This window comes from Sapajus apella, unplaced genomic scaffold, assembly GCF_009761245.1.
Source record: "Sapajus apella isolate SASKATOON/1434 unplaced genomic scaffold, GSC_monkey_1.0 scaffold25, whole genome shotgun sequence".
NCBI classification, from domain to species: Eukaryota; Metazoa; Chordata; class Mammalia; order Primates; family Cebidae; genus Sapajus; species Sapajus apella.
This window is the reverse complement of record NW_022436965.1, coordinates 23,243,633-23,382,852: the sequence shown is the minus strand read 5'-3', so window position 1 is coordinate 23,382,852 and position 139,220 is coordinate 23,243,633. Positions and strand designations below refer to the sequence as shown.

General features: G+C 42.2%; 3 protein-coding genes, 4 long non-coding RNA genes and 1 other non-coding gene across 9 annotated transcripts in view; 4 read left to right on the top strand and 4 right to left on the bottom strand.

Annotated features, from left to right (window-relative positions):
- The first annotated feature begins 30,193 nt into the window (after window positions 1–30,193).
- TRNAK-CUU lies at window positions 30,194–30,267 on the top strand. Its single transcript has one exon. It is a non-coding gene; the product is annotated as a tRNA-Lys (tRNA).
- A 15,837-nt stretch (window positions 30,268–46,104) lies between these two features.
- Window positions 46,105–47,030, top strand: LOC116560230. Its single transcript, XR_004272863.1, has 2 exons — window positions 46,105–46,255; window positions 46,569–47,030. It is a non-coding gene; the product is annotated as an uncharacterized LOC116560230 (long non-coding RNA).
- A 6,903-nt stretch (window positions 47,031–53,933) lies between these two features.
- Window positions 53,934–75,488, top strand: MGST3 (microsomal glutathione S-transferase 3). Its single transcript, XM_032291538.1, has 6 exons — window positions 53,934–54,037; window positions 68,344–68,465; window positions 69,582–69,655; window positions 71,159–71,216; window positions 73,661–73,733; window positions 75,027–75,488. Exons 2-6 carry the CDS (start codon window positions 68,349–68,351, stop codon window positions 75,161–75,163), a joined length of 459 nt encoding a protein of 152 aa, XP_032147429.1. The 5' UTR covers window positions 53,934–54,037; window positions 68,344–68,348; the 3' UTR covers window positions 75,164–75,488.
- LOC116560229 lies at window positions 55,836–56,253 on the bottom strand. The gene is made up of 2 exons (XR_004272862.1): window positions 56,022–56,253; window positions 55,836–55,989 (listed from the first exon to the last, which is right to left on the bottom strand). It is a non-coding gene; the product is annotated as an uncharacterized LOC116560229 (long non-coding RNA).
- Window positions 72,591–75,027, bottom strand: LOC116560228. The gene is made up of 2 exons (XR_004272861.1): window positions 74,371–75,027; window positions 72,591–74,063 (listed from the first exon to the last, which is right to left on the bottom strand). It is a non-coding gene; the product is annotated as an uncharacterized LOC116560228 (long non-coding RNA).
- Window positions 75,489–80,493: 5,005 nt separating the features above from the next.
- On the bottom strand, window positions 80,494–106,471 carry ALDH9A1 (aldehyde dehydrogenase 9 family member A1). The gene is made up of 11 exons (XM_032291537.1): window positions 106,157–106,471; window positions 103,482–103,627; window positions 97,120–97,249; window positions 96,253–96,387; window positions 94,349–94,545; window positions 93,307–93,447; window positions 88,117–88,305; window positions 87,790–87,877; window positions 86,189–86,330; window positions 83,542–83,654; window positions 80,494–81,401 (listed from the first exon to the last, which is right to left on the bottom strand). The coding sequence occupies exons 1-11, from the start codon at window positions 106,335–106,337 to the stop codon at window positions 81,307–81,309; spliced, it is 1,557 nt and encodes a 518-aa protein (XP_032147428.1). The 5' UTR covers window positions 106,338–106,471; the 3' UTR covers window positions 80,494–81,306.
- LOC116560226 lies at window positions 89,950–109,681 on the top strand. The gene is made up of 3 exons (XR_004272860.1): window positions 89,950–90,811; window positions 91,072–91,073; window positions 109,648–109,681. It is a non-coding gene; the product is annotated as an uncharacterized LOC116560226 (long non-coding RNA).
- Window positions 109,682–135,695: 26,014 nt separating this feature from the next.
- Window positions 135,696–139,220, bottom strand: part of TMCO1 (transmembrane and coiled-coil domains 1) — a 25,471-nt gene continuing 21,946 nt past the window's right edge. For both annotated transcript variants that reach the window (XM_032291535.1, XM_032291534.1), the window contains one exon: window positions 135,696–138,198. In XM_032291535.1, the coding sequence (XP_032147426.1) occupies window positions 138,100–138,198 (99 nt within the window). In that variant the 3' untranslated portion in view covers window positions 135,696–138,099. The remainder of the gene's footprint in view (window positions 138,199–139,220) is intronic.

Genomic DNA, 139,220 nt, shown 5'->3' with positions numbered 1-139,220 from the left:
ACATAAGTCTGGCCATATAGAAGTGGCCACCACTTACTGGGTCCATCCCAAGTGCCCAGCATTATGCCCAGCTTTATATGCATTTCCCCCTGGGCTAATGCGGGCAACAACAAGGTCAGGTGGTCATTGTTACCATCATTCTCCTGAGGCATGGAGAGATGAAGTCACCAGCTCATAATCACAGTCAGTAAGAGCAGAGCAACTGCTGGACCCATGCCAAAGTCCATGCCCTGTGCACTATGAGCTACTGTTTGTCACAAAGTACTAAACAGAACAGCCACGTGTACAGAAGCATGTCCTGCACTCAGGCCTGGGAAAGGGAGAGAAGAGAGGGTAGGCTCAACCCAGGCCCCAAGACCCACTCCAGGTTTTCCTTTTTGCTCTATTCAGATCAAATTATGCTCATGTTCAAGACTCAAGTCAAACCCCCACCCATAAAGCTAGCTGTCTCTAAACCCCCAACCAGACCTGTTTTTATGTGTGCACTTCCACTGTGAATTGCATGTGACTCTAATCACCACTTGCTCCCCAGTTTGTTTGGTGCAATGCTTAAGAGATTGGTCTGGACTCAGGAGCTGGATCTCCATCCCCAATTCTGCACTTAGCACTGTGTGAACTTGGGCTTCCTACTTACAATGACCCTGAGAGCAGAGACCACTTGTCTTCAGTATTCTCTATTGACACAGCATAAAGGGTGATAACTTACACAAAATAAGTGTTTATTACGGCATTCTATTTAAATCCCTACCCACCAATCATTCCTACTTAGTTATCCTGATCTAAGAGTGACCATGGGCAAGTTATTTAACTTTTGTGTGCCTCAGTTTCTTCATCTGTAAATGGCAATCACTACAGTACTTATATAGGGATATTGTGAGACTACAATGAAGATCAGTTATAATAAGAATTTATTTTAACAAACTTTTTATTATGGAATAATTTTAGACTAAGTTACAGAGGTAGCACAGAGTTCCCATATACCTCTCATCTAGTTCCCCCTAATGTTATCTCACATTACAGTGGTACATTTATCAAAGCTGAAAAACTTATGTTGGAATACTGCTATTAACTAAACTCCAGACTTTATTGGTATTTCACTAGTTTTTTTTTTCTTCCAATGCCCTTTTCTCTGTTCCAAGACCCAACCCAGGATGCCACAATTGCATTTAGGATATTTTTTAAAATAATAACATGTCTAATATTTATTGGGCACTTCTGTATGCTTGGCATTGTTCTAAGTGCATACACACACACACACACACACACACACATACACACACACATTTCAACGAATTGAATCATCGTAACAATCCTATGAGGTAGGCATTATTCCCATCAGATCGTGAAACTGAGGTTTAAGAGGGTAAGTAACTTGCTAAACATTTCACATCTAGTACAGCCAGAAGTGAAACCAGCTCTGTCTGACTATAGACTGTGTCCTCCAAATCACCAATCAATATTGTCTCTAAGAATTTAAACTACCAAGAAAGTCTTGGCAAAAGAAATGTAAATTGCAGCTTTTCGTGATAGCTTCTCCCCTAAGATTTTGCCTGGATCTTCCAACAATGATTCATTCCACAAAAATGGACTGAGCGCCTACTCTGAGGATGCCTGAGAAGATCACAGTGAACGGGGCAGTCATGAAGCTCAGGAGCTTCCAGTTCAGTTTGGTGGAAAAACAAGAAAACAGGCCATTTCAGGACAGAGTGGTAAGTACAGGGCAGGCATAGTATTCTAAGGGGACACAAAGGAAGGGCATCTCAACCAGGAGGCAGTAGGGTGTCCTGGAGGGCTTCTCAGAGGAAGAGACATCTAAGCTGAGGCTTGAAAGTTGAGATTCACCAGGCAAAGTGGTAAAGTGAATGTGAGTGACAAAAAGACATCCTAAGCAACAAGAACTGCATATACAAAGGCCTGGACATGGGGAAGAGCCTGGTATGCCATTATAACTAGAATATAGAGAGAGTATAAGGGAAGGAAGGGAAGAGAAACAACATTAGAGAAGCAAGACCAGATCCTAAAGGGCCTTTTATATCCCTTGTGTTGGTCAGGATTATGATAGGCTATGCTACAATAACAAATTAACCCCAAAGTTTCATTGGCTTACCACAACAAAGACTAATTTGTCATTCATACAGAGTCCCATGTGGGTAGGGAGCCCTCCTCCACCCTGTAGCTCCAGCATCTAGAACATGGCCTCAGAGGTCCACTCCAGAAGAGAAAAGAGAGGCAATAGCAAACAACTTATAATTGCTGGGCCTGGAAATGACACATGTCACTTCCACTCACATTTCACATGGTCCCAACCTTACTGCAGGGAAACACAGTCTGTATACCAAGAATGCTATGGAAAACTAGGAATTGTCTCTGCCCCACCAGAAGAAGATATTGGAACTTGCTCCTGAAGTACACTCAAGAGTTGTAAGCATGAGAGCCACCAAGTCTAGTTAATTTGTGTTTGAGAAAACTAACTCTGGCTGTAAGGGGAAGAAGAGACCAGAGGGAGGCATGAAAGGAAACCAGACTAGTAGTATTACAATATTCTAGTGGGGACCTGGGGGAGAGGGTGTTAGATCGACCAAGGGCAGTGGCGGTGGGAACAAACAGAACTGGATGGATTTGCAAGGTTATGTCAGAGGTAGAGTTGGCAGAATTTCATGAGTAACTGGATATGGGAGGTCGGAGAAGAATTAATGGAGGCAGGATTCAGGAAAAGAAGGAGTTAAGGAGTGTGCCCAGATTTCTGATTTGGACAGTCAGGTGGCTGACAGCATCAGTCACCAAGGCAGAGAGAACCACCACATGGCATACTGGATGCAAAAACATGCCAGGCAATAAAATATGGGGAAGGGATAGAGGGAAGATGGAGGGTTAAATCCTCATTCTCTCAGTGGAAAGTCAATAGTTGGTGCCTAACACCGCCAAAAAATCAAATAGGAGCAATAAAAGCATACTTTTTAGACATATCGAAAGAATCAGCAAAAAGAGTTCCAGATGCTTGCCTCTGGAGAGAAGAAAATGCTGGGACAAAGAATGGAAGACTGCTGTTTCATAAAAAATGTTGTACAACTGCTACTCTTTAAATAAACTATGTATATGTATATTTGATAAAAAAAAAATTATTTTTTTTAAAGGAAAGACCAGCTGGTCTGGGATATTGCTCCTTTCCTCCCAGAGATGTCTTTTGTCTTTAACCACCTTAAATGGCAGGGTGTCCATTGTGATTACAAAGGGTAGGGCACTAGTCAATGGGACACTCATACCACCTGCCGCATTTCCTCATTTGCAATATGCCCCTACACTCAATTCTCAGAAAAAACAGGGAGGGTTTTTTTTGTTTTGTTTTGTTTTTTTGTTTGTTTGCTTTTTGAGATGAAGTCTTGCACTGTCGCCCAGGCTGTATACTGCAGTGGCGCAATTTCGGTTCACTGCAATCTCTGCCTCCTGAGTTCAAGCAATTCTCCTGTCTCAGCCTCCCGAGTAGCTGGGACTACAGGCTTGCGCCACCATGCTCAGCTAATTTTTTTTGTATTTTTAGCAGAGACGATCTCCTGACCTCATGATCCGCCAGCCTTGGCCTCCCAAAGTGCTGGGATTATAGGCATGAGCCACCGCGCCCGGCCAGGGAGGGTTTTTTGGGGGAGACTATGCTTGACCTACATCTTGAAAAATCATAGAATTTCACACAGGAAGGAGCATTTCAAATGGATGGTAAGGATGAGAGCATGTGGGTATGGCAAGCAGATGTGTTAGGGAAAGAGCTGTAGTTGCGTTTGGAGCCTGGAAGACAAATGAAGGTGACTAGAAGATGGAGACAGAAGAGGAATCAGGGAGCTGATGAAACCGGTACATGTTTCTCCAAAGAAGGTTCATGGACCCACATCAAGATCCTGAGGGTCTCTCAGTACTTCAGATGCTCAGGGTGGGCAGTTTTCTGCATGTTAATAAGTTCACGAGGTGAATTTCACACACACCAAAATTTGAGAAACACAAGTCAAGCAAAAGGATAAAGTCCTGAAATAAGGTCATGACAGTGTGAATGGGAGGAGGAAATTGTCACCAGACCCAGGGTCTCTTGAGTCCAGAGCTACCCTTGGCCAACAGGTCAGATAAAGTGGCTCTTCTGCCTGCAAAGAAATACAGATGGTGGGGAACCAGAAATACCCTACAGCTCTTGCCCACCTTTGACTTTCACTCCTGCCTTAGTGCAAGTCCTCTCACTACATATGATACAGGGAAGAAGTATTGATTTCGAGTCTCAGCTTTTCCACTCTGCATCTAATCTGAAAAAAAAACATCACTTCATTGCTTGGGTCTCAGTTTCCCCAACTGTAAAATGAGGTGGTTGGACTAGATTACCTCAAAGGCCACCTCTAAATCTAAGCTTCTGAAAACAACTCTGGAGAATATCCAGAACGTACAAGGAGCTCCTGAAAATCAAAAAGAAAAATACAGAACTCCAATAGAAAAAATTGACTAAGCACATGAACAGGCAATGGATAGGAGAAGAAAAAAAACTAGCAAGCATATAAAGAGGCACTGACACTCATCAGTAATCAGAGAATGCAAATGAAAACAATAGATGTCACTGTGTCCCTATTAGATTTGCAAAGCTTTGAAATCTGGATGTCACATTTTGGCAGGGATATTAGGCTGTAGGAACCCTCATGCCTTGCTGAAGGGACTCTAAATGGGTGCAGCCAGCCCAGAGAGTCATCTGGCACTATTAAGTTAAATTCAATGTATGTGTAGACTGAATTTAGACATACACTGAATTTAACTTAATAGTGCAAGTCTACTTGTTCCTGGGTGTTTCTGCAGAGAAATGATCACACAAGCCCACAAGGGAACACATATGAAGACACCCATTGCAGCATTACTTGTAACGGCAAGGGGTTGGAAGAGTGACTAGGGAAAATTTGTGGACTACTATAGGACCGTTAGAAATAAATACCTAGGTATACATATACTGTAGCAACAAGATGAATACAGCTGAGTAGGTATAAAAAAGAATAAATATAATGAGAACACTATTAACACTTAGCATCCTGAAATGACTCCCTATTTCCTTCACAATAAAAGCCAAAGTCTTCACAATGTCCCACCAGGCCCTAAATGACGTGCCTTCACCCTCTCTCCACCACCCCTTTACCTCACTCATGTCATCTTCTATCACTACGCTGTTGCTCACTCTGCCCAGCCTCACTGGCCACCCCACTGCCATGAAACGATATGGGGCATTGATGCTGCCACAGAGCATTTGCACTGGCTCTTCCCTCTGCCTAGGCTTGTAACCCTTCAAAGTCCCCTACACATACATTCACACTCCTTCCCCCTTACCCTGCTCAATTTTTAACAGAGACAATAATCAACTGTAATAACTAAATTGTATCCTAGTCTAAAAGGCAATAAGTGCCATCTTTTCACCCCCACCTTCGCCTCTAAAATATAAGCTCCCTGAGAATGGGAATTTTTGCTTGTTTTGTTCACTGATGTCTCCCAAAGAGGAGAGCAAAGCCTGTCACAAAAGAGGCACTATTTTAAATACACTTTTAAACACATTATATGAATGTGCATGCAGAAAATGATGAGCAGGAATTGGAGGTAAAGAGGATTAAAATGAGAGAGGAGCCTAGCCTAGAACAAGGATGATAACACACCATCAAGGGAGGTTTCTGAGTAATTCAACCTTCTGTACCTGAGGTTACCAAAGTGGGAGGGGGAAAGCAGCGTCTGGTCACCACCCCTGAGCCCATCTGCTAAAGTTTCTCTTTTTGCCAGCTCTTTGCAAAGCCCATCTACACAGCAGCTGTTTCTGAGATTGCAAGGTCGTGACTGGGCTGAGAATTCCTCACGAGTAACCCTTCCATGTGCAACCCCACCCACCTTCCTACATTTCCTCAACACAAGCCCACCTGAGGAAGAAAGACCTGGGCTCCATACAGAACACTACCTAAAAATTTTAGAGTGATTTCCAACCCACAAATCACTCTGCAACTTTGAAAGATATTGCTGTCCCCATGGTATGGGTTAAAAAAAAACTAAGGCTTAGAAAAATTCGTGGTTGTCCTGTTTCACTGGCTAGTCCCTGGCAGAACTGAGATGTTCAGCAACCCAGGTCTTTCTGACACCATGTTTCACGTTTTCTCTACAACTTACTCTCCCACTACATACAGATAAAAAGATTTCCATGTTAGGGAAATTAGCATAAGAAGTTTTTCCAAATCTGATTGTGCATGACCCTGTTCTCAGCTCTTTCCTGTTTCTAAGTAACTGCTCTTCATCTCTAGGCTAGGATGCAAATTCAAAACCGGTGGATTTGAGACAGTCTGTCTAAAAGCTAATGTTAGAAAATAAGGCCAAACAAATCATCTATTACTATTAAGACTTTAAAAGGATTATCCGCTCTTTGCAAGGAGCCAGATGGTGGAGACCGCACACTGGCAATCAGCTCTGGTAATAATAGTTCTGATACTACTGAGGAGTACAGAGGAACCACTGAGAATGTGGGGAAGTCTCAATGCAAGACTCCGTGTTTGACAAGAATCAGATGATGAAAGGCTGAGGGCTGGTTGATGTTTTAAGCAGGCTGACTATTTAGGCCAAGAGATTAACATTTAAGAACAACAGCCAGGTGCAGTGGCTCACGCCTGTAATCCCAGCACTTTGGGAGGCCGATGCGGGCAGATCGCCTGAGGTCAGGAGTTCGAGACCAGCCTGACCAACATGGGGAAATCCTGTCTCTACTAAAAATACAAAATTAGCTGGGCGGTGCCTGTAATCCCAGCTACTCGGGAGGCTGAGGCAGGAGAATCGCTTGAACCTGGGAGGTGGAGGTTGCAGTGAGCTGAGATCGCACCACTGCACTCTAACCTGGGCAACAAGAGCAAAACTCTGCCTAAAACGCACACAAAAAGAAACAACAGACTCAGGTATATAACTTAGCATTTACTTGCATGTCACTCCTCAGACTCATTTAAGTGACTCTGGGCTCATTCTCATTCAGCAAAATGGATCAGAGCTGGTCCATACCCATGGTTTCTAGCTCTTCTTCACCCCTATTTAACTTGGCACAGTGCAGTACATATGGCAGGGGCTCCATAAAGCTCCCTGAATTACAGGCTCACTGAAACTCATACTGCAATAACTTACACTGAAGCGCTGAAACCTTGCAAGTCTCCTACTAAGAAAGCCTCTCAGGGATTACCAGTTTCCAATGAAAATCCTCCTTAGGCTGATCTAGTCTTAACCCCTCACCCCACCCAACAACAAGTAAAAAGAAATACAATATAATGACAAGTATTATTGACATGCTTAGACATTTCCTCACGAGTGACATGAGCCTTGAACACATTATAATCTCTGTTATTCTCCTTTTCCCTCAAATTAAAATGGGAATTAAACTTACCTTGTGGTTCTAAAAGTTAGAGACTCTTTATATAAAGGACTTTAATATAATTCCTGGCACAAATTAGGTCTCCAAAAAAAATGGTGGCTTTCGGGAGAGAATGAGCCACCTTAGCACCCCACACACAAGAATGCTCTCTTTCAGACAGACTCATAGCACTCGTGTTTCGTTCTTGCTGGACACCACCAGCTACATAACCATAAGCAAATCATTTCATCTTCCTAGGCTTCAATTTCTTTATTAGTAAAAATAAAGGTTGTGGGCCAGCGCTCTGATATTCCTCCTACCTCCAATTTTTTATGCTCATTATTATGGGGTTTAGTTTAAAAGTGGTCCTCAAGTGGAGCATCTTGGTTTTTCTAAGCCTTAACTGGGCTTTTGCACAATTTTTTTGAGATCAAAAGAACTTTTAAAAATTGTTTGAAAAAATGAGATGGTACCCTAAGACTTTGCACCCCAAGCAGAGAGTCACAAAAGCAAATAATAATATCATAAATGCATTCTACACACATAAGTATATATATAGACTTCTTTAGACCACAGAAGAGAAGAGAACTCTCTCAGCCTGGAGAAGCTGAGGAGTGTTTCAACGAGGACACATCTGAGCTGAGATTTCAAGGATAGATGTCAGGAAAAAAAACACTTCAACTGAGGAAAGTATGTGCAAAGTCCCCAAGGCAGGTGACAGCATGACATATTCAGGGATTTGAAAGATGAGAGCATTGAAACTGCAATATAGGCAATAAGAGGAGTGGTGCAAAATAAAATGGGAGAGACAAGAAAAGGCCAGATCAGCAGGGCCATGGAAAGGATTTTGGTCTTTATCCTAAAAGCTACTCAAAGTCATTGAAGAGTTTTAAGCCAAAAGAAGATATGGCCAAGTTTGAATTTAAATAAAAAGACTCCAACTAGAAGAAAAAAGAAAGGATGGAGGAAGAGTTGGGGGAATGTTACAATAGCCAGGTGAAAGAGGATCACGGTGTGGTGGTAACAGTAGGGATAGGGAGAAGTGGCTGATCACAGAGGCCCCAAGGAGGTAAAGAGAAGAGAATCTATAGATGGATTGGATAGGAGAGTAAGGGAGGAGGAGGTACTAAGAATGGATTCTAAGTGTTTGCCATGAATACTGGCTGGATGGCCTGGTCCTTGAGGGCACACTTACAGTGACCACAGTTAAGTCTTACTATACTGAGATTTATGGGGAAATCATAGCAGAGATGTCGAGCAGGCAGCAGGCTCTATGGGTCTGGGACTCTGAGGCATCTGTGCTGAGAATGTGGAAATAAGAATTATCAGAGAGTACTTAACTGAAGCCATGGTTATGTATAAGGTCACCTGTAGAAGAGCATAGAATAGAAAAAGAAAGGAGCATATGAAAGCCTTGAGAATGCCAGCAGTAAAGAAGGATGAGTCACAAGTGGCTGAGAATAAGAGGCTGGAAGAGAAAAAGGAAATCTCTTCTCAGATATTGACAAATTGTCTTTCAGCAGCTCTTCTTTAAGTAAGAAAAACTGAAAAAAGAGACAAACTTCCATAGCCAAAGGGAAAGATAGAAATGAAAAGGCTTCTCTGCTAAAAATACAAAAAGATTAGCTGGGCATGGTGGCACGTGCCTGTAATCCCAGCTACTCAGGAGGTTGAGGCAGGAGAATTGCCTGAACCCAGGAGGCGGAGGTTGCAGTGAGCCGAGTTCGCGCCATTGCACTCCAGCCTGGGTAACAAGAGTGGAACTCCGTCTCAAAAAAAAAAAAAAAAAAAAAAAAGAGAAATGAAAAGGCTTAGATATTCCATGTATGCAATGATCAACACTTGTATTACCAAGAATTGCCTCTATTAATATTCTTACTTGCTACAGATTACACTATTCATTTACAAAGCTCCTATCATGTTTCCCTTTAGGTGAACTACACCTACCTACCCAGTGACTCTGAGCTTGACCATATGATCATGAATGTGAGCAAATGTGGCACACACCGTGGCCAAGCAGAGACTTTAAATACATTTATATGGATTGGCTCCAGCCCTCTTGAGTTTCTGCTGGCCACCATAAGAACAGCACGTTCCTTCAACCAGGGTCCTGCAGTAAAAAGATACAAAGGGCAAAATCCAACACAGCAAAGTCCAGCAAAGCCCTCATGTGACATAAGCAACACATAAACTAATGTGATTTTTTTAAATTTTATAGAGTGAAGGTCTCACTCTGTTGCCCAGGTTGGAATGCAGTAACCCAGACCTGGTTCACCACAGCCTTAAACTCCTAGGCCCAAGTGATCCTCTTGCCTCAGCCTTCCAAGTAACTAGGACTATAGGTGTATGCCACCATGCCCAGCTATTTTTTATTTTTTATATAGATAGAGGTCTCACTGAGTTGCTTAGGCTGGTCTCAAAATCCTAGCTTCAAGCAACTGTCCCACCTTGGCCTCCCAAAGTGCTGGGATTATAGGCATAAGCCACCACACCTGACCTGAATGTGATTTTTAGTGGCTAAGCTTTAGGGGCTATTTGTTACTGCAACAAATGCTAACTAATATACTTGTCCACAGTAAGATATCTTTGACACTAAATCTACTTAAACTCCACTCCAAAGGAGAAATTGTACTATTTGTCTAGATTGTATTATATACCTGGTACTAATGAGTGATTTATAGATATTATCTCATCTTAATCCTCATGACAATTATTTTCACCATTTTACATGAGCAAATAGGCTCAGTTAAGTTAAATACACTTCTCAGGATCACAAAGTTAGCAAATAAATAATGGAAATGGAACAAAAATTCATCTAACTGATTCCAAAGCCCATGCATTCTCTATATTGCCATATTAATGAATCTCCTAGTAATCAAAACTAAGTCTCCCACATGGGAAACAAGTCATGTTAATACACTGTGCTGTATTATTAATAGTTGCGCTGCTGTTTAGCAAGCCAAGAGCAACCAGCAGGAGAATATTTACAGCCTCAGATCCGAAGCTCATATGGCCACAAGCTTCACCTTCCTCTCAAAAACTATCATAGCTGAGAAAATGGAAGTCTTATAGCTTGAAATCTGGTGAAATGTGGTGCTCAAGTCAGGTCACACTAAAACATTGGAAACAAATAGCCAGGTGACTTTTTGTAATAGCTCCCTATGATCACCCTTATGAATTCAGCTTGGGTTTCCCACCTGATCCTCAGTAATAGAAGTCATAACTAGCTTTCTGAATCTTGAGGCAAAGTTAAACCTTTAACATGTTAAGTAATAAGGAGAAGCAAGATATAGTAATCACTTTTCAGTGTCCATTTGTCCATTGAGGAGTTACATGTCCTGCTTGGAATTTACTGCTGCCTTGCAGATCCCCTTATGAGACCTTGTGGGGTCAGTGACTGTGGGGAGAAATACTGACAAAGCATAAGCTTTGAAGTCAAACAAATCTGCGTTTAAATCCTGCTCTGCCTCTTACCCACTTTGTGATCCCAGGAACTTGACTTTATTTCTCTGAACATCAGTTCTCTTGGTATAAAATGCGGGTGATAGTAGCTAATTCAATTAGCTGTTTGCAGATAAACTGAACTGGAACACTCACTTCTTCTTCACTGTGGATCATCAGCTTCTGTCTTGGGCTGCAAAAAGACTCTGCGGCCAGGACTAGTGTCCTGAAAGCAGCATCTCTTCTCAATGCCTCCCCTCCCTTTTAATGGCATGCAAAATGCTGTATAATCATCATCACAGGCACCAAGAAGGTCAGTGAACACTCAGTCTATACCAACATTTTTCTAACTCTAATGCTCACAACCTCGACGCAAAAATAAATTGTATTACATTCATTTTAGAGGTCAGCAAACTGAGAGGTTAAGTGGCTTGCCACAGCTCAGAGCTGGTCCTCCTGACCCCCAGGCCCATGCCTTTCTCACTTGGCACACCACCTCCTGCTCTTAGCTGCTCAGCTGGTTATCTCTCTCCATTGCTTTCAGTGAGACCTCTGAGAAAAAAACAAATGTTCCTGGCAGGACCACACAAACTCACAAGAAGGTACTGATTGTAAGACTTGTACACCAAAAATTAAGTCATTGCTCAGAAAAATTAAAGTAAGCCTGTACTAAGGGAGAAACACTTCATTCATGGACTGGAAAGCTCAATCTCATTAAAGTAGCAATAATTCCCCCAAATTGATCTATAGGTTCAACAACACACACACACACACACACACAAAATCCCAACAAGGTTTTTTTTTGTTTTGTTTTGTTTTGTTGCAGAAATTAAAAAGCTGATTCTAATATTTAAATGGAAATACAAAGGACTCAGAGTAGCCAAAACAATTTGGAAATAAAAACAAACTTGGAAGACTTATACTTAATTGAAAAACGTATCATAAAGCTACAGTAATCAAGACAGTGTAGTAGTGACTATAAAGATAAACATATAAATCATTGGAATAAAATTGAGAGTCCAAAAATAACTCCTTATATTTATGGTGAATTGATTTTCAACAAAGGCACCAAGACAATTCAAAGGGAAAAGGGTAATCTTTGCAAAAATAGTACTGGAACAAATGGATATCTACATGCAAAAAGACTAATGTACATCCCTGCTCACACCATACAGAAAAATTAACTCAAAATTAATCACATACTTAAATGTAAGAGCTAAAACTATAAAAGTTTTAGAAGAAAATCTAAAATCTAGGAGAAAGTATTCTTGATCTTGGGTAGGCAAATATTTCTTAGATAGGACACTAAAAGTATGACTCAAAAAGGAAAAAAAATCACATGTGGACTTCATCAAACTTACTAACACTTCGAACTTCAAAAGACATCATTAAGAAAGTGAAAGAACAAGCCACTGAGAAAATATTTGCAAATCATATCTCTAATAACGTACTTATCCAGAATATGTAAAGAATGCTTATAACTAAATAATAAGACAAGCAAACCAATTTGAAAATGAGTAAAAGATATGAAGAGACATTAAGACAAAGAAGATAGATGAATGACAAATAATCCCATGAAATGATGCCGATGTTATTTATTATTAAGGAAATGTAAATTAAAACCACAAGATACTACTGTATACCCATTAGAATCAGAAAGATAGACAATCACAAGAGTTGGTGAAGATGCAGAGAAGTTAAAAACTTTATGCATTATGGTGAGAATACAAAATGGTATAACCACTTTGGGAAACAATTTGGCAGTTTCTGAAATATAAATTTACCATACAACCCCGTGGGTTCACCTCTAGCTATTTATCCAAGAGAAATGACAGCATATGTCCACATAAAAACTTGTACACAATGTTCACAGCAGCATTGTTTACAATAGCCAAAAAATAGAAATAATCCAAATGCCCACTAACTGATGAATAAATAAATAAAATGTGGCATATCCACACAATGAACAATTCAGGAAAAAAAATACTGATACATGCTACAACATGAATGGACCTTAGGAATATTAAAGAAGTTAGACACAACATGCTACATATTGTATGATTCCATTTATACAAAATATCCTATAAACAAAAAACTATAGAAACAGAATGCAGATTCCTGGTTGCCTGGATCTGGGGCTGGAAGCAGGAACTAACATGAAATTGGTACAAGGAATTTCTGAGGGATGATGCAAATATTCTAAAACTGGATTGTGGTAATAGTTGCACAGCTCTGTAAATTTACAAAACTTCATTGAATTGTTCACTTAAAACAGATGAAATTTATGGCATGCAAATTATACCTCAATAAACCTGTTTTTTAAAAGCTCTTAATTTGTTCCTTTGCAAAATATCAGAAACAAGGCAAAGGAGGCAGCCTGATAAGTCTCCTCTCCAGCCTTTCTCCTTTGTGTCCTCTGGGAAGGACACCTGAGTTTCTATCTCTCCACACTAAGAACTGTCTCCCTGAGCAGCCTACAGCAGCTATACTGGACCTCTTTGCCTAGAGACTTAGTGGCCCCAGTTCAGGCTTCTGGCAGCAAAGCTCACCTTGCAGAAATACTATAAGAGTTATAAATACTTTAGGTCCTTAGAGAGCTCTGTCAGTTCTCTGCTATGGCACTAGTGACCTAGGGCAAGGGAAACTTCTATTCCAAGGTATACTGAGTGTCAGTGAGCAAGGCTGCAAGGCATTCTAGCATCATAACCTGTCTCTTTAATGGCAAGGTTTGGACCCTTAAAACATCCATTCGTTATTAAAAGCTAATTCCTACAAGCTAATTGCAGCCAACACCCCAGAAAAATGCACTGGATGCAGGTAATTCAAACCAAAGTCCATTCATCAGGTGAAGCGGCTGGGGAAACCTGACTTCAGAACAGGGAGAGGTTCTTAACCTCACTTGCATAATTAAACTACCTGGTAAGCTTTTTTAAAATACTATATCAGGTGTAGTATTTTTTAGTAAGTCCTAATCACCCACAGAGATTTGGATTTAACTGGCCCATGTGGCTTAATGTCTGTGTTGTTTTTAAGCTCCTCAGGCAATTATCCTACGCATCCAGGGCTGCAAATCCTGGACAGGTTTCTTCTACCTATTTTCTACCAGTCTCATTCAAAGCCTAAAATGCACTACTCCTTGAAAAAAAACTTTCCTCCCCATTAAAGGACTTTCCTCCCCATTTAAGTAAGAGCAACAGGATAAAGATGGCTGAATGTCAGATAACAGGATGTTGTCATTTGCAGTGTAGATGCTGCCAATTTATCTCAATTTATCCCAAATGAGTTTATGTTAAATGTATTGATTTATATGTCCTTAATTATGACACCTAAGGAAGGGCTAATACTAATAACATAACTGATAGCGGAGAGGCTGAAAGAAAAAAAAAGTCTTTTTTTCAGTAATCAAGGACTTTTCTCTACAATAGGGAGCAAGAATAAATTAATTAGCATCCAGTACAGTAGTAACACACATTAAATATTAAAAGAAATGAGCAAGCATGAATCTCAGACATCAGCAATGATGAGAATTTGGGACAGAGTTCCCTGCTGGCTTGAGTGAACAGGAAAAGCTTTGTGGAGGAGGCACAGTTCTAGCTGGGCCTTGTAGGACCAATAGATGTGAATTGGGAAAGTGAAGGACCAAAAAATAAAAATCACCCAATAACAGTAATTGCAATAGCCATTTACTGTACTCCAGGTACTCTCATTTCAAGCATCCTTTCCTTTAAGCCTCACAACCACATTATGATCCTCATTTTACAGATGAGAAAATGGGAGATTAGAGAGCTTTAAAAAATTGCCCAAGTTCACAGTCAGCAAGCAGGATTCAAACCCATGTAACCTGACTTCAGAATCCAGGTAGGCAGGCCAAGGCAGAAAGACAGAAAGGAATCCCCCACTTGTGTGATGTTGTGCTAAGAAGGTTGGGTTCTTGTCACCAAAAGCCCAGAAGAGAAGAGAAAACTGCCTAACTAGGACAAGGTCGGAACATTCACACAGCTCTACCCAGATATTAAGCCAACTGCAACAAGGAGAGCTGAATCAAAAGTGAACCAAAAAGGGATTTCCTTTTTTAGAAACACAAGATGATAAAAGCATCAAATAGGTGAGCATGACTAGGGACGCACAGGTCCAGAGGTTCCCAAGGGGTGAAGTTTCACCAGAGGCTGTGAAAATGCTGAGAGCTGAGACTGGAAAAGAGTCACTAGGCATGAGTCTATGTTCTACCCATCAAGGACTCTCCAGGATGCTGTGAAGGGCGCGAGAGCTAGAAAAGGCAGAGGCTGTGTGGAGGACATTCACAGGAAGTCCACAGAGGCAGCACAGGATGTTAAGGCAAATAGCTGAGCCTGCCTGCCTGCCTTACATGAATTACGTGTTTCAAAATGCCTAGTTGTAAAATAGTCAAAAGGTACTAGGCACCCAGTGTACCTGGCAGCATGACCATGGAAGTGTCTGTGAAAGGCACACAAAATACGTAAATTCTGACTGCAAGGAATGCATACTTTTGTCAGACAGGAAACACACACAGAAATAGAGCATGAAGAGTTGCGATTTCCTCAAGTCATTGGAACCAAGTGACAGAGGCTGCGATGATTTCGGCTTTTCCCAATACTGCAATCCGAGAATAAGCAAAACACCAAGAAAGAAATAAAGGCAAAAAGAAGGACGGGAGAAAGAGAGGAAAGGAAGAAGGGAAAGAGGGATAGAATGGAAGGCAGGAGAGAAGAAAGGGAGGGAGGGAGGGAGAACCAAATTGATATAAGAAATTCATTCAGAGTGATGTTAAAGTGTGAACCACGTACCATCTGCATCAGAGTCACCCTAGGTGCTTCATAACAAGGCAGACCCCCTGAAGCGGGGCTTGGGAATCTGAACCGTTACCAGTCCCCTCAGAGATGCTCAGGCACTCTGAAGTCAGAGAACCACGAGTCTGGACACTGCCTATGGCCAGTCTATGTGCTCAGACCCCTGCACCTGCTGCTACATCTCCAGCTACCAATCTTTACCTGACAATCTCATGTTCAGAAGAGTTGTCCTGAGGTGAGACAAAGTCCTGAGTCATCAGATAAAGAAGAAATTATGTTCATAATTTGTCATGGGCTTTGCAGTGAGGCAGACTCCAATGGAAAGCCCAGTTCTGCTTCTTCCTAGCAGAGACTTTTGGTAAATCACTTAAACCCACTGAACGTCAGGGTTCCCATCTGTAAAATCCTCACAGGATTGTTGGGAGGGTGATCAAGTAGGAACCATAGCTTTCTCTCAGCTGCCTTTTATTTGCTGACTTTTGAGATGAGACATATGAGTCAGCCACAGTCTCATGTGCCTGTAGCCCTAGCTACTTGGGAGGCCAAGCTAGGAGAACAGCTTGAGTCAAGGAGTTCAAAGCTGCAGTGTGCTATAACTGTAACTATGAATAGCCACTGCACTCCAACTTAGGCAACAGAGTGAAACCTCATCCCTAAAAGAAAAAAAAAAAAAGACTGGACATCTTAGAAACATTCTTCAAATCCTAACCCTAGTTAGACATTAGATATTGAATGCCTCTTCTAGCCTCAACTAATGGAGAAAAAAATGCCCTTAAGTGTTTCATCTATTTCATTTTATCCATTCCTCAAAACACTCTGCTGACATCAACAGCCTCCAGGCCTTTGCACATGCATGTCTTTCTTTATGAAATACCCACACACACACGTCTCTACACCCTGCTTATTCTATAAATCCATATTCATCCTTCAACTTCTTGCTCAAGTATCACTGTTATTTTAAAACTTCCCAGACACGACAGCCTGCCCCAACTCACCCATTCCCACTGCAGTGACAGCTCCCAGAACCTGAACAAACTCCACAAGTCTGATCTTGCTTCATTACGATGACTGATCTTCTGGTTTCTCCCCAACAACCACTGGTTCTCCAAAAGGCAATCCTTTGTAACTCTAGCACTTACTATCATGCCTAGTGTCTAGCAAGTACACACAATTTGTTGAGTTAATATATTCCACATGTAAAATATAAAATTATGACACTGATTTTTAAAATGGTATATAACTTATACTGTTGTTTTCAAAAGCCAGTTTAAGCCAGAGGGAAAAACAAATAATCACACTAGTTTGGTCTTCTTTTTTAATCTGAATGAGAATTACTTGGCTCTATCCCCTACCTAATTCATTAGATTTGGCTCTGAACTGTAGAATCCACCTCATAAGCAGAACATTTGCCACCATCAAGAATATTAAGACTCTCTCTGACTTTAGAGACAATTCAAGTCAGTGCAATGAACACTAAGCTAAGTACTGAAATTCTACAAAAAGAATCCTTCCAAAAACACAGCCTCCCTGATGGAGCTAGAACTCTCTTCCAAAGATGCTACCTTCTTGTCTGGCTGACAAGCTCTTCCCCAGACCATCACTTGGAGTGTCTGTTTTTATCTTCATTCTAAACACAAAGAGTAAGAGCCCCATGTATACCCCCGGGTGCTACCCAAGCTTACCTTGCTGCCCCAAGCCCAAAGTGCCGCCTTTATTGATCACTGCCTATCTCCTTCTCCAGCCATGCCTGAGTTTACCTTTACATTCAAGTCATTAATGGTCGTTTCTCAAAATTCTACTCAATTAATAGCCACTATTTACTGGTAGCTCTATGTGTCAGATGTCCTATCAGGGGTTTTATAGACACTCTGGCATCTTAAATCCCAAACAGCCTATGACCAAGTGTTATAAGTATCCTCATACAAGTAACTGAATAAGTGATGGAACCAGGTGTGACTCCAAAGCTCATATTAATTGTGTAGGTATACGTCTTCCATTAGCTCATTAAATATTCACTTAATACTATATGGATGTGGTGTTATTATCTCATTTTACAGATGAGGAAACCAAAGCATAGCAAGGTCATAAGACTTCTCTGACTAGTTCCAAATTATTTAAGCCCCTCCAGTTATTTATATCTCTTTAGGTCTGTGCTGGTGACTATCTTGCCAACATAGACAAAATTGCAGCCAACCAGAAAGAGGCCAGATTGAGAGGTGAAGACAGATGGGCCCTCAAGACACAATCAAGCCGTACTAATATATCTATGGTCTTCTCAGTCACATGCAGAATTAAATTGCCATTTTTACTTTAGTTTGACTTGGCTATAGTCTGAGTATTTATGTTCAAATCTTAATCTTCCAGGTGATGGTATTAGGAGGTAGGACCTTTGGAAAGGTGATTAGGTCATGGGATAGAGCCCTCATTAATAGGATTCATGCCCTTATAAAAGAGGCCTGATCTGCCACGTGAAGACACAACAAATAGGCGTCATCTATGAACCATAAAACAAGCCCTTACTGGACGGACACCAATCTGCCATCACCTTGATCTTGGACTTCCCAGCTTCTAGAACAGGAAGAAATAAATTCATGTTGTTTATAAGCCACCTGGCCTATGGTATTTTGTTATAGCAGCTTAGACTAAAATAACTTTACTTTTTAACTGTTGCTTACACCCAAAGAGTCCTATATAAGACAAAAATTAATACCTGCAAGGTGAAACCATAATGTGGACGACTTTTTAAAAACTCACATACCAAGATTTGTTCATCCAAATGACAGCAGTTCCTTTTGAAGTAGTTATCTTAAGAAAGATGAAGTTGCACATCAGCAGGCAACCAGAGGAAAAGCTATGAAAAAGACGCCCCCAAATAATGGTATTGATCAAGCACTGGCCAGTATTTTGGAATGAATAATGTACGTGATTTTGCAAGCCTAGTTACTTCATGTTGTCATAGGAAGTACCTCAAGGGACAGAAGAAAAGGTACTTGCTTCCACTCCTATTCAAACTACAGGCTCTTGCTCTGTCAGTCTATTCTGAACATTGGTATAAAATTAATGAATAATCAGCTTCCTACCCCTGAACTAACAGTCTGAAGTTTGCCGATAAAGTACCAAATCTCAACAAAATCAAACCTAAAGTCCCCAGATGTTTAGATAAGTCAAATACCAGGGTCTGCCTTTGGCCTCAGATTCTCCTGTTCCCAGCCTTGACTCAGCTGAGACTCAGTGGCTTTTCTCCTGGGACAAGATCAATGGTTCAGCCAAGGCAGCACATTTCTGTACCCAGTTTATGACCCATGGCCACCACTGGTGTCTAGACTATTACACCAGTAGAATCAAGTCACAAGATCATGCTTACCACAAACTTTGAAATAGGAGAAAACTGAGGGGAGGGGAAAAAAAAAACCTCTTTTAGAGCTGTGCTGTTTCTCTTCCTGTGAATAAAAGAATATTCATTATCATTACTCCATTACAGAAGGATCAGATTATCATCAAGAAGAATTTCTTAAGTACAAGAAGAAAAGAAGAACCTGTGAAGTGAGGAGTCTCACAATGCACACCTGAGACTTTACCTCAGGCCTGACTGCAGCCTCCAACAACAGAGCTGAGGCAACTTGTCCTTTGCTTATTCCTCAGAGTTTTCTCTGGCATTGTTGAGTTTGGATTCAATACATTGTTGACCTCTCTTTCCCTACCTACTGCACATGAGAAAGTGAAAACCTGGATTAATATATTACATGTTAATGAGCCCACGTAACACACATAAAGGTGGACCAGTTGCAGAGAAGCATTGAATCTAAAGAAAGAACAAGTTAGTCTTCAAAGAGATCTGAAAAGCCACTGAAATTGTTACTGCAATTTCTTTAAAAGGCACCAAGGGAGCATTCCTTTCATAATAAAAATAAAACTTCTCAAGACCCTCTTTCCCCGTCCTCTTCCTACTCTCTCATGAGAACAGACGTGCCACGAATTTCATGTCTCACACTCCCCCAAACTCCCAAAAACTAGCTCTCAAATCTCAGCCTGCATTTGCTGTCATCCCCTTCCTGTTTCCCTTTCTGGAACATTCTTCTCTCCCTCCAGTACCTCTCTGCCCTAACCAATGTAGCTCAATCATTCAATTCTCCCTTCTCATTATCAGATACCACATAACAAAAGCAGCTGCCCATCCAAGAAACCTACTTTCTTTCAGAAGGAAGGAGGAATGGAAAGATTCTGAATGTGCATATGTTAATTTTTTTTGTCTTTGTCACATTTGCTCACCAAGATAAAGACTTAAATATATGGAAAGAGGCTGAGATCTGAAGTCAGATGACCTGAATTGTCTCAGTCACTGCATGTGACTTTGGGGCAATTAAGCTTTCGGGCCTCTGTTCATTTATGTATAAGATGAGGTCACAGCAATGCCATCTTCACAAGGGTATGGTGATGATTAAATAAGAAAACATGTTTTGTCATAGGAATAACAAACCATAAAGTGCTTTATGTACATGATTTCTAATCCCACTGACTTTAATTCTTTACTTTGGTTAGAATATTATACATACATGATTCAACATCATTATAGAAAGTTTAATCAGCTACTTGGAGATATAGTTTATTAAGTTTGTCACTCTTCACAATCTTGATTAACGTCTTAAAGGTTAGTTACCTTTGCTTGTGCAGTGAGTCACCTGATTCTAGCAATCCATTTTGGCATAATCCATAAGTTGGAATCCAGAATCTTTAGGCCATCAGTTATAATTAAATTCCTAATTCTCAACTCCAGACTTTATGTAAAATGTCTAAACTCCAGGCTCCATATAATATTTATAAAATTTCTGACTATAGCACAAAAGGTGTTTCTGACTTGAGTCCCCCTTTTAAAAAGAGTCCCATCTAATTTCTTATTCTATAAATCAAGGCCCCTGCCACCTCCAGGTTTCTAATGAACAGCAGGCAAAGGCATCAGACACAGGTTAAAAGAGGACAGGAAATAAAGGGGTCTAAATTAGAAGGGAAAAGCATGTAGAACTCAAAACCAAAGAAACAAAGAATTAAGGAAAAGTGCTAGAGTGATTACACAAAAATACCAAAACCATTCCTTCTAAAATAGAATATGAAAAAATTGTGAACACATGTGAATTTACTGATTTGCAGTGAAAATGATTCCAAATCAAGTCCTTTAGATTCCATGTAGGAAGGTGTAATTGTGAATAAGTCAGAGATTGGGTAAATGGGGATATAAAGAGAGTAACGATGAAAGCACAAAGTAATATTCAATTTAACAGAGGGTAACACCCATAGCTAGGACCTTCTTAATCTTTGAGCTGCTCATTTGGGATATGGGTACCTATGGCCCAGGCATGGAAAAAAAAAAATTAGCCCCTGCAGCACCTGCTCAAGAAATGCAGCAGGTGGTGGGTTCTTTTCCTCTCCTCCCCCAGAATTGGCTGTGCTTCACCTTTTGATGAAGATGTGGCATTTACCCTGGTTCACAACTGCCTATTGGCTAACCACTCACTGAGTAGAGGGAAAAAGATGGATAAGAAAGGCTGTATATATATGCTATCTTCATTAAAGAAGACCAAGAGAAATTAAATTTGTTGTTTATTATCTGCCTGGTATAGGATCTTGCAAAGAGAGCAATTCAGTAGTCCTTTTTTTTTTTTTTTTTTTTTTGCCCAAAGGGTCAATTTAGCCCTGCCTAAGCAAGGAAGAGGCTAAGAATTCCAACTGTTCACGTGCTCAAATTTTAAACTTTAAACTTGACATTGAAACCCAAATAAACGTAATGCCATAAGACATTTTCCATTGATGCTCCCCTTGAGTTCCACTGCGTTTTGTTTAACAAGCAGCTTATCCACATGTGGCTAGAGAATAACTCAAAGGCCAGAGAAGGCCAAAGAGACCCATGCAGGATAGAAGGCTCAGCCATGGAAACTCCACACTCTAGATTGAATTTCACAAGCAGGACAGACAGGCACCACCAAACTGGGTCCAGTGTCCTGACTACAGCTTCTAACTCCCTAATCTGGTTCTATCTATGAGTCAAGGGAAAAATCTAGAAATAGTATACAGTCACCAAACATAAAGATATTTCCAAGAGATCCAGGATTCCATTCCAAAGAAAAGCACCTTTTCCTTTTACCTTGCTATCTACCTACCTTCAAAGGCACATTCTTAACATTGCCTCTGCAGAGGGTGACTACATTAAACATTTCAAAATAGCCAGACTAGATGTTGAGATGCTCCAGGGAACTGCAGTTTTTCCCCAAATAAGAAAATGTAGCTCTTTAGAGCATATCTAAGGAACCAAATACCTGCTTAAACCCTTCTGCAACAGACATTGACACTACTAAAAATTAACTTTTCTCAAACTGTAGCTACAAGTCTTTACCATCTAGCTGAGATGTCAGGGCACTAGAAAGTCTCTGTCTAAAGATATAATTAAGAAAGAAATACCCAGAGTTTGCACAGTTTCTGACAGTGACACCAACTATCCATTGAATTGCTCTCATTGCCAAAACTATCCTTTCATTCAGTAAATAAATATTCAAGAAAACACCCACATATAGAACACCCATGTGGCAAGCAAAGTGAGGAATTAAAAAAGTAGCTTAAAAATAGACCTTCTCTTCAAAAACTAAGACATATATAACCCTCCCCACCACCACCACCCCCCAAAAAATAAGGTAGAAAGCATTAATTCCCCTAAGAGGGGTATAAAGTGCCACACGCATGTGAGTTCAGAGATGCTGAAATTATTTCTGATGGAAGGAGTCTGGAAAAACTTCACAGAGGAAAACAGTATTTGAGATGACCTTTGAAGGGTAGACAGGATTTGAACCTGAAAGATGAAAGGAAAGTGCATCCAGGTGGAAAGATTGTTCTAAGCAATCAATCTAAGGAAGCAAATGCAGGAAACAAAACATTTGTTTCAGTCTGGCTGGAGAATAGGCTGCAAGGCACAAAATTTGGGGAGGTGGGTGGAAAAATAAGCGAGAGCCATTTTATAGATGGCTTTCAATAAGAATTTGGAATTTATGCCATAAACAAGAGCCACTGAAGGTTTCTGAGCTGGGGAGTGGCGTGGTGAGGGCAAGGCTTGAGAAGGATTAACCAGGCAAGGCAGATTAGAGGAGACTGTGAGAAGAGTCAAGAAGACCAGTCAGGATCGAAATACCATGGCGTGGGTAAAAAGCAAAGAACTGTGGTGTCAGAGAGGGCATGGAGAGGAGGAGGTAGATGAGAGAAACGTTGGGGTCAACATGATTTGTTCATTGGTGGTCATGTGGAAGAGGACATCGAAGATCGTCCTGATGGATGTATTCTGGATGTCTGAGAAGATAATCATATTATCAACAGAAAAGGAACTCAGAAAGTGAAGATGCCTGTAGCAATCCCAAATGCTGATGTTTGGTCACCCACTGGAAACGTGGGCCTGGTGCCAGGAAGTCACAGAAATGTCTTTGGAAGACCAAAGCTATTGTTTGGTCTCAGTTACCTTATCTCTGGGATATTTGCCATTGTTGACTCTCTCCTCCTTGAAATTTTCCTCTTGGGTTTCTAAACAGTATCCATTCCTCATTTCCCTCTTCCCTCTGTGGCAACTCTTTCCATCTCCATGAGTTCCTCTTCTCCTACTTGTCCCACAAATGGCTGTATTCTCCAGAGCTGCAGTCTCAGTCATGTACTGTTCTCGTTGTACATCCTGTCCCTGAAGTCTCATCTATACCTGTTGCTGCAGTTATCACTTTCATGTGGATGGCTCCTGGAGAAAGCAGTGGTTAAGAATGCATATGCTAGCATCAGCCTCTGTTCACATTCCAGCTTTACCTCTGGCTGGCCATGTGGCTTTGGACAAGTCATGTACCTTGGTCTTCCTCATCTGTAAAATGTGGCTATGGAGTTGTTAAGAGGATTTAACATGATGATTAATACAAATTCTGGTACATAGTAAGTCCTCAGTAAATGGTAATCATTATTGAACAAAATCTATTACTGGAAATCTAGATCTCTCTCTTGATAGCCAATTTTATATATCAGGTGTCACCTGGGCAGGGTCCCTCAAAGTCCCAAAGTAAACTCATTGTCTTTCTTACCTCCCACAACCTACCCCTCTGTATTCTCAACATTCATTTATCATCCAAATTAGAAGCCTGGGAATCATCCCACATTTGTCCTACTCCTTTACCCCCACATCCATCTGTCATCAAATCCTATAAGATACAATGCCAAACTACTAAACATGGCAAAAAAGGCCCATCATTATCTCACTCCTGCTTTTTGTCCAAACTCATTTCCCATCATTCTCCCATTCCCCAGTGCACTCACACCCTCTGGTTCAGCTTCATATCAATGTACTTGCCATTCCTCACAAATATTGAGCAACCTAATACAAATGTCTTTGCACATTTCTTTCGAATAGCCTTCTTCTAACTTCCCATACCGAATTTGAATAATTCTAATCTGCCTTAAAGACACCTTGTGTCACCTCCCTGTGAAGGCTTTCCTGGCTACCAGTGAGCAGGTAGGTGGCTTTCTCTCTCTCTTTTTTTTTTTTTTTTTTTTTTGAGACGGAGTTTCACTCATGTTACCCAGGCTGGAGTGCAATGGCGCGATCTCGGCTTACTGCAACCTCCACCTCCTGGGTTCAGGCAATTCTCCTGCCTCAGCCTCCTGAGTAGCTGGGACTACAGGCACGCGCCACCACGCCCAGCTAATTTTTTTGTAGTTTTTAGTAGAGACGGGGTTTCACCATGTTGACCAGGATGGTCTCGATCTCTTGACCTCGTGATCCACCCGCCTCGGCCTCCCAAAGGCTTTCTCTCTATTTCTATAACAAAGTGTATTTCCCTATTGTGGCACTTACCACATTAGAATTATTGATTTGCTTGTCTCTCTTCTCCAGTAAGTTGTAAGGACTTACAAGTGAGACTTGTGCTTCATTCATTGTTCAAGTCTCCTTCCTCTGCCTTCCCTCTTGCATAATACATAGCACATGACAGGTAGTTAATTTTTTTTTTTTTCCTGAGACAGGGTCTTGCTCAGTCATCCAGGCTGGAGTGCAGTGGTATGATCACAGCTCACTGCAGCCTTGACCCCTTGGGCTCAACTGATCCTCCTACCTTGGCTTCCCAAAGTACTAGGATTACAGGCTTGAGCCACCTTGCATGGCTGGTTTTGTTTTGTTTGTTTGTTTTTTCTGTTTTTTGAGGTAAGATCTCACCCTGTCACCCAGGATGGAGTGCAGTGGTGCAGTCTCGGCTCACTGAAGCCTTGACTTTCCAGGCTCAAGCAATCCTCCCACCTCCGCCTCCATAGTAGCTAGTACTAAAGGCACACACCACCATGCCCAGCTAATTTTATATTTTCTAAAGTCAAGGTCTCACTGTGTTGCCCAGGCTGGTCTTGAATTCCTAGACTCAAACAATCGTTCTGCCTCAGCCTCTCAAAGTGCTGGGGTTACAGATGTGAGCCTGGACTTTTTTTTTTTTTTTTTGTATTTTTAGCAGAGACAAGGTTTTGCCACATTGGCCAGGCTGGTCTCGAACTCCTGACCTCAGGTGATTCACCTGCCTCAGCCTCTCAAAGTGTTGGTATTACAAGCGTGAGCTACCGTGCCCAGCCCAATTTTTTTAATATATAAATAAACGACTGAATACAGACAAACAAAGATAATCCTAGTGGTTTCCTGCTCTCTTTTTTGTTAGCATGGTTAGTCACAGAATTCGTGTAGCTTGACTTCAAAAGTTTTTCTGGTTTAGTCCATCCTCTGGATAATAACTAATAGTTTCTATCCTATTTTCTAAGCTATACGTCTTTTAAAACTAATGGGATATTTGATCACAATCTCCTGTTGGGGTGTTAAATAAAAGAAACCAAAGCTTTTTTAAATTTTGTCTTTGGTGTCTTTCCTACATTCTCCAAATGTTCTCTGTTTAATCACTTGATCCACACCATATAAGTCAAACGAACTCACCTGACGAAATGCAAAGAAAAGCCTGAAAGAACTTTAAGTTTGCAAATATAATTAGACTCTCTTTAATTCAAATAGTTGGATAATGTGATTTCCTAAGATTGTCATTCAGAATACCAACTCTCATTGTATTGGGGGAGAGAAGATGCATGGAAACTCCAGGTGACAAAATATTTAAAAACACAAAACATTTTTTTCAAATGTATCCTTCTAATTTAAAGATGACACATCTCACTAAGGGGAGGATGAGAGCAACAAAACCGCTCCCAGTTATTACAGTGAACCTACCAGAAGACCAGTCGTTGATCCCTATCAGCTGTCTCTGTCTAAGAAGCTGTTCCAGTTCTCATCCAGCCTTCTGGGTCCATCTCTCCACCCACTCATTCCTCACTTCTTGACCCTTGGGGATCTCCTACTGGAAAGCGTTCTTTACTACCATCAATCTCCTAGGCCCCTACCAGGGACCTAGCCCCAGTGGGGCTTAATAGGCACCTTGGCACGGTAGTCTGGTGCCCTAGACTTTTTTTCTCTTAATTGAGGCAAAGTCTCACTATGTTGCCCAGGCTGGTCTCAAACTCCTGGCCTCAAGCATTCTTCCTGCCTCAGCCTCTTAAGTAGCTGGGATTACAGTCCACACACCACCACGCAAAGCCAGTTACCCTAGGCTTTTTGACGAGAAGAAAAAGTTCTCCTCCAGGTTAAGAAAATGAACCACAGATAATTACAACTGCAGCATCAAAAAGGAAACTGGCTGACAGATCAACAGCTCAGAGATCAGTGACTTAGACAATGCTGCCACCCACTGAGCAAAAATAGAAGTACTGCTGGTCTTTTCACCAAATTTAGAGCAACTTAATGGAACATTTCATATGGATTTGGATTAGGTAGTCACTGAATTGTTATTATCATTATTGCTGATGCCTCAACAATAAGTTTTTTTATATTCATAACACAATCACAACTAAATCCTATGAGCAGGATGTGTGGCAGAAACTGAAACGGTAAAGGGGGAAGGTAGAGTAGTGAATGTAAAGAAGTACTCTAGTAGTTTTCCTTAATTCTGGGAATGTAGAGTAGGAAATCAGTTCAAATCCTGAAAGAGGGAAATACAGGGAGGAAAGGCTGAGAAAAGTGCCCTGATTAGAAAAACAAACGGAGTAAGAGGAAGATAACAGCACCAGGAGACTGACCACCTCACACACTGACTCAACGAGGTACATTCACATAAGGAGTCTAATTTAATCCCCACTAAAGCCCTGCAAGACTAGCATTTTTGTCTCCATTATTGGGTCCCTATTATTAGAGTGTAGCCAAAAAGGCTACAGATTTGCATAAGCTCACAGCTCAGACCCAGCGGGACTGGTTTGAACTCAGGTTTACCTGCCCCGTCACCAAAGTCCATTCTCATCCTAACAGACCAAAACCACCTATTCTCAGTTTTCAAATTTTTTTAAGGCAGATATTGAGTACACAAGATTGTTCCGATTACAACAGTCTCCTGCTAGGGTGTTAAATAAAGGAAATCAAACCTTTAGGGGATGCTTGCATTGGGAGATTTGGTGCCACGGATTCTTTATTCAATAGGGGCTCTTTTTTTCCTTTCTCCTTCCTGCCCCACTTTCCTCTCTTCTCTAAAATCCTCTGCCTAAATAGAGATACAGTAAAGTAACAGTTCAACAGACACTATCTACATGCGGCCATTGGTACTAGAAATTAGGCTAGTCCAAATTGATATGCACTGCACATGTAAAATTCACACTAGATTTCTGAGACTTCACATAAAAATAATAATTTTAAAATCTCATTAATGATTTTTATATTGATTACACAGTGACATGGTACTATTTTGGCTATATCCAGTTAAAGTATGTTGTTAAAATTTCAGGATATGCTTTTATTTTTTAATGGGACTACTAGAAAATTTTAAATTACATATCTGGATGGCACTGTATATCAACTGGATAGCACTGGTTTAAAGACATGCAAACATGCTTGTGTAAAGAAAGGCATTTCATACATTAATTAGTACAAGATCACAGGCATGAAACCAAAATCTATTCCCTGCTCAGTTGATAGGCAGAAAACTGCCACATGAAGTTCAATTAAGACAACTATAATTATTAACTGGGAGCGTCACATCATGAGCAAACTAATGAAGCCTGATTTTCTCTGGTTGTATGTCTTATGAGTGACTGATTTGTTCCCTAATTATCCCAAAGTTTTTTATCCTGCAGATCACATGAATAATAGTGTGATTTATATACTAGAAGAATGTCTCCCATCAGGCTCAACAATAACTTCACATTTCTTGTATTAGAGAAAGTGGAGCTATTACTATTCCCGTCAGAAACGTGTTTCTAAGAGACTATGGAATCTTCTTACCCCTACCTAGTTCAATGTCTTTAAAGCAGATGGAAATGTCATTGTGAGCTAAAGGCTGGTCACATCCTAGAATTAAACCAATTCACCTTGAAGGCTTATTTTCAGGCTAAACAGGGCTTCTTACAGGTTTTTCTTATCAAAAACAACCCTGGAAATACAGACTTAGAGAAATCTACAGGCCAATGGACTCCCAAAGACAAGACACAGTCAAAGTTCCTAACCAGGAATTAAAAGGTCAGGCTTACTCCCTACGTTGACAAACAATTAGTCCAAACCACATGGAGTTGCTTCTTCAACAGAGCCCTCAGCACAATGGTACTTGAGACTAGACCTCATACACAAGGTTCTTGGGCAGGCAGAGGGCATTCTGGGATGGCAGAAGACATTCTGCCTGTCCAAGAATTTCAAAGAGCTTCCATTTGCCCCTTGGAATCAGGCTCTATGTCCATCATGATGCCGAGCTTCCAGACAGGAGGAGGATGCACTAATTAATTTCTCAAGTTCACCTTCAAAACCAAACTCTGATCCCACACTTTCAGAATAAGGGAACATACCCAACAAGTTAAATAACCCTGGTCTGAGGTTTCCTAGGAACCCATTTGAACAGTGCACAATGCAAACACAACAGATATCTTCTGCCAGCTCTTTTCAATTTTCTCTGCTATGTGTGATATTTTCCATGGATGAGACCAGAGATGTTTGGTTGTAAATGATTGTCAGATGTTTAAACAATTTTGTTGCTGAAACATGATAATTTCCAGAAGCCCCTTTTCTGTACATGGTTTCTTTTGCTAAGACCCACCACAAAGAAAATGAGTTGTACAAGAAGAATGGCAGAAGATCTGGAAATTAACCAGGAATATGGACCATAACATGCCTCAAACAAAACAAAAAAAATCATTAATAGGAAACAGGCCAGTTTCTAAGGGTCATGGAAAGAATACACATTGAGTTTCCAGCATCTGGCTATGTTTCAAAGTCAGTAACCTCCAACTTGTCAGGGAGGATTGTGGTTAATGCTGTGAAAGACATGTGCTGAAAGATTTCTAGTTGCCCTTAAATTCCTGAATTTCTAGTCAGGATATCATACCACACATGTGCAAAACAGAAAAATCTGGTAAAGTCTAAGTGGGTCCTGCTGTAAGTATATAAAATCTTAACTTATAAAATCAATACATTAGGTAATCACTTATAACAAAAAAGGATTAACTTGAAAATATTTTTAAATAAAATTTTCCCTCTTCATATAGTAGGTTGAATCATATGAAACTGCAAGTATTTGACTCTTTTTGACCCAAAAACCCCCAAATTCTGGCGATTCAAGCTATACATTTCATTAACAACATTGGTACTAAAAATCTAAAGAATATTAGGAATCCCTACAAATTTCAAGGTTGCAGAAATAAAATTTTTTTTAAATTCTCAAATTACAAAGTCAATAGGAAAATATTTTGTTCAATGCTTTCCATTTTCATCTATATATTGAAAATATTTTGTTCAATGCTTTCCATTTTTATCTATATAGTGATGTATCTATAGCCTCGTTTAATCTGAATACCACAAGATATAATCAGTGATGACTAAGAAGAATTCTTTTTTTTTTTCCTTTTTTTTTTTTTTTTTTTTTTTGACAGGGCCTCACTCTGTAGTCCAGGCTAGAGTGCAGTGGTGAGCACAATCTCGGCTCATTGCAACCTCCACCTCCCAGGGTCAAGTGATTCATGTCTCAGCCTCCCTGGTAGCTGGGATAACAGGCGTGTGCCACCAAGCCCGGCTAATTTTTGTATTTTTTGGTAGAGATGGGGTTTCATCTGGACTAAGAATTTCAGTAATAAATTTGGCAATGCCTAAAATAATAGTAATACACTCCACATTTATATATTTTTTATATTCTACAGTAGCTTTAAATGAAATGACTCTATTAAGCCATTTCCTCAAATCATTTGTGTGAAAATGAGAGCGATAGAAGAGGGAGAGAGAGAGAAGGAAAGAAGGAAAGATGGACTAATTTTAACTATCAGAATTTATACATCCTAATGAGGATTGCTTTTCAAAGGACACCCCTTGGAAGCTACATACCTAATTCCAGGTGACACCACCACACTGATCAGAATGTTCATGGAATTCCTCTTTGGAATCACTTTCCAAGTTACATGAGAAAACCAGTACATTCCTTAATAGTCAATTTTTTCTTTTTCTTTCTAAATTCCAAAATGGGGTGCCCAGCTAGCTCAGCTGGTAGAGCATGAGACTCTTAAATCTCATGGTTGTGGGTTCAAGCCCCACATTGGGCACTGTTTCCCAGCACTCTGGGATGCCAAGATGGGCAGATCACTCGAGCTCAGGAATTCGAGACCAGCCTGGCCAACATGGCAGAACCCTATCTTTACAAAAAAATAAATAAATAAATAATAAAAAAATTATTCAGGTGTGGTGGTGCATGTCTGTAGTTCCAGCTACTTGGGAGGCTGAGGTGGGAAGACCACTTGAGCCCAGGAGGCGGAGGCTGCAATGAGCCCAGAGTGCCACCGCACTCCAGCCTGGGTGACAGAGTGAGACCCTGTCTCAAAAAAAAATAAGGAAAAAAAATGGCACCAACCAACCTCTTGATCTACTTAGCTCCAAATGCTTTTTGACTATTTGCTAAAATGTATACATACATGCATACATTAAAACAAAAACGACTCAGGAAAGGGAAATATTTTTACACTGAGGATATTCAAGAATGCTGGGTACATTATCCCACTTTCCCTTTTTGTCTGCTTATTACCCACCTCCTCCATCAGTGCCCTCCACCTTCTGACAGAAAACCAGTCTTTTCTCTTTAAACCAAGGGGGTTCGATATGATATGGGAGGAATGTCCCTTACAGTGGCCAGCCCCAATCCCACGAGGAGTAACTTCAGCATATTCCTTTACTCTTTCTGCATCTTTTAACATATCTGAAACTAGAAAGTAGGTAAACTGTACCTACTTTTCAGAATGTGGCAGGGATTCGAGGTGTAATCTCTACGTAGGAGGAAACACCGTAGGCTCCCAAGTAACAAAATGTAAATGTCTAGCAAGTATGTTAAAAAAAAAAAAAAAAAAAAAAAAAAAAAAAAACAGTAGGAAAGATGTTTTTCTCATACAAAAGGCCAAAAGTAGGTAAGTGACAGAAAGGCTGACTGCCGACCTTTTCAGAGTTTACTTATTTTAAACAATTACACTGAAATTACACTGACTCATAAAATAAAAGTATTTCTTGTGCCCCTGTCAAAAGCAAGTGGGTTTTTACTTCAAGGGTGAATAATAATAATGCTTTGGGGTGAAGCCAACGGGGCTGTCCCACCTCTCTTTGTCGATCTGGAAGGCCTCCTGAAGGAACTGGGGTTTGTGTCCCCGGCACTCCCGGGACCTGCTTGGGGCTCAGCGCGCTGCCTGGGGGCCTCTACACTCGCTATGGCAACAGGCCGCCCCGGGTCGCAGCCAAAGTCCCTGCTGTGCAGACCTGGGCGACGGCACTTAGCAAGCGCGGGGAGTCGGCCCAATGAGCTCCGCCCTCTTCAGCGGGCTTTCCGTGATCCACCAATCAGGTGCTGCTACATAAGCCCAAGCTGAGTGGTCAGCTTCCCTGGGAGGGCGGGGTTTAGGGAAACAGAAACTGGACGGAAAAGGGGGCTGTTTTTCCCCTTGCCTGTGACATGGATGTTAGTGACTAAAGATCAAAATCCCAGTTAAGGGAGGAGCCGAGACTTAAGCCGAGTGTTCCTATGGGGCCAAGAGAGCGGTTTCAGAGGAATCCCAGTAAGTGAGAGTGCTGGGATGTGGGAGGGGCCCACGGAGTCTCCCTTGCGTGTCTGAGATCACACCCTGCTGGGTACCCTGCCGGCGTGTGCTGGAGGAGGTGACTGGATCAAGACTCCAGAGTTTGCTCCTGGGATGGAAAAACAAAACAGCCCAATAATAATACTGATAATGACAACCCTGGGAGGGGACAGTTGCAACAGGTCTTGTGAGAAAATCAGTTATTGTGTAGGTTCAGGGAAGGTGTGGGCATGTTGGTGAAGTAAGATTCTGAGTGGAAAACGAAAATGCTGCTTCTGGGGAAGAGAATACCGTCAGAAGGAAGGAAAGAAAGGAGGGAGTGCGAGGGGTTTGGAGATCAAGGGAGAGGAGGAGAGGAGAGAAAAGAAGGCAGAGGAGGAGAGGGGAAGAGGGAAGGGAATACGTTGAGGTGATTGGTGTTCTGCCAACCCCATTCTGCACACTAGTGAGACCTAGCAGGGACTAGAGTTTCAGGAAGAAAATACGAGAATAATGAAGGATAACAGAGAGGAAAGAAAAAGGAAATAATTGAAAAATTTGAAAGAAGAAAGGCAACAGCTGAACCAGTGGAGGGGAGTGGTTGGAAATAGAAGGAAATTAAAATTATCTAAGCATCTGTTTCATGGATAGAAGGACCATATTTTCTGGACCATTATCAGGATACAAGATGAAAAAAAAGCTATTGAACTTGTGGGGAAGGTGGCTGGTTTAAATTAGTCCTGCCTCTGAAAATCTAAGCTGTGTGTTTGTGGGTCTTATGGTTGAGTTAACTCATAGGCCCAGAAGAGGAAGGATGAAAGGATGCCTGAATGACCCGCAAAGAATTTGCATCCAATCAACACTCAGAGCGTGTATGCCACTTTCTTCAGAAACCTTCAGGAGTCATAGACTATGATCAGTTCTTTGTCAGAATTATTTTAGATTTACTTAAGTTGTTTTCTCAGCAAATGCACATAAAGCATGGAATTGTTCTTAGCTGTGCAGACCTTGTCTATTTTCCGAAAGGAATAACAATGCTAATATTTAAAGCCCTACATACATGACATCTTTGTACTTCTCAAATCACTGTGTTACCCCCTTCCCTTCTCCTTTGACAGTGCCTGGCTGAATCTCTCCTATTCTCACAGTGGCTTTGCCTCCATTCCACTGAGGTCACTTCACATTGCTCACATTATTATACTGTTTTTTACTTCACTTCCAAGCTTGTTTCTGACTATACAAAGGGTACTGTAATTCTGAGTTCCCTATATATAGAGTTGCTTTTCCAGGAACTTTATTAATAAAAGGAAAGGTCTTCCTTTTCCATTATGAAGCTATACCGGTGTTACATTGTGCTTTGATGATCTGGGCTCTGACTTATAAAACCAGTGTCACTATAATTTTCACGTCTTTGAGCCACTCTGCCTAGTGAGTTCTCCATAGGTCCCGTGGAGTTTTTCTTGTGTCGTTTTTTAATCTTAGCTGGAATCTATCTTCATTAGGAGTCCAGTGTCTTGTTCTCCATAGAGCTCTGAAATGGTATAGCAGAGAGAAGGGTACTAGAAACAGCAGACTGATTCTCTTTAATTTTCTAGCAACTCAAATAGTTTTTTGGCTTCTACTGTTTTCTGGCTCTTCCTTTCCTCTTTTCATATAGCTGGTCTACCTTACTGATGTTTCAGGTCACTCTGTCTGCTGGAATTTAGATGAATTATATTTTAGGCTTTCAAGCCATTTAAGGGGGCAAGAAAGATTATGAACCTCAGATCCACTGGCCTTAAGAGCTCAGTATCACTCACCACAGGTTGTGGGCAGGTTGGTGTGTGTTGTTCTCTGATGTTATCTTGTATCCACCTGAATGACTCTCTGTGCACTAAGCCTTGGGAAGGAAAGACATTTGAGGGTTCACCTTCCCTAACTCCTACTCTTCCATCATTTTTTTAATATCACAATATCTTGGACATTCCCATTCATTGCCAAACCAGTATAGACTGAGTGTTTGGAAAAGAGGCAGTGGGAGGAGAACAAAGATGAGTGGAAAAAGCTGATGTGAAAGCCTTTTCTCAAAAGCTCCTAGTCAGGAGAAATGGCACTGTGGGGCAGACAACTCTAGAAATAGTAGGATACACAGAGGAAGGGCCAGAGTTCACAGACATATGTGAACTTGACATTGTAAATAGAACATGCGTATGAGGAAGACAGAAGACTCTAGTGGTTGCTGGCACAAACTCCTGGGTTCTGATTTCGGCTGTGGTGATTACTGTGTGGGTGACCCTAGACAAGTTACTCAACCTCAGCTTCCTTGTCTGTAAAAAAGAGATAATAATGGCACCAACTTCATAGGGCTGTTGTGAGAATTGAATAGGTTGATGATATGAAGTGCTTAGAAGACCTGGCATTTGGAAGTGCTAAACAGGTATTAACTATTATTATTCTAGAGCCATAATCCCAAACCCACAGCAGCTTGCCACCACAGGAGTTTCTCTGACACAATCATTCTTTGAGCAAGGACAGTGGGGCATTCTTTCTCATAGTTACTTTTTCCTTTCTTGCAATAGGCTCTACTTAGTGTCCAGGACATTAATTAAGCAAACAAGCTTTTGCTTCAATTCAGTAAAAGCATCAGAATCCATTTTCATTTCTACTTTAACACAAGGGTCAATATGAATTGTCATCCATTGATAATGGAAATTCTCAACAATAGTTTCTCTATGATTGTGTTAGCAGCACAGTGGAGAAATACATGAAAACTTTCTCTGCTTTCCACCTCTTTCTCTCATAGCTCTCAGTATTCCACAATCAATTCCTTCCACATTACCAAGGAGAGTCCAAAGAAATCAATGTCTTGAGATCTACCACTGAAATTAAGCGTTGCTAGGGGAACAACTCAAGTGATTTTGACTTCCCAAGATATAGGAGGAATTAGAAATATAAAAGGGAATAAGGGAAGGTGGAGCATTTGAGGAGAAGTGATGAGGTGGCCACAAGGTGGCACAGGATGACAACCACAGAGCACTACCTTCCAGTGACTCCATTTTTCTTCAGGGCGCTGTCTCTGCTGCCCTACACTCTTACAACTTAGTGCCCTCAAAAGCTGTCTTTGCAAATACCCTCACCCCTTTCTTCTCCCACGTGGTGGTCCTCTTTCCCTAGTGCCTCTTTTCTTTCAACAGGTCTCAATTCTCATTGTTTCAGCATGGATTTCCCTTTTCTCCCAAGTGACCCTGCTGACTGGTCCTGTACTCAGCAGTTCCTCCTTCAGAAAAGTGAGCTCCTCCACTGCATCTCCAAGTCACACATTCAGTGGAATCTAAGTGAAATGCAGGAGAGTCCACTGCTTTGGCCATTTCACCAGTCAAGTTGGGGTCCAACAGGGCTGAGTAATAGAAGGCTACTGATTGACTTTATGTAACCAAGAGTTTCCTGAGTAGTGTCAGTTTGAGTTTTTTAGATGATATGATTTCTATAGAGGAAATAGATTATGGCATTAAAACAGAAAGCAGTGCCTGACTGGATGTTAGTTATGGAGTTATTACCCAAAGACAAGTGGCCTAAAAGTCATAGACCAACCTAGATTTTAATCCCACTGCTAGCACATAGCTTGTATCCTTAGGCCGGTTACTGAATTCTATGACTGACATCCTTTTGTCCATAAAATGAGGGTAATACCCATCTTGTAGGATTTGTAACACATAAAATATCTACTTCAATAAATGTTAGTTTACCCTTTTTCCCTCATATGCAAAATGAAGGGGACTGGACCAGGTGTTGTGGCCCACACCTATAATTCCAGCACCTTGGGAGGCCAAGGCTGGAGGATAGATTGAGCCCAGGAGTTGGGGATCAGCCTGAGCAACAAAGTGAGACCCAATGTCCAAAAATAAAAATAAATAATAAATAAATAAATAAAAATCAGCATAAGAACATAAGAAAAAGGCCCCTACGACTAGGGAAGAAAGCTTCAAAGATATGGTCATTTAGACCATTTTTAAAGGATAAGAAAGAGGAATTGTTGGAGAAGATTGGCGTGGGAGAAGAGAATTGAAGCAGAGGGAACAGCATGCACAAAGGTACAAAAATGTGAAACAGAATAACCTGCTGGAAGAACTACATCCTACTACTAGAATATAGTGTCCATGTGGGCCTGTGGCACAAGGAAAGACAGGAACCCAAACCTGGTTGAAAAATACAATCTGGGAGGCAGCTGCCGGGTGCAGAGGAACCTCTGGTAATTCTCTAGTATCAACAGCATACCCAGGTAGAGTGGTTTCAGCAGTCAGAGCGTGCCCTCAGGCAAAGAATGACAGCGGCTGACAGCTGGAAACTGTAATCCATGGAAATGGTTGTAGCTGAGATGTGGGTGGGTGCCCCCAGCCTCTCCTAGATCAACCATGCACTTATGTGAGCCATTTGGTTTTCTCTAGTAGGTCTTGATTTAAGGTCCTGAACTCTGCCCACCACCACCAGTTGCCATGACCTCTTGGCAAGACTCCAAACCCCCCCTACCTTCACTCTTTAGATAAGTTATTTAAAGATGCTGTGCTTCCTTCAGAATTTCATTGATTTCCATGTTCCATTCTGCCTCTTCAGCCTCTGCCAGCCACTCTCCTGGATTCTCTGGCAGTCTGTGCCTTCCTGGTTCTTGTTGGTTACTGGTTGCTTACTGGTTGCAGCCCTATACCTGTTCTTGAGTCCCAAGTATTGACCTGTCCTAGATTTAGTTTACCAATATGGTCTAAATTCTAGTACAGTGATAACTTGAAGAAGCTCAGGCCTAACTTACTAACCCTAATATCTTACCCTTTTGGAACTGAGCTTTCGCCAAAGAATGCCGCCAGCATTCACTCCATCAGGATCAGTCAGTTCTGCTCTCACCCAACTATACATAGTCCAAAAGAACCACTGGGAAGTTAAGGCAAGTTAAGCCAATTCTCAATCAGAAGGAAAGGTGATAAAGTATTTGAAGAGATTAAGTTAAAGCCTTGTATTGCTGAGTTTGAAGTAGAGAAGTATCAATATTAACTTGTAAGGTATTTTATCTTCAAAAATTCCCTTGCTCTGTCCACTGAAAAGACCAAGAAATAATGATCAACCTAGTATGAATGAATATATCTAATGCCAATATCATGATTTTAAAATCTATATTCCATTAAAAGAAATCATGGCTGATTCCATGTCTAAGGCAGGAAAGGTACAAGACGAGTCTTATACTAGACATCTCATAATAGAAACGAAGGAAACGACACATGATCATTAGGGCCACGTTAAAGGAATTCAGGAGTCACTTATTAGCAAAGACAGAATAACTGGAACACAAGCATCAAGAAGAATAAAAACTGAAATCATTTGAAATGCACCAAATATGTTTAAATCCATGGGTTTAAACGGATTTAAACATATTTGGTGCATTTCAAATGATTTCAGTTATATATAAAATGTTACTTTTTAAAAAACTCTATTTGGTCACCTGTGGAGTATGATAAGGAAGCAACTTAACTATTTTGAGAACTTTTAAATAAAGGGAAAAACCAGACACTTGTTCTGCCTTTCATATATGAACTGAATCATTCAGTAGCCAAATAGTCAGGGGAGGGGTCTTTTAATAGACATATTAAAGCTAATAAATGAAGAAACAGTGATTAAATTAGAATATCATTTGAAACTCCTAATATGTTAATAGAACTAGGCAATCAGCATCAATGGCTGCTAACGTACACTCTCACACACGTCACACACACATACGTGACATTGTGTGTCATCTGATAAAAGGACACAACACAATATCATCTCCATAGTAGTCTTGCCAAAAAAAAGAATCAAACCTATCTAATCAAAACTCTAAATCCAACTACCAATTTACAGAAAATACAAATGACAGGGAATATGCTAAACTACACTATGCAATGTAATTAACAAAATCCATGCTATGGGAATCTATTAACAGAGCAATTTAGTTTATTCAACAAATAAAGTGCAAGGTGAAAAAAGAATATGGGGAATTGTAGTTAAAAGAGATTTAAAAGACATCTTTTTTTTAACTGATAAAACTTAACTATAGTGTTTAGGGATGCACACTGGAGTGATAAAGCATTTTTAAAAAGCAAAGAAGCCATTATCATAAAAGTCAGGATAAAACACAGATTTCCTAGACCATTAAAAGAATTACTAAAGGACTGGAAGAGTCTGGGTTTTTATTTTGTAATATTTCTAAAACTGAGTCCCTTGAATGCAAACCCCTTCTCCCCAAAACAGGAGGGATCTTGGCTCACTGCAACCTCCACCTCCCAGGTTCAAGTGATTCTCCTGCCTCAGCCTCCTGAGTAGCTGGGATTACAGGCACCTGCTACCACACCCAGCTAATGTTTTATATTTTTAGTAGAAACAGGGTTTCACCATGTTGGCCAGGCTGGTCTCAAACTCCTGACCTTCAGGTGATCCATCCATCTCGGCTTCCCAAAGTGCTGGGATTATAGGCGTGAGCCACTGCACGCGGCCCATTTTTTCCAAACTAAAAAATAATTTAAACAGGCATGGTGGCTTATGCCTGTAATTCCAGCACTTTAGGAGGCCAAAGTGGGAGGATTACTTGAGACCAGGAGTTTGAGACCAGCCTAAGCAACACAGCAAGACCCCCTTCTGTACAAAAAAAATTAAAAATGAGCCAGGCATGGTGGTACGCACCTGCAGTCTCAGCAACTCAGGAGGCTGAAATGGGAGGATCCCTTCAGCCCAGAAGTTCAAGGATACAGTGGGCTATGATCATGCCACTGCACTCCATCCTGGGTGACAGAGCATGATCCTGTTTCTAAAAAAATAGAAAATCTAAGAACAAATTTAATAACCTGACAACACCAAGTGTTGGTAAGGTTACTGAGCAATGGGAAGTCTCCTCCACTGCTTGCTGTGTGGGTGATAGGTACCAACGTATAGGAACAATTTGGTACCACCTAGGAAGTTGACATATGTATGACTTAGCACTTACAGGCCTAGGAATATATCTTTGAAAAATGGTACACATTGTGTTCATTGTGCTCACTCAAAGGAAAAAAAAATGGTACACACCAGCACCAAAATACCTCTATAAGTATGTATATTCATAAAAGCATTTTCCATAATAGTACCAAACTGGAAACAACCCAAAAATGTCTACCCATATTGGAATTGATTTTTTTCAAGCGTGATTTAGTCCTATAATGGACTTTAGAGTAATGAAAATGAATAAACTCAGCTATGTGCCACAATTTGGATGACTCCCATAAATATAACATTGAGCAAAGGAAGAAACAACAAAATTCATAAAGTGTGACTTTATTCAAATGGTGTTCATAAATAGGAAAATAAACTATCTTATTTGGAAATGCATCTACAGATGATGAAATTTTTTTAAACACAAAGAAATTGTTACAAAAGTCAGGATGAATGACTTCTAATAGGTAGGGATACGGCAGTAATTAAGTATGTGAAAGAAAAATAATATTGGGACCCCAAAATCACTAAACTAAAGGGAAAAGTCAAGCTGGGAACTGCTTAGGGCAAACCTGCTTCCCATTCTATTCAAAGTCATCCCTCTCTGCTCACCGAGACAAATGCATATCTGATTACTTCCTTTGGAAAGGCTAACCAGAAACTCAAAAAAATGCAACCGTTAGTCTCTTACCTACTTATGACCCTGGAAGCCCCCTCCCTGCTCCAAGTTGTCCCACCATTCTGGACTGAACCAATATACATCTTAAAAATACTGATTGATGTCTCATTCTCCCTAAAATATATAAAACCAACCTATACCCTGACCACCTTAGGCACATGTTGTCAGACCTCCTGAGGCTGTGTCAGGGGTGTGCATCATTAATTTTGGCAAATTAACTTCCTATATTGACTGAGACCTATCTCAGGTATTTGGGGCTCACAAGTAGGAGCCCCCACTTTTGGCATTTGGGTGGTAGCAGTGTTCTATTTCTTGACCTAGGCAGTACTGAAATGAGTGTGTGTGTGTGTGTGTGTGTGTGTGTATTTTAGCACTTTATGTACATTATATAGCACAATAAAATAAGAACAAAAGAAATATGGCTAGATGCTGTGATTCACACTTGCAATCCCAGCACCTTTGGGAGGCTGAGGCTGTTGCAAAACAGCTCAGTGTCAAGGAGGCAGAAGTGAGATAAGACTCCATTGATACACAAAGGTGAAGCCCAATCAAACAGTGGCAAATCACAACAGCTTGCTCAGATATTCGTTCCTTCCTCAGCCTCAGCCTCCCAAAGTGTTGGGATTACAAATGTGAATCACCTGAACACTTGAGGTCAGGTGTTCGAGATCAGCCTGGCCAACGTGGTGAAACCCCATCTACTAAAAATACAAAAATTAGCCGGACGTGGTAGCAGGTGCCTGTAGTCCCAGCTACTTGGGAGGCTAAAGCGAAAGAATCACTTGAACCCAGAAGTCAGAAGATGCAGTGAGCAGAGATTATGCCACCACACTCCAGCCTAAGGGACAGAGTAATACTCTGCCTCATTTAAAAAAAAAAAAAAAAAAAAAAAAAGGAAAAGAAAAAAACATATCTCTCTTAAATTAGAATATAAATAAAGCACAGCCGTATTTGACTTAGAAAAATAATGACAGGCAGTCATTATTCTCTTTTAATTTACAACTTTTAACCCAAAGTGCTTAAACAGGAAGCTTCTAGAGAGCTTTTTATCTGAAAAGCTGCGTGAAGTGTTTGGCTCGGCCATGCTATTCCCTTGCCCTCCGTGTCTTTTGCTCAGGGACCAGGGAATTTGACAGGAGAATGTCAGTGGATGGGCAAAGTCAGAGCTGAGGCAAGCTGATCTTTGCTGAGGAGACACTGGACAGACAGTGTGCTCATAACACTACCTGAGCAAACAGCTCAGCTGTTGCAAAACAGCTCAGCATCAAGGAGGCAGAAGTGAGCTAAGACTCCACTCACTTAACAGCTTGGCAAATCACAACAGCTTGCTCAGATCTTTGTTCCTTCCTTTATTAAACAAATATTTACTGGGCATTTACCAGATGTTAAATTTGCCATAGACCCTGGGAATATAAAGGTGAAGTTTTTTTTGTTTATTTTTTGTTTGTTTGTTTTTCCTGGAGGAATATTACTTTATAATGGAGGAATGACAAAATAAGTGAATACGTTATAACAAAAGATTAGATAGCAAGTGGTCCGAAGAGAAATAAAGGAAGGGAAGGAGATGGTGACCAGTTGCTTGTCTATTTTAGATGGACTGATCGGGAAAGGCCTCTCTGAGATGGTGGCATTTTGGCAGATACTTGCATAAAGAGAGGTAACAGAGAAGATGCAAGACAGAAAAAGCAAGCATGAAGTCCCTGAGATCAGAACAAGCTCGGTGTGTCCAAGGATCAGCCTGAGATCCACTGTGGCTCAAGCAAAATAACAAAGGGAAGATGAAGTCAGAGAGGCCAGCAGGGATCAAACCCAGTAGGATCTTGTGAGCTATGGATTTTATTCTCTGTGTGCCACTGGAGTGTCAGCCAGTCTCTAACTTTCTTAATAATGTTGAGAACTGTCATCAGCTATCTGGGCCTTCAAGGTGTTTGATGCAGACTCATTCTCTCCTGAAGTACTTTGGGAAGTTCTTTGGAGGCACCCCCTATGTGTCATACCTTCCCCAAGCTGGAGATATCTCACCTCTATCTCCCTTGGTGTAGGTTATCCTGACTGCTCCCCTCCTCCAGAGCTTCTTGTATCCCTCCAGACTCTTTCACCTGAGCTCACCTCTCCATGCAGTGCTCCCTCAGTCTCTGTTTCTCTCTCTCTCTCACTCTCTCTCTCTCTCTCTCTCTCGCTCTCTCGCTCTCATTCACCATTCTTATCTGGGCCACGGTAATTGCTCAGCATCCTCCATCAGACACTCTGGGGATGGAGATGGCTCCCCATTCAGCACCTTCGTCTCTCTCCTCCACTAGCACAGAGAGCCAGCCCCAGCCTCTAGACATGGCTCCTGTGCATCTACCAACTGCAAAAGACATTTAGCCATTCCACAGGAGGGCCAAAAGAGGCCCCTTTCCCTAGGCCAATGGTTCTCAACCTCAATGATACTGACATTTAGGGTTTGTATTTTGTTATTGCAGGGGACTATCATATGCATTTGAGGATGTTTAGCAGTCTTGTGGTCTGAATGTTGGTGGCCTCCCAAACTTCACATGTTGGAACCCCCAATGCATAAGAATAAGAGGTGGGGTCTTTGGGAAGTGATTAGGTCATGAGGGCTCTAAACTTATGAATGGGATTTATGCCCTTATAAAACAGGCTTGAGGGAGCGTGCTTGTCCCTTCCACCATATGATGATGCAACAGCAAGGTGCCAACTATGAAGCATAGAGTAGTCCTTACCAAAGGTTTGGCTGGTGTCTACCAAACTTGCCAGCGCCTTCATCTTGGACTTTCCAGCCTCGAGAACTGTGAACAGTAAAGTTATCCATTTCAAGATGCTTTGTTGCAGCAGCCCAGACTAAGACGAGCAGGATTTCTGGCCACTAGCCAATAGATGCCAGCAGCAGCCCCCAAGCTGGAACAACACAAAATGTCTCCAGACATTGCCAAATGTCCCCTGTGAGGCAAAGTCACCTTAGTGGACGAGCAACTTCAGCCCTGGGCTGAAAGTGAGGGAAATCCTGCTTCCCTGGGGGAAGGGGTATGGCACTCAAAGCTTAAGGTAACAGCCTCTTCCTCATCAATCTCTAATTCCACTTTGGGCTTTCCAACCTCTTTCATACCCTCACAAGGTGAAGGCTTAAGGCTTGCAATACCTGTTTTCAGAAACCCTTTTTCCAGGTACAACAGACCCCTCCCATCTCCTTGGGAAACATAAGAGTATTTGGAACCTAGAGTTCTGGCACTTCAGTCAAAAGTGAGACATAAATCTTCCCATTCTCACATCCTATTATGCTATCATTTTTGTGAAAGAAAAACAGGTGCAGACATATACATCACACATGTATTTGCTAGTACAGTCTCTGCCTAGAGCATCTTTGGGAAGACTCAAGAAACTTGAAAGATAATATTTTTTTTCTTCTGAGGAAGGGAACTAGGTAGCTGGACAAGCAAAGATAGAGACTTTTCACTTTTATAACTTTTGATTTCTAAACCATTTCATCTATAAAAGATAAAAGATTTAAAAGATAAAAAGAGCCAAGAATTCTAAAGAAAGAAAGAGAAAGGAAGGAAGGAAGAAGGAAGGAAGGAAGGAAGGAAGGAAGAAAGGAAGGAAGGAACCCCCAGTTTTAGGACCTTATAAGGAGAGGCAGGATTGCATAAGAAAAAAGTACATATGGAGAGACTGTATTTATTATTAGAAGGCAAGAAGGTCCAGCTGCTCTGTGGCCCAAATGTGTCGTGGGGTAAAAACTGAAGCAAATAAAAACAATTCATGTAATTTTTATACAGATATTGCAGGTCCGTGAGACTCTGCCTCTGAAGAATGGATTCAAAATTGATTATTCCTACCTGATGGCTACAAAATCAATGTATTCTCTTCCTTCCTTCCTTTTTTCCTTCCCTCCCTCCCTCCTTCCTTCCTCCTTTTCCTCCCTCTCTGCCTCTCTCTTCCCCTCCCTTTCATTCTTTCTTTCTTTTCTTTCTTCTTCTTGGTTTCTTTCTTTCTTTCTTTTTCTTTCCTTCTCTCTCTCTCTCTTTCTTCAAGTATTCGAGTGCTCACTATGTGCCAAGCACTGTCCCAGGACCTAAAGACACAGCAGTGACTGAAGCAAAACCCCTGGCCTTCATATATTCTAATGCAGGGAGAGGACAGAAAATATAGAATAATTAAGTAAATTACACCGTGTGTTAGAGGGTGAGAAATGCTAAAGAGAAAAAGAAAATAAGAAGAATAAAAAATCAGAAGGTGACTGTTGAACAAACTCTTGCATGGTGCTTAGGGAGGAGACTTTCAGACTTCCTGCACACAGGGCCTCACACTCAGACACTCAGAAAAGACACACACTTGGTTTGATTCTCTGCTGCCACCATCGTGAAATTCCTAAAGATTTTTTTAACAAGAAGCCTCGTATTTTGACTACACACTGGGTCCCACGTATTCTGTAGTGGTCCTGATTTCAGATAACTGGGGGATGAGCCTTTCAGGCAAAAGGAACAGCAATGAGCATACCTGGAGTTTTCAAGAAGCAAGGAGGTCAGGGTGACTGTTGGTGGGGTTGAGGCAGTAAGCGGGGTGATGTGCACACAGCATGAAGCCATCCTCAAGCTGGGCTTCCCTGAGTGAGATGGAAAACAAGCTGTAAAAACAGGAGTGACCTACACATGTTTTAAAAGGACCACTGAATTTTTCCTGAGAATAGGCTTTAGGTGGGGAAGAATGAAATCAATTAAGAGGCTGATGAAATAATCCAAATGAGACCTGGCTTGGCCCCAGGTGTTATTTGAGTGAAGGCAATGAAAGGTGGTCAAATTCTGCATGCATTCTGAAGGCATAATTGACAGGATTTGCCAGACTTTTCTATAGGCTAAAAGAGGAAAAGAAGAGTCAAGGATAGCTCTGTTGTTGACCTGAGCAACTGATAGGATGGAGTTGCTATTTTGAAATGCAGAAGGCTGTGAGAGAAGGAAGTTTTTCAAGGAAGATGAGAAATGTCTGAATATTTTAAGATAAACTATTTCACTTCTAAGAGATGTCCAATGAGTTATTGAGTATCTGTGTCATGAGTTTGTGGGGGGACTTTGTATTGACAATATATATTTAGGGGTCATTAGCCCACAAAGATGATATTAAAATGATATGGGAGTAAATGAATCATCATGCAAGTATGTCGACAGAAAAGAAGTTCAAGGTCTGAGTTTTGAGATATTCCATAGTAGTGGACGAAAGGGAAGACTCCAAAGGTATGCTTTGCATAGAAAAGTTACCACACTGGCCAGGCACGGTCGCTCATGCCTGTAATCCCAGCACTTTGGGATCCCAGCCCAAGGCTGGAGGATCACCTCAGGTCAGGATTTGGAGACCAGCCTGACCAACCTGGAGAAACCCTGTCTCTACTAAAAAAAAAAAAAAAAAAAAAAAAAGTACAAAATTAGCCAGGAGTGGTGGTGCTTGCCTGTAAACCCAGCTACTCAGGAGGCTGAGGCAGGAGAAACTTAAATCCGGAAGGCAGAGGTGGTGGTGAGCTGAGATCGCGCCATTGTACTCCAGCCTGGGCAACAAGAGCAAAACTACGTCAGGAAGGAAGAAAGGGAGGAAGGAAGGGAGGGACGGGGAGAGAGAGAGAGAAAAAGAAAGAAGGAAAGGAAGGAAGGAAGGAGGAAAGAAAGGTTACTATCTTAATGTAGACTAATTGAGAAGAACTTTTTTTTTTTTTTGAGACGGAGTTTCACTCATGTTACCCAGGCTAGAGTGCAATGGCGCGATCTCGGCTCACCGCAACCTCCGCCTCCTGGGTTCAGGCAATTCTCCTGCCTCAGCCTCCTGAGTACCCGGGACTACAGGCACGGGCCACCATGCCTAGCTAATTTTTTGTATTTTTAGTAGAGACGGGGTTTCACCATGTTGACCAGGATGGTCTCGATATCTTGACCTCGTGATCCACTCACCTCGACCTCCCAAAGTGCTGGGATTACAGGCGTGAGCCACTGCGCCCGGCCTGAGAAGAATTTTTTTTGATATATTGAAAAATAAGAAGAGCAATGAAGCCCAAGCCATGAAAATTGTGATCATGATGATGATTATTATTAATTTTTTGAACAGAGAGAAAGGCTGGACTTACAGGGTGACCAACAGTGCTAGTTTATCCAAGACAGGGGATTCCCAGGACACAGGACTGTCAGTGATAAATCAGGTAAGTCATAGGCAAACTGGAATGAATTGGTCAATCCAACTTAGTGTCAGTCCTTCACTCAAATCTAGTCCTCTCAGTTAATTAACTAGTATTTTCTCATCTGTAAAAGTAGGAATGATACAGGGTTGTTTATTAAAAGAAAATAAAATAAGAAAATTGCCCATCAGAATGCCTGACACTAAATGTCCTCAATAAATTATGGCTATTATTATTAGAAGAAAACCACTCTGTGTACCTCAGTACGTACCCCTATGGACACCATTGGATTATGGCAAGCAAAATATTGGCAGGGCACAGTGGCTCACACCTGTAATCCCAGCATAGACTGGGAGGCCAAGGTGGGCGGATCACTGGAGGTCAGGAATTCAAGACCAGCCTGGCCAACATGGTGAAACTCTGTCTCTACTGCAAATACAAAAATTAGCCAGGCATGGTAGCATGCACCTGTAGTTCCAGCTACTCAGGAGCCTGAGGCAGGAGAATTGCTTGAACCCAGGAGTCAGAGGTTGCAGTAAGCCGAGATTACACCACTGCACTCCAGCTTGGGCGACAGAGTGAGACTCTGTTTCAAAAAAAAAAAAAATTAGCGTTCACAATTATGATCCTGAATTATTAAAGAACATTAAACTATGATTGCTATATTTTTGTATAGCACCATTGTCCATTAAGAGGTGTGGGGATCGGGCCGGGCGCGGTGGCTCAAGCCTGTAATCCCAGCACTTTGGGAGGCCGAGGCGGGTGGATCACGAGGTCAAGAGATCGAGACCATCCTGGTCAACATGGTGAAACCCCGTCTCTACTAAAAATACAAAAAATTAGCTGGGCATGGTGGCACGTGCCTGTAATCCCAGCTACTCAGGAGGCTGAGGCAGGAGAATTGCCTGAACACAGGAGACGGAGGTTGCGGTGAGCCGAGATCGTGCCATTGCACTCCAGCCTGGGTAACAAGAGCGAGACCCCGACTCAAAAAAAAAAAAAAAAGAGGTGTGGGTATCATGATACTAGACATAAAATAAGGAGAGGTAGCTCAATACAATATTTGGTTCTACTATAAATAGCATTTATACTGCTGTAATAATATCTACACTAGTTATTGAATTACACAACTTGTAAAATTGAATTATAGACAAATTATGGAGAAATTAACAGTAGTTTCAGAATATAGTGTAAATATTATTAATCTGTGTAGGTCAAAGTACAGCTATAGTTGACAGAGATGGCCAGGTGGAAATGGGATAAAGAGAGACAAAAGCAGTAGGCACATCAAGAGCCAACATGGGAAGTGAAGAAATGCACTCTCTGGTTTGTGAAAGAAGTAGTTGAAGGTTAACTGCGTTGCTTAAAAATGCCATGATTCCAAGCGGAGAAACTGAGAAAGGTAATAGAACCATTTTGGAGGGTGGGAAAATCAGATGACAGAGAGACAGAGAGAGAAATGGGAGAAAGGGATGGAGTGGAATGAAGAGACATCACATCTTCTCCCTCCCTTTCTCCCTCCTTCTCTCTCTCTCTCATCTGAATTTGAACATGCATTAATTCTATTTATGAAATTTTAAAAATAAAAACAGAAAGAATGTAAAAATGGCTGCCAATTCAAAATAATTTAAAGAAAGAACATTTAGATGCAAAAGGCATTTGCCTTTTCAGAAAACGGAGTTATACTCATTCCTTGAGTATGTAAGAATACCAAGATCTTAACTCCACCCAGTTCCCCTTTCACTCTGAAGCTGGACCACTCTTTATACAGACGCTGAAAATGGAAAATCGGATTCCTGTACCTTGATTTCACTTTAGATAAAGAGTAGCTAATCAATCAACCCCTGAGTACACCACCATTTTTTTTTTAATAAAATCAGGCTTCCACCTGGGATAACAGCTCTACAATATTTGTTGCCTAACTTGCAAAGCTGTGCATTACTCTATATACAGCATGTTCCTGTCCAACTTGGATTCTATAAGAAATTCAATCTAATTCACAGATCACATTCGAATTTGTCAGTTGTCCAAATAATATCTATTATAGGTTCAGGATCATACATAATGTTTAGCTGTCATCTCTCTTTAGTTTCCTTCAACCTGAACCAGTTCCTGAGTCTTACCTTATTTTTATAATCTTGACATAGAGCAGGTTACTCACTTTGCAGAAAGTCCATCAATTTGGGTTTGTTTAGTATTTCTTCATAATTACATTTAAGTAATACAATTTTTGGCAGAAATACCCCAAAAGTAATGCTGTGTTCTAATGGCATCCTATCAGGATATATACAATATCCATTTATGCTATGATGTTTTAACTTTTATAAGATAGTATCTGACTCCTCTATTGTAAAATTAACTATTAAATATCTGGTATAACTATGTAGTCTGTGGAAATAACTTTGGAGTTATGTAAACAGTCTGTTCCTTATCAAATGTTCACCCACTAGTTTTAGGATCCATTGATGAGTTTCTTTGAATCAATTATTACTATAATGATTACAAAATGATCCTAACTCTATCATTTCCTCTCTGCTTATTAGTTGGCATCTCACTGCAAGGTAGAGTTTTCCACTCTGCCCCAGTTATTTATTTATTCATGCGTTTATTTATATCAGCATGGAATTGTGGATTTCTATTTTATTCAGTGGATTGTATCTGTTATTATCATTATTTGTTTTGATGCTTAAATTATCCCAGATTTGGTCAGTGGAAACTTCATTAAGTTGGCTTCTGTGTTCTTATGAATAAAAGGAATAACAACATCCCTTATTATTCTTCAAGCAAGTTTTACTTTCTGACACTAAAAATATCCTTCAGGCTCATCTTGTGCTTGTTTGTTCCATATCTGGAATCAGCAATTTATTCAAGGATCCTTGGCTCCTTTTAGTGGAAAATAGCACTGAGAAACCAAGATCCAGGCACTACACATGCCCATTGTTACTGGGATATTATTGCTTCTAGGCCATCACAAGAGACAGAGCTAGAAATATATGAACACACACATACAGCCTAGATATTTTTTTACGTCAGTCTATCAAAGCCATATTCAAAAGCATGAGTTCACACCAATATTTCCAATCCTCAGCTAACACTCCAGGGCTTTTTCCAGCCTTTGCTTTTCCAGGTTTGTAATTCCCTTCTCAGAGAGTGAGAAACCTGGATTCCATTTACTCTCAATATATTTACCTTTTCAGTCAATCCTCTAGTATGTAATTAACCTCTTGGCCTCTCAGCATGTCCCCTTGGCCAACCCCAATTATACTAGGTGAACCATCAGCCCCAGTCCCACCAAACATGCCAACCCAACAGTCCAATCCTCAGCCCCAGCAGTCCTGGCCACCCTGCCTAATTCTGTGGCACTGGAGCCACCAACTATGCCAGCTGAAGTTGCAGCCCCAACTCTGCTGACCATGCTGACTGCACCAACCCAAAAACAAAGTTTTTAAAAACCCAAATAGTCTTGCCATAATTAAAATAGTCTATTACAGAAGAAGAAAAAGACATCAGCGGAACAGAATACAGAATCCAGAAATAGACCTAAATACACATGGCATTTTAGTTCATAATAAAGGTACCATTCCCAACCAGTGGATTTATATGTAACCTAGTCAGTGGGGAAAATAAAATAGTGTGGGGTTAACAGGTTGTTAGGGGAAGAAAAGATGAATTTGTAGCACTATTTACACTGAAATTAATTATTAATTCTAAGTACATATTTATAATTAATATTATAATTGATATTATAATTATACACTTTATATCATAATTATACCAATTATAATTAATAATTATAATTATGTTAATTACAATTCTATTTTTTGCATAAAATAAATCCATTTTCTGAATAAAGCGTAAATCAATTTATTTACGATCCTGGAATGAAAAAGTCCTTTCCAAGAAGAATACCAAGGCAGAAAATAGATGAATCACACGAAGTTTCTCTTTGACCAAAAATAAATCAATAAAGCCTTAAAATCATTGACAAATTGGAGAAAGATGTTTTCAGTACAGGAAAGCAAACAACTAATATCCTTAATTTACACAGAGTTTTATACAGGTAAGCAAAGTAACAAATGATAACAAATGCAAAATGTCAATAAACTTCTGTTCCTTATCAATTACACAGTCTGGTCGGGTGAGGTGGCTCACGCCTGTAATCCCAGCACTCTGGGAGGCCGAGACGGGCAGATCACTTGAGACCAACCTGGCCAACATAGTGAAACCCTGTCTCTACTAAAAACACAAAAATTACCCAGGCGTGGTGGCTAACCCCTGTAGTCCCAGCTATTCAGGAGGCTGAGGCAGGTGACCTGCCTAAGCCCAGGAGGCAGAGGTTGCAGTCAACTAAGATCGCACCACTGCATTCCAGCCTGGGAGATGGAGTGAGACTGTCTCAACAACAAAAAAATAAAAATGAAAAAAATAAATTACACCAAGGTATTCCATTATAGCAGCACAAAACAAGCTAAAAGAGTCACAATCTGTGATCGCCTTATTGTTTTCATTGACAGGTCCCTTATTAAAATATGTTGTATTAGTAGCTGGCACCTAACAGGCACTTAACAAATGTTTATTAATGTTAAATGAGAGGATTCTGGAGGAGTAGTTTGAAGCTAGACTATTAAGGATCTTGAAATGCCATATTTGAGAGTTTGCACTTCATTCTAAAGGCATTGGTTACGGTCATCAAAGAAGATATCTGCTCTAGAAAAATAACTGTAATGGTGGTTGGTGATGAATTTTAAAGGGAGAGCCAGTTAAAAGGTTACTGTGGCCAGGCATGGTGGCCTATGTCTGTTATCCCAGCACTTTGGGAGGCTGAGGCAGGCAGATTGCTTAACCCCAGGAGTTAGAGACCAGCCTGCCCAACATGGTAAGACCCAATCTCTACAAAAATTAAAATTACAAAAATTAGCCAAATGTGGTGGCACCTACCGATAGTCCCAGCTACTCGGGAAGCTGACCCAGGAGGATTGCTTCAGCCTGGGAAGTCAAAGCTTCAGTGAGCCATGATCCCATCCCTCCACTCCAACCTAGGCAACAGAGCCAGACCTTGTCTCAAAAAAAAAAAAAAAAAAAAGTTCTGGTAAATGCTCAGGTCACAGGAGACTTAAGCCAGAACTAGGGCAAAGGGACTAGAAGAGAAACTCTTTTGAGGTGCCATCAACACAAATTGGTGGTAATAACTACAACCTCTATTTATTAAGTGCCTATAGTAGGCCCAAACTCCATACTATCTTCACAACAGCCAACCAATATTGATGTTAGTATACCAATTTTGCAAATAAAAAGGCAAAACAAGTTGCAGAGAACTTAAATAATTTCCCCCAAAGTCCACAACTAAATAAATGGCTCTTGTGGATTCTGCTGCAGGGCTGTCGCATACCCAAGTCCAAGCAATGAAGGAAAGGGAGTGATGTTAAGTTTCCAGCTAATGTAATTACTTAGATTATTTCCTTTGCTGAAATATGTAAAGATTTTATTGGAATGGTAATGAATGTGGCTTTGGGCATGCTATGTTTGAGAATCCTATAATACACTAGGTATTGCTGCATGAAACAGAAACTGACTCTGGCTTTCTTGCTGAATAGTATAATTCTTCGAAGGCTATCAGGGCTCACATAGTCACAGTTAGGCTGGAGATACCAGCTTCATAAACAGGCCAAGGATAGGAAGAGTTTACAAGGCAAATGGTGACCTTTGAGAGAGAAGCGTGAGATGACATTTGGACACAGAAGCCAGATTGTAAATGGTGAAGGAATTAACGGTGAGTGAAGTTCAGAGTAATTTCTAAGCCAGTGTTCCACATCCATAATTTATATTGTTGTAATCGTACTTGCAAAATATATTAACCTGAGACAAAAGGGCAGGACTTGTGTGTAGCACTTTGTCCTCACTTCACTTGAACCTTACAATAACTTTGTGAGAAAGGGCTTATTCCCATTTAGAAAGATGGACGAAAATGATATCCAATATCCAATGTTGGAGAAGACTGTAAGACTCTTCTTGGAGTGCATCTTGTTGATAAATATCAAAAGACTTTAAAAGGTATGTATGCTCTGACCTAGAAATTCCTCTGCAAAAGAATTCAGTGAAAAAAAATTATAAGCCTGTACACACATTTATCTACAAGGTTGTACACTGCAATAAGAAAGAACTGAAAGCAAGCTAACTACATGAGAGGACTGGTATGTCCATGCTATGAAAAGACATGCAAATCATTGCCAAATAACGTTGCAGCACGATCCATTCAAGAAATGAAAAGCATCCTACGTAAAAAGAATACAGAGTGGATGACAGGAGCTTTCTAGTCCACAACATATTTAGGTTCCCGGTTGCAAATCAGTAAAGTGACATTCTGGTTTATGTCTCAAAAAAAGAAAAGAAAAAAATGAAAACCAAAAATATGGTTTACATTTTATGAAGTAAACAGAGCAGACCACAAAACAGAATACACAGTATGATTCCATTGTGTGTGTAATTTTTTTGTGGGTTTTTCTGTACTTCCGAAAATTCTACTGTAAAGAAATACTGCTTTTGTAATGAGATTTTTAAAAGAAAGCCCTGAGTGGTTAAATACTCGTCTGTGGTCAGAGATAACTGGCAAAGGAGAGGCCAGAATTATTTTTACTATTTTTTGAGATTGTTGTCTCCTGTGTAAAATGAGGGTGCAAGGTGCATCCCCTCTCCTGATTTTTGAATCATCCCTCCACCACCTCGGACTGCCTTTTCTCACGTAGAATAGCCAGCCAGTGCGGCCGGGCGCGGTGGCTCACGCCTGTAATCCCAGCACTTTGTGAGGCCGAAGGCAGGTGGATCACGAGGTCAAGAGATCGAGACCATCCTGGTCAACATGGTGAAACCCCGTCTCTACTAAAAATACAAAAAATTAGCTGGGCATGGTGGCGCGTGCTTGTAATCCCAGCTAATCAGGAGGCTGAGGCAGGAGAATTGCCTGAACCCAGGAGGCGGAGGTTGCGGTGAGCCGAGATCGCGCCATTGCACTCCAGCCTGGGTAACAAGAGTGAAACTCCGTCTCAAAAAAAAAAAAAAAAAAAAGAATAGCCAGCAAGTGGAGAAACTTACCTCAATAATGCAAAAATGTCTCCCTACTTACTTCCTTTCAATGTTCAAGCAAAACAAAGCCCTCTCCACGTTCAACATGACAGAAACCCTAAATGATAAGGTCTTCACGTTTTTAAGCAGAAAGTATGAGAATGGTTGGAAATTGCTGAAACAGTAAAAGATTTTATGAGCTCTCAAAGTACTTCTAGACGTGTAGCTATGACAACCCAATAAAAAGGAACACACACACAACCTGGATCCTTCAAAAATGTAGATTTCTGCCTTTCCACACCTTAACTTGGTTCGGGTCGGTTCCCAAGCACTTTCTCTTGGAAGTGAGAAATCCTCCAAAGACACTACGGGAGGCCCAGGTGTGGCAACCTTCGGTGGGATGAGGGATGACCAGAGGAAAGGTGGCGAGGGACGCACTTAAGACGCGCGGAAACTGGAAACGTGTCTTCTGCAGTCAGCTTCTTCGGATTTTCCAGCACTTAGAAGCAAGTTCTACACCTCCAGCGCCCCGGTTTCTGCAGGTCTCACCCAAGACCCCCACCCCCACACCCGCCCTTACGCCACCCGGCCTCGAGCCCCGCCCCGGACGCTGAACCCGTGGGTGTAACTGGAGCACGTGTTCACATCAAAAGTCTGGGTCGCGAAGGCAGACACCCCAGGTCCCGCAGAAAAACCTCCACGAAATATTGGGAGACTCCCTTTAAAAAAACCAAATCTCTAGGACGGTGCGAGTCGGCGCGCCGGGGGCGTGAGTGCGGTTCACCAAGCGGGCAGAGCTCGGTGCCGGCTCTCGGCAAAACTAACAATATTTGTTAGGCCCTAAACTCACAGGCCCTAACAGCGCTAAATCCATTCACTTCGGGAGTATTGCAACCTGGGACAACGAGCGCCTCACACGCCCAGCTACGCGCCTCAGGGGCACACCGATTGGGGCGCAACTACTTATGCGCACGCGCCCTGCATGCCGGTGCTTTACCCTTAGCGCAGAGCGTCTAAAACCAAGCTACGGTGGCTCTGCTGGGAATAAATTATTAAATTTTACTGTTCTGCAAACCCAATCCGGGAGGTATGACCTGGCTGGCACAATTTAGGAAGACGGCCAAGAAGGCACTTGGGGGAGTAGATATACGTATTTGGGAATGGAAGGGGTGAAGTCTGGCCCATGAGTAGGAAGAAAATTCAGCCTCCACCTCCCAACCGGTGGCCCCGACTCAGCAACTTAGCGCGCCCCAGCACTGGGAGCACCGCCTTGGGGGCGTGGTGACGCACTGGCCTTCTGGGGCGGGGCCTGTTTCTGGCGCGCCCTTGCCCCGCCTAGCCCCGCTCCAGGCGAGGGCGCCGCACCCACACTGCACTGCACAGTTTTGTTCTGCACCAGCCGTTCGTAGGTGATCCAGGTGAGTACTAGCACCTGCGGGCAGCAGTGGTTAGCGGGCCACCGGGGGCATTTCAGCCTCTGTGCAGGTTACTCCCATATTTCAGCCTCTCGGAGGTGAATAGAGACTCGCTGTCTCTAACCTCCCTCAACCCTTTTCAGTAGATTAGAGCTCTGAATTTCCATCCCCTCTGCTCTGAGCTCTTACCCTGCATCTTCTCCCAGGTGGAGTGGGTCGTGAGCGTCTAAGAGAGGCCCGACCTCTTTATCTGTAACTCAGAAATTCTCAAGGTCAACACTTCCTCAATTCCTTTCTTTCCCTCTCCTGCTCTCCCCGGGCTGTGCAGTCTGGGGCACCCTTTTTCTGCCTTCCCGAGACCACCTGCCCTTGCCCTCTGCTGCTCCGGCGCAGAGGATGAGCGAGCGAGACCCTGCAGTAGGAGTGGTTGTGCAGGCCTGAGCAGTAACACTGGTTTCCGAAGTGGCCTGTGAGCGCTGCGCCCTCTGCGGTTGTGAATGTGTTGCTAGGGACTGTCGGGAGAGCCTCGGAGGAAATCGTGTTTGTTTTCCTTTGCCTCTTAGAAACGTTTCTCCATTTGTATTGGAAAGGGGGTCATTTCCTACCACTGCCTTAGAGCGGCAGACACCTCTGGGAGGATGGGGGACTCTTAAGGTTCTTCCTTCGATTTCAGAAAATGCACCTCCTTATCTGGGGTACCAGCACGGAGCCCCAGGGCTACAGTAGTGGGGCAGCTGCAGGGCGGTGGAAGGCGCTGGAGACTACTTAGTGAGTCATTCCCCGAAGTTGTGGCTTCTGCTGATACTTTCCTTGAGAGTCACTAGTTTACGAGCTACATTGTAGCGTCGGGGACGAGTGTGGGAAAGGAGGAAAAGCAGAGATGAGGATGGGTAGAAACAGAGGCAGGGGTTAGAACTTTAATTCCTTCACTGGGGACAGGAGGTGCCCTGGAGAGGAAGGCGCTTCCAGCTCTGCAGATGTGTGCTGTGGGCCTAGGTGTGGTCCTGCGGAATTGCTGCAGATTTTAGCTTCCTCGTGGGAGGGAGCTGCAGCCAGGGCTTCTCTTGGGAAATCTGTAGATCACCTGGAGCCTGCAGTTCTGGGAGGCACCCAAGGTTATTGGTCAGAGTTACAGGCTATATTTTATTTTAGTGGATTCTGAGAGCACATTGAGTCAGATCAAGAATGTTTATTCTCATAGATGAATTTAAGGAGTTAAAACTAATATATAAAATCAAAACAAATACTTTCATCCCTGGGAAGACTTTCCGTTAAGCTTCCCTCCTGACACAATGTTACGGAAATAGAAAACTTTGTCAAGTGATTTTTTTTTAACCAATGTTACTATATATAAATCGGCAGAGAGACTGTCACTAACCATAGAAACTGCGCTACAGGGGCCTCCTTAGATTAAGAAACAAAACTGAAGAAGGGCAGCCGTCCCCTTTATTTAGACTTCCTCCTGTTGTCTTAGGGTTCTGAAAAGACACAATCCTGGAAAAGAACCTCCTCGCCTGGAGGTTAGCACCGAGAAGGAACATACAGGAAAGAAGGGCTTTATCCACTATTCGGAGACATGCTGGAAAGCCCCAAGAGCAGTCTGGAATGAGGTGGATGTCAAATCAGTCTGTCAAAAGCAATTTAGTGCCTACTGCACATCTATCTGTATTTCAACATACTGTGCCCTATGTTCATGCTTAAATCTTCTGAATCTATATTTGGAACACCATTGCCGACCACAATTGACCATGAACCATTTAGCACTTTAAAGCAATAGTTGTTTAGAAGAATATACTGCTACTTTTTTTTTTGCATCCCAATTTATTAATGCTACTATGAGCATACCATCTTGCTGAACAAAAAGAATTTAGCAGTTAGCAGCAGGTAAATTATTGCTATGTATAATAAAATTCCTGACTTAGTTTCCTTCACTCTCTCTTACAGTACCTACCTACCTATCTACCTACCTACCAACCTACCTATCTACCTACCTGCCTACCTGTCTTTGAGGAGAAACGCTGTAATGAGGCAACAGGAAAACTGTACTTTATTTCACATGCATTCACAAATGCCTTTAAGGATTTTATCCTTTAGAATCATTGATCTTGCTGTTACCCTCTGAGTTCTTTCTAGAGTTAATCTGTTCATTAACTGTAACTTGAGTTCTAAGATTTAGTTGCCTTATTCCACTCTTTAAAAATAAATAAGTTACATTTTATTTAAAAAAAAATAAGTGATATTTTATTTTTAAAATAAATAAGCAATGTGAGCAGTTGTACCACAGCATCATTCTAAGTGTAGACAGGCATGAAACGGTCAAACCTAGGTGGTTCCTTCCTTTGGAGTGGTTGGTACCCTAAAGGATTCAGCAGCTGCTATGAATTAACTACAATCTGCCTGTATTTCTTGTAATAGAAAATTACCAAGTGGTGTCAATGTGACTCATTCGAGATTTTTTTTTTCCCCCTCTGGAAGTCATAGCTTAGTTTCTCAATGACTCTTGGTTCCTGTGTAATGTCAGTTAAGGGACAGCTATATGGAAATCATGATATTCAAATGGAGCGCCAGTTTGTGTTACTTTGCTCCTTGCAAACCTATATCCTGAAAGATTGGAGGAAGTTTTTTCCTTCCCATAGTCATTCTGCAGTGCTGACATCATTAAAAAGAAAATGTTTCTCCTTTCCCAAAGGTTTTTTTTTTTTCTTCCTCCAATTAGAAACATCTTAGACCTTAATCGGTGGCAAAATTGAAGTTAAGTATTTGCTTTCTCTTCTTGTTAATACATTTTGTACTCAGTAGAGGGTCTGGAGAGGTAGAAATGTTTTAGAAGATGTCAGGTGTGGTCAAACTTGCTTTTCAACCTCATTGAGAGGCAACATAGCAAAGGGCTGAGAGCACAAACTGGAGCCAGACTCCCTGGGGATGTGAGGATCCGGGCTCTGCTCTGTGATCACTGTGTGACCTTGGGCAGATAACCTGCCCTCTGAGGTTGCTGCCTTCAGACCATGGGAAACATCCAGCAGTGGGCTGTCCCTGGGATCACATCTCTTGGGAAGCTTAGCTCCGAAGGGTCTAGCAAAGCCCAGGGCTTCTAGGTTAGGTGTCAGGGGACCTTCTCCCATAGAACCTTCTGTGTCAAGAATCTGGGAAAGTTTGTCCTCACACCTGCAGGGGAACCTGGGATTTCTTCTGTCTTGTTATAAATCTAGTATTCTTAGATTCCTGAAGAACATTATTGCCAGTTTTTTCTCAAAGGAGATTTCAGTTCCATTCAGGCATGTGTGTTTAGTGCCTTATTACACAGAAGGCACACTCCAGAGAAGAAAGCAGGTAATTTGCTTATTTGGCCTTAACAGAGTTTGTATGAGTACAAGCTTGTGCTCTATAACCAAGAACCATTCACTGGAACTTGAGCTCCTGCTGATCTTCCCTCCCCCACTCCCAGCCAGTGCAGCCATGTATTAAGCAATTGTTTTCAGTACTAACAATTTACCCAAGTGTTGGAATAAAAAGGACATCTGAAACTTGAAAATTTTATATGGTCAAACTATGGCTATTTAACTATACAGCTGAATATATTTGGATTATAACACATTTATCTCTGTCTCTTTTTTTTTTTTTTTTTTTTTTTTGAGACAAAGTCTTGCTCTCAGCTCACTACAACCTCTGCATCCCAGGTTCAAGCAATTCTCCTGCCTCAGCCTCCCAAGTAGCTGGGACTACAGGCGTGTGCCACCAGGCCCAGCTAATTTTTGTATTTTTAGTAGAGACGGGGTTTCACCATGTTGGCCAGGGTGGTCTTGATCTCTTGACCTTGTGATCTACCCACCTTGGCCTCCCAAAGTGCTGGGATTACAGGTGTGAGCCACCGCGCCCAGCCAACACATTTACCTCTTAAAGGGACGGATCTTCCATTCCTCCTAACGTATAGTTAGCTTCCACTTTTCAAATATTCCACCAGCAACATTGATGCATGTTGAAGACTATGGACTATGAGGTACTGGGAAAGACCCACTCTGTGACCTGCTTGCTGCAGTTTGCCTCACTTGAACCAGTAATCAAGTGCTGGATCAGTAATATGATTTCTATTCAACTTTTTGTTTTTAGCCCTTAGGAAACAATCTACTGAATATGCAGGGCAATTGTGGGGGGATGGTTACTTTTCATCACCTAGGTTATTATTCCTTCTTTTAAATGTAATTGAAATCTGGCAGTCATGTGAAAGTTTGACACTCAAACAGATTTTAGCATCTGTTTAATGCAGAAGTGGACTGGAACTAGCATTTTGAAAATGTAGTCTGAACCCAAAGAAACCCCATGACTTTCCTTTTCTCTCCTATCATAGAAACAGATAATTACATTTTTAAAGATTTTGTGTGTGGGTGTGTGTTGTCATTCTGAGGTGGAATTTCACCATGTTGCCCAGGCTGGTGACAAACTCCTGGGCTGAAGTAGTCCTCCCACCTCAACCCCCAAGTAGCTGGGATTACAGGCATGCACTATTGTGCCCAGCTTAAGTTTTGTTTCTAGTAGACATATAATATTGGACATGTTTGTGAGGTACAGTGTGATGTTTTAGTACATATACACATTGTGCAGTGATCAAGAGGATTGCTTTTTATGGGCCGGGCATGGTGGCTCATGCCTGTAATCTCAGCACTCCGGGAGGCCAATGTGGGTGGATCACCTGAATCAGGAGTTCAAGACCAGTCTGGTCAACATGGCGAAAACCCATCTCTTTTGAAATAGCCAGGCATGGTAGCACACACCTGTAGTCCCAACTACTCGGGAGGCTGAGGCCTAAGAATCACTTGCACCTGGGAGGCAGAGGTTGCAGTGAGCTGAGATGGCAACACTGCACTCCAGCCTAGGTGACAGAGTGAGACTCCATCTCAAAAAATAAAAAGAATTGTTTTTATGCTCCTTCCCTCTAGGCTCTTTAATTTCTCCATTGAGCATTGTATGAGCTCCATTGAGCATTATATGGAGGGTCAGCTCCTCTGGCTGGAGATAATTTTGAGGCCTGTTCCTTGGTGGAAACATCTGGATGCAGAAGTGAGACTGGACAACTATCCAGGGGAGCTTTAAGTGAGCCATGTGGACCCCTGGCACCACCTCAGGGTGTTCTGAGCTACCATCTGGTGTTTGGGACTCAGGGAAGTCCATTTGGTATGATCAGACAAGCTGTTTATGTTACCATTCTTTTATGTTACTCTCATTAAAATGTTGATTTTTGCCACATAAGGAAGATTGGAATAGCACAGGCAGTCAAATAAGGATTTTAATGAAACATTGGAGAATGGCTTCAAGTTAATCTGTGAATGCTCTGTCATTGTCCCATCCCTGGATACATTAAAAAAAAAAAAAGTTGAAACATTTCAGTACAATTTGAGGAGAGCAAATCACACACAGAAATAGGGACTACCATTATCCAAGCTGGATTTTATGTATGTGGGAACAAGGAGGAGAGCTAAAAGACAATCTTCTCTCCCCAATGTCATTGTCACTTAGTAAAATAAAAGGTAGTGTCACTTCACGGCTCAGAAGTGGTAAATTATTTGAGGTAAGTACCCAAATCCATAAAGCGTGCCCTTTGCTTTGTTTGTGAAATGCTGATTGTGCTCTGAGGGATTTCTGATGGACAGCGAAGAGGGACTTGGAAAGTAGTGAAGGAGAACTTTACCCCAAGAGTGTTCTGTTGAATGTAGTTCAGAAAGCTTTCTGGGTAAGCCTTGTAACTGAAGGAACCCTGCCTCAGTGAGATAAGGCAAATAGTAGCAGAAGCAAGAATTAGAGGAAAGGTTGAGCAAAGTTTTGGCATTAGAATAGCTATGTTCCCAGGAAACTCTGTCAGTGAAATTTCTAGAGTTAAGTACCTTAGTCAGATGCCATAATGAAACCCTGTGTTGCTAACTCAAACACTGCAATGGAGCATATATTTTAGGAGTTAGACCAACATTGCTTCATCTTAAGCCCAAGTCTGATCACTCCTAAACTGAAACTTTGTAAGAGTGTGTTGTAGCTTACTTAAAACCCAGTGGGTGTCGGCTGACTCTGGCTACACTGAAGTTTTTGCCCTGAGTGTTACTCTATCACCCACAGACCTTGGGGCCCTGCTGCTTACCAGGACATATTACTTTCCTAATCTACACCTGAAAACCCACCATGGCCTGGGGCTTTTTTGCTGCCCCCAGCAACCTATACCTTGCTTCCTTCCCCTAACCTGAAAATGTCTTCCAAAACAATCATGTTTGGCAAGTAATACACTAATACATTTAAAACTTACAAATAGAAGTGTTGCTGTGTTTTTAAAAAACATCATAGGGCCAGGAGCAGTGGCTCATGCCTATTATCTCAGCACTTTGGGAGGCTGAGGCAGGCAGATTGCTTGAGCTCAAGAGTTCAAGACCAGCCTGGCCAACATAGTGAAACCCCGTCTGTACTAAAAATACAAAAAATTAGTCAGGCTTGGTGGCGCATGCCTGTAATCCCAGCTATTTTTGAGGCAGGAGGATTGCTTGAGCCCAGAGGTCAAGGAGGCTGCAATGAGCCCTGATTGGGCCACTTCCACTCCAGCCTGGATGACAGAGGGGGGACCCTGTCTCAAAACAAAACAAAATCCCCACCAGGTGCAGTGGTTTATGCCTATTAATCCCAGCACTTTGGGAGGCCAAGGCAGGTGGATCACTTGAGTTCAGGAGTTCAAGACCAGCCTGGCCAACATGGCAAAACCCTATCTCTACTAAAATACAAAAATTAGCTGGGTGTGGTGGTGCATGCCTGTAATCCCAGTTAATCAGGAGGCTGAGGCAGGAGAATCTCTTGAATCCGGGACATGGAGGTTGCAGTGAGCCAAGATCGTGCCATCCCACTCCCGCCTGGGTGATAGAGAGAGACTCTATCACAAAACAAAAAACCATTATAGAAATAATTAGGTTTCTAAAGTATTCTTAAAAGGAGCATCCATGGAAACCAGCCACTAATATCATATTTAAAGGTGAGAGATTAAATGCTTCCCCCTAAGATGAGACATTCTTGCCTGCACTTGCCACTTGCATTTAACATTCCATTGCCCCTAAACAGGGCAATTAATCAAGAAAAATAAATAAATGATATACACATTGGAAAGGAGAAAGTAAAACTGCCTCTGTTTGTATGATCCTATATGTAAGGTATTCCAAAGATCGTGGATCTGTCCTTCCCTTAGACTCTTGTGTCCTGGCTGTTTCTCTCCCTTTGCTCGGAATAGAAGCCCAGGGCACAGCAGGATTACCCCTGAATGGAACGTTTTGAAGGGCTTTCCCCTCTGTGCTTCCCGTGCTGGGGGGAAAGGTGACTTAACTTCAGAGTAAGGGACAAACCCAGCAATGTGTTAGTAGCAAAGAGCATGGACACTGGCGTCAGTCTGCCTACATTCAGACCCCAACTGTGCACTCACCAGCTGTGGGACCTTAGGCAAATTGTTGAATTTCTCTTTGCCTCATTTTTTTCATCCATAGAATGGGGATGATAATAGTAACTACCATATGGGATTGTTGTAAGGATGGAAAATGTTAATTTTTCTAAACTCTATTACAGTGCCTGTCATAAAAGAAGCACTCTAGGCCTGGTACGGTGGCCCACACCTGTAATCCCAGCACTTTGGGAGCCTAAGGAGGGTGGACTTCTTGAGGTCAGGAGTTCCAGACCAGCTGGCCAACATGGCAAAACCCTGTCTCTATTAAAAATATAAAAATTAGCCGGGCATAGTGGCACATGCCTGTGATCACAGCTACTTCAGATGTTGAGGCATGAGAATTGCTTGAATCCAGGAGACAGAGGCTGCAGTGAGCTGAGATCGAACCCCTACACTCCAGCCTGGGCAAGAGAGTGAGACCGGTCTAAAAAAAAAAAAAAAAAATAGAAGCACTCTATGGATACCAGGTCTTATAGTAAGGTGTTATATTTGTAGTAGTGATACTTTCAGTTTTACTATTTCTGCCAGATGGAATGAAAAATGCCATGAGAAGTTAGTTGGAAGTCCCACTGAATCCTTAAACAGGCCTTTCATTCGAAGTTAAGTTGCCGATCGCTCAGAAGTTGAGGTATGCCTGATCCATGGTATTATAAGTGATGATCCCAGAGAGGTCATTCTATAGCATAATGAGCATTATTTTTGAAGGATGGAGAGCCTAGAACTCTGACTCATTTGACTATGGGAAAATATGGTCTGGTAAGTGACCATGACCATAAGTGAGATCTGAGAACCCAATGGTGGTCACAGGATAAAGACTCTGAAGATACTGAGCTGGCTTACATACTTGCTTTGTTGTCTTGAGCCTCTGTTAAAGCTGAAAGAAGAAATCAGTCTTCTGCTGGGCACACTGTTAGTGTGTAATTGTGAAGGGCTCAGCTGGAGCTCGCTCTGCACAACAGCCTCTGATCTCATGAGCCCCATTCTGTTCTCAGGAGTGGTACAGAAGGAGCACCTCAGGAGCCTCCAAAGATCATGGTAGAATATGGACCACCAAGACAAGACTGTCCCTGTGGTTTTGAATCATAGAGAATCACCACCTCCTGCAAATTTTGCTTTTGCTGAGAACAGTGGTTCTTAAAATGTGGTCCTTGACCAGCATCATCAGCACCACCTAGGAACAAGTTAGATATGAAAATTCTCAGGCCCCACCTAACATGACTGAACCAGAAACTCTGGGACTGGGATATGTTTTAACAAATTCTCCAGGTGATTTTAATGCCACTGAAGTTTGAGAACTACTGTTCTCAATTTTTAATGCTAAAAAGTATAGTATAGTAACTACATCAACCAGTAACTGTCATTTATGTAGTTTATGTCATTTATGATCATTATCAAGTATTATGTGCTGTACATAATTCTACATGCTATGCTTTCTATATGACTGGCAGAGCAGTAGGTCATTTTACACCAGCATCACCACAAGCACGTGAATGATGCATTGTACCATGATGTTACAATGGCACAGTGGCTATGATGTCACTAAGCAATAGAAATTTTTCAGCTCCATTGCAATCTCATGGGGCCATGGTTAAATAAGGAGTCCATCACTGAAACACATGACTGTATGTGGTAGCAGCTTTCAATTCATAAATACTAATTTATACTGCTGGTTTATGACTAATCTAGAAAACTGCATAATGATTAACAAATGCTGTGATATAACCAAGTGAATTGCAAAGTACTCTACACCTGTATTAAAGTTCAGCTCAGGAAGGACTGTTGGACTGTGTATCTCGCCCTATGTAGGAGAGAAAGTTGAGGGCAAAGTTCCCACTCTCAAGAACCTTATCTTGTTGGGTCCATAAAAGGGTTTCTGGTGACACAGAGCAGGTATATAATCAAAATGTGGTGTGAAGTTCATATGCGTGCTCATGCTAGAGATCGGTTGGGTGCCAGCTATCAGTTCTTCCACCCTGTCCTTGGAGGCTATCTGCTACCTCTGGGGCTGGCACAACCCAGGGTGTGGCTTCAGTTGCCTAGGGTGTGGCCACCGTGAACTGAGCTGCATCCCCTTCCTGGTACACACCCGCACACACAAAAGCCACTCCCTGAAGAGTGAGAATGTCCATCTCTTCACCTTGGAATCCTCAGAAAATAATGATTTTGCAAATGATGGTTTTTTTGAATGTTGACTTAATTAAGCTGATTCTTTCCTTGAAAGAGAAGATGTAAGAATTTTTCTCTCCTGCCGGGCGCGGTGGCTCAAGCCTGTAATCCCAGCACTTTGTGAGGCCGAGGCGGGTGGAGGCGGGTAGTTCACGAGGTCAAAAGATCGAGACCAACCTGGTCAACATGGTGAAACCCCGTCTCTACTAAAAATACAAAACATTAGCTGGGCATGGTGGCGCGTGCCTGTAATCCCAGCTACTCAGGTGGTTGAGGCAGGAGAATTGCCTGAACCCAGGAGGTTGCGGTGAGCCGAGATCGCGCCATTGCACTCCAGCCTGGGTAACAAGAGTGAAACTCCGTCTCAAAAAAAAAAAGAATTTTTCTCTCCCTATTGCATTTATATTTTCAGCAACTCTGACAGAGTTTTCTCTGTGTTCTGAATTCCTCTTAAGAATTTCTCTTTCTGGATCAGTCATAAACCAGTCTTTCTTAAATACATCCAGTTTCTTCCGTGGTTTCAACAGATACTTTTGAGGGAAGAAATGGATTCTTAAATTGGTTAGGTGTGTACTTTATACCAGACACTGTGCCAGATGATGGAGATTATCTCAGGTGTGTGTTCAGGGGAGGGGGTGCTTGGTGGTGGTCATTCTGAAAGACACCTGGAGTTGCAGTTCACATCATTTATTCCATAAGTAGTTAGGAGCATGCACGCTGTGCTTGGCATGGAAGATGGCAGACAAATGTGGTCCTGCTCTGTTTTAAGTGCAGGTTGTTATGGCATATGAAGCAGGACACCTCACTTGGTAGGAGTTCAAGGAGGTGTCAGGGAGGGCTGTTCTGCCACCCTTCTCAAAAGCATCTTTTCAGGCATTGCTCCTGCACCTCTGCAGATGTGTTCAAGGCTTCGTGCGGGGGACTCTCAGGGAGAACAGGCACACTGCTGCCCACAGGCACACCCACCGTCCCTATGACTGAGTGTGCATCCTCTGCAAACCATTGGTCTAGCATCCGACTCTGGGTTCCCTTACTGTGAATTCACTGCCCTTCCAAGGTCTTAACTGTTCCTGACTCTGTTTGTCCCCATCCAGATTCATATGCCATAGATACCTTAACACAGTGTGAGGAGAGTAACTATCCCTAGGGTGCAAATGCCCATCAGGTTTAACCTGATGCATTTATACTTTAAAAGAGGAGTTCAGTAGGAAATATTAATTTCTAATTGTAGATTCTAACTGTAGATTGTGGAGCAGTCACTTTGCTGTGTCAGAGACATCTATGCAAGAGGCACTTCTCTATCTTCCTACCTACCGTAGCCTCTTGCATTAAGAAAATAGAAGTCAGTGACTAAACCACCAAATATGAATGTGTTTTCTGGGTTACCTGGAGTGGTTTGGGGGAGAATTCTAAAACCTGCTCTGGCCTTAACTCTGCCATCATTTACCTGAGCCTCCATTTCCTTTTCTATAAAGTGGAGCTAATAGGATTTTTGTGAACAGTGAAAGTGAGCTGAAAAGTGCTGGGCTGACACAAGGTAACCCTGCACTTGGCCAGAGAGCCCAGCATCCCGTCCAAAGGTTGGAGTCTGAAAGCTGACTCTTGTGATTTGTAAACTTTGACCTAAAGCAGATATCCTTAATTTTATTGTCTGTAAACAGGTAGCTTCTGACAGAGATATCTTTTTATTTATTTTTTTTTTTTGAGGCAGAGTCTTTCTTCTTTGCCCCAGGCTGCAGTGCAATGGTGCAATCATAGCTCACTGCAGCCTCAGCTTCCTGGGCTCAGGCGATCCTCCCACCTCAGCCTCCCAAGCAGACATGAGGGTTCTCCCTGTGTGGCCCAGGCTGGTCTCAAACTCCTGGCCTCAAGTGATCCTTCCATCTTGGCTCCCAAATATTGGGATTATAAGTGTGAGCCACCATGCCCAGGTGGTGGCTTCATTTTAAAAGGCCTGTTTGCCCCAAATGTGTTGAATTTCAAGGATAGGCTGGAGGGTGAGTCATTTTTATTTATTTTCAAAGAGATGTTCAGAATTCACACTCTGTTTTTGTTTTAATAACTACTGTGGCTTCCTCCTCATGCTGACTTTCTATACTTTGGAAGAGAATGTGGGCAGGGAAGCCTGGAAGGCACCCAGAGACTCCTTGCTCTCTGCAGCTGTACAGACAGGCCAGCATCCGCTGACTTATGGAGCCAGCCCACTGCAGTGTGTGCCTCCAGCCCTTGGAGGAGCAGCAGGCGTGCCTCAGAGAGCAGCCCAGGGTGAAGACTGTAGAAGACTGAAGAGAGTTATTGTGAACCATGGTGGCGAGGAGGGGTTTTTAGAAGTTAGGTCTGTTAGGCTGGGCATGGTGGCTCACGCCTATAATCCCGGCACTTTGGGAGGCCGAGGCAGGTGGATCATCTGAGGTCAAGACTTCGAGAACAGCCTGGCCAACATGGCGAAACCCTGTCTCTACTAAAAATACAAAAATTATCTGGGCATGGTGGCGGGCACCTCTAATCCCAGCTACTTGGGAGGCTGAGGCAGGATAATCGCTTAAACCCAGGAGTTGGAGGTTGCTGTGAGCTGAGATCGCACCATTGCATTCCAGCCTCAGCAACAAGAGCAAAACTCCAACTCAAAAAAAAAAGTGAGGCCTATTTTGCTAAGAGAAACTTACTGTTAATGACTGAGCTACATGCCTACCCTAAATTCCCTTTTAAGGAAGATGCTCAGACCACATTGTCAGTTCAGCTTTAAATTTTCAAGTGAGACTGAAGGAGAGCATTGGAACCAAGTGAATCTGAATGGGAATCCCCAGTCTGTCACTGTCTGTTTTAGACCTTGGGAACATTACTTAACCTCTTTTGAAAATAAGGAGTTACCATCTTGTTGGTTGATTTGTAAGGATGACTAGATACATTCCAGAGCAGGGTAACCCTCCTAGGTTAAAAGCAAGGATTGAAGGCAGGCTGTTACCAGGGATGGAAATTTTAGAGCTGAAGGCAGAACACACACCAGAGCTGTGGGCTCATGGGGGCTTTGCCCATTATAGGCAGCACATGAGCAATTGCTTGAAGCATGCTGACCGCTCCTTTGGGCCCTGCTATGCTCTGACCCTTCTTCTGTCTGGTGGTCAAAGCTCAAAGAGGTTGGAGGGGCAGCACTGGTTTACCATGAGATTGTTTTCACTCCCACCTGCCAAGTTCTGTTCTCCTTGCTGCCCAGGCTCTTTCTTTCTTTCTCTCTTCTTCCCTGCAGGGGACAGGACAATAGCCTAGCCAAAACTGCTAAACGCTGGGAAATGAGCTGGGATTAGCTTTTTTCCCAAACATTTTATCATGAAAATTTTCAAACACACAGAAAAGTTGAAAGAATTGGACATTGACTATCCATATAGCTACCACCTAGAATCTACAGCTAACACTTGGCTGTATTGATTTGCATCATCCTTTTTAAAATGCATTTCAAAATAAGTTGTAGCCATCAGAACACTACATGGGGCTGGTTTTGAAGTGATGATTTGATGGGCAATCTGAGTTCCTCAGGAGCTGCCCAAAGCCTCGCAGGCTCAGGAGCCATGCTCCGCTTTCAGAGTACTTACCTGTGTGAGATGTCTGCTGCTGCACCCACACATGTCCTAAGATTGAAGGGAGGCCTTGGGGTCCTGCCCTCACAGTGTCCCCCATGCCTGAAGGCAGAAAACTTGGAATCATTATACATACACTATTTTGGATGTTGTCTCTCTCTTGCTCCTGTGCTCTCTCACACGGTCTCACTCTCCCTCCCTCCTTCCCCCTCTCTCTCCCCCATCACTCCCTCCTCCCTCCCTTCCCCCTCCCTCCCTCCCTTCCCCCTTCCTATGATGTATACTTAAGCATTTTGCCATGTTAAATATTATTTCTTTTTTTGAGACGGAGTCTAGCTCTATCACCCAGGCTGGAGTGCAATTGCTCACTGCAACCTCCGCCTCCCACGTTCAAGCAATTCTCCTGCCTCAGACTCCCAAAGTGCTGGGATTACAGGCATAAGCCACTGCACCCCGGCCAATAATTTTTCAATGATGTGATTTTTTGCTGGCTATATTAAATGGCTACCACAGTGGTATAAATAAATCTCATGATGTTGATCAAAATCTCCCAGCACAAAAGAGAAAAACATGATACATGATTGTATACACTTTTCTGTGTATAGACTGCATAGTTGAGTAATTTATAAATTATTTTTATTATTTTTGAGATGGAGTCTTGCTCTGTCGCCCAAGCTGGAGTGCAATAGCGTGATCGCTCGCCTCACTGCAACCTCTGCCTTCCAGGTTCAAGTGATTCTCCTGCCTCAGCCTCCTGAGTAACTGGGATTACAGGCGCATGCCACCACGCCCAGCTAATTTTTGTATTTTTGGTAGAGGTGGGTTTCACCATGTTGGCCAGGTTGGTCTTAAACTCCTGAGCTCAGTTGATCCACCCGCCTCCACCTCCCAAAGTGTTTGGATTATAGGTGTGAGCCACCATACCCAGCCAAATTATTTTATATGGTACTATCTCTGAGGACTTCTTAGAAATGTCAGATTGACTCACACCTTTTTTTGGTCTCTATTTATGCATTTGCCAGTAGTAAAGCTTCTTGCTCCCTAAGGCTTCACGCTGTGAAATACCCACAGTGCTGGGGGCCCTGTCTCAACGTGTTCTTCCCTCTACAGATACGAGATGGCTGTCCTCTCTAAGGAATATGGTTTCGTGCTTCTAACTGGCGCTGCCAGCTTTATCATGGTGGCTCACCTAGCCTTCAATGTTTCCAAGGCCCGCAAGAAGTACAAAGTGGAGGTAAGTGGGAACACAGGCCGGCGCCCTAAGTAGGCTTGTCTGGGGGCTACAGGCTTAGCCAAGAACTTGTTTTCAGCCATGGGTGGAGACGAGGAACTAGTTGTGAAAAGTGACAGTTTCAGGACTGTATCTATTAGCGATTCTGCTTCTTTATGGTAGCAAAGAGGCAAGAAATAATGAGGCCCTGCTAGGGGGTGGTTTCTATCTTGTTTGACCTTGTCTTTTCTGTAGAAAGACCAGGTATGCTGGGATTCCAATAGTACACTTTTGGCTGGAGCTATTTGCTAGGAAGAGAGTTACTGCATTTTCTATAGAGGCTAAGTGGCAACATTGTTTCACAGTGTGCCACTTTAAAAATGATGTCTTAAGGTGATTTTCCTGTTTTCCAAGTAGAAAAGTGGTATGGAGTGTTGAGGGTAGCCTGGACTTATACATAGGAAGGTGGTCTATTAAATACTTTTTTTAGTTTTAGGGGATCTAGAAGGGATAATTACTGAAGTTGTCCCTGGTGAGCAATTTTAATGTCTGTTTCTGTTTAGCAACTTAATAATTAAACTCCCTTACTAGAGCTTCTTTTAAGTTTTTTATTTAGTTTCTTTTTTTTTTTTTCCTTCCAATGGACACTTCCATTAAGATTCTCACACACTCAAAAAAAATAAAAAAAAATTAAAAAAAAAAAAAAAAGATTCTCACACACTCTATTTCTGTTCTTCCATTAAGGGAAATCTTAAAATGATGTGGTATTTGATGACTCTTAGGAAGGCTCTATTTCCAAGGCTCTATTTCCCTACGGTATCCTTGTAATGCATCTGAAATCCACCATTAATGCTTAACGTCAATGAAAAGCACTGAGTTTGGTACAAAGCTGCCTCTGGCGCTTGTGCAACTACAGCACAGACATACATTCTTATTCCTGGATATTTAATACAAATGTTGGATCTGCTTATGGGAATTGAGACCCTTGCCACTATAAATATTTAAGCAAAAATTGAATGGTCATCTATCAAGGGTATGAAAGAAGATACTTTGCAGTATATTATTTTTAAGGTTGATTTTAAGTTTCAACAGTGAACACTACTCTTGACCATCTGATCAATATGTGTTTTGTTGTGACAGTATCCTACCATGTACAGCACGGACCATGAAAATGGGCACCTATTCAACTGCATTCAGCGAGCCCACCAGAACACGTGAGTGTTGGCCCTGCCGGGCACCAAAGACATCTGAGAGTGGGTGTTTTCTGTCTCACACCTCATCCCTTAGTGCTCTGTATTTGCTGAGTCATAGTGATGGTGACAGACATAGGCACCTCATCAAAAGTATTTAAAGATTATATATGGGTGCCGGGTGTGGTGACTCATGCCTATAATCCCAGCACTTTGGGAGGCTGAGACGAGCAGATCATGAGGTCAAGAGATTGAGACCATCCTGGCCAATATGGTGAAACCCCATCTCTACTAAAAATACAAAAATTAGCTGGGTGTGATAGTGTACACCTGTAGTCCCAGCTACTTGGGAGGCTGAGGCAGGAGAATCGCTTGAAACTGGGAGGCAGAGATTGCAGTGAGCCCAGATTGCACCATTACGCTCCAGCCTGGCGACAGAGTTGGACTCCGTCTCAGAAAAAAAAAAAAAATTATGCATGTGAACAGATTGACTATTAAGCAAACTTAAGAGCGCTTGGAATGGTGGGATTTCTTAATATTCTTTTCAAAAAACGTCTTCGTGGTTGTATTACCTGCTACAGTTTTGCAGCATGACCCATCTAAGTTTAAGCCTCTCGCAGGCCCAGGGAGTGGAGAGGTTTTGAGTGCTGTAAGGAAACCCACTTTGACTCGCCAGGACCTTCCACTTCCATTTGTTAGATGTGAGGTCCTTTTACTCAGCATGTTCCAAGTGACCATAATCCCATGCAGAACAAAGGAGGGTGGATGTTAGTGACCAGCTCTTCTCCCTGCAGTCAATGTTTATTTTTACTCTCAAGTTTCTAACTTGGCAAGGAAGATTTAAAGATTCATGGTGCTGGTCAGGTGCAGTGGGCTCACACCTGTAATCCCAGCATTTTGGGAGGCCAGAGTGGGTGGGTCACTTGAGGTTAGGAGTTTGAGACCAGCCTGGCCAATATGGTGAAACCCCATCTCTACAAAAAGCCAGGCAGGGTGGCATGCACCTGTAGTCCCAGCTACTCAGGAAGCTGGGGCACGAGAATTACTTGAACGTGGGAGGTGGAGGTTGCAGTGAGCCGAGATTGCACCATTGTACTTCAGCCTGGGTGAGAGTGAGATGCCCTCTCCAAAAAAAAAAAAAAAAAGTGTGGCCGGGTGCAGTGGCTAACACCTGTAATCCCAGCACTTTGGGAGGCTGAGGCGGATGGATTACGAGGTCAGTAGTTTGAGACCAGTCTGAACAATGTGGTGAAACCCCATCTCTAATAAAAATAGAGAAATTAGCCAGGTGTAGTAGTGTGTGCCTGTAGTCCCAGCTACCTGGGAGGTTGAGGCAGGAGAATTGCTTGAACCCAGGAGGCAGAAGTTACAGTGAGCCAAGATCATGCCACTGCACTCCAGCCTGGGCAACAGAGCGAGACTGTGTCTCAAAAAAAAAAAAAAAAAAAAAAAAAAAAAAGATTTCTAATTCTGCAGAGACATACTTAAAAGGAGCACTTTTTAAAAGTTTCTCTCTGTCAATTCCAGGTTGGAAGTGTATCCTCCCTTCTTATTTTTTCTAGCTGTTGGAGGTGTTTACCACCCGGTAAGTTTTCCAGGAAGTGTTCATCTATTTGGATGTAGTTTACTGAGCTATTATCAGGGACAGAAGAAGGAAATAAACTTTTAATGAATATCTTCAGTGTCTAGGCACTATATATTTTAAATGATTTTATTCAGTTATTTCTTACAGAGTTCTTTAAAGTAGGTGGGGTTTTCCTCATTTTTTACACATAAGGAAAAGCCTCTCAGATACTATTTAAACTTCACAAGGTCAAATAGCTACAGAGTAGCAGAAACAGAATTTGAACCCAGGTCTGTCTGGTTCTAGTTTCATGTCTATAAGAGTTCATTTGTCCTATTCATTCATTCACACAACAAACGTTTACTCACCACCTGGGGTCACAGCAGTGAGCAAAGCAGACAAAGACCCCTGGTTTCACAGAGCTTGTCTTTTTGTTGCAGGGCGTGGGGTGGTCACAGACAAAAAGCAACCTAAGTAAATTCATCATGTGTTAGGAGGTGGTGAGTGCACAGAAGAAAACAAAGCAGGGAAGATGGAAAGGGGGTGTGGAGTGGGATAATTTTCAATAGTGTGGTCAGGGAGGAGGGCTTTGCTGAGATGATAGTTAAGCAAGTATAGAAGGAGGTGAGGGGCCAGGCACGGTGGCTCAAGCCTGTAATCCCAGCACTTTGGGAGGCCGAGGCGGGCGGATCATGAGGTCAAGAGATCAAGACCATCCTGGTCAACATGGTGAAACCCCGTCTCTACTAAAAATACAAAAACTAGCTAGGCGTGGTGGTGTGCGCCTGTAGTCCCAGCTACTCGGGAGGCTGAGGCAGGAGACTTGCTTGAACCCGGGAGGCAGAGGTTGCAGTGAGCCGAGATTGTGCCACTGCACTCCAGCCTAGCGCCTGGCAACAGAGTGAAACTCTGTCTCAAAAAAAAAAGAAGGAGGTGAGGGAGCAGGTACTACACGTGTCTCCTGACCTCCGGCCAGAAGAGCAAGGCCTGAGGCAAGCTCCTGTCTGGTTTGTTTGGTGAGCAGTGAGAAGCCAGTGGAGCCAGGAGAGGGGCAGCTACAGAGGGCAGTGGGGTGATGAGGCAGCTCACCGGGGCCTTGCAGGCCTCTCCAGTATAGATGGCCCTGTGGGCTGCAGATTTCGTCTGCACTTAAACATATCTAACTAAAGCAAGTTTACCTGCCTCTAATTGTCATTTGGGTCTTGTCTTGGACAGAAGTGTTCCCTTCTCTGAGGCCAGCTTATCTCCTGAAACAGTTCTGACCAGAGCAGTGACCCTTCAGACTTCTGGTTCTAAGGCTTTCCTAACCATCTGGTCCATACCTGAATGCCTTGTACTTTTCTTAAAAAGCTGCCAGAATGCCACACCTACTGCTCATGACCTTGAAGGCTTGCATTTTTTTTTCAAAGAAACATCTACTGCTCTTGTATCTCTTAGAAAAGGTATCTTTCTGGTGCCTATAAAAATCCCTATTCCTAGCAAGTGACCAGACTAGCTGATCTGAATAGCCCAGGTCTCACTTGTGTCCCCACTCCATCCCCATTCCTGTCCCACATCCCTGGATCCCATTCCTTATGGGTAGTTCTGAAAAATAAGAGCCAGTCTGGGGGCAAGCACTTAACAATTGTTCCTAGGTTACCAGTCGTGAGGCAACATGATAGCAAAGGACCTGGCAGAGACTGGAGCTGCTAAATCGTGACTCAAGGACTGGCACCTATTTTCAAACCTCCTGTTGATATTTAGTGTTACCCAAAATCAACTCAAATAAAAACCCTGATGAAGTAACTTTGTCCCTACCTGTAGCACTGGAAAACACTGGGGAAGGCAGCCTTCTCACACACTCTCTTTGTTCACCCCAGCATGCTGGCCAAAGGGACGGATTTTTTAATCTAAGTTTTTACTCTCTCTTTCCAAGGGCATTGGGCGGGCACAGGGAGAATTTTCCCTCAAAGACCATGTACCCCTAGTGTAGGCTGCAGACACGCCTGCTCCCAGCCCTGCCAGTGACTGACTTCACACAGAACAGCAACTGAGTTTTCAGTCAATCTCATGCTCAGAGGCCCATTTGAGAAAACAGGGCATTTCCCCTAGTCCTGAGTTTGGGGCAGTTCTCTCTTCTGGCTTACCTTGACCCCCCCGGCCCACATGTCCTTCTCTTGCTCTAGCACAAGTTCCCCAAGATGCCCAGGGCAAGCAGAGGGATTCCTTCCATCACACCTGTCTAGGAGAAGGCCAGTACTCATCTCCCAGGTTCACAAGCCAAGCTGTTCATAGAAGAATCACAGATTTTTTATTTTCCTGACTGAAACAAGTAACTTAATTCTACCTAATTTGGATGGGGAGTAGTTGGCCAAATCCATGAAATTATTGACTTTTTGCTAACATAGTGTATAATCAACCCTAGTTGTTAATAAAGTTATGCTTGTTTCTTTCATGCAAATACTAATGTAGCCCTTTTTTCTTAGCGTATAGCGTCTGGCTTGGGCTTGGCCTGGATTGTTGGACGAGTTCTTTATGCTTATGGCTATTACACGGGAGGTAAGTATATATTGACATTTGCCAAGAAAACAAATTTTAAATTTTAAATCCTGTGCTGGCCAGGCACAATGGCTCACCTGTAATGCCAGCACTTTGGGAGGCCAAGGCAGGAGCTCAGGAGTTGGAGATGAGTCTGGGCAACCTGGTGAAAACCTGTCTCTACAAAAATCACAAAAATTAGCTGGATGTGTGGTCACACCTGTAGCCGCACCCACTTGGGAGCCTGAGGCTGGAGGATTGTCTCAGCCCAGCAATTTCAGGCTGCTGCGGGCCATGACTGCACCACTGCGCTCCAGTCTGGGAGACAGAGCAAGATCCTATCTCAAAAAACTAAATAAGGCCGGGCGCGGTGGCTCAAGCCTGTAATCCCAGCACTGTGGGAGGCCAAGGTGGGTGATCACGAGGTCAAGAGATCGAGACCATCCTGGTCAACATGGTGAAACCCCGTCTCTACTAAAACTACAAAAAATTAGCTGGGCATGGTGGCGCGTGCCTGTAATCCCAGCGACTCAGGAGGCTGGGGCAGGAGAATTGCCTGAACCCGGGAGGCGGAGGTTGCGGTGAGCCGAGATCGCGCCATTGCACTCCAGCCTGGGTAACAAGAACAAAACTCCGTCTAAAAAAAAAAAAAAAAAACCTAAATAAAATCTTACGCTGCTATATTTTTCTTCTTGGGAATTTGAGAAAAGGGGAAGTCTCTTGATTTTAAGTGAAAGGTCTGTTTTCCTTTGACTAATCTTTCAATTGTAACAAAACTTATTTTTATTGAGCATTTTCTATGTGCCAACCACTACCCTAAGAACTTTGCATATGTTTTTTAACCTTACAACAATTCCATAATACAGATATTATCCCACTTTACAAATTAAGAAACTGGGGCTCAGAACGATAAAAGCCCTAGATCACAGAGCATAAACTAGCAATTAAGCCCATGCAGTCTGACTCCAGAGCCTAACCATTACTATACCTGCTATATCTGAGTGAGGAGGAGGGAAAACCATTTTGGGCTGTACTTCTTTGAAAAAGAGGGAACTACTTTCAAAGGTCCTAGAGCAAAGTTGCTGTAATTATTGTTCCATAATTTTCTAAGGTCCAGGTAATGCTGCTATGGCACATTACTTGGCATGTAGTATCTGACTTGCTGAAAGCTTCAGGCTAAAGAATTAGTTAACCTCCTAAGACTAGTTTGTCTAACGTACAACCTCAGATGCCATGATAGATTGGCTTGTGGATGTTGAAAGCATCCTAATTCTGGAGCATTCCTGGTAACTTCTGTTCTTTCTTCTTTTTCAGACCCCAGCAAGCGTAGTCGAGGAGCCCTGGGGTCCATCGCCCTCCTGGGTTTGATGGGCACAACCGTGTGTTCTGCTTTCCAGCATCTTGGTTGGGTTAAAAGTGGCTTGGGCAGTGGATCCAAATGCTGCCATTAAAGATTATAGGGCTTTCAGAACTCTCATTCAAATGACTTACCTTTATTTCCAGTTATATTTTTTTTCCTAAATATAATAAACTTACATGGCATCTGCCTCATACCTAAACCCTGACTCTTACCACTCATTTCTGTTTGAGTCTGTATCTGACGTCAGTAGCTTAGTCCTACTAGATGAGAGAGGAGCCACAAGTATTGCGCCCTTTCCTCATCCTGCCAGCAGATGCTTTCCTAGTATGTGAAGTTGAGAAAAAGTCTGATTGTAGTGATAGATGTACAGTCATACCACAGTGATGAGGAATTAAAGAAAAATCTTTTAGCTCTCAGGATATACTATTATTACTTGCTACAGATACTTAGGCTAACAGTAAAGATTTTTTTTTTTTTAAATCTCAGCTGCACACAGTGGCTCACTCCTGTAATTCCAGCACTTTGGGAGGCCGAGGTGAAAGGAATGCTTGAGCCAAAAGTTCAAGACCAGCTGGGCAACATGGCAAAACCCCGTCTCTACAAAAAAATACAACCATTAGCCAGGCATGATGACAAGTGTCTGTAGTCCTAGCTACTTGGGAGGCTAAGGTGGGAGGATCACTTGAGCCCAGGACATCAAGGTTACAGTGAGTTATGATCACACTGCTGCACTCCAGCATGGGTGATAGAGCAAGACCCTGTCTCCAACAAACAAATAAAAATTAAGTTTCTAGTCCGGGCACGGTGGCTCACGCCTATAATCCCAGCACTGTAGGAGGCTGAGGTGGGTGAATCACCTGAGGTCGGGAGTTCAAGACCAGCCTGACCAACATGGAGAAACCCCATCTCTACTAAAAATACAAAATTAGCTGGGCATGGTGGCACATGCCTGTAATCCCATCTACTTGGGAGGCTAAGGCAGGACAATCACTTGAACCCGGAGGTGGAGGCTGCAGTGGGCTGAGATCATGCCATTGCACTCAGCCTGGGCAACAAGAGCAAAACTCTGCCTCAGGAAAAAAAAAAATTTTCAGTTTCTATTGAAGATTGTTTCTATTGCTTAAAAACTGAAGCAACAGACTAAATGTAAGATGAAATTTAGAGATGAATGTAACTTTCTACATTTAGAAACAAAGATCTGACTGCATAGGTGTAAATGAGGAAGACTTACAAGATTTCAGTTGGTTTAGAGAACACTGCCAAGTTGGCAGAATAAGACAGTTACTCCAAAACATGGATGTGGCCATAAACTACCTTAATAGGAAATATAATGTCTAGACCTGCGCTGTCCAATTGGTCACATGTGGTCATCTAAATTTAAATTAATAAAACTTACATAAAACAAAGAAGCAGTTCTTCAGTTGTACTAGCCCTTTTTCAAATGCTCAATAGCCTGTGAGGATAAGAGACAGTATTTGAACCCAGTTCTGACTCTAAAATCCATGCATTTTCAATCGGACCAGTTTATTGCATAAGCTCTGAAGATGAAGCATTTAAGGATAGAATACCACGGCCAACCATTGAAGATGATGGTCAGCCTTGGCCAAATGGCCACCTGGAGCCCTTGGGGCATTTGATGAGGAAGCTGGACCAGATCAGCACACACTCCAGTGTTAGTTCATGAGAAAGTTTCACCAATGGAGAGGAAAATAAGGAAAATGAAGACTGCTTTTCTTAAGTTTTCACTTGTATTTTTTACATTAAAATGTTCCTTTATGAAATGATGATTATGATGAATGGTAAGGATTTCTGGTCCTGACTTGAAAACATGATACAATTGAGAATTTGTAATAAGACAGGTTTCTGGTTTTTGCTTCATAAGAAACACATCTAGAGAGGCCAGAGAACTTGCTGAGGTTTCCTTTCTCACTGCACAGAGAACAACAGGCATCAGTGAAGCAGAGCAGGGAAGACCTGGAGATGAAGCTGGCTTTCTCACCTTTAAAAGTCTTAACAGGGTATACTTTGCAAACTACAGATGGTCCCCAACTTATGACAGTTGGACTTAATAATTTTTCAACATTACAATGGCGCAACATCAATACTCAGGCTGCGTGTTCTGGCTCACACCTATTAATCCCAGCACTTTGGGAGGCCAAGGTGGGTGGCTCACCTGAGATCAGGAGTTTGAGACTAGCCTCGCCAACATGGTAAAACCCCATCTCTACTAAAGATACAAAAATTAGCCAGGTGATGTCGTGCATACCTGTAATCCCAGCTACTTGGGGGGCTGAGGGAGGAGAATCACTTGAACCTAGCAAGTGGAGGGTGCAATGAGCCGAGATCAAACCACTGCACTCCAGCCTGGGCAACAGAGCAAGACTCATCTCAAAAAAAGAAAAAAAAAGCAATACTCATTCCATAGGAATCATACTTTGAGTGTCAATACAATCATTCTGTTTTTCACTTTTCAGTATTCAGTAAATGAAATATTCAACACTTCATTATAAAAGAGGCTTTGTGTCAGATGATTTTGCTCAACTGTAGGCTAATGTAAGTGTTTAGAGCATATTTAAGGTCACTAGACTAAGCTATGATGTTCAGTAGGTTAGGTGTATTAAATGCAATTTCAGCTTTGGATATTTTCAACTTATGCTGGTTTTCTCAGGATGTAGCCCCATCGTTAAGTCAAGGAGCGTCTTTCATGTGATCCGTTTGCCATTTTGATATTGCCCAGGCTAGTCTCAAACTCCTAGCCTCAAGCAATTTTCCCACCTTGGCCTCCCAAACTGCTGAGATCATAGGCATAGGCCCTAAATGTCCTTTAAGTGTTCTTCTAAGAGGGAGGCAAAGGGAAGTTTGACTACACGGGGAAGAAGGCAGCCGGAACAGGGAGAGATTTTGAAGATGCTAAGCTGCTGGCATCTAAGAAGTGGGGAACACCAGCCAAGGAATGCAAGGAATGCCACTCTAGAAGCTGGAAAAGGATTCTCTCCTACAGCCTCTTGAAGGAGTACGGCCCTGACAACTTGGTTTTTGCCAAGTAAAACCATTTTGGGACTTCTGACTTCCAGAGCTGTAAGATAATAAATGTGTGTTCTTTTAAGCTGCTAAGTTGGTATAATTTGTTACTGCAAGCATAGAAACTAATATACTAGGTTCAGTTCTAGGAAACAGGGAGGGTAGCAGAAAGCATGGGAATTGTAGGCTCACAACTGGCTTGAAGTTGCCACTCAACTTGGAGACCGATGTGAAAGACAAACTTTTTCCTCTGCACTCATGCAACAATCAACACAGAAGACTTCTGTGACCAAATGTTGGGGTTTTCTGTTCACACACCAAGCAGACAATCAGTTCTGCAGGACACCGGGTGGTCATCCTCCAATTCAATTCTGACACTATCTACCAGGAGAGAGCATCAGATCCCACAGATTGAGGGCTCAGTCCCACAAGACTGTCCCCCACCCAACCAGCTGCCAGTCCAGGCTTCTGGATCTCAACCCACTGGCTTGAAGTTGAGGTTCAATTAATTTGCTACAGTGGCTTACAGAACTCAGAAATGCATTTACTGGTTTATTACAAAGAATATCCTAGGCCCGGTGCAGTGGCTCACATCTGTAATCCCAGCACTCTGAGAGGCCGAAGTTGGAGGATCACTTGAGCCCAGGAGTTCAAGACCAGCCTGGGCAACATGGTGAAACCCTATCTCTACAGAAAATACAACAATTAGCCAGGCCTGGTGGCACATGCCTGTATTCCCAGCTACTGGGGAGGCTGAGAGGTGTGAGGTTCACTTGAGCCCAGAAAGGTCAAGGCTTCAGTGAGCCATGATCACACCACTGTACAGTGACAGGACAGAGCAAGACACTGGGTGACAAAGCGAGACCCTGTTTCCAGGAAAAAAAAAAAAAGTATTTTAAAGGATACAAGTAACTAAATGAAGGGATACACAGAGCTAGGTCTGGAAGGGTCCCAAGCATAGGAGCCTCTGTTCCCATGGAGTTAGGGTACACAACCTTCCTGGCACACGCGTGTGTTATTTACCTTCCTGTAAGCCCTCCAGAATGTTCAGCTCTCCAGAAGCTCGCTGAAGCCTGTTCTCTTGAGCCTCTTATAAAGACTTCATTAGATAGTCATGACTAATGGGGTATGATCTAATACAAAGGAGACTGAGTGGGAAACCCGGCAAGGCCTGTCTTCAGATTCTTGGCCTCTCTATGCAGCACTTCTTCCTGCAGGGCAGCAGGGAGGACCCCTTCTAAAATGAGAGTCTTATAACCCATAATCAGAAAAGTGGTGGAAGATTAGAGCCTTGGCTTGGGCAGGTAAGAAGGAGGGCAGAAGGTCAGAGAGAGATGTTCTGTTTTCTGAGCCCTAGAGTGCCCTAACATTGTAACAAAAAACGGTACCAAGGGAGTTATGAACCAGGAACCATGGATGAAAAGATACATAATTTTATATGTAGGCTTAAAATATCACGCTTGCCTGGGACCAAGACGTCTCCAAATCTGTTTCTTCATTTGAAAATCAGAGATAATCCCTTTCTTAGGCTTACTGTGAGCATTAAATGAGAAGGAATGTAGCAGTAGGAGCACAGTGAGTACTTAAATGTTGCTTCCCTTTCCCCTGCTATTTTCTCTTGCAGAGGTGTCCAATCATTTGGCTTCCCTAGGCTACACTGGAAGAAGAAAAATGGTCTCGGGCCACACATAGACACATAAAATTAAACGATAGCTGATGAGCTTAAAAAAAAATCTCATGTTTTAAGAAAGTTTACAAATTTGTGTTTGGCTGCATTCAAAGCTGTCCTGGGCCACATATGGACTGTGGGCCGCAGACTGGACAAGCTTGCTTTAGAGGGACTATCAGAAACTTATCTTCTCCCAGGCAGCTCCTACTGTTTAAGGTACACAGGATCCCCTGGGACACAGGGTTAAGATAAAGCTGTTGGCTTTGTCCAGTATCACATATGTGTCCTCTGTGCAAAGAAACACCAAAAAAGGCTGATTTGGTGGTTCCTATGCTCTAAAACTGCAGTACTTGCTCATCATAATACATAATTAGATCCAGGCCCAGTGACAAGCATCCCTTATCTCTGACTACTAAATTAGCTATTATTTATAAACTATTCCCCTGGAAGGAAGAGAAGGGGGCAGAGTGAGGCATGACTACAATAGGCTGAAAAGCCAGTGATCTGAATGCTCTTCACAGGCAGGCACTGCTTATTCCCGGTGAGAATGAACATGGAGCCTAAATGCTTACCTGACCATAAAAAGTTCATCACCACAACTAAACCTGCCCTTTGTTCTTACTGCAAAGATCAAATCCCCCCGTCTTGTGCTTTTCACATCAGCCCTATCGTCTGTCCTTTTATAACTTTAAGATATGTTTCGTTTCAAAACACGAACGCAAAAGAATTAGCAGCGTGATTTGTTTTAATTTCACTATATTACATTGGCATACAAGTAATTTGTACATTTAAAGGGTAGCTCTGCTAGTGTAAGACAGCAGGCTGTAGTTCAAGAACCCAAGATAGGGAGATAGGTTTCCTATCACAGTAGTGAACAGAGACAAAGCGCTTACTAGGCAAATTAACCTTTCACACAGAATTCGACCCCATCTATTATCTAATCCCCTCTCTATCCCGGTTGTCAGCTTTCACAATAGAATGACAAGGGAAATATAGTTTTAAAAAATGTAAGCTGAAACCATCTCTACCGATTCTACCAGGAACCTACAAAAAAACAACAGTTTTTTGTTTTTTTTTTTCCCCCCCCCCGAAGACTAGTCAAGTGAAGAAGTGGGAATGGAGAAGGAACAAAGAAATCTACAAACTGGCTGAGATCAATTAGTTGTAAATACCACTACATTTGGATCAGCCAGGACCAAGTTCCTTGAAAGACACCAGAGAATTAACAATGTGAACTGGCCAAATGTGTGGAAGATGTATAGTCCCCTTTCCTATTCCCTAGAAGTACATTACTGGCACTTAAAGAGTTCACAAAAATATACTTTGAGGAAAATCACAACTTTCTTGATTAGTATCTACAAGGCACTTATGCACATTTTCAATGAGGAAGCTGATTTAGAGAAAAAGAGTAACATGAACCATTCTCTTATCTTGAATGCCAAAATTCTGGATTTAAAATGGCATTTAGTTGTACAGCCTCTGTCAACAGGACCAATTGCATCATTCCACAGGCTGGCCATGTCAACAGGTTTCACTGCAGATTTTCAAAAAGCAGATTCCACATCACCCATCTCCACACACACAGTCTTCAGTTGTGAATAATATTCAATTGTCACACGGCCGTTCTCTCTGCCAAATCCTGAAAGGAGGAGAAGGGGTCAGGATGAGCCATCACTACAACAGTCAAAAGTCATAATGATCTTTAAAGATGAGCACTGCTTATCAGGGCTAGGGAAGAACACAGAACCTAAATGTTTTAGAATAAAGTCCTCAATCCACATACTAGCTGTGGATGGAGCTAGGCATGGGGAAAAATGACCCAGTGGCCTTTGGGGGTGGGGGCTGGAAAATACACAGGTCTCGTTTCTTACCACCAATATGAATCTTAACTTCAAGTACCTACTATTCTGGGTTGAGGTCTGAAAAATGCTCAGATTTTATATCAAGTGTTAAAGGCAATCTCTACAACAATTAACCTGACACCCTTAAAAGCTGATGCTAATTTAAAACTTAACTCTACACAATAGGCTTATTCATCACTTCTTTTTTTTTTTTTGAGACGGAGTTTCGCTGGTTACCCAGGCTGGAGTGCAATGGCACGATCTCGGCTCACCGCAACCTCCGCCTCCTGGGTTCAGACAATTCTCCTGCCTCAGCCTCCTGAGTAGCTGGGATTACAGGCACATGCCACCATGCCCAGCTAATGTTTTGTATTTTTAGTAGAGACGGGGTTTCACCATGTTGACCAGGATGGTCTCGATCCCTTGACCTCGTGATCCACCCGCCTCGGCCTCCCAAAGTGCTGGGATTACAGGCGTGAGCCACCGCATCCGGCCCTATTCACCACTTCTTATACAGCTATAAGATCAACCTACTATCTTACCCTGCCAACTCATATTGGGGAGGAGGCACTGAAGGTCCCTCTGATTACTCAGAGTCCAAGACACTGCCAATTACTAGTCGGGGAGGTTACTGTGCTAAAAGGGTAGTATCCCACCCTTGGCCCTGCCTGTGCACCCTGCGCTAGACTTTGGTAGGCTCTGCCTTCTAAGGGCAAGGCCAGGGTCCCAAAAATGCACATTTCCAGGGAGCACCACTCAAATGGAATCACACACAAAGGTCCTGGGAAGACCTCACTCTGACTTTTGTTCTTTTCCAAATCCTCTATGCACACAGCTGGTCAGGCATGTTAGGCCAGGTGCTGCTCTGCACATCTGGCCATCTTTCTTGCTCTCTCATCCCACATAGCATGGCCTGGTCCAAAGGAAAGGGAAAGTTAGGAGGCCCTCCAAAGACCTAAGCTGCTGATTCCAAAGAAATAATTCCCTGCACTGACATTACATGTTAATAAGATGCACCTTGGTTCCCACCAACACTTGTGCCTCTGTATGTGGCTCCTCTGAGCACCCCACAGGGACAAATAAGACTGTCAAATTAACACCTACCATCTCATCAGTGTTCATCAGGGTTTATATATTTGCCAACACTGTGATGATGGTAAATATCTGCCACAGAAACTAGAGGTCAGACTCTTAGAATGGTGCCTCAACAAAGTTCAAACCAATTTTCACTCTAAAAGAACAGTATGAGAAATATGTAAATGAATATTTACAGGCAACAAACTCCATAGAAAGAACCTCAAGGTTCTGGCTATACTCCTGAGGCCTCAAAACTTCTCCTGATATACTATACCAGACTTACAATTTCTATGTTGTGGTAACGTATGTCTGACTACTGAATAAACAAAATGAACGAGCAGTAGCTAAGGAAAAATACTCCCATATGCCATCAAGTGTAACGAAAACAATTATAATTGATTAATGATAAATTTAAAGATTTTGTTAATTTGACATAACAGAGTAAACAAAATTACTGAGATATTACTTTAGAGGCACTTTACCTAAATGGAATCTAAGAACTCCACAGTGGATGATGACAGACATCCCTGATACAGAACCCCTAAGGGAGTGATTTTATGCTTACAGTAATCACACGTTATGAAGAAGTAATTCTACCCACAAGTTAAACTTTTTTGAGATATATATCAGCAGTTCACAAGCCAGGCTATACATTAGAACCTTCTAGGGGTGTTGGGTAGGGGAAGATGCTTGACTTCCATTCCCAGAGACTGCTACAGTAGAACTGGGGAAGGCCCAGGAACCTTTATTTCCCCGCGTGATTCCGCTAGGCAGACAGGTTTAGGAACGTTAGTCTGCAAGGTCTGAATTATGACCTATCTTTAGAGACCTGGTTTGCATTCACACCTCCCAGCTCCTTACCTGACTTCTTATATCCACCAAAGGGCAACTCCACTGGGCTGACGTTATAGTTGTTAATGAAGCAGGTTCCAGCCTGAAGCTCAGCTACCACTCTATGAGCCCGCTGGATGTCCCTATGAAGAAAAAAAACTGTGTTGGTTATTCAGAGTTTCTTAGGCTACTACTTTAACAGGAAAAGTTACATGGCCAGTTCTAGGTTCTTAAATTTTAGTAAATTCTCATTCCTTCAAAATGTTTTAAAATCTTTTATCATCCAGGCAAAACAGACATAGACTAGGTTTTATAGTCCCATACACAAGGCATCTTTAAAATAAGTAGCAGCAATAGGGGCACCCAAAATTCAGTGGGGGAAGAACAGTCTTTTCAACAAATGGTGCTGAAATAAGTAGATATCTACATGCTTATTTAAAAAAAAAAAAAAAAAAGGTGGAGCCCTTTCTTATACCATATACAAAAATTAAATGTATCACAGACCTAAAAAGGTCAGACTGAAAATTATAAAAATCTTTGAAGAAAACAGAGGAATAAATCTTCATGACCATGGGTCAGGGAAAGACTTCTTAGATCATAACATCAATAGTAACAAACAAACAAAAAAACAGAATTAGAATTGGTCAAAATTTAAAATTTTGTGCTACAAATAAGACTATCAAGAAAGTGAAAAGAAAACCCACAGAAATGCAAATAAAAACTACAATGAGATACTACTTCACACCCCCAAGGATGGCTAAAATCAGAAGGACAGGTAATAACAAGGGCTGGTGAGGATGCGGACAAATTAGAACCTTCATATGTTGTTGGGAGGAATGTAAAACGGCACTGCCAATTTGGAACAGTTTAGCAGTTCCTCAAAAAGTTAAGCATAAAGTTACCATGTAACCCAGCAATTCACTACTAGATATAAACCCAACAGAAATGAAAATATATGTCCACACAAAGACCTGTATACATATGTTCATAGCATCATTATTCATAATAGCCAAAAAGTGAAAACAACCCAAATGTCTGTAACAGATGAATGCATGAATAAAAAGTGGTACATATCCATGCAATGGATTATTCAGGAATAATATGATAAATGCCACAACAAATGAATCTTGAAAACATTATGCTAAGTGAAAGAAGCCGGTCATAAAAGAATACATATTGCATGATTCCATTCACATAAAATCTTCAGAATGGGCAAATCCATGGAGATAAAAAGTAGTTTAACAGATGCGACTGGGGGTGGGGAGAAGGAATGAAGAGCAACTGTTAATGGGCACAAAGTTTCTTCTTGAGATGATGAAAGTGTCCTAAAAAATAGATGATGGCGATGGTTGCACAACTCCATAAATATACTAAAAACCACTGAACTGTACACTTTAAGTGGGTGAATTGTATGGTATGTGCATTATCCCGGCAAAGCTGGTAAGAGAAAAGGAATAGCACATTGGAGTTACCCTCCTTTGTAACTACACTTTGTCTGTACTAGGGTGGCAAAGCAAAGTAAGAGCACTTAACCTGCTCAATCCCCAAATCAAAAGATCATCTCCTCAATCTTTTCTTCAGAGCTCAAAGAGAAGCAATTACATCAGGTCCTCAAGTGAGACTTGGGCTTTCTTCCCAAGTTCCTGACCATAAAGCTATAAAAAAAAAAATTAAATTTATGTATCACCAAAGAAACAGCATAATCCCCAGTGTAAAGCAGCTTTAGAAAACTGCCTACTACCGCCAAAGACTAATCAAAGTTTGCATAAAACCAAGCAATCTGCAATTAATTTCAAAGAAATTGTACTCCCAAATCATTTTCACTTGCAATAGCAGAGGTTAAAGTTTATGCACAAAGGTATTAATCACATTACTGTAATAGTTAAAACTGGAAACAATATCCTAAATATCCAACCACAGAAAAAATAGCTACATGAGTTATAATGCATTTCAGTTAGGAACTACTATAACGCCACTAAAAATCATGTTTTTGAAGAATACTGCCCACAGTTTATATGCTTAGAGGTTTCTAAATTTCTTGACATGTGTGTTTTCAAAAGACATCTAGCCCAATGCCTTACATAGATCAGAATCTTAAGTGTTTATTAAACAAATGAATAAAAAAGGACAACATTTACATCAACAAAGTTTATAGCTCAATTTTAAACTCAATAGCAGGGTTCTCTGGCCATTTACGGCAAACTACAAAATGCTGCTTTGGTGTCTTCTGACTTAACCTGAAGCAAACAGAAAGCACCGATGGCTCCTATGAGGGCAAATTAAAGTGAGAGAACAGGATCAAGGCCGGGCGCAGTGGCTCACGCCTATAATCCCAGCACTTTGGGAGGCTGAGGCGGGTGGATCACGAGGTCAAGAGATTGAGACCATCCTTGTCAACATGGTGAAACCCCGTCTCTACTAAAAATACAAAAAAAATTAGCTGGGGGTGGTGGCAGGCACCTGTAGTCCCAGCTAGTCCCGGAGGCTGAGGCAGGAGAACTGCTTGAACCCAGGAGGCAGAGGTTACAGTGAGCGGAGATTAGGCCACTGCACTCCAGCCTGGTGACAGAGCAAGACCCCGTCTCAAAAAAAAAAAAAAAGAACAGGATCAATTATATATCTGAGCAGATACTGTAGCCCCACTCCAAAACTGCTCTCAGTGTCCCTCTCCATATACCTGGTAAAGACGCCAGCTGCTAGTCCAAAAGTGGTATCATTGGCTCTTTCTACAACCTCAGCTTCAGTGTCAAATGGTAAAATAGACATAACGGGCCCAAAGATCTCTTCTTTCACACAGGTCATGTCATCTCTGCAATTAGCTGCAAACATTAAAATAAAAACCTCCTGAGTAGCTTGGACCATAGTGTGCACCATCACCCCCAGCTAATTTTTTGAAGATGAGGTTTCACTATGTTGCCTAGCCTGGTCTCAAACTCCTGGACTCAAGCGTCCCTTCTGTCTCAGCCTCCCAAAGTGCTGGGATTACAGGAGTGATCCACTGCACCTGGCCCAATATTATTAATTTAACAATATATTGTAAGCTTTTCCTATTCATGTAATAACTGCAATCTAATTCATGGTATGGACATTAGGTTTCTCAGCTTTTAAGTATCATTGGTTCTTTTTAGTGAGGGTGAAAGGTTATACACTGCATCGAATATAAAGCTGTTAAAAACTGACACCAGTATCAGCCTTAGGGGCAAAAACCAGCTTAATTTATAGTCAAATAATGTGTAAGAAATTATACAACATGGTCCAATCTATGTATAATTGTTTAAAGCCTACAAAACTATCAATATTTTTGTAAGGGATACTAACATACACTATCAAATGATAGACAAAAAGCCAAGAATGATTAAAAACATTTAGAATAGTAGTTACCTCTGAAGTAGGAGGAAGTAGATGGTTGGGAATAGGATGGCCATATACACCTTGACTGTCAAAACCAAATTTTTAAGACTGACTGGAGGTACTATTATGTAATTTCTAAAAAGATTAATACATTATCTGACAAACTGGTTTTGTTTTATTGATGACTGATACAGTTTGGATGCTTTTCCCCTCCAAATCTCATGTTGAAGTATGAATTCCATTGTTGGGAGGTGGGGCCTCGTGGGAGGTTTTTGGGTCACAGGGGCAAATCCCTCATGAATGGCTTGATGCCCTCCGCATGGTAATGAGTGCGTTCTGGCTCTGTCAGTTCACACAGACCTGGCTGTTTGAAAGAGCCTGCAACCTGTCTTGTTCTCTTTCACCATGTGACTCGCCTGCTCCCCTTTTACCTTCCACCACGACTGAAAGCTTCCTGAGGCCTCACCAAGAGCAGATGATGGCACCATGCTTCCTGTACAGTCTGAAGAACCATGAATCAAATAAACATCTTTACTACTAACCTAATCTTAAATATTCCTTCATAGCAATGCAAAATGTTTAATACAATGACCTACAGGTCACATGAAAAACATTCTTTACTTTCTCAAGGAATTAAATTACTTTATTTTTTAAGTCAAATATACACTTTAATATTTTTTAGTCCCTTACTTCCAGAATGATAATTGTGGTCCTGTATAAACTAATACATATGGGTGCCCTAAAAGACGGGCACACAGAAGGATCTGAAGGTAATGGAGTAAGTAGTTTACTTCTTAAACCTGGGTAGTAGGACCACACATTTGCCAGTCCCTTGCTTTATACCATATACATATTTTATAAATATTCACCTCTATCTATTCAGTATTTAATTCAAATAATGTAAAAGCAAACAAAAAGAAGACATACTTAATACACAAGGTCTCATGTAATATCCATCCTTTAATTTGGGATCTTCAGGTACATATATATCTCCACCACATAACACTTTAGCACCCTGCCGAAAAAGGAAAAAAAAAAACTTTTGTATTAAAAATACAATCCCAAAATGCATTCCTGAAATGTTAAGTGTATCCTGAACAAACGCATACTTAGTCTTCACAGTGCAGGCACAAAGCAGAACACAGCCAGGAATGCTAATAGTCAAATGAATATTAACATGAAAAGGGCACAAAGTAAGTGATTTAGGACTAGTTTAATCTTCCCCAACTCACCCTACTGCCAATTATTTCTTACCTGCTCCTTTGCCACTTTAAGAAACCCAAGGACTCGCTCCAGGTGTGGTCGGTTGATGAGTGGACCCATCCTTGTGTCTTCCAGAAGGGGATCTCCAATTTTAATCCTTTGGGTCTGTTTCACCACTTCCTCTGTAAATTTATCAAGAATTTCTTTCTGCACAAATACTCTTGTGCCATTACAGCAAACCTAAAGGACAAACAGAGACATCAATTTCTATGTGTATAAAGGGAAAAAAGGGAAAAGGAAAAAGGAACGCAATCTAAAAACTTTAAACTGAAAAGAGACACTATACATTTTTTTAAAAAGGTATTTCCATTTCTAAAAAATTGTCTCCATACTGAATAAGAAGGATCACAGACATAATTGTGGACATATCACTCCATAAGCAAAATCTGCCCTTTGAGGTAAAAGTTCTTATTTTGCTTGTTTAAATTTTGTTAAGGCCATTGCTAGATCCATATAACCCATAGCACCTCTCCTACTTCCTCCTATCAGGGGCTCAATCTGGGTGTATATTTTAAGGATGGCAGGGAACTGAAGAGTAAAACTGTATTAAGAACTGCAGTCTTAAATCTAATTGTTAAAATATTGAGTTCCGTCCACGCTTGTCTTTGAAATCATTAATAATCACTATTCAGACCCTCCTATAGAAAGGAACATAAACACTGTTCAAATGTTGTAAGAACATAGAATACAAAAGCCCAAAAACAGATCCAAGTGCTCATGAAAATCTAGTTTATAACAAAGGTGAAAGTTAAACCATTAAGACACAGATGGACTAAATAAATGGTTCTAGAACAAATCATTAGTAATCTGGAAAACATAAAACAAGATATGTATCTTACTTCATACATAAACTCCAAATGTATCAGAAATCAAAATATAAAATAAGAAATCAAGGCATAGTGGCTCACACTTGTAATCCCAGCACTTTGGGAATATAAGGTGGGTGGATCACTTGGGCTCAGGAGTCCAAAATCAACTGGGACAACATGGTGAAACACCATCTCTACAAAAAATACAAAAATTAGTCGGGTGTGGTGACATGCACCTGTGATCCCAGCTACTTGGGAGGCGAATGTGGGAGGATCACTTGAGCCCAAGAGGTCAAGGATATAGTGAACCATGACTGCGTCACTGCACTCCAGCCTGGGTGAGAAAGTGAGACTTTTTTTTTAAAGAAAAAAAAAGGAGAAAATACAGGTAATTCCTCTAAAACCTAGGTGTAGAAAAAAGTTTTCAATTATCCCAAATCTAGACACAATTAAAGAAAAAAATTGATAAATTTGTCTACAGAAAAATAAAAATCTTTTGCATGGCAAATACCTTAAACTAAGTCAAGACCATTGAAAAACTGGAATAAAATTATTTGCAACATTTATATCAGATAAAAGGCTATGATCACTAATTTTAAAAAACTCTTAAAAATTAATGGAAAATTATATCTCATAGTACAACACACCAAAAATGTGAACATTATACGTGAATTTTGAAAAAGATGTTCAATGTCATTCATAATTATAAAACTGAAATTAGGTTGGGCATGCTGGCTTACCCTGTAATCCCAGCACTATGAGATGCTGAGGCAGGTGGATCACTAGAAGTCAGTAGTTTAAGACCAGCCTGGCTAACACAGCAAAACCTCATCTCTACTAAAAATACAATTAGCTGGGTGTAGTGGTGCACACCTGTAGTCCCAGCTACTCGGGAGGCTAAGGTGGGAGAATTACTTGAACCTGGGAGACTGAAGTTGCTGTGAGCCAAGATCGTACCATTGCACTCCAGCCTGGGCAACAGAGCAAGACCCTATCTCAAAGACAGACAGACAGACAGACAGACAGACAGACAGTCAGATAGATAGATAGATAGACAGACAGATAAAGTCAAATTAAAACTATGCTGAAATACCACGGTCTTATCTATCTGGTAAAAATTTAGAATTATGACTATATATTCTGTTAAGAAAGGCTATGAGAAAATAGGTATTCATACATTTTTAGTAAGAATGCAACATTTCCTTTAAGAAAGGGATTTGGCAATATCTTATAAAATTACATATGCAGTCAACATCACTGATCATTCAGGGAAATGCAAATCAAAACCACAATGAGATACCATTTCATATCCATTAGGAGGATGACTGGTGCCACTGCACTCCAGCCTGGCGACAAAGCCAGACTCCATCTCAAAAAAGAAAGGCAATATTGTACACATTAAGGGAATGTGTACTGTTCAAAAAGGGATACCCCACAAGCATTACCACAGCAAAGCTGGAAGAGCCTACACTGTTACCCAGCATGTTGTTGGCACTATTGTAAACAAATAAAGGCAAAATTCTGGTCAAGAGAATTAATGTGCACACTGAGTACATCAAGCACTCTAAGAGCCAAGACAGCTTCTGAAATGCATGTAAGATGATGATCAGAAAAAGAAGGAAGCCAAAGAGAAAGGTACTTGTGTTCAGCTGAAGCACCAGCCTACTCCACCCAGGGAAGCACACTGTGTGAGAACCAATGGGAAGGAGCCTGAGCTGCTGGAGCCTCTTCTCTGTGAATCCATGGCATGATAGGTGTAAAAAAATAAAAGACCTCTGGACTGCAAAATTCTTTCTCTTCATTGAGTAGACAAGTATGGTGTCCTTTCCCTCAAAGAAATAATTAAAGCAAATTTTAATTGTGTCCTAACCTATTGTGTAATGTCTTTACTGTTCGGATTTAGTGTTTTTCTTGCTGAAAGATGTGAGGTGGCTTATTGTGCAACAATTTACTCAACTTGTTAAAACAAACAAACAAACATGTTATTTATGAAATACTCATACTGGTTTGAAGATAGTCCTTCTAAATAATCATTTTAAAAAATTACAAAATATAAAAAAACAGGATGGGCACAGTGGAACATGCCTGCAATCCCAGCACTTTGGGAGGCCAAGGTGCATGGATCACTTGAGACCAGGAGTTCAAGACCAGCCTGGCCAACACAGTGACATCCCATCTCTACAAAAAATACAAAAATTAGCTGGGTGTGGTAGCATGCTACATGGGAGGCTGAGATGGGAGGATCACTTGACCTGGTGGGGGCTGAGGTGGCAATGAGCCAAGAAAACACCACTGCACTCTCACCTGGACAACAGAGTAGCACCTTGTCTCAAAAATAATAATAATAGACAAACAAATAAACAATAATGGAAACAGGGCTCCTTTAGAGAAACGGCTGATTCCAGAGCACAGCCAGGGGAAGTATGAGATGAGTCTGGAACACTTTGCTATGCCAGAAAGTAATGAAGTATTCAAAGAATAATGAGGACATAACAAAAGGTCACAGAAAGGGGTTCCCACTAGCCAATATGCAATTATTTGAGCATCAAAATAAATAATGAGGCCAGGTACGGTGGCTCCCGCCTGTAATACCAGCACTTTGAGAGGCCAAGGTGGGCAGATCACCTGAGGCCAGGAGTTCAAGACCAAACTGGCTAACATGGCGAAACCACGTCTCTACTAAAAATACAAAAAAATTAGAGGGCCGCCAGGCACGGTGGCTAACGCCTGTAATCCCAGCACTTTGGGAGGCCAAGGTGGGTGGATCACCTGAGGTCAGGAGTTCAAGACCAGCCTGGCCATCATGGTGAAATCCCATCTTAAAAAAAAAAAAAAAATTAGAGGGCCATGGTAGCGCAAACCTGTAGTCCCAGCTAGTCTGGAGGTTGAAACAGGGAAATTGCTTAAACTCAGGCAGCGGAGGTTGCAGTGAGCCGAGATGGCGCCACTGCACTCTAGCCTGGGTGACAGACTCCATCTCAATAAAAAAATAAAAATAGCCGGGCGCGGTGGCTCAAGCCTGTAATCCCAGCACTTTGGGAGGCCGAGGCGGGTGGATCACGAGGTCAAGAGATCGAGACCATCCTGGTCAACATGGTGAAACCCCGTCTCTACTAAAAATACAAAACATTAGCTGGGCATGGTGGCGCGTGCCTGTAGTCCCAGCTACTCAGGAGGCTGAGGCAGGAGAATTGCCTGAACCCAGGAGGCGGAGGTTGCAGTGAGCCGAGATCGCGCCATTGCACTCCAGCCTGGGTAACATGAGTGAAACTCCGTCTCAAAAAATAAATAAATAAAAATAAAAATAAAAATAAATAAATAATGATAGTACTGGATTACAACACATAGAATGAAGTAAGAATCCATGGGTCCATACTGATATAAATGAATGAATGAAAAACAAACAGGCGTGAAAGGCAAGCTCTTTCTTACAGTAGAAGGTGAACTAACAAATATAGAAGAAATGATGGAATTGGAAAACACCATTTGCAACCACCATAATAAAAACTGTTTTTAGCAAGACTCATCAGTGGCGATAAAAGTATTTACCGCATGAAAGTTTGATGAGGAACTTGATAGTCTCAAAATACCTCCTACAAGATCTTATTAACCACAAACTAAGACACAGTAACTTTACAGTGAAGATTCACCTTAAAGCAAGTGATCAAAGTTAAGTCACCAGTGAATAGGATACAACAACATGTTTGCGGTACTTTTGCCAAAAATTCATAATATGAATCTAACAGGAAACATCTGACAGACCCAAACTAAAGAACATTCTACAAAATGAATGGCCTGTTCTCCCAAAATGTCAAGGTCCTGAAAGAAAAGAACTGTTCTCAACTAAAGGAGATTAAAGACAATACAACTAATGGCAATGCATCCTCTCTGACTGGATCCTGGACCAGAAAAAACATTTTTTTCTATTTTGCTATAACGGCATTTGTCAAACAAATGGCAAATTTGAATAGGGACTATAGATTGAGTAAGGCCTACAGACTGAGTAACAGTACGATATCAATGTTAATTTTTCAATCTTACTAAGTGTACTGTGCTTATGTAAAAGAATGCACTTGTTTTAAGGAACTTTATATTTAGAGGTTAGGGGCCTTATGTCTACAATTTAATCTCAAGGCTCAGAAAAACTTAATATGCCTATGTATGTACAGGCAGATAAAGAAGATGATAAAGTAAATGTGTTAAAATGTTATTATTTGGGAAATCTGGTTCAAAGGTACCTGGGAATTCTTTGTGCTGTTTGTGCAACTTTTCTGTAAGTCAGAAAGTATTACAAACTAAAAATCTTTAAAACATGCTGTCAGATGAGGAGGTGGAGATTCCTTTTACACCTCTTCCAGGGACAGGTACATACCTGGCCTTGTGTGAGGAAGTTGGCCATCAGCGCCCCCTTCACAGCATTGTTCATATCACAGTCTGAGAAGATGATGAGTGGAGATTTGCCTCCAAGTTCCAAGGTAACAGGTTTGACTCCTTTAGATGCCATCTCCATGATCTTACAGAACAAGGACAAGGTATTCAGAACTTTAACACAAAATTACATCGCATGCTAGGTCAATTAGACCCTGAACCTACAAAATCATCTTGAACTGTGTGTGACCTGTAGCCTTATTCTTGTCAATATCCTTTGCCTTTGTCTATTAAAATATACTTTTCCAAAAACTGAAGAGAATCCACCGAGCTGCACTGACCCTGGAAGAGGGAGTTCATTTAAAAAATGTCGTCCCAGTCTGGGTAACATTGCAAGACCCTACCTCTACAGAAAAATAAGAAAATTAGCCAGGTACAGTAGCACATGACTATAGTCCCAGCTTCTTAGGAGGCTGAAGCAGGAGGATTGCCTGAGCCCAGGAGTTCAAGGCTGCAGTAAGCTGTGATTACACCACTACAATCCAGCCTGGGCAACAGGGTGACACTGTCTCAAAAAAACAAAAATAAAAAATATTGTTAATTCAGAAGACTATCATAGTCAGAAATTCTTTTGTGTTACTGTTACTGTGTATAAGGCTGACAGAGTTCAGAACACAAATTAATGTCAAAATAATGAATCTGAAATAGCCTGAGTAAAAATCCTTCCTTCTATACAAGAAATTAAGTCACCAAACAATACAAGTGGCAGCCCAGGCCCCTATCCACTCAGACACATCCTCTCCTTAGACTGGAGCTAATATTTCCTCCTCTACCTGGCCTACCAAAAATCACTCCATGTGTACTCCCTTTGCCCCTTCACACTTTTACAGGAAACTTCACACCTTTGCCCAATAAAAACTCCTTCCCCATTCCCAATACAGGCTAGGCAAAATCAAAACAGAAGCCTCCAAAATATACTCTGGGTAGGACTGGCTTTGCCCTATCCAAATGCCGTTTGTGTTGACCAATACTGGTTACATCCTCACCTTCATGCCAGTGGGCACACTTCCAGTGAAGGAGACTTTGGCCACATCGTGATGCTGACACAGAAACTGGCCTGTGGCAGCCCCACCCTGCACCACATTGAAGAGCCCAGGAGGCACACCAGCCTCAGTGTAGATTTCAGCCAGTAGCAATGCAGAAACAGGTGTAAAGGGAGAAGGTTTGAAGACCATGGCATTACCTGCATAAACCCAAGACACAAACATAAAAAGACTTCTTAAGACCAATGATCCCCTGAAAACAGGCCTAGAGGACAATTCAAGAATGATTCCAATTGTTTCCTCTTCCCCTAACAAATCCTAGACCAAATATGTTATTAATAAATACATTAGGCCGGGCGCGGTGGCTCACGCCTGTAATCCCAGCACTTTGGGAGGCCGAGGCGGGTGGATCACGAGGTCAAGAGATCAAGACCATCCTGGTCAACATGGTGAAACCCCGTCTCTACTAAAACTACAAAGAATTAGCTGGGCATGGTGGTGCGTGCCTGTAATCCCAGCTACTCAGGAGGCTGAGGCAGGAGAATTGCCTGAACCCAGGAGGCGGAGGTTGCTGTGAGCCGAGATCACGCCATTGCACTCTAGCCTGGGTAACAAGAGCGAAACTCCGTTCCCCACCCCCGCCAAAAAAAAAATAAATAAATAAATAAATATATTAATTCGTTTTCACACTGCTAATAAAGACATACCCAAAACTGGGAACAGAAAGAGGTTTAATTGGACTTAATAGTTCCACAAGGCTGAGGTCTCAGAATCACAGTGAGAGGTTAAAGGCACTTCTTACATCGGCGTCAAGAGAAAAATGATGAAGCAGCAAAAAGCAGAAACTCCTAATAAACACATTAGATCTCATGAGACTTATTCACTATCACCAGAATAGCACTGGAAAGACCAGCCCTCACGATTCCCGATTCCCTCATGATTTGATTCCCGGATCCCTCCTAACATGTGGAAATTCTGGGAGATCCAATTCAAGTTGGGATTTGGATGGGGACACAGCCAAACCATATCAGTAAGTAAACAAATCTTGTCCTTTTCATCTTGGTTTCTCTCATACAGATCCCAAACCCTACAGTTGCCCAGTCTCACACTTGCCTATCTAGGCTTTTTCACATATATTATTTCATTTAACACTTTCAACAGCAGTATGAAGTAGGTATCATTAGCTCCGTTTGATAAAACTTGACATTGAAGACCAGAAAGGTTCACTTGATGAGTCCTCAAAGCTAGTCACTTAATTCTGGGACTATTTTTCCTCTTTCACAGATGTTTCTCAAAGAGAAATAGGCTAAAACAAGAACATGCAATGGCAAAAGGACAAAAGCTGCATTTCAATGTAACGTCCTAACAGTAATGCTTTATAAAACATTATGGTTTTTTCTAATATATAATTAGTCTTCTTTCCCCACAGATTCTTCTCTTTAAATACTATAGGAAAACTGTTTTATGCCAATCAGCCAAAGCTCCTCTAATGGAAGCCTTGCTTATTATTTCTCTTAAGATCCAAATGAAGAAAGAAGTTTATCTTCTGCTTCGTAAATGAAGTCAAACTCCTAAGTGCTAACACATATATTAAAATTCTTGTCCAGAAAGGAAGACCAACTTGTAAGTAGCACAAATCTAATTCAATTTAATAAGAAAATTAAATTTCTTCCTTTTCATATACAAAATTAAATAAATAAAAACTGGGACTATCTAGACATGATTGTGTATAATCTAAACTGTAAGGTCCTTGAGGGGCAAGACAGGTCAGGAATGAGCCACTACCTCTGAGGTTTTGAATATCCCAGAGCAGGCCCCTTCTGATTTAAAGTGTTCATAGAGAGGTGAAGGGTAAAGAATGCGGAGAGAACAAATGGCTCTCAAATGGAGGGATATTTCATTCTTACCACAGGCTAACGCAGGAGCTGACTTCCAAGAGGCGATCTGAAACGGGTAGTTCCACGCTCCTATTCCCACACATACCCCAAGTGGTTCTCTTCTGGTATAACCAAAGGATCCACCTGGAAGCTGGATGTGTTCACCTACAGGAAAACAGGAGTAAAGCAGGATGCAGGTCTGTCCTCCCCAAGATTTCACCAACATCTGCAGCAGTCTGACTTGTACTCCAGTCAGCGCAGCCTCCCCACTGCTCCCAGTACACCAGGCTCACCCTGTCTCCATTCTTCTATTTTTTCCAGTCATTCTTCCACTGGCTTCCACATATTCTCTCCACATAGAGAATCCTGCCTATCTTTCAAACACATGGTCACCCAACTTGATTTAATTCTCTAAGAATTTACTCAGCCTCCATTAGATAGCTTAGATGAAACAAAATGGAAATGAAAGGAGGACACAACAGGAGGAGAAGCTTCTGAGCTCCCTGCAACCTTCCTAGGCCCTACAAACCATCCAATATCAATTGTTGACAACTTTATACATTGTCAAAAAAAAGTTTGCTAAATAGATAAAACTGGTGAATATGACAAACTGATTCTTGGAAAAACTGATTTTTCAGAAATTTGGTCTAAAGCTTAAGTATCATGCTAGGTGCTATATATGCACTATCTCGTTTAATCCTTAAAACAACCCAAGAAGCTAGGAATTATCTCCAGTTTAGATTAGGAAAGATTTTTCCCAGGTCACCCAGGTAGAAAGTGACAAACCCAATAGGTTCACCCGGGTCTGTCTCAATTCCAAAATCTCCGCTCTTTACCACTAGGCCCTGCACTTCTGCCTCACTGTCAGCTGGTGACAGACACCAGGTGAGGACTTACCAGCCATGGATGCAGCCAAGCCCGCAAAATACTCCAGGCACTGCCAGGAAGTGTCGATGTCCAAGCGGGCCTCAAAGATGGACTTGCCGTTGTTGATGCATTCCACAGTGGCAATTTCATCCTTCCGTTCCTTTGGATAAAACAGGAGACTAGATTTAAGACATATTCCAGTATGTCTTGATGTAGTTAATGCTTAAACAGAATACACTGATCAATTTTTAAAGCTAGAAATAGTTTTCACTTTAAGCGAGAAGAAATTGCAGTGTTACATTTAGAAGAGATAAAAGCTTATGGCCGCACAGCAGCCCTGTTCTTCCCTCATTAATTAATGGACAGAGATTTAAGACCACAACTTTATGCCAAAATCAGTTAGTAAAAGAAGGGGCAAGACCAGGCAGAAATGAACCCATGCCCTCTGAGGCTCTGAATGTTGCAGGGCAGGCTCATTCTGATTTGAAGTGTATGTTTACTGAAGAGGTGAGCAGTAGAGAATGGGGAGAGAATGGGGGGCTCACAAGTGGAAGAGTAATTCATTTTGGGAAATGAACATAATACGTGTATGTATATAAATATCTAAGTATGTTTGCTCATATATGGTAAGAGAAAACAGTTCTTAGGGAATTTAGTATTTAAGAGGCTGTAATATGCATCACTTTAATTCACCCAAAGAATTGCAACATATACTCTAATACTTTCTAATACTTAGCACTCAATCAATACTGTTTTTCAAATACCATTTCTAGTTCTGGACTCCACAACTTACTAAGGATAAAAAAAATTCAGGCCGGCCGGGCGCGGTGGCTCAAGCCTGTAATCCCAGCACTTTGGGAGGCCGAGGCGGGTGGATCATGAGGTCAAGAGATCGAGACCATCCTGGTCAACATGGTGAAACCCCGTCTCTACTAAAAATACAAAAAAAATTAGCTGGGCATGGTGGTGCGTGCCTGTAATCCCAGCTACTCAGGAGGCTGAGGCAGGAGAATTGCCTGAACCCAGGAGGCGGAGGTTGCGGTGAGCCGAAATCGTGCCATTGCACTCCAGCCTGGGTAACAAGAGTGAAACTCCGTCTCAAAAAAAAAAAAAAAAAAAAATTCAGGCCGGGCACAGTAGCTCACACCTATAATCCCAGCACTTTGGGAGGCTGAGGTGGGTGGATCATGAGGTCAGAAGGTTGAGACCAGCCTGGCCAACATGGTGAAACCCCGTCTCTACTAAAAATACAAAAATCAGGCCGGGCGCGGTGGCTCAAGCCTGTAATCTCAGCACTTTGGGAAGCCGACGCGGGTGGATCACGAGGTCAAGAGATCGAGACCGTCCTGGTCAACATGGTGAAACCCCGTCTCTACTAAAAATACAAAACATTAGCTGGGCATGGTGGTGCGTGCCTGTAGTCCCGGCTACTCAGGAGGCTGAGACAGGAGAATTGCCTGAACCCAGGAGGCGGAGGTTGCGGTGAGCCGAGATCGCGCCATTGCCCTCCAGCCTGGGTAACAAGAGCGAAACTCCGTTTCAAAAAAAAAAAAAAAAAAAAAAAAACAAAAATCAGCTGGGTGTGGTGGCGTGTGCCTGTAATCCCAGCTACTTGGGAGGCTGAGGCAGCAGAATCTCTTGAACCCGAGAGGCAGAGGTTGCAGTAAGCCAACATCGTACCACTGCACTCCAGCCTGGGTGACAGGGAGACTCTGTCTCAAAAATAAACAAGTAAACAAAAAAAGGGCAAGTTAGCACATTTTAAATAAATATTGCAATTTTTGAATAAATATGTTCCTTCAGAAAGGATCTGTTCACCATTCAAACGTGGTCTAAATTAAACTGTCTTTTAAACCAACAATTTACCTTCTCTCTTCCTGATTCTATACTCACCAAAAACAACCTTTTGACAATTAACTTGTTTCCCAGTATGCTGACACTAGAAAGAGGGTACCCTAGGAGAAAACAAGCATCAATTCTTACACCAAGCATAAATTATTCCCCATTCTTAAGTTTGTTGAGAATAATTAACATGAAACAGTTTTCCAAAGGTATAATCAACCATAAGTAGCTTAAATTTTGTTTCTTGAATGCAAGAGAAAACTAGGCCCTAGAGAGGCTAGCTCACTGATCAGTTGAATAAAGTGATGAATCAGCACAGAATATTTGAAATACAGGGAAGAGATATTATACTGGCAATAGTGAAACACAGTAGTTCTGCTTACAATTCAGTGTAAGAGTGAACAAACAGGAAGTAATCTGTGACTCTATCGCTGCTAAGCCCTGGAACATTTACCAAGAAATAGAAACTTTTACTCGAGATTTTTTCTCTTTTAAAATAATGGATAGACAAGTAGTTTTGGGGACTGTTTTTGAGGTTCCAACTCTCAGAGAAAATTCAGTTTACTAGACAGCCTTGGAAAATTTTTTGTCTTATTCTATTATTCTCCATCCTTACAAAACAAGGTTCTCTACTGAAGAGCATTGGGAGATCTTCTGATATACTATGTAAGGATCATCAAAGATGTCTGACAAAAATTTCTGCCTGCTACTATTGCAAGAACAACCATAAAATGAAATTGTTCACTGTAACGACATATTGCTACAAGTATTAGTTGGGAAGTACATGCTTTGTTCCCAACCCTGCTGCTCCTCTCTATCACCCTGCTTTACAATATGACTTGACCGGGTGTCCACTGGGATGAAAGATTAGAAGTCAAGGGCAGGTCCCTCACTTCTACCTTTCACTTCGGAAAAAAAAATTAAAAAGAAAGAAAGAAAGAGAGAGAGAGAAATGATGGCCCACTTTTTTTCCAAATTTAATGAAACACATTTACAGATTCAAGAAAATCAATAAACCTCAGGGAAAATACATATGAAGAAAACTGCACCAAAAAACATCATCATCAAATTGCTTAAAACCAGTGATAAGGAGAAAAATCGTAAAACAGCCAGGGGTGGGAGAGAAGGGATGCACTACAAAGAAAGATGCAAAAATGACAGTAAATTTCTCTTCTGAAACAACACAAATCAGAAGACAGTGAAGCAGTCTCTTTAAAGTACTGAAAGAAACAACTATGTATCTAGAATTCATTCAAAAATTAATGCAAAAAAAGACTTTTTCAGATGTACAGAATCTGAAAGAGTACCGACAGACCTGCACTGTAAGAAATGCTAGGCTGGCGGGCGCAGTGGCTCACACCTGTAATCCCAGCACTTTGGGAAGCTGAGGCAGGAGGATGACTTGAGCCCAAGAGATCAAGATCAGCTTGGGCAACATAAAGAAACCTACTCTCTGCAAAAAATTCAAAACCTTAACCACATGTGGTGACGTGTCTGTAGTCCCAGCTACTCAAGAGGCTTAAATGGGAGGATCATTTCAGCCCAGAAAGTCAAGGCTACAGTGAGCTATGACTGTACCACTATGCTTCAGCTGGGGAGTCAGAGCAAGACCTTGTCTCAAAAAACAAAAAACAGAAAAGAAATGCTGAAGAAATTCCTTCCAGCAGAAGAAAAATGATAGCAGATAGATACCTGGGTTGACACAAACGACTGATGAGCACCACTAACGGTAAATATGTGGACAAATGTAAAATAGTTTACCTTATTCTTGAAATCTTAAAAAAAAAAAAAAAAAAATTAACTGTTTAGAGCACTAATTTTTTTTAAAAAAAATTCCAGCCTGGTAAACATGGCAAAAACCTTATCTCTACAAAAAATACAAACAAAAATTAGCCAGGTACGGTGGTGCATATCTACAGGAAGCTGAGGCAAGAGTATCCTTTGAGTCCAGGAGGCTGGGGCTGCAGTAAGCCATGATTGTGCCACTGCACTCCAGCCTGGGTGACAGAGCAACACCCCATCAAAAAAGGAAGGAGCAAAGAACTGCAGATCTTGATTAACTAGAAAAATCACTAAAAGAAAACTGAGAGCTAATATGATTATAGGTATGGTCAGAGAGTGGGATCTCTTCAGTTACAGAATAAATTGGGGTGAAGGTAGGTCCAGAGCATGATCATCAGACAAGAGCTTTCAAGAAAGGTAGTAGTGTGTTTCTGATTAATAAAACACCACACAGGTAACAAAGGAAATACAAAGGGGAGGGTAAAGTAAAAAGCAATGAAAATTAGTATCAGACAATAGATTTCAGAGCAAAAACTATTATTAGATATTATTTAGGATCAATAAAAGTCATTTCTTAACAATTAAGGAGCCAATTCTTAACAGCCCTACAATACTGCTCAAAGGAAAAAAAAATGGACAAATGAAAATAACAAATTATCTGCCATGAGTTAACTTTGGTTTATTGAATTAAAAATAAATTTTTAATAACAGGGGAAAATACTTCATTGGGAGAAAATTCTGCCCACATATTTTGATATTTCTGAATGGTCAGGGCCTTCTGAGCAAAGGACACTGACAAGCTGACTGAATAGCAAAGGCCCTGAAAGGCAGAGACAGTATCTCCCTAAAGATAGAGAACTCTGGAGAAAGGTAGAATTGTAAACCTCCATACTTGCTGGTCTTGGAAACATCTGCTTATACATCCCCTTACCTACCGTGGGGACTGGTGCTTTGAAAACAAAAACTAAGCCGGGCGTGGTAGCTCACGCAACTAATCCCAACACTTTTGGGAGGCCAAGGAGGGCAGGTCACCTGAGGTCCAGAGTTTGAGACCAGCCTGGCCAACATACGGAAACCCCGTCTCTACTAAAAATACAAAAAACAGCCATGGGTGGTAGCACATGCCTATAACCCCAGCTACTTGAGAGGCTGAGGCAGGAGAATCACTCAAACCCAGGAGGCAGAGGTTGCAGTGAGCTGAGATTGCACCACTGCACTCCAGCCTGGGCAACAGGGTGAGACTCCATCTCAAAAAAAAAAACAAAAAAAAAAACACAGAAACTAGTGCTAAGGTATTGCTATGGCTGCTGCATTTTGCTGTGAATAATAAACTAACTTTTTTATTATTTATATCCAAAAAGCCTCATGTCTTTTGCCAGGATATGTATGTATATTATATACATATATTATACATAATTATATAATTTACACACATAACAGATTATATGTATGTTATATAGATTATATATAATTATATGTGTATAGTTATGTAGACATATATGTTATATATATGTGTGTACAATACATATATACACATACACACACACTCTTAAAAGTAGGTAACTCTCCGGTGGCTCAAGCCTGTAATCCCAGCACTTTGGGAGGCCGAGGCGGGTGGATCACAAGGTTAAGAGATCGAGACCATCCTGGTCAACACGGTGAAACCCCGTCTCTACTAAAAATACAAAAAATTAGCTGGGCATGGTGGCGCGTGCCTGTAATCCTAGCTACTCAGGAGGCTGAGGCAGGAGAATTGCCTGAACCCAGGAGGCGGAGGTTGCGGTGAGCCGAGATCGCGCCATTGCACTCCAGCCTGGGTAACAAGAGTGAAACTCCGTCCCAAAAAAAAAAAAAAAAAAAAAAGTAGGTAACTCTCAAGCCCTTCAGTTTGACTTAACATGCTTATGACGAAAAGTCATCACAGACCTACCACTCAGCTATCCAAGATGCATATTTTGATGTATTTTCTTCTGAATTTTCCAACTTTCTATAATGAATATCTGGTACTTCTGATCTTTAAGACAATATAAAGTTTAACTTTCTTTTTTTAAAGAGAACATCTACAAATTTATGAAATCTTCCCAGACAATTAAACTAACAAAACTTTACTTAAAACTCTATCTGAAAAGAAATCTAAAAAAGAAAGGTAGACTTGAGGGTCATCAGCATAAAGAATAAAAAGGAAACAAGTAAACAACATGGGTTAAAAAGAAACAGAAGCCAGGCATGGTAACTTGCCTATAATCCCAGCACTTTGGGAGGCCGAGGCAGGTAGATCACTTGAGGTCAGGAGTTTGAGACCAGCCTGCCCAACATGGTGAAATCCATCTCTGCTAAAAATACAAAAATTAGCCAGGTGTGGTGGCGGGCACCTGTAGTCCTAGCTACTTGGGAGACTGAGGCAGGAGAATTGCTTAAGCCCGGGAGACGGAGGTTGCAGTTGAGTGGAATCGCTCCACTGCACTCCAGCTGGGTTACAAAGCAAGACTCCATCTCAAAAAATAAAAATAACAAAGATGAGCTATAAAGAGTGCATTATAATTCAAAAACAATGACAAACATGAAAACCTGAGATGTCCAAGAGCCAAGACCCAGATGGGAAGTATCGAACAAAAACTTGTTTTGTATACTAAGGTGAGCATGTAGAAATGTTTTTGTTTTATAAAAACATTCTGACCGAATGTTGCACCAAAGTCAAACTGCAAACATCACAAAGAACCCTCAGAGCAATGTTTGAGTTTTCTGGAAGGAAATAAATTAGAACATACCCTTATTATTCTGGCAGCCTCCAAAAGGATTCGGCAACGCTCCATGCCAGATTTTTGACTCCATATTTTAAAAGCAGCCTTTGCATTCTGAACAGCCAAATTTACTTCCTTTTCTCCTGAACATGTGAAAGTAGCTATCACTCGGCCTATAAAGAGAGGAAAAGTCAGTTTTATCTCAAATTGTTGCCACATATTTAAATAAAATATTATGTATCGACATTCTCTTAGTATTTCCTTTTTGTTTTTCAGTATGGTTTGACTTAGTGACCACCTCTATACTAGCAGTTCTTTTTTGAGACAGAGTCTCACTCTTGCTGCCCAGGCTGGAGTGCAATGGCATGATCTTGGCTTACTGAAACTTCGCCTCCCAGGTTCCAGAAAATTCTCCTGCCTCAGCCTCCTGAGTAGCTGGGAGGCGCATACCACCATACCTAGCTAATTTTTGTATTTTCAGTACAGACAGGGTTTCATCACGTTGGCCAGGCTGGTCTGGTACTCACTTCAAGTGATTCACCCGCCTCAGCCTCCCAAAGTGCTGGGATTACAGGTGTGAGCTACCGTGCCCGGCCTAGCAGTTCTTAACTGTATTTTGCGGTCACTGACACCTTTCAGGAGTCTGATAAAAGTTGCAGACCTCTCTCCAGAAAAATGTGCTTAAACACGTAACAGAATTACAGGGATGCCATGTCCCCCGGCCCTAAATTCATCATGGATTTTGGGTTAAGAACCCCGGTTCTCTACTATTTTACAATTGGGTTTACTAACGTTAACTTCCTATAAAGTTTTGCAACACTCCTAAACATTATCCCACAATCTCAGGGGTCTTGCAAAATGAAAGTCAAAAGTAATCAGTCTACTGGGTCATGAACTCTGACTGTAAATCCCTCATCTAAAATGTTCTAAGTATGTTATACTACGATACTTGATAAATCTAGATAACAAGCAGCAATATCAGGATAAGGCACCCCTAAAAGAACTTTTTTTCCCTCAAAAAACCCAAGATTTCTTTTTCTTATTCCACCTTTATTCTCCCTCCCTATTCTGGTGCAAATTACAAAACAATTTTTCTGGACCCATATCCCAAGGACTGTACTGCCTCTACCAACAAGAATTCATTACGTTTGCCAAATCAGCAAATCCTATTCACAAGAACTCCTGGGACTCTTTCCAAGATTTCACAAATCTGCAACTTCTGTTACAAATTTGAACAGCCAGCTGGTAAAGGCGGTGGTAGCTGAGTCACACACACTCCAGGCAATTAAAGAGCAATTTTTCTTTCTTTAGTACCAAGATTAGGTCGGGGTATAGAAGCTGTTTACTCCTATATAAAGAAGAAATGTGATAATGCCTTCTGGTTCTGCCAAGTCACTGCTCTGATTTAGTGTGGATGGTCAAATACTAAATTCTCCAGTCCCTTGCAATCCAGTTTTATTGCTCTAGCTACATTTTACACAGAATATTTACATTTTTCTCGCCACATATATTCCATAAAACCCAGCAAAATAAACACAAAACCAAAAAAAAAAAAAGCCTCTTCCTCCTTATCGCTGTGACTCTCAGAGTTCCCAGAGTAAATCCAATGCCTAGCATGGTGCTTAGCACACATTAAGCATTAGATAAAAGTCTTATTTCGGGAAGATGAATAAATGACTACGGTTACTAATACTGCATCGCATACTTGAAATCTGCTAAAAGAACATATCTTAAATATTTCACTATCCAAAAAAAGTCTTAACTATATAGAAGCAATGGATAGCAGATTGATTGTGGTAATCATTTTGTAAGGTATACATACATCACGTTTTACACCTTAAGAATATATCATTAACAAATTTTATTTGTTAATTACACTTCAATAAAACTGGAGAAGAAAGTATTGAGTAAGAGTGGAGTTTTTTCCTTTCCCAATTCTGATTAACATGCACAAATATTTTCATATTAGAATGTGGAGACAAAGCCCTCATTCGTAGTCATTAGAAACTATCTGTAAGCGCTCCTCCATTCCCAGCACACATGCTTATCTCCCCCACAACCCCGCCCCGTTCTTCTAGAAATCCTCTCCTATGCACACATTTGAAGACAATAATACATCAGTCCTAGTTTTAAAAGGAAACAGTTGGCCGGGTGCGGTGGCTCATGCCTGTACTCCCAACACTTCGGGAGGCTGAGGCGGGAGGATCACCTGAGCTCAGGAGTTCGAGACCAGCCTGGGTAACATGGTGAAACCCTGTCTCTACTAAAAATACAAAAATTAGCAGGACATGATGATGGGCGCCTGTAATCCTACTCGGGAGGCTGAGGCGGGAGGAGCACTTGAGCCCGGAAGGTCCAGGGTGCAGTGAGCTGAGGTCGCGCCAGTCTGGATGACACACAAAAAAAGGAACAGTTAACAAAGGCACGACTTCCCGCACGAGGACTTCGCGAACTCTGTTCTGGCCCGGGTAAAACTACTCACGATCCCACCACGCAACTGACCAGCTTTTCCTTTTCCTCCCTTCCCGCCCACAGGCACTCGCGTTGCTCCAGAATCCGTAGCTGCCTACACGCACAGCCTTAGACTCTCCACCGTCACTGTGCTCAAGTCAACCTGAAGAACACAAGGGAATTAGGGCTGGCCGGGATATCCGCGCACCGGCCCCCGCGGCGCCCCAGCCTCCCGGGCTCCGTGCCGTTACCGGTTGCCGGCTCGAAAGCCTTCTCCGTGCCAGAAGCGTCCGCCGGCTCCACGCGGGTCCCGCCACGGTAATTGAGCGGCTGCGACACAACAAAGGTGCCGGTGCTCATGGTGGCCACAGGAGACGACAGTAGACTGCGAAGAAGCAGAGAAACCGCGGCCCGCCCCGCTGGGAGAAACATAACAAGCTGACGCTGCTCCCGGGCCGACGCTGGGGCCCTCTGAGAGGCGGGGCCTCTGAGGGGCGGGGTCGCGGGAGTGGCGGGGTCGCGGGAGGGGAGGGGCTGCGAGAATCGGTTCTAGGAGATTCTAGGCGCAGTCAGTCACTCGGTACCTCTGCGGTCCAGTACAGGCCCTCGCCTCTCCAGGAGGGTGGGGCCAGACACCAGTCTCCCCCGCCCCTTCCTCTCTGTTCCCGCTCCCTAGCCCCGCCCCTTCCTCTCCGTCCCCCCTCCTTTCTTCCGCCCGCCCCTTCACCCCGTCGCACGCCATATCCGACACACACTCTAGGCGGGAAGAAGAGGACTTCCTTCTTCGTAATCAGTATTTGTGCCGCACTTAGCAAGCGTTTTCGGATTCTTCATTGCATGTAAGCATCCTAGGATCCCATTCTTAATCCTGTCGCCTGAAGAAGGCAGAGGATTGGAGTGCCAAGAGTTTTTGGTGGTTACTTCACTGACGAACCACTGTTTATCTGCATAATAGTTTTTAAAGGGTTACAGTAAAAACCAAGAGGACTGTGGAAGAGATAGACGATATTGTGATGTGAAACGGCTTTTTAAATTCATAAAGAGAGGCTGGGCGCGGTAGCTCTCACCAAGGCTGCGGGATCGCTTGAGCCCAGAAGTTTGAGGGCAACATAGAGACCCCGTCTCTACCAAAAAAAATTAAATATTAACCAGCTGGGCAGGGCACTGTGGCTTACTCCTGTAATCCCAGCACTTTGGGAGGCCGAGGTGGGCAGATCACCTGAGGTCAGGAGTTCGAGACGAGCCTGGCCAACATGGTGAAACCCCGTCTCTACTGAAAATACAAAAATTAGCTGGGTGTGGTGGCAGACGCCAATAATCCCAGCTACTCGGCAGGCTGAGGCGGGAGAATCGCTTGAACCCGAGAGGCGGTGAGCCGAGACTGCGCCACTGCACTCCAGCCTGGGCGACAATAGCGAAACTCAAAAAAAAAAGCTAGTGTGGTGGTACATGCCTGTGGTCCCAGGTACTTGGGAGGCTGAGGTGGGAGGATCCCCTGAGCCCGGGTTCCAAGCTACAGTGAGCCATAATCGCGCCGCTGCACTCCGGCCTGGGCAACAGAGCAAGACCCTGTCTCAAAATAAATTCTGAAGGAGCAATGTGAATGCTATTAATGACAAATATTGATAAAAACAGAGCACTACAGAATAAGAAGAGCAAAGGCCACAGGAAAAGGTGTCAGGAAACAAAATGCCTTCTGTAAGACGAAGCAGCCCCTCGGAGGCACTCACAGGTCTGTCAGCTGAGGCACCTTGCACAAAGGTTCATTCTTTTTACTAAACTTCCATGCACCTCCGGTAGAGACTTTCACAAACAAAGTAATTGGCGATTTGGGCATCTCAGGATTGTTTCTCTTCTAAGGGCTGCTTTCTCAATGTTTTTTCCTCGCCAGCACACTAGCACAATATTAGGGAGTGTGGTTTTCAGGTTTAGAGTAGATATGAAGTATTTGGATCAAATTTTCTGACACTCTATACCGGTTTGTTAACTTTTTCAATGCTACTGAGATGTGTAGGTCTTGATCCTCAGATGGAAACAGCAGTGCCCAAACTCAGAATGCCTGAGGCCACACTCACATATTATTTGTTATTATTGTCCATTGGAAACAAAATTGAAACGTATCAGGAGTTGGTGACAAGCAGCAATGTAGATTTCCAAGATCACTGAATAGTCGTTTGGTACAGAAACTACACATCTCAAATTTTATGGGACAATTTCTATTTAAAAAATCTGTTCCCAACCAGTGCATTTTGACTTGTCACATCATAATTCCTGATGTTTGTTTTGGAAATCTGGTCATGGTGACTGTTGAATTCATAGATTTTAAGACTGACAAACCTCTGGTCAGGCACAGGGCTCACACCTGTCATCTCAACACTTTGGGAGACCAAGGCAGGAGGATCACTTGAGGCCAGGAGTTCAAGACTTTCCTGGGCAACATACTGAGACCGTGTCTCTACAAAATATTTTAAAAATTAGGCCGGGCGCGGTGGCTCAAGCCTGTAATCCCAGAACTTTGGGAGGCCGAGGCGGGTGGATCACGAGGTCAAGAGATCGAGACCATCCTGGTCAACATGGTGAAACCCCGTCTCTACTAAAAATGCAAAAAATTAGCTGGGCATGGTGGCACGTGCCTGTAATCCCAGCTACTCAGGAGGCTGAGGCAGGAGAATTGCCTGAACCCAGGAGGCGGAGGTTGCGGTGAGCCGAGATCGCGCCATTGTACTCCAGCCTGGGTAACATGAGTGAAACTCCGTCTCAAAAAAAAAAAAAAAAAAAAAATTAACCGAGCGTGGTGGCACAAGCCTGTAGTCCTGACTACTTAAGAGACCGAGGTGGAGGATTACTTGAGCCCAGGAGTTCAAGATTTCAGTGAGCTACCACTGCTCCAGCCTGGGCAACAGAGTAAGACCCTTCCTCTCCAAAGAACAGATCTCCTCCAAAATATCTAGCTGTTAAATATTTAGCTGTTCCTCTTACCTATCTGTGCTTTTATTATTATTATGTTTTAACTTTTAAGTTCAGGAGTACATGTGAAGATTTGTTACGTAGGTAAACTTGTGTCATGGGGGTTTGTTGTACAGATTATTTCATCACCCAGGTATTAAGCCTAGTACCCGTTAGTTATTTTTTCCGGATCCTCTCCTTCCTTCCACCTTTATTATTAGATTATTAACATAATATTTTTCACTAACAAAATCCAACATGTAGAAAGAGCTTTATAGGTTACAGAGCCCTTTCACATTTAATTTCTCATCTGATGGTCATAATAACCCTACAAAAGAAAAGGAAACTAACACAGATTGAGCTAGGAGGTAGTATGTGGCACTTTGGTAAATATCTCAGTGGCAATCATGCAAGATAGGTTTTATTATCCCCATGGTACAGATGAGGAAACTGGTAGAAAGATCCTAGAGCTTCCCTATAGCGGAGATAAGGCTGGAGTCTAGCTCTGTGCAAATTCAAAGTAAATTTCCTCTTACTATACCAGATCCAGATGTTGACCCCATGAAGGTTGTCATCAAAATTCACTCTTTTTTTTTTTTTTGAGACAGAGTTTCGCTCTTGTTACCCAGGCTGGAGTGCAATGGCGCAATCTCGGCTCACCGCAACCTCCGCCTCCTGGGTTCAGGCAATTCTCCTGCCTCAGCCTCCTAAGTAGTTGGGATTACAGGCACGTGCCACCATGCCCAGCTAATTTTTTGTAGTTTTAGTAGAGACGGGGTTTCACCATGTTGACCAGGATGGTCTCGATCTCTTGACCTCGTGATCCACCCGCCTCGGCCTCCCAAAGTGCTGGGATTACAGGCTTGAGCCACCGCGCCCGGCCAAAATTCACTCTTATTTAGCGGATATCTCTGAGAAAACCCAGAGATCTGGTTCTAGGGAGAAGATTTGAAGGACATGTAAGCTTCTTGGGATGTTTATCAGTACTACCCAGTAAGCAGCCCTTAAACCACAGAGGATGGTGGCCAGTTTACAAGTTCAGGGTGAAATTCAAAGGGACAAAGATGCTACAAGGAGCAGAAGGAATGCCAAAAGCGAAGCACCCCTTAGATGGCTGTGTGTTGGAGGGCAGATGTGGGGATAGAACGAGATAGAAAAGGAGTGGAGTCATTGTTAATGGGGTAGAAGATCCAAGGAGAAACTGCCACCTCACAAGTTGCTTAAAGCCGAGCTTGGGTGCCACTAAAGCCCCCTCCATTTCCACATTTCCTTCCCCAGACAACCAGAGGAGGAAAAGAAAAGCAACTGGGTCTCCTTTCCCAATCTCCAAGCCTCCCAAAGAAGGAAGTCCTTGGGAACTCGTACTGTGTGATCCAGGGTCCTTGACTGGCCTCTCCCTCAGGTCATCCAGTTGCCAGTTGGTTGATTTGGCTTAGTTTCACCATTAGGAGTACTCTTATTGGATACAACCTCCAGAGTAAAAGAAAATGCTGGGTGCGATGGCTCGCACCTGTAATCCCAGCACTTTGGGAGGCAGAGGTGGGCAGATTGCCTGAGTTCAGGAGTTCAAGACCAGCCTGGGCAACATGGTGAGACCCCTGTGTCTCTACTAAAAATACAAACAAAAAAAAAAAAAAAAAATAGCCAGGTGTGGTGGTACACGCCTGTAGTCCCAGCTACTAGTGGAGTTGAAGCACGAGGATTGCTTGAACCTGGGAGGCTGCAGTGAGCCAAATTTGCAACAGTGCATTCAAGCCTGGGTGACAGAGCAAGACTCCATCTCCAAAAACAAAAAAAAAAAAGAAAGGGCCAGACGCGGTGGTTCACACCTGTAATCCCAGCACTTTGGGAGGCTGAGGCGGGCGGATCACGATGTCAAGAGATCGAGACCATCCTGGCCAACATGGTGAAACTGTCTCTACTAAAAATACAAAAATTAGCTGGGCGTGGTGGCGCGCGCCTGTAGTCCCATCTACTCAGGAGGCTGAGGTAGGAGAATTGCTTGAACCTGGGAGGTGGAGGTTGCAGTGAGCCAAAATCGTGCCACTGCACTCCAGTCTGGCACCTGGTGACTGAGCGAGACTCTGTCTCAAAAAAATAAATAAAAAAGAAAGAAAGAAAAGATCTTTAGGGATCACCAGCTCTTTGTCCTGTAGAACTGTTAATACATTAAACACGCATACACCACATTTATTTTTATTTCCTGAACAATAGTATGTCTACTATTATAACTACTTCATTGGGGAGCCAGAAAACCATCCACACAAAAAGAAGGGAAAACATTATTCAAAATCCTGTTCCTGCCCATTTTAACAGGGCCTTTCACTTAACCATAGTTTATAGATTGAATTTTAAGCCTGAGTGCCCTCACATTCTTATGCACGGAATATAATTTTCTCACTGAAGACCTAACAGATTTCCTAATATAGGCAGCCTGACACTAGGATTAGGTCTGTAATAAATATTTGTTGAGTGATCACACGAACAGTAATTCAAGTCAGGTTTTACAAACCTGGACTTTGAAATCACTGTCTGATGAGGATGTTCCCTCTAATGCTAGTTAGGCATCTCTGCTTGGATAATCTAGTCTTTTTCATTTTTAACAGCTTTTTAGGCTATAATACTCATATTTTCAAAAATAGGTTTAATTTATAAACCTCAGGTAATATGAAACAGAGTATGTGAAAGCGTTCTAAAAATTAGAAGGCACTATACAATTGCTATTGTAATAACAATGTTCATAGTTTGCAGTGCCTTCCTGTTTTTCTCAAACGAAATTCAGGGTCATTGACGTTGGAATTTGTTCTTGGAGTTGATAATCAGCTAAAGATGAAAGGTTATTGACCTTACAGAAAAATTTAGAATCTGTCTGTCATGTAAGACAGTAGCATTATGTAGAAATTATTCCAACTCTTTTAAATGTATAAGATATAAAAATGAGAGTTTCAGAAGGGTTTTAAAAAAAAAAAAAAGGATATGATTTTTGCTTTTTAGGATAGGGTCTCACTCTGTCACCCAGGCTGGAGTGCAGTGGTGTGATCACTGCTCACTGCAGCCTCAAGCTCCAGGGCTCAATTAATTCTCCCATTTCACCCTCCTGAGTAGCAGGAAATACAGGCATGCACCAGCATGCCTAATTTTTCTTATTTTTTGTAGAGACAGGGTCGCACCATGTAGCCCAGGTTGGTCTCGAACTTCTGAGCTTAAGCAGTCTTCCTGCTTCAGTCACCCAAATTGTTGAGATTACAAGTGTGGGCCATCGCCTGTGTATACTGATATGTGTATCAGTGGTTGTGTCAGTGTTTTTTCTGGGCATTCACCTGAAGTCCCAGCTACTTAGGAGTCTGGGGTGAGAGGATCTGAGGGGGAAGGATCACTTGAGCTGAGGACTTTTAGACCAGACTGGGCAACACAGAGAGACCCCATTTCTTAATAAAAAAAAAAAAAAAAAAAAAAATTTAAAAACCTTCTAAGAGACCACATGCAGTGGCTCACACCTGTAATCCCAGCACTTTGGGAGGCCCAGGCAGGCAGATCACCTGAGGTCAGGAGTTCGAGACCAGCCTGGCTAACATGGTGAAACCCTGTCTCTACTAAAAATACAAAAATTAGCCAGTTGGGGTGCGCATGCCTATAATCCCAGCTACTCGAGAGGCTGATGCAGGAGAATCAGTTGAACTCGGGAGGCAGAGGTTGCAGTGAACCGAGATTGAGCCATTGTGCTACAGCCTGGGTGACAGAGTAAGACCCTGTCTCCAAAAAAGAAAAAGGAAAAGCACTAAGAAAAAAAAAATTAGGGTGCTTTCTCCTGTTAATCTGTTTTATGTTATTTTGATTCTCCAGCCCAATCAGGAGTCTAAGAGAACAGAGGTGGAGTTTTGCCACCCTTACAAGCTGAATTTGCCCATATGGCTTGTTTTCTTAGGGCAGAATCCTAGAAGAGGAATTGCTAGTGTAACCAGGGGAGCATACTTAGCTCCCAGTTCTCAAGAGGTTCTTAGCTTCGCTAACCCCAAACAATGGGGAAAGGGGCCCTGGAGGCACAGTGAGTTTGCCGTTCAAATAAATATCGTGGACCCAAAGAGTTTTGCGAAAAGCAATTTATTAGAGAGAGAAAGAAAGACAGCTCCCACGCTGTCATGGGAGGGGACCCAGAGATGGAATCCCTATAGAGAAGGAGTAGCTGGAGTTTTAACTTTTGAGTTATTCCAACCCCATTTATGTCCTCGTCCAAAGAGAGGCGTTCTTTCAAACTTTGTGGAGTGATTGATCTTTGAGTGTGATAGCGGATTGGCTACTTGGTCCACAGCCCTGAGTTAGAGTCCCCTCCTCCGAGGGCTTTCAGCAAGCTTTTCGGACAAAGGAGCTTCACCTGGATTTCCCTATCTCACCCGCCCACGAGAAACCCAGACAAAAAACTTTACATTTGCAACCGCTCTGGTTCCTGGATTGAGGCGTGGAGCCGGGAAACTCCTGCCTTTGAAACCACGCCCCTCCTGGACCCAGGAAGAAAAGTCCCTCAGTCCGCCCTCTGAACAGTAAAGTCCAGCTGCTGTTGGGACACGGGTGTTGATTGCTCTTTAACTACTTCCTGCTGAATTGGGGCATAGAAGGGGCCCTGTAGTTGAGGTTTCCTCCAGAGGGGAGTCTTCCAGGGGTGCAGGTTGATCCAGAGGTCCACGATAGAACTCAAGCCAAGTACATTTGGGGTTTCATTTGCAGGACCATTTGTAGTCTCATGGCCTCAATTCTAGAAGAAACTAATTTGACAAGAAGGTTAAAGATGAGAGACCCAAAGGCCAGCGATAATAGAATGGTTATAAACTGGCCTAGAAGAGGGTAGAGCCAGGACAGCCAGTTGTTAAGCTCTGCGATCCTGTTTTTTGAAGGTCTTTAGCCCTGCGTTCAATTGATCCCTGAGTTCTTTAACTTTGTTTAAGACAATACCTGATTGGTTTACAAAGTAGCAGCATTCTTTTGCTAAAAGAGACAGGTTCCTCCTCGTTCTGCTGTTAGCAGATCCAAGGCCCTGAATAGCAGCAGCAGCTAAAGAGTTAAGCTGCTTCTGCAGAGATAATTGGCAACCTTTTCCATGTTATCATTTAACTCCTGAGATAGCTTATAGTAAAACTGGTAGAGGTAGTAATTCCTCCAATGCCAGTACCAAGTCCTCCTATTATTCCTGCCCCACTATGAAAGGAATAATTGGGGTTCGATTATGGTGTGGCCTTGGCAAGAGAAGACTCTGCACCTGAGAGTCAGTGTAAATCATCGTGGGGGGCACTAGGAAGGAGAGGAAGCATATTTCCCCAGGGGTATTGTTCAGGCAGCAGTAAACTGAGGTGCCTCAAAGAATAAGCCTGGTGCTAGGCAGCTGAGGTCTGGGGATCAGGCAACCCAGTTTTGGCATAGGGAAGCACTGGACTTGTTAGTAGAGAGTTTACACAAGTGAAGTTTGAGGTAGATGGAATTTGTAGATTGGTGACCAAGGGACCTGTAAGCCCCATATGATTTGAAGGAGTAATAATATCAGAGGAAGAGGTGGAGAGCTATTAGGCCAGTCCTTAGGGACGACCACGTAGAGCCTGGTCGCAAATAGTAAAGTTAACAGTGATAGTCCTGTTAATGCCAGGATGTAAGTTAGACTCAGTACTTTCCTGGGGATTTCGTCAGAAGACCAAATGTAGAGCCTCTAAAGGCTCACAGGTGTGTGAAGGGTCATCTTCTGGAACTTCAGGCTGTGGAGTGGGGGGCCTATGATTTACTTCAGGAGGTGTCCAAGGCTTCAGCTGAGTGTGATAGATCCACAAGTTAATTCCCGCCACCTTAACTGCCGTTGTGGTAGACAGAATAACTGAAAATGGTCCTTCCCAAGATGGACCTAGACAGGGAGAGTCCCAGGGGAGAGACTTAACAAGCACTGAGTCTCCAGGGCAGAACAACTCTTCCCCTTTTCCCTAGGGTGTCCTTCAGGTAAGGTCCTAAGAGCCTGTTGGTACTTAGTCAAGGAGATACTATCTTCTATTAGATCTGCTTTTTCTTTGTCTAATATGAGATCATTAGTAAGAAAGGGTTATCCATAAAGCATCTCATAGGGGCTGAGTCCTATTTCTGAGGAGAGTTTTGAGCCCTTAAGAGTGTTGTTGATAATAGAGAAGGCCACAGGAGGTGGGTTTCCTGGGCCAGTTTAAGTGTCCCTTAAGAATTTCCTGCATCTTCTCCACCTTCTCTGAGAACTGAGGCCTCCAAGCACGGTGGAGATGATACAGTATTCCTAACGCTTTGGAAATTCGTTGGGTTACTGCAGCTTTGAAGGCAGGGCCGTTATCGCTTTGAAGACAGGGAGTTCGAATCTAGGGATTATTTCACTGATCAGGACTTTTATTACCTCTTGGGCTTTTTCTGTTTTACAGGGGAAAGCCTCAATCCAGTTTGTGTAGGTATCTACACATACTAACAGATGTTGATATCCCTGAGACGTAGGCATATGGGTAAAGCCCATTTGCCAGTCCTCAGCTGGGTAATAACCAGTTTGCTGTTCCCTAGAAGGAGCTTTGTGATATTCCAAAGGATTATTTTTCTGGCATATTTCACATCCTTTGACTATTTGTTGGACAGCTTTGAAGAGATCTTTTTCTGTAAATATAGATTTGGCCTTTCGATATGTATTCTGTATACCCATATGGAAGGGTTGACGTAGAGTTTTAAGTGCTTTCCACTGGCTGGCAGCAAGTAGGAGCACTTTTCCCTCCTCAGTAGCTAGCCATCCTGAAGGACGAAGATTATGTCCCTGGGAGATTGCCCACTCCACCTCTTCTGATGAGTATCGAGGTCTAGTTCCCTGGAGAGGGTTTTCCCATATTAAAGGTCCTTCTATAAATTCTTGTCTGGCTGCCTTTTTGCCTCTAGGTCAGCTCGGCGATTGCCCTCTGCGTCCTTCTTGTCTCCTTTCTGGTGACCTCAGCAGTGTAAGGCTCCTACCTCTTTGGGTTCTCGGACAGCTTGTAATAAGTCTAAAATTTCCTTATGATATTTTATGGGAGTTCCTGCTGAGGTTGGGAACTGTCTTTCCTTCCAAATGGCAGCATGGGCATTCAGAACCAGGTAAGCATATTTGGAATCAGTGTATATGTTTATTCGCTTTCCTTTTCCTAATTTTAGAGCTCAAGTGAGGGCTACTAATTCTGCTGGCTGGGCACTACTTCCAGGAGGAAGGAAATTACTTTCAAGCACTGTTGATCACTGACTACTGCATATCCTGCCTTTTGAACTCCATTTTCCATGAGTGAACTTCCGTCAGTGTATAGGTTAAGGTCAGGATTGGGCAGAGGAGTTTCTAAGAGAGCCTCTCGAGCTGCATAGTTCTGGGCTATAACCTGCTGACAGTCATGTTCTTTGTTTTCCCCTTCCTCAGGAAGAAAAGTAGCTGGATTGAGGGCTGCACATGTGCACAGCTGAATAATAGGTCCTTTGAGCATTAAGGCCTGATATTTGAGTAAGCGATTGTCGGACAACCGTAAGCCTCCTTTAGAGGCCAGAATTCCAGCTACATCATGTGAAGTCCATACAGTTAGATCTTTCCCTTGCACTATTTTAACAGCTTCTGAGACCAGTATAACCACCACGGCTACAACACCAAGCAGTGTGGCCAGGCTTTTGCTACTGTATCAATTTCCTTACTTAGGTATGCCACCGGTTGTGGCGTGGTCCCCTAAGCCTGGGTGAGAACCCTCAGTGCCACTCCCGACTTCTCTGTAACATACAGGGAGAAGCAGTTCCCTGTAGGAAGGCTTAGAGCTGGAGCTTGCAGTAGTGCCTGCTTTAGGGTCTGAAAGGCTGCCTCAGCTATAGGGTCCCATTGTGTTAGGTGATTGTTAGCTTTTTGAGTTTCCTTAATCAGAGTGTATAGGTGTTTGGCTATTTCACCATATCCAGGAATCCACAGTCATCAGAAACCAGTTATTCCTAAGAATCCCCACAACTGTTTTAAGGTCTTTGAATGGGGGAAGGCCAGTATGGGTTGGAGACATTCTCCAGCAAGGGCCTGAGTGCCCTTAGACAAGACAAGCCCTAGGTATTTTACCTGTTGCCTACAAAGTTAGGCTTTTGATTTGGAAACCTTATATCCACAGGTGGCTAAAAAGTTTAGGAGGTCCTGAGTGGCCTGCTGACATTGGGTTTCTGAATTAGCAGTTAAAAGTAAGTCATCCAGATATTGAAGAACCAGGTACCTGGATGTAAAAAATGACTAAGGTCCTGAGCTAAAGCCTGGCCAAACAGGTGGGGCTATCTCAAAAGCCCTGGGGTAACACTGTCCAGGTGAGCTGAGAATTCTGGTCTAAAGGGTCTTCAAAAGTGAACAGAAACAGGGAGTCAGGATGTAATGGAACACAGAAAAAGGCATCCTTAAGGTCCAGGACTGTAAACTATTGTGCCTTTCCTGGTATTTGAGAGAGCAAGGTGTACGGGTTGGGTACGGCTGGGTATAAAGGGATCACAGCTTCATCAATAAGCCTGAGGTCTTGCACTAGCCTCCATTGTCTGTTAGGTTTTTGTACTAAAATTGGAGTATTACAAGGGCTGTTACAGGATCTCACTAGACCCTGAGCTTTTAAGTTCCTTCCAGTATGCTGTAGCCCCTTTTTTGGCTTCTGGTCTTAGGCGGTACTGTCTTTGGTAAGGAAAAGAGGTGGGGTCCTTTAGCCTTATTCGAATGGGGCATGCATTCTTTGCCCACCCAATTGTCCCTCCATTACCCAAACATCGGGATTAATTCCTTCTTTAATAATGGGCAGCAGAGAGGGATTTTCTCCCTGATGATGTTCATGTGGATAATGGCTCCTGCCCTGGCTAACAGGTCCCATCCTAGTAAGGCAGTGGGACTTTCTGGCATGATGAAGAAGGCATGGGAGAAGAATATATCTCCCCAGTTACAGCTTAGGGGCTGGGAGAAATATTGGGAGACTGCTTGTCCTATGACTCCTCGGACAGTTACAGACTTGGAGGACAACCATCCAGGACAGGAAAGCAAAACTAAGAAGGCCGTGCCAGTGTCCAGAAGAAGATTGACCTCCTGGCCTTCTGTAATTAGCTTTACCTGGGGCTTGGTGAGGGTGATGGCTTGTGCTGGCGCTTGCCCCAGGCACCCTCAGTCCTGTTGGGTCATCTGTTTAGCCACCTCAGGCCCTGGGAACCTTTGTCCCCTAACACAGTGTGCCTTCCAGTGATCCCCTTGGCACAGTGGGCAAGGACGAGGAGGTGGTCGGTTCCTCTGGGGTCAATCTTTCTTAAAGTGTCCTGGTAGGCCGCAGTGGTAGCAAGCTCTGCCAGACTGGCAGCTAACCCAAGCCTTTCCCTCTTCCGAGCCCCTTGGATCTGCTTGCCTGAAGGCCATGACTAGGGCTGCAGGCTTTCTCTTGTCCCTCCTGTCCCTTTCAGCCTGTTCCTCATGGTTTCTATTATAGAACACCGGGGTTTCTAGATTTAGTAATGATTCTAGACTCTGTTCTGGCCCCAGGGCCAGCTTCTGGAGCTTCCTCCTGATTGATGTCTGCTGCTGATTGCATAATAAATTTGTCTTTTAGTATTAGCTGACCCTCGATGGAGTCTGGTGACAGGGGAGTATACTTTCTTAAGGCCTCTTGTAACTGATCAAGGAAGGCTGTTGGGTTTTCTTTCTTTCCCTGAGTTATGGTGGATAACATTGCATAGTTCATGGGCTTTTTCCTAGGTCGCCTTAATCCCTCAAGTATGCAGGTTAATAGGTGCCTACGGCTCCAGTCCCTGTGTTCTGAGTCAGGATTCCAGCAACAGTCCATGGTAGGGACTGCTTGTCTACCTATAGGGAATTTATTCTTCTCCTCTGACATTATTTGGTCATGTACTTGACTAAGGTACCAGGTGTCCCCAAACTGTTGAGCCACTGCTAGAGCAGCCTCTCTCTCATTGCTGGTTAGGATCTGACTAAGCAGTAACATGGTATCTTTCCAATCCAATTCAAAGGACTCACCCAGGCCCTGCAGAACATCTGTGTGTTTGTCCGGGTCATATGAAAATTTTCCTAAGTCTGCCTTGATTTGCCTTAAGTCAGAAAGTGAAAAGGTAATATGTACTTTGGTTAGGCCAAATTCTCCTCCTACTGCCAATAGGGGGCAGAGTTGGGGCATCCTAGTAGCCTGAGGTGTCTTGCCCACTTTGGCCTTCCCTGACTCCTCTTGAGTTATAGGAGCTGAGGAGACCTGGTCAGCATCAGTGGAGGGAGGAGCCACAAGGATTCCTAAATATGGGGGTAGTCCTGAGGAGGGGCCAGTAGGGCATAGGAAACAAGCCTTACATAGCTGAGGATTATCCCTTAGAGAAAAGAAAACTTGCACATAGGGGACCTCAATCCATTTACCTTCCCAAAGGTCTAATTGGAGAAGGGTGTTATAATTTTTATTTCCCTTAGGAGGCCAGGTTTCTCCACCCGGCAGAAGATATCATGGCCACGCTGTTTGGCAGAAAAAAATGAGCTGCTACTGCTTTAAAAAATTGTGGGTCAAATTGGTCCCAGTTATCCAGGATACACTTTAAGGGTGATTTTTGCCTTGGGAAGAGTAGCATCCATCTGAAATTGAACATAGGGATGCCCACATCCCTGGTTATTTCTTGTAACTGCTAGCCCTGGGGTGTCCCCCAGGTATAGCACCTTGCAGTTTCCTTGCACCCTAGATGTGTGGTCATATTCTGGGTCCCCCCATGTGCCGGGTTTAATCATGCTTACTGGCATCATGGGCACACTCTCACTGTCTAATGTCCTTACGGCCACCTTAAGGACATGGGGACTGCCAGGCTTAGTGGCCCTACCGGCATGTCCTTGAAAAACTAGCCCAGTGAGCCTTGGGCGATGGGTGCCAATATTCCCTAGCAAGAGTTCAATTAACATAGGCCTGACCATAAAACTGCCCTAGGAGGATAAACTCCTTGAGAGGGGCCTCTAAGCACAACCATTTTAAAGAAGGTAATGGCTGGCCGCATGGCCCGGAACTATGCCCTGGGGACCTGGGCCCCCCACCCCACTTTCCATTCTAGGAATATGCCCTAGGGTTGTAGGGCCTGTAATTAAGTTTTTTAGCCTCAGACCAGGTCTGGCTATGGTATTCTAGATGGAGAAGCTCTGCTGTATGGAGAGCCAATTCTAGGCAAGGCAAATTGTATGTTATTAGATTCTGGCACCACTCAGTTGGATTGGGAAATTGCAGGTGACAAAAATCACAATGTCCTATAGCCTCCAGTACCTACTGATAGACTCTGGCTCTGTTAGGACTAAGGGAACTGGCTCTGTGTATTTATCCTGTAGGAGGTCCTCATAGGCATAAGCCCGAGCACACCACAGTCAAAGGTCCCTGGGCTGCCACCCCAAGGGCCTCAAAGTCCTACAAAGAAGGGTAATGGCCTCCTGTGTAGGAAATATCTTAGAGGAAAGAGCCTGGAAGAAGTTTGCCTTATGGAAATCTGGACCCAGGAGGTTGGAGTCTGAAAGGCTGGGTGTGGCTCGCATAGGCGGCTTTTTCTTAGATCTAAGGAGGGCCCTAACCTCAACCAGACTGAAATGGGAGTTCAAGACCACTGCCCTTTCCTCCGGCCAGCCCTTGGCTGGGCCCAGAGAAAGAAAGAACAGTAAGAGAGGGAAGCTGGTTTAGGACTGACCAATGCTCCCAGTTCCGAAGAGCCGGGGGGCTGTTGAAGAGTCAGTTCCCAGAAAGCCTGACACCTGCGTTTTTAGACCAGCGGCCATGCTATTCACTTTTAGATGGCTGACGGGCACCTGGTTTTTACCTCCTTAACAAATTTAGAAGAAGGGAAAGGACAGATGAGTAAGCGGTCCAGTACTGGACCCCTTTCAAGTCCGACATTCTTCTGGCTGGCTTGCCAAAAGATGTAACCTGGGGAGAGTACTCAGCTCCCAGTTCCAAAGAGGTTCTTAGCCTTGCCAACCACGAAGAATGGGGAAAGGGGCCCTGGAGGCACAGTGAATTTGTTGTTCAAATAAATATCATGGACCCAAAGAGTTGCAGAAAAGTGATTTATTAGACAGAGAGAGAGAAAGACAGCTCCCATGCTGTCATGGGAGGAGACCCATAGAAACAATCCCTATAGGTAAGGAGCAGCTGGAGTTTTAACTTTTGAGTTATTTCCCCCCCCCCCCCATTTATGTTCTCATCCAATGAGAGGAGTTCTTTCAAACTTCCTGTGGAGTGATTGATCTTTGAGTCTGATAGTGGATTGGCTACTTGGTCCACAGCCCTGAGTTACAAAGCCACCTCCTCCCAGAGCTTTCAGCCAGCTTTTTGGGACAAAGGAGCTTCACCCGGCTTTCCCAACCTAGTCTGCAGCAGGAAACTCAGACAAAGAACTTTAGATTTGAAACCTCTCTGGTTCCTGGGTGGAGGTGTGGAACCAGGAAACTCCTGCCTTTGAAACCACACCCCTCATGGACCCAGGAAGAGACCTCACTAGGTCTAAAAGATATAATTGTTTTTAAACTTTCTAATACCAATTTGCAAGCAGCCCTAAAAAAAAAAATGGCCGGGCAAGGTGGCTCACGCCTTTAAACCCAGCACATTGGGAGGCTGAGGTGGGCAGATCGCTTGAGGTCGGGAGTTTGAGACCAGTCTGGTGAAACCCCATCTCTACTAAAAATATAAAAAGTTGGCCTGGTGCAGTGGCTCATGCCTGTAATCCCAGCACTTTGGGAGGCCAAGGCGGGTGGATCACGAGGCCAGGAGTTTGAGACCAGCCTGGCCAATATGGTGAAACCCCATCTCTTCTAAAAATACAAAAATTAGCCGAGTGTGGTGGCATGCATCTATAGTCCCAGCCACTCAGGAGGCTGAGGCAGAAGAATTGCTTGAACCTGGCAGGTGACGGTTGTGGTAAGCTGATTCTGCCACTGCACTCCAGCATGGGTGACTGAGTGAGACTCCCATCTCAAAACAAAACAAAACAAAACAAAATATTAAAAAGTTAGCCGGGCGTGGTGGCAGGTGCCTGTAATTGCAGCTACTTGGGAGGCTGAGACAGGAGAATCGCTTGAACCCAGGAGGCAGAGGTTGCAGTGAGCTGAGGTCATGCTACTGCACTCCAGCCTGAGTGCAACAGAGTGAGACTCCATCTCAAAAAAAAAAAAAAAAAAAGTCTTGTCCAAAAGAGTAGGCAGCCTTTTTCTGACTAGAGGTATTGAAATGTATAGTTTACAATTAATAAAATGCACTCATATTAAGGGAACAGTTCAATAAATTTTTATAAAAGTATATAATTACCTAATTCAAGATATGCAGGGAATTTATTTTTTATATTTCCTTTTTTGCACAATTTTTTATTTCTCCTGTAGTTCACAATTGCTTCTAATTTTCATATGAATACTCGACTAAGTCCTTCCACACCCTCCAACAGATCTGTAAAACAAAGACAATATATAATTTCAACATGGTCAAACCTATTAGATAATTTATCTGGCTTTTTGTTTTGTTTTTCTTGGAGATAACTGCACTGGAGTCTTCCAACCTCCTCATCTACTCTGGATTGCTTGTTCTTTCCACCTGCTTCCCCACCTTTACCCTGGAACTTGCCTTTGCGGTCATCCTAAGCATTCCCTTTGCCTCTGTCCTGCCAGTATCCTCTGTTTCCGGTCTTCCATGTCTTCCTCTTTCTTGGTATACTCTCTTATTTTAACAGACACATCTTCTAGTAGTAGCTTCGTGAAGGGCACAAGGAAGGAAGGTAAATCATGTGAGACTGCCCAAATGAAAAATATGCATTCTTTGCCGGGTGCTGTGGATGACGCCTGTAATCCTAGCACTTTGGGAGGCCGAGGTGGGTGGATCACCTAAAGTCAGGAGTTCAAGACCAGCCTGGCCATCATGGTGAAACCCCATCTTAAAAAAATAATAATTAACAATAATAATAATAATAATAAAAGAAAAATATTCATTCTGTTACACGATTGATGATCTAGGTGTGCATAGATAAGTATAGCGTTCAAGTTGGAAACAACTTTCTTTTAGAATTTTGAATGTAATTGTAGGAGATTGGTTAGAGTGGTGGGAGAAACTATAGGGACAGGAGCAGGCCTTCTGAAAGGTCAGAGGCTCTGCATAGCTTCAGGGGAGAATGGCTGAAGGCAGCTGTTCCCTAACCCTGAGGCAGAGGGCGAGGAGTCTGTGCAAATGTGTGAAGTGGAAGTTATCCTGATCAGGCTTGTTTGAAGTTGTCCGGGAACTGACCTTTGAACATCCACAAAGATGTTCCCTGAAAGGGGAACAGTAAATGTTAATTACCCACAGATTGTGTGTCAGGCTTTTGGCATTGTGCCTGCACTGAATGAAAGCAAGCAGCTGTAGCTTCTCAGGGCTGCACTCTGGCCACTTGAGCCAGGCAGTCCCCTGGCTGCTCTTACACTGCATACCTGTGTCTGAGTACTGCTTGCTTCTGTCAGTAGGCCACGGTCTGCGGGACAGACCCGGCATGTAATATTCCATTATCTAGTTTACAGTTGCTATTGAGAAATCTAATGTGTATGCAGTTTTTCATCTGTCTTTCCAACATTTTTTGCACTGGGCATTGAATTAGATGTTAGGAGTATACAAATCTCAATACACAGGCACATAATCAGAACTAAATAAGTAGCTGCTATGTAGCCAGTTTCCTTCTCTCTCTCTCGAGTCCCAGGAAAACACAATAGAGAAACCAGAAGTTTAATGAAAGTGCTTTGGACAATTTCTAACATAAATAACAATTCATAACTTTTTAAAAATCCCAACCTATCCAATCTCTAAATGCTGCCTACATTTTTTTTTTTTATTTTTATTTATTTATTTTTTTGAGACGGAGTTTCGCTGTTGTTACTCAGGCTGGAGTGCAATGGCGCGATCTCGGCTCACCGCAACCTCCGCCTCCTGGGTTCAGGCAATTCTCCTGCCTCAGCCTCCTGAGTAGCTGGGATTACAGGCACGCGCCACCATGCCCAGCTAATTTTTTGTATTTTTAGTAGAGACGGGGTTTCACCATGTTGACCAGGATGGTCTTGATCTCTTGACCTCGTGATCCACCCGCCTCGGCCTCCCAAAGTGCTGGGATTACAGGCTTGAGCCACCGCGCCCGGCCTATTTTTTATTTTTTTTAAAGACAGGGTTTCACCATGTTGGTCAGGCTGGTCTTGAACTCCTGACCTCAGGTGATCTGCCCGCCTTGGCCTCCAAAGTACTTGGATTATAGGCGTGAGCCACCGCGCCTGGCCATGCTGCCTACATTTAATCCATTATCAAGTGTTAACAATTTAACCTTTAAAATATATCTTGATTCAGCTAAGCTATGAGGATGCAAAGACATACAGAGTGATGAATTGGACTTGGGAACTCGGGAAAGGTTGAGAGCTGGGTGAGATATAAAAGACTACATATTGGGTACAGTGTACACTGCTCGGGTAATTGCTGCACTAAAATCTTAAATTCACCTCTATAGAATTCATCCATGTAACCAAAAACCACTTGTACCTCAAAATATATTGAAATTTAGAAAAAGGAAAAGAAAAAAGAAAGACCTTATCTTTTTACCTTAAATAGGAAGAAACCAAAACAGAGAAATCCATGCTTTATTATAAAGGACAGGACAGAGACTACTCACCATGATTAGTCAGAAAGTAGGTTCTCTTTTTATTTCTGAATTAATTAGGTTTCAGATCAGCTGCGTTATCAACAGCAAAAATAGCAGTGGCTTATACAGGAAATAAATTTATTTCTCTATTATGTAATGGTCCATGCCAAGCAGTCCAGGGATAATTTGGTGGCCCTCAAAGTATTAGGGACCGAGGTACCCTCTGTCTTCTTGTTCTGACATTCTCACATGTTAACTTCTCCTTTCCTTGAAAGGCTTCTGGGGCCGGGCACGGTGGCTCAAGCCTGTAATCCCAGCACTTTGGGAGGCCGAGGCGGGTGGATCACGAGGTCAAGAGATCGAGACCATCCTGGTCAACATGGTGAAACCCCGTCTCTACTAAAAATACAAAAAAATTAGCTGGGCATGGTGGCACGTGCCTGTAATCCCAGCTACTCAGGAGGCTGAGGCAGGAGAATTGCCTGAACCCAGGAGGCGGAGGTTGCAGTGAGCCGAGATCGCGCCATTGCACTCCAGCCTGGGTAACAAGAGCGAAACTCTGTCTCAAAAAAAAAAAAAAAAAAAAGAAAAAGAAAGGCTTCTGATAGAAAATCTTCTGACATAGCAAGATGTGGTGATGATTTTTTATATCGATAATCAACATCCAAAGTGATTCTGATGCAAGCATCCTTGGACAACATTCAAAACAATTAAGCATTGTTTCCCATGTTATGACTCTCATAACACTAATTTTGCAAGATGCTCCATATAAAAAGGATTCTGCTGATAAATAAGTTTGGAAAACAGTACTTAACATATCCCCATTTTGGAAACACAATGATTATTAGCATATTTTAATAGTTTTTGTAGTCTGGCTGTTTTCTTCATGGCTAGAAAGCTTCAGAACAAGAGGCTGGAAAATGAGAAGAGTGTGGTCGTCAACTCAACCTGAGCCACCACTGAGGCATAAACTTCCTCTCAGATACTGTGGATATGTACGCCTTACCCTCGTGCCTGTAGGGGTGCTTTCCCCTTGTGTCTCACCATCCCCCAGGAAACCTCTAAAATGGGGTGTGGCCAGGATTACTGTAGAAGTACTAGGCAGACAGCCCTCCTTCCTCCTGACATCCCTATAGAGAAGTATGGACGCAGCCTCTCATTTAAGGAAGAACAGCAGAGCCTTCAGCCTCTCAAAACAGGAAGGAGGAGATCAGGGGATCCCTGTGTTGTCAAAGAACAAACTGGTTTTAGGGGAAGTTTGGGATGTACTCCAAAGTCCTCTACCCCCTCACCTCTATGCCCCTTTTCCTAGATACATTGCAGGATCTCCCTTAGGAGAAAGAGTTGCTGTTGGGGTTACATATTTTTGCTCAACATATTTGGAAATTAAAGTTTCTGAAGAAAAAAAGATATAAGAAAATTGATGCCAAGTCCCAAAGGCAGCAAGAAATAGTAGGATCAAGAGAACAAGTAAAAGTGTAAAGATAACTAATACTGTTTTCCTTTCCTTAAAAAAGAGAAAAGGTGAAAATGTGAGTACAGATATATGTTTGGAAGTGAAGGAGCCTGGCTGGAAGCTTTCTCTGTGAAGTAGGAAGGAAAATCACCTGCTGAAAATGAGGAGAAAAGAAAAGGCAAGATAAACTTTTGGAACAGCACTTCTGGGAAATAAGAAACTTTGCTAACTAAGAATTAGTAAAGGCCAGGTGCGGTCTCTCACACCTGTAATCCCAGCACTTTGCGAGGCTAAGGCAGGTAGATCACGAGGTCAAGAGATCGACACCATCCTGGCCAGCATGGTGAAACCCCATCTCTACTAAAAATACAAAAATTAGCTGGGTGTGGTAGTGAGTGCCTGTAGTCCCAGCTACTCGGGAGGCTGAGGCAGAAGAATCGCTTGCACCTGGGAGGAGGAGACTGCAGTGAGCAGAGAGATCCTGCCACTACACTCCAGCGTGGTGACAGAGTGAGAATCCATCTCAAAAAAAAAAAAAAAAAAGTAAAAAGGTTATTGAGCAGTACTCAATGCTGAATTGAATATTGAATAGATTTTTTTCCATCCTAACTGCTAAGTTGAGTATTGAATAGATTTTTTTTCCATCCTCATTCAGTGGTCTAGGAGGAAAACAAGCAGGTGCTTGGATTCATCTAGGGTTGAGGATTAATGGGGTATTGGGGCTGGTAAAGAGGAACAAAGGACCTGAAGGCCCTTGTGACAGTGTTACTGAATGATAACGTTGTTTTCAATAAAAGAAAAAGAAAAGAAGACAGGCACAATGACTCACACCTGTAATCCCAGCACTATGGGAGGCCGAGGTAGGTGGATCACCTCAGGTCAGGAGTTTGAGACCAGTGTGACCAACATGGTGAAACCCTGTCTCTACTAAATACAAAAAATTAGCCAGATGTGGTGACATATGCCTCAGCTACTTTGGAGGCTGAGGCAGGAGAATCACTGGAACCCAGGAGGCGGAGGTTGCAGTGGGCAGAGATTGAACCACCTCACTCTAGCCTGGGAAACAAGAGTGAAACTCCATCTCAAAAAAGTGAAAAAGCAAAAGAGAAGAATGGGGAAAAGTTAAGGTGTGGAAGCATCTAGGATATGTGTGTTCAAAGAGATTTCTCTGCTCAATATTTCAAAGTTTTAGGTGGTGATTACATTAATTCATGGGAATGAATTGTTGGAGCGAAGTGGAGAAGTCTGCTGCAGTAAAGAATGTCTAGGAATTGCAATGCTAGTTAACAAGATATATGATGAGTAGTGACTACTTTTAAATCTTGGCTCTGTCCCTTAACAACAAATGAATTTGAACAAGTTGCTAAACCTTCTCAGTGTCTGTTTTCTTGTTAAAAAAAAAAAAGAGAGAGAGAGAAAATTATAACTAACTGGTAGGAGCAATGTAAGAAGACAACATATGTAGGCCGCGCCTGGTGGCTCCCGCCTGTAATCCCAGCACTTTGGGAGGCTGAGGCAGGTGGATCACTTGAGGTTGGGAGTTCTATACCAGCCTGACCAACATGGTGAAATCCTAGCTCTACTAAAAATACAAAATTAGCCAGGGGTGGTGGTGCATGCCTGTAATCCTAGCTACCCCAGAGGCTAAGGCAGGAGAATTGATTGAACTTGGAAGGCGGAGGTTGCAGTGAGCCCAGATTGCTTCACTGTACTTCAGCCTGGGTGACAGAGAAAAATCCTTTATTTATTTATTTATTTTTAAAGGTGGGGTTTCACCATGATGGCCAGGCTGGTCTTGAACTCCTGACCTCAGGTGATCCACCCACCTTGGCCTCCGAAAGTGCTAGGATTACAGGCGTGAGCCACAGCGCCCGGCCCAGAGCAAAACCCTTTTTAAAAAAAAAAAAAAAAAGGAAGACAACATTTGTAAAATATCTGGCACAGTGGACTCAATAAGTAGGAGCTGCTTTACTGGATTGGTCGACAATAAGGATGTCATACACACCTGGAATTATGGCAGAAAAGAGAATAGAAAGGAGCTGGGCATGGTGACACAGGCCAGTAATCCCAGCTGCTCAGGGGGCTAAGGCAGGAGGATCACTTGAGCCTAGGAGTTTGATGCCAGCCTTGGCAACATAGTGAGACCCTGTCTCAAAAAAATAAACAATTTTTTAAAAAGAAAAAAGGATATGAAGGAAAAGATTAAGCTGTGTGTTTAAGTCCTCAACAAATCTGGGGGTCTGACTTGTAAGTTGCTAAAGTAGAGTATCGAGATTTGAGAGAACCAAGACAATGTTAAGTCCCTGGTGGTGCCTTCTGGGAGGTACTCTCTCCTCCTCTAACCTCCATATTCTCACCTGAAGTGGGTATTGAAACTTCTGCTTCCAACCATGATGAAATAACCAGAACCAGACTTTCCTTCCTGCCTCAAACAACTAGAAAAGTGGACAAAATATAGGAAACATTGATTTATAAACATTGGACAGCAGGTAGTACAGGACGGTCATCTCTGAGAGAAGGGAAACAAAGTAAGCTCTTCAAGTTTCCCAGTTCTTTGCCTAAAAACAGGAAAAACCAATAGAACCCAGGTGTTTTCCTAAACTAAAAAGTGCTTAGATTACAGGTGTGAGCCACCACAGCCGGCCAAAAAAAGGCTTTTTTGTAAAAAAAGGATGAGGCAATGAGTAGCTATGAGTGCATCAACCCCACCTCTTGGTCTGAAGACAAGAGGAGCAAAGAAACAGCAGCATCTGCTCAAGAGGGTTGTGAATTATCATGGATTATCAGATATATTTACGTAATTACATTTCCCTCATATGAAAGTTAGGTTTTTAGTTCAAGTGGTAGGAGCATTCTATAATAAAATGGAGAATCTAGCAAAGTCTCAGCAAAGAACAGGGCCACAGAGGACACACTGGAAATTAAACACGGAGCAAAGGTAAGCCAGGAAGGAGGAAGGCCTTGGCAGACTGGAGACATGTGATTAGAGGAAAGACAGTGGTCCCAGGACAAGAGGGACGAGGAGGTCAAAAGGCATGCCAGAGAGACCCTCCCAGATCTACCTGCCCTCTTTTGCTCCTATTTTCAAGATTTCTCACCTTGTCAAGGGGGAAACAAAGCTCTTTTATTGTTTTGTTTTGGTTTTGCATGGAAGGAGATTGAGAGGCTTGAGGAGTGGCACAAGGAGAGTCTAGGAATAAAAAAATGTAATAATACTTGCTGTGCATTTACCAGGTCTGTGTCTTCGTGCTCAACCACAGGAAGCCTCCTGCTGGCCTCTTCAGAGCCCATTCTTATTTATTTTTTAATTTTTTGAGACAGGGTTTCACTCTGTCGCCCAGGCTGGAGTGCAGTGGCATGGTCTCGGCTCACTGCAGCCTCGACCTCCTTGGGCTCAAGTGATCCTCCCACCTCAGCCTCCTGAGTAGCTGGAACTATAGGCACCAACCACCACGCCCAGCTAATTTTTGTATTTTTTTTTTTGTAGAGACAGAGTTTCACCATATTACCTATGCTGGTTTCAAACTCCTGGGGTCAAGCAATCCGCCCTCCTCGGCCTCCCAGAGTTCTAGGATTATAGGTGTGAGCTGTCATCCTAGCCCAGGGGACCCATTCTAAGGTTTTCTCAGTGTGTGATCTACTCTACCTGTCTCCCTTCCCCTGAACAGTGGATACAAAGCTCCTCATTTCCCTAAGAAGCAGGCAGGGCCAATTTTCGTCACTAGGTGGCACGCACATATAAGCAGTGAGTTGAGTTGCAGAAAAGATGAAGGAAAACTAGAAAAAGCAAACTCATTCAACAACAAAGAAGGAACTTCAAGAATGAGGTAAATTAGTATGTGGCTTTTGCCTAAAAACAACAACAACAACAAAGAATGAGGTAAACATATTTAAATTGCCTTTTTGAAATCTTTATCACCATCTTGCTTTTTCTGGTGCCCCAGAAGTTGAGGCTGGGTACTTACTTGGTCATGATAGAAAGAACTATCCCTGAACCAGGTGGCAGCAAAAAGCAAAATATAGAGTAAGAGAAGCCAACCAGCCAAAGGAACTAAGGGCCTAATCACCCTTTTGGGCAGCCCACTTCTATCTTGAATGGTCTCTCTAAATCATTGTGCATATTCTTTAGTATGTTTATATTATCCAAAAGTCATTTTTTCCCCTTTTCTTTTTTTGAGACAGTTTTGCACTGTCACCCAGGCTGGAGTGCAGTGGGGTGATCCTGGCTCCCTGCAACCTCCGCCTCCTGGGTTCGAGCAATTCTCCTGCCTCAGCCTCTCGAGTAGATGGGATTACAGGTACGCACTACCACACCTGGCTAATTTTTCTATTTTTAGTAGAAACAGGGTTTCACCATATTGGCCAGCCTGGTCTCGAACTCTTGACCTCACATAATCTGCCCACCTTGGCCTCCCAAAGTGCTGGGATTACAAGCGTGAGCTACCATGCCTGACCCATTTTTCCCTTTTCCCAGACTTGTACAGCCCCTATTTTGTCCCAGTGTTTGTCCCCCATGACTAAATCATGACTGGAGGAAGGTCATATTCCCTCACAGTTATTATTTTGAACACTTACTTTTTGTAATTAGGTATTCATTTAACATTTATTTCTCCCACCAGATTGAAACTCCATGAAGGTGTGATTATGTATACTTTTGGTGACCATGGTATCCCCTGGCATACTGTAGGCACTTAACATTGACCAAAATCCTCCCAGCCTTTGCAAAGGCTTGCCTTTTCCTAATCTGTGTCCATCCTGCTACCAGAGTGATCTTAAAATGTAGATCTAGTTATGCCACTTCCCTGCTTGTAGTCAGTGACTTCTCAGAGATTTCAAACTAAACCTTTTCACTTATCCTGAATTGGCCTCACTACTTGCCACCTCCCCACGTGTCCCCCATGCTTCATCAACCATCCTAAACTACTGTTTCCTGCCTCTTTACTTTTGTGTATATTATTCATTCTGTCTTAAATGCTTTTCCTTCAGTTTTCTTTTTTCTTTTTCTTTTTTTTTTTTTTTGCCAATTTTAATAAAACCTTCAGAGCTTGGTTTCTGTCACCTCTTTCAGAAACCCTTCCTGGACCCGAGTTAGATGTTTTCTTCTATGCTCCTATAACACAGTATTCATCTCTGCTTACCATACTTTGTTGGTTCATCCAAGAGCCATCCCATCTATACTCTAAGATCCTTGAAAGCAAGGGTTTTGTTTTGCAAACTTTTGCTGACACAGTACTCAAAGCCCTCACCAGATAGAATCAATGGTTTCCTTCTGTGTATACATCACAATCATTAATATGTATTTCCCTTGCTCCTAGAGGATACAGACTATGTGTTATTATTCATCCCTGCACCTACCCTGGTGCTGTTGAGTTGCTCTGACATCACCGTGAAGAATCACAATGGGGCAGTGACATTCATATCACTAGGATGTTTAAGGATTGCATCATTATCAGTTATAGAGATTATGATCCCTGTACCTGTAGTCCTGTCATTTTTTGAGTAGACATAAGAGTACTTTGTGTTATTTGAAGTCGTATGAATATTTTAATTTTTATTATGCATCAATAAGTCCTATCTAGTAAGATAAGCAGAAAATGGATTTTATTATTTATTTTCTATTAGTGGAGAAGATAAGATTTTAAATTAAATGATATACCTTAAATTATCCAGTGAACATGGAGCACAGCCAAGACTAGAAGAAAATGAAATGTGTTCATCCAGAAATCTAGCGCTTTATCGGCAAGATTTTACCTGATAAAGTTCAAGCTTTCAGACAAATGAAAATAATCTTTTTTTTTTTTTTTTTTTTTTTTTTTTGAGACGGAGTTTCACTCATGTTACCCAGGCTGGAGTGCAATGGCGCGATCTCGGCTCACCGCAACCTCCGCCTCCTGGGTTCAGGCAATTCTCCTGCCTCAGCCTCCTGAGTAGCTGGGATTACAGGCACGCACCACCATGCCCAGCTAATTTTTTTTTGTATTTTTGGTAGAGACGGGGTTTCACCATGTTGACCAGGATGGTCTCGATCTCTTGACCTCGTGATCCACCCGCCTCGGCCTCCCAAAGTGCTGGGATTACAGGCTTGAGCCACCGCGCCCGGCCATGACTGAGTTATTAACTCCATTTCCCAGATGAGGCTATTGAAGCTTAGAAAGTTAATTGTCCATTTTTAAATGAATGACTCACATATGAAAGGCTCTAACAGAAATACAGGGAAGAGAAATCTAACCCAACCATGTAAAAGGTGATGCTAAGTAGGAAAAGTAGAAGAAAATCAGGCAAATAAGAGAAAGAATATTCCAGGCAGAGAAAACAAAGGTAGTAAAGTCCAAAAAGAACATGAAAGGCTGGGCACTTTGGCTCACGCCTGTAATCCTAGCACTTTGGGAGGCTGAGGTGGGAGGATCACTTGAGCCTAGGAGGCCAAGACCAGCCTGGGCAATATAGTGAGACCCAGTCTCTATCTTAAAAATAAAAATAAAAAAGAACATGAAAAATGCATAATTTGTTTAATAAATCTGCTTAGCTAGAGGACAAGATATAGATGTAGGTACAGAGGTGGGAAGAGGATGGAGATATAGGTTGGGATGGTTTTGTGTGCTAATTAGTTTAAATTTACTTAAATGCTACTGGGAGCCACAGGATAACTTTCCTTAGAGGAGCAACACAATCAGATTTATACTTTACAAAGATCATAGCCAGGCTAGGTGCATGTCTCACGCCTGTAATCCCAGCAATATGGAAGGCCGAGGCGGGTGGATCACCTGCAGTTAGGAGTTCAAGACCAGCCTGACCAACATGGTGAAATCCCATATGTACCAAAAATACAAAAGTTAGCCAGATGTGGTGGTGCATGCCTGTAATCTCAGCTACTCAGGAGGCTGAGGCAGGAGAATCACTTGAACCCAAAGGGTGGAGGGTGCAGTGAACCGAGATCATGCCACTACACTCCAGCCTGGGAGACAGAGTAAGACTCCATCTCAAAAAACAAAACAAAACAAAAAAATCATTGCCACAGCAAAATAGAAGGTAAACTGGAGTCAGGGAAACTAGAATAAAGATTTCCTGGTAGGCTATTGCAGAAAACTTAAGGGGACAGTGATAAGGACCTGAGTCAGTGTTGGTGACATCCCACATAATATTCTCTTCCCAGTAGGTCTCCTCCCTTTAGCCAACAAATGTGAAATGTAAGGGGGCAATGTCACAGAAAGTGACCCTGCCAGCCCCACTATTGGCTTAAAATTAAATTGTTTCTGGTAAGAATTTTACCCACCCATCTTTTCACACGTTATGGGGCTTATGAGTGGGGTTAAACCCATAAGAGAAGTGTGGTAATGGGTGCCCATCTCTATGTAGCTTAAGTATGCTTTTTTTGTGCAAAGCCTAGAAACCCATCAAAACATATAAAGTAAAATTAAAGAGTAATCTCTAAAGATTGGAAGTAAAATCAAACAAATGTAAATGTATATTCTGTTGGCAATAACCTTAAAGAAGCTATTCCAGATAACTTGAAATCTCAGTATTGGGACTGTGAACCCATAGTATGATATATATAGCTTACACAATCCTTCCTGTTTTCTATCCCCCCAAAAACAAAATTTAAACTATTTCCAGTAACTATATTGTTGGTAATGTTTATGTTGATATTCTGAGACTTCTGAGTGTACATTTTTTGATTATACTAATGAATAATTATGTAATATTCTATCAGCCACATGCTAAAAATTGGAATTCTTAGTATGGTTTGATAAGGAGACACAGACCAAAGAAATTAAGTAAAAATTATGTAGCACTGAGTATCAGTATAATTTCTTTTTCTTTTTTTTTTTTAAGATGGGGTTTCACCATGTTGGCCAGGCTGGTCTTGAACTCCTGACCTCAGGTGATCCACCCACCTTGGCCTCCCAAAGTGCAAGGATTACAGGCATGAGCCACTGCGCCCGGCCGTATCAGTATAATTTCACGCAGTATTTTATATTAAAACAACAAATAATACCAATGTTAGTCCACAGAAAGGCCTAGAAACCTACAAACCCAGTCTCAATGAACATTTCTGGTGCTCTGATTGCAATTTCCAAATGCCACTTTCCAGTAAAGAGGAAACAAGCCTCTTTGGATAAATTGTTTTCAGGTCAGGCAGGAAATACACAAGCTGAGCCTTAGAACATCTTGTAATATCACTTTTAGCAAAGATGCTACCAGTGACAACAAGGGTCATGTAGATGGACTGAGGAGCCAATTAAAGAGGCTCTCACTGGCCAAAAATGGGACAATTTGAGCATTCATAAGAGAAATAGTTTCAGTGGACTGAAGTACATCAAATATGTTTGAATGTATGAATTGCTAATGACATATACATTAATTATTCACTATTGGAGGATATTAATAAACAACTCATTATTTTGAAGACCAAGGAGTTAAACATTTATTCTTAACCTTCCCCAAAAAAGTAGATGAGGGGAAGTTTCTATCTACAGAGGTATTTAGATAATAAATGAAGGAATACTATAATTAGAATACCATTATTTTTAATAACTCATTAATAGATCAAAAGCTGCTCACATTACAAAAAGACAACCAACAGTATGAAAAAACCAGCATGCAATCAGCAAAATCCAAACTAAGAAAAACTCTACAAGGTAAACAACACAACTTCTTCAACAAATTTGTTGTGGAGGGCAGAGAGATGGTGATGAACCAATACATAAGTGAACCCCAAACCTGCAGCTTCAGCATCACCTGGGAATTTGTTAGAGATGCAAATTCACAGACTCCACAACAGACTTACAGATCACTAACTCTGTGGTGGGTCCCAGCAGTTTAACAAGGCTCTAGTGATTTTGATATACTCGTTTGAGGACCACAATAATAGAAGATATTTAGGATGTGTATCAGCCAACTTTATTTGGTTCCTGATCCCAAAAAAACTGCAAAAATTTTTGACATCATAGACAACTTATAATATGAAGGAGTTGTCCATTTTCTTAGGTGTAAAAATGGTATTAAGATTATACATATTTTTTAAATCCCTGAAATATTTACAGATAAATTATAAGAGTTACTTTAAAATTATACAGAAAGGGCAGAAGCAGTTGGGATTATAGATGACACACATTAGCAAGGAGTTGATAATTGTCGAAGGTGGAGGATGGGTACCTAGGTGTTTATTCATTCTCTATATCTATCTATCTATCTATCTATCTATCTATTTGTATATATATACACATATATATATTCTCTCTATATATGTATTTTTGAGATTTTTTTCATTATAATTTTTTTTAAAACTCAAAAAATTAAAAGACTGTATTAATCCAAAAAAACAGAAAGTATATAGTACTTTTACTTAAAGGGCAGTATTGAAATACACAAAATAAGTATAAATAGTCAGAAAAAAAAAACCTACTCCATACTAGTATATGGTAAAATGCTTTTGTTGTGGAAGTAAGGAGGATCTGGATCTTCTATCAATTGTCTGATGTCATTTTAAGTAACTGACCCTGTTGGAGAGAATGACGTACCTGTAGAGAGAGGCCCAGTCTGGTCAAGGGCATATGAATACCTATACACATTTGCTTTCCAATTTCCAAACTAGCTTAGCCTTTAGAATGCAATCTATTAATGAACTCAGGTTTACCTTCATTTTTAAAAACATACTACTTTAGCATATTATGAGTGCAACCTAAGTAGCCTAATACAGATATTAGTAATGGCTGATTTTTTTTCACTAGACATGAGACAATCCATCTCTTTTACATAGGGAAAATAGCCAAAGTATGTGTTTTGAGAGATGTTCAGAGGCCTGTCTTGAAATGTCATCTCCAGTGATCTGGTGGTAACTAGTCTTGAAATTTCTTCAAAACAAGAAATGTAAAAAAAGCTAATTGTGAGGCTGCAGTAGCCCTTAATAACTCCTTGAACTTAAATCTTGTGATGTGAGCTTTATTTCCTCTGTAATGTATCTTTGTTATTGTGCTGTTAAGAACAGGGTGAATATACATAAGCAGAATGTATTTGGAAAAAAGAAAAATTTTAAATGAATAGGGTGAATAGATGCAATCTCTCCTTCTTCCTCTCCTTTTTAACTTCTTCCTCTTATTTATTCTTTACTATGGAAACATAATTTGTATATAAACACCTGGTCCATAAGAAATCTAATTAGAAAGCACCAACTTCAAAGCCTCAGGGTATGAATGATCGAGTGTGCTATACATTCTCACTTTAAAAAGGTGATGGCAGAATTTTGAGGATAGTTTCTTTTCATGTTTTATTTTAGATATTTCATATTTGTCATTATTGTTATGAGCAGCATTTTCTTCATTATCATTAAAATTATTATTTTGCTTAGAGTGGTCAATGACGTGGAGAAAAGACCATTAAAAGTCATCACCATCCATTATCAGACATCCTTCTGAAACTAGTTTCAAAATAGGGACTTCTGTTCCCTTTTTTCTGCTTTTATTGAGCTCCTGCTATGTTCCCACCCATGTTGACTACTTTGTAAAAAGGAGAACACAAAAAAGACAAAGCCTAACTTGAGAGAGCTCACACACTCTAATTGAGGAGATGAGGTGATGAGAAGAGAATCACCACATACCTATGAGGAGGTTGTAAGATAGAGCTTGACAGTCTGGACTATTTGGCTTTACAATGGTTGAATTCAAATTCTGACTCTGCCACTCAATAGCTCTGTGATGAGAAGCAAGTTACTAACCTCCCCTGCCCCAGCGTCCTCATCTGTTAAATGAAGGTAAGAACAGTGATTACCTTGTAGGGTTGTCTTGGGATAATCTTTAAATTAGATAATCCATAAAACATTTAAATTTATCCTTATATTTATCCATATATTTTATTTCTCTGTTGATCACTGTTTCTTGTATCCCATACCTTCACCTTGGGCAGATTTTCTTTTCCATCCTTGAAATATAACCTTTAATAATTAAATTCTCTTAGTTTTCTATGTGCAAAAATGTCTTTATTTTGCCTCCAATATTGTGAATAAAATTCTAAGGTGATACTTATTTTCCTCAGAACTGTGAAATTATTTTTCCACTGTCTTCTGGACTTTATGGTGCTGATAAGAAAGAAGTTTGCTGTTGGTTTAACAATTATTACTTTGAAAATTATGTGTTTTTTCTCAGTAGTAGAATACTCACATTTAAGTAGATATTTGATGAATGTGCATACTTATTGATAGGAATCCACACAGGGCTCCTAATTCCGTAGATTATGGGGGAGGATCATGGTACAAATATCCTTTTCCCTTATGAAGGGGCATGGCAGAAACTGAAGGCTATTGTGACTAAAAGAAAGCTCTGCAAGGTTAACACATATAACTATATCCTTGCCTCCAAGGGAGATCTAATAATGCCCCTACAAGAATCCAAGAGACTGTAATAGGATATGAAGAAAATGGCTGAGGACCCTCATTTTTATTTATTTATTTATATTTAATTTTTTTTTTTCAGACATCAGTGTTACTTGCCAAGACCCTGATTTTTAAACTCCCATGAATTATTACGTTCCTTTCCACTCCTGCTTTCTAGTTCCTACACCAGGACAACTCTGTATTTTGAGTACATGAGTCAAGTATGGCAAAAAGTATGGTACCTTAAAAACTTTTATTTTAGCCCTTCCTGGCCAATGCTAAAACTTATATCTAAAAATAGGGCAAAACAAAATGAAACAGATCTCTCCTTGTATATAAAATAGCTAACAATTTGGCCTCTTTATTGATCTTATGTCATATATTTGGCTTAAAAAAAAAACAACTCAACAAACAGTTACAATTAAGAGCTATACAAACTAAATTTTTCTTCTAGATCTCTTGCAGGGCATACATAGGGCCTTGAAAGTCAGTCCCAAAGAAAATTCTTATGTAAATGAAACAAGAAGGATGCTATTTGTTTTTTGTTACATAAACATCACCTGAACTTAACAAATCAATCCACTTATTTGAAAACCATCTAGGACCAAAAGCATGATCAAGTTTGCTGGGTGCCATTCTCACTCTAATCATACCCAAAAGGCCTAGAAATAATTCAAAACTAGAAAGAGGCCCAAGTACTAAGGCTACCTATGGCTCTTGCTACAAAACAGTTGCCAGTCTGATGTGTGTGTCTAGAAAGAATGATAGAAAATAAAGAGTTCTGCTTGAGTTCAAGAAAACTTCCCAGAAGGAGGGGGTGGGCCAAGAAATCCACCTGCCTGCTTGGTGGCAGCTCGTGAAGGGGCAAGGCCAAGAATCTTCTGAATATTCTGTAAAGAAAACATAGTAAGAATTGAGTTTTAATATCAAATATACAGAAGACATGTTTTATGTAGCTCTCAGGCAAAGGGAACTCATATAGATTACAGGTACCATTGTGACCTGCAATAGGATGATTATCACTATATTATTTTTAAAAAGGCCTGCAATGTAATGAAAATCATAGAACAGTAAAAGCCTTCCATACCTGATGAGACCTTGGCCTACTAATCAAAGTGGCTGATCTTTTTTAAGTGGAGAATCATAAAAGGAGATAATCTTTTATTTTTAACATGAAGCATATCAAGAATATTCATTAGCTATTTATTATGGTCATTTTCTTCAAGTATGGGTCTGCTGGCTGGATTTGTCATTACTGCACTGTCTATAATTTTCAGTTTCGGCAGGGCGTGGTGGCTCACGCCTGTAATCCCAGCACTTTGGGAGGCTGAGGTGAGTGGATCACCTGAGGTCAGGAGTTCAAGACTAGTCTTGCCAACATGGTGAAACCCATCTCTATGCACACTTGTAATACCAGCTACTTGGGAGGCTGAGGCAGTAGCATCACTTGAACCAGGGAGGCGGAGGTTGCGGTAAGCTGAGATCGCACCACTGCACTCCAGCAGGGTGATAGAGCAAAACTGCGTCTTCAAAAAAAAAAAAAAAAAGAAATACGCATTTAGCTAAAAAACAGGAGTTTTAATATATAACAAAGACGCTATGAAAGAAAATACAAATGTAAAATATAGTAAGATGCCATCAAGTTTTGGAAAGGTGTAAAACAATTATTTTGAATTCCTGTCCAGTCCTGTGTAACAGGTAACAAATGAAGAGTGTATACTCGGAAGAGAAAAACAAAGGAAAGGCCGGGCGCGGTGGCTCAAGCCTGTAATCCCAGCACTTTGGGAGGCCAAAGCGGGTGGATCACGAGGTCAAGAGATCAAGACCATCCTGGTCAACATGGTGAAACCCCGTCTCTACTAAAAATACAAAAAATGAGCTGGGCATGGTGGTGCGTGCCTGTAATCCCAGC

What these genes read in the sequence shown, in the direction of transcription:
- ALDH9A1 (XM_032291537.1), bottom strand. Translation starts at nt 106,337, where the DNA reads ATGTTTCTCCCAGCGGGGCGGGCCGCGGTTTCTCTGCTTCTTCGCAGT. An exon ending in GGCTTTCGAGCCGGCAACCG is followed by an intron (nt 103,628 to 106,156) that starts GTAACGGCACGG and finishes CTCTCTTTATAG; the next exon opens with GCCGAGTGATAGCTACTTTC. An exon ending in ACTTCCTCACACAAGGCCAG is followed by an intron (nt 88,306 to 93,306) that starts GTATGTACCTGT and finishes TTTGTCCTTTAG; the next exon opens with GTTTGCTGTAATGGCACAAG.
- MGST3 (XM_032291538.1), top strand. Translation starts at nt 68,349, where the DNA reads ATGGCTGTCCTCTCTAAGGAATATGGTTTCGTGCTTCTAACTGGCGCT. An exon ending in GCAAGAAGTACAAAGTGGAG is followed by an intron (nt 68,466 to 69,581) that starts GTAAGTGGGAAC and finishes TTGTTGTGACAG; the next exon opens with TATCCTACCATGTACAGCAC. An exon ending in CAGCGAGCCCACCAGAACAC is followed by an intron (nt 69,656 to 71,158) that starts GTGAGTGTTGGC and finishes TGTCAATTCCAG; the next exon opens with GTTGGAAGTGTATCCTCCCT.